We start from the raw sequence: 124,868 nt of genomic DNA on the forward strand, positions 1-124,868 counted from the left end.
TAAAGATCTCGCACCTTACACCATAAAGGTAGTGTCACCAAATCTTTAATGCAAACACAACTGCTGCCAGCTCCAAGTCGTGCGTAGGATAGTTCTTTTCATACTCTTTCAACTGACGAGACGCATATGCAATGACTTTCCCTTGGTGCATTAGAACACAACCAAGCCCCTTTTGTGATGCGTCACTGTAAATTACAAATCCACCCTCACCTGATGGAAGGGTCAACACTGGGGCAGTGACTAGACGTTGCTTCAATTCCTGGAGGCTCTACTCACATTCGTCGATCCAGTCAAACTTCACATTCTTCCTCATGAGTTGTATCAAAGACCCTGATAATATGGAGAACCCCTCGACAAATCGGCAGTAGTATCTAGCAAGACCTCAAAAACTTCTAACTTCCTGCACGTTCTTCGGCCTTGCCCAGTCAACTACAACCTCTACTTTGTTCGGATCCACTGAAAACCCTTCCTTGGATACCACATGACCCAGAAATGCAACCTACTCTAGCTAGAATTCACATTTCTTAAGTTTAGCAAATAACTTTTTTTCCCTTATTACCTAAAGTACTAATCTCATATGAGCTTTATGCTCCTCGGGGCTCCTCAAATAGACCAAAATATCATCTATGAACACAATAACAAACTGGTTTAAATACTCGTGGAATACCCTGTTCATCAGATCCATAAATACCGCTAGAGCATTCGTCAACCCGAACGGCATAAACAAAAACTCGCAATGGCCGTATCGAGTCCGAAAAGTAGTCTTCGATACATCATCTGATCTAACCTTCACCTGATGATATTCAAATCGCAGATCGATTTTAGAGAAAATATGCGTACCTTAAAGCTGATCAAACAGGTCATCAATTTGGGGTAATGGATACTTGTTCTTCACCGTTACTTTATTAATCTCCTAGTAGTCGATGCACATCCTCATCGACCCATCCTTCTTCTTCACAAACAACGCCGGTGCACCCCAAGGCGACACACTCGGTCTGATAAACCCCCTGTCTAGAAGCTCTTGTAGTTGCTCCTTTAACTCCTTTAATTTAGCTGGAGTCATTCTGTATGGGGCTTTGGAGATTGATGTTGTCTCTAGGATCAGATCAATTGCAAATTCCACCTCATGATCAGGAGGCAACCCCAGTAAATCCTCTGGAAAAACATCAGAGAACTCCTTTATCACTGGCATATCTTCCAACTTGAGTTCCTTCTTCGGCGCTTCCTTCACCATTGCTGGTAACCTCAACATCCCCCCAAAAGTAACCTCTTCGCCTGGATAGTCGAAAGGATCCATGGTGTCAAATGCACACACGACCTAACAAACACAAACTCATGCTCCCCAGGGGGTCTGAATACCACCTCCTTCCTGCGACAGTCAATGCTCGGGTAGCTGGATGTTAGCTAGTCCATGCCCAAAATAATGTCAAAACCATGCACATCAAGAACTATCAAACTAGTAGGCAGCACTCTCCCCTGAATCTCTACTGGATAATTTCTGATCTTCCTGCTACATATTAACACTAACCCTGTCGGTGTGCCCACTCCTAACTCAGTCTCTAACAATTGAGCCTCTAACCCACATAGTTTAACAAATCCCCGAGACACAAATGAGTGGGTTGCACCTGAATCAAATAATACAATGACACTATCTGACAGTATGGAATTGATATAATATACGGGTTCTAATTTAATAATTCATACTTCAATTCTATCACAAAACCATTGAGGTAAAAATCTTCATCCTAATATTAACTTCACACATATACCCACTCATCCTAACATTCCAACCTAAATTCCCTGAGTTCAAGTCCCTCAACCTAGAAACGAAATCATCAATGGATTTACCATGGTTTTCTGAAACTCGCGACTGATTCAGAAAATCACAGAAGTCCGTCAATAGATTTCTGCCTCTAAGCTTCCAGACCAAAACCGTTCTTAACCTACCCACTCCGATCCCTATCTTATCTCAACCTATACTCTGGTAATTATCAATCCTTAAAGTTTGTAGAACCTAACAAACCTAGGCTTTGATACCACCTGTAACAACCCCGACCCGCCACGTGGGCCCGGAGTGCTACTTTAGTGACGTCAGTGTACCTGATACCTTATTCATCAAATATAAAACATACATACATAGCGGAAATAAAATATAAAATCCTCGAAGTCATGACTAGAGTTCTAACTATCTTTATACATGAATATATTCATTTTCACATAATTACATCCCATAAAACTAAACAAAAATAAAATTTCTATCTACACACTACCTACATAAAATTTACACCACTAGCCCGACTCCTTTAGCCTATTAGACCCGATCTCTAGGATTCCCTGAAAAGACAGTTTGTAAAGTAGGGATGAGGCACAACTCAATATGGGAAAGACTAAGTTTATGTCAGTGTGTGGGCAGCATGCATTTAGTGTACAGAAAATAACCAGTTCACTAAATACATAAACTCATTTATGAAAACATTCTTAATTTACACTCACACACCCAATTAGCCGAGGATAGGGAAGATTACCCATCCATACAAGTAGCTTCCCTCTGCTCTAGTACCATTACTTCTACCAGAGCACTCACATTTCTCAGTAAGCCCTCGAAGTTATCTTATTAATTAACCGTATTCACATAAATTAACAAATATGCATATAAGACATTCCCTGTGACAAACACGCTATTTACATCCCCATGGCACGGGTTGTGCGGCCCGAAGGCTGGACTAAGCCTGGCTGATTAGCCTAAACAAAGTCAAATACAACATCCTCTACAAACACATCTGCAGACACCACAAAAAAGCTGCAGGTCCGACACCCTTATTTCCACCTCACGCTAGCAGTCGGCTGGACCCCCTACACTTCTATCCAGATAGTGTGGGTGCACATGGTATACCTAGCAACGGTACCGTGCTCACAATATACTGATCCCCAGGATTCTTAAAGCATATCATGCAATTTAGATAATAGAAATCACCATTTAAAATATCAATTCACATATACTTCCTATTATTCCAAAAACCTGGCTCACGGCCACAAAATACAATCCAGCATATAGCCATCCATTAAAACTCGGCCCTCAGCAATCAAATAATACCCTGTCATTGGCCGTTAATTTAAACACCTGCATTTCATAAACAATTTCAGTATTTTCATAAGAATTTCTGGTATTTCTCAAACAATTCGGTATTTCACAAGCAATTTAGTATTTCAAAATCCCAAATCCAGATATATAACAATTCATACAAATTAAATCATCTGCCACACGATTTTTCACATTTTAACAAATCCATATAAACAAACAAGCTTTTCACCTTTCATTTTATTCAAAAATACCATACCACATATCTTAGGTTTGTAAAATCCAAAATGAACGGTTGGTTTTCAAAATGGCCCTTTAAATTTCCAAATGAATATAAATAAATAAATAAAGTTATATAAACATAACAATTTAATTGATTCAAATTTCATAAAATTACTAATTTAACTTAATCCCCTTACTTGATTCTTGAAAAAACTTGATAACACCCCGGCCTACGCCTCAGGCGTTCAAAAACTCCTAAACCCTGAAATTCAAATTTCACCATATTATTCGTCATAATTCCTAGAGTAACTTTCCCTAAAATTTCTCTAAGTTTTGAATACCCTAAATAGCCTAATAAAAGTCTAAATTATCAAATTTACCCCCGATTTAGGATTGGTACCCCAGAACTCCGATTCAAAAACTCGCTCCTGTTAGATTGTAGAGAATCTCCCCACGAGTCTCTTGGCAATTTTTGTTCATTAATGGGGCTTATAGTTTAAGAGAAATTGAGGTAAGTTTGAGATTTGACCTTACCCCAGGAGATATGCCTACGCTCCCACAACAGATCCGCTACAGTAGAAATGTCGGTGGCAGCGAGCAGAGTCCAATGGTATTTTCGAATTTTTGATTGGCCGAATAACGGAGATGCGATGAAGGAGAAGAGAGTGGACGAGGAGACAAAGAAGGGGGGAGGGTGTTTGTAAGAACCCAAAATATTTAAAAATGGATTTCTGCAGATTTCGTCGACGAAGCCAGATTTCGTCGACGAAGGCAGAAGACTTTTCGTCAACGAAATTCAGAGGTTCGTCGATGAGGAGAATTCGAGAGGTCTGAGAAATTTTAAATATCAGACTTCGTCGACGGGGCTGCCGACATCCTCGACGAAATCCTTAACTTTTCATCGACGAAAACTGACGGGGTCAAAGGGGTATAAAAGGAAAATTTCATTTCTTAATCACTAAGTTTTCTAAATCTCTCTCTACTCTCTCTCTCTCTCTAGATTTCCTTGCCGGTTGTTGATGGAATCGTAAATCCGAGGTTACCACGAGGATCGTGGAAGGATTCTCTACAACTTCTATGGATCGGAATCTCGTTTCGGAGATTTTCGGGTTTTGGCGAAAAATCGAGGTAAGGCTCGGTTTTCAATTCTGATCTGATAGTTTTGTAGGTATCAGTCTTGTGAGTATTTTCTGTACTTTTGATTGTAGATTTTGGAACTCAATTCGTTGTTTAGGAGCCTTGGAGTTCGGGATTTGGTAACGGGGTTAAGGTAAGGGGAACTATATTTATATTGGTTATTTTTGAAATCAGACTCGGTGGAACTGTGGTCCACGGTTCTGTGTGTGTTTTGGCTACTCATTTGGGGGGATCTAATGGGGAAAAAATGGATTTTCATTTATTATAGTTTTTGGGAAAAAGGGGGCAACAAGCTGCATCCTTGGTTTTGATGAAAACCTATGTATATGTTGATTTATACTGCATGTTTGGGATGGTCGTGCCATGACTTTGTATAAACTGTATTTGTTTGGAAAACCATGATTTACCAAATGTGTGTGGTTTGTTTGATTATATGAGCATGCATGTGTGTATGATATGTTGAAATGCTAGTAGGAACGCGGTTCCGAAATTGTTCCAGGTACTGAGAGTGGTCGGCTCTATATCCGAGGGCGTGTGTTTTTCGCCTGCCATGTAGGCAAGAGTGGCCGGCTCTATATCCGAGGGCGTGAGCCTATTCCGGCAGATCAGGCCAAAGGGTGTGGATCCACCAGTTAGTGCCGATACGATGCCATGGGAGTGGAGGACTCACCATGTGCCGGTGGCGCCATGCTTCACGGGTTGGGTACGGGCCAACATCGGAATGCCAGACCGGCTTCGGGCCGATGAGTGTGACAACACTATGTACTGATCATGTGTGTGTATATGATGGGACTGAGCTAATGGGATCGCCTGTTCTTGTGACCGGTGTACTGATAGGATTGAACTGATGGGATCGCCAGTTTTGGTTACCGGGTAACTAATCATATGTTGTGTGTGCGCGTATGCACTGTGTAAACTAGTACTGGACTGCATTTAACTGCGTGTATGTTTTTGTCATTATAACACTCAAATGTCACACACCGATATAGCTTGTGTTCTTCCTTACTGAGAGGTGTCTCACCCCTACTATACGTACATTTTTCACAGGTCCTTCGAGTAACTGGAACTAGCATCCTGGTGTGGGGAGCGTAGTGGCCGGTTTACTGCGTTAGCGCTTGGGTAAGTGTTAGGACTGTAGTTTTGTTGGGTTGCCATTTTGAGTTGCATTGGGCACCCAGTTTGTACATTTTGTTAGAGCCATGTTCTGCTCTTGTATAGACTCTAGTATGGTACTGCATATGTTGATATAGTATGACTTTTTCCGCTGCGTATATGATTATGCTTGGATGCGTCTAGGGTGCCTGCGAACCTCACAGGGTCCGACCCTCATCCATTGTACTGTATCTTTTGATGATTGTATGATACAGGGACAGGTTAGGTTACATTCTCACCTCTAGGTCCCATTTCGGGGTTCGAGGTGTGACAACGTCTGTTCCATTACTTCCTTCTGAAGGATTCTTAAATCCTTCAGGATATACCTTATATATATATTTATATCATTATAATATTATATTATTATTATATTATATTATTTAATTAATTAATTAATTAATTTCTCTTTTTTTAATTAAAATTTAATTTAATTTTAATTTAATTTTAATTTAATTTTTAAAATTTTTTTTTAAAATTTTTTTTAAAATTTTTTTTTTTTTTTAGGATCACCACAAAAATTGTACTAACTTTCTTCCAATCAATAGAACAAATACTAAAGTTCATTGTCAATACTTATATGTTACACAAACTGTAACATATAATAGTATACTTCTCCTCATTATTCCAATCGAATCCAACATTTTTATTTCTTTTTCATTATTATGCATGTTAAGCTATTTTCATAAAGGGACTTTCCCCTAATTTTCTAATTAAAAGGGAAGAAGAGCCACGTGGCATTTTTCAAAAGTGGGCACGTGGCATTAGTAGGAGTGACCACATGGCCTTTTATAAAGAAGAATTATTAACTAAAAATTATATCATCTCCCTTATAATTAACACTAAAGAAGACTTTGAATTTGAATGTTCTCTTCGGAATAATTTTGTCCTATGTTGAAGAGAGATTTTGAATTTGGATTTATGTGCATTTAAATAAAATGTAAAAGTATAGCGTTAGTTTTTGGATCTCTGTACTCACGTATGGTCTATTATATTAGCTTCATCTCTAATACTATAAAGAGAGTTCTCCTTTTGGTGTTATCTTTCAAAAATATCAAATTTATCTCTATAACTACCAATAATTATTCCAAAATACTCATATAACTATTTACAATTATCCCAAAATGCCCTTGTACTATTTAATTTTTTGTTATTTTCTTTATAATTTTTTTTAAAATTTTTCAAAAATAGAGAGCCTGTAGAACACACATAGTGTGTGCCATGACTAGTTTACTCGTGAATAAAAAAAAGTATTCTCAAACATTATAGAAAGTCAAAAAGTATGTCTTTATAGAATATGATAAAATTTTAAATTGGTCTTATGCTATGAATTTGAAATTTAGACATTAGATTTATGACTTTAAATAAAATATAATATGATATACCCAAAATTAATACTCATAAAGTAAAAACGGTTATGAATTCACCATTAAATCCTCTACATAACCAAAGTGCAAATTTTAATGTACACACATTCATGAGAGGGAATAGTTACAAGACTACACTTTAAAACTCTATAAAACTTTTATAACCCCCACAAGCACAATAATGTCCGTCAAAATCAAATTGATGGAAGGTCAGCCTCCACCACTATAAAAAAGGACTTTCAAAGGAGGTAAGTATCTCACTCATACTCATTTCTTTCTACTATTATAATTTAGAGCCTCTTATTAGTCTATTACTTAGCCATCGGAGTGATCCTCCGGAATAAACCCCAGGTCCTCTGAGTCATTCTTACTTGATTCTTTTCAAGTGGTCATGATCAGAGAACGATTCACTAAAGTCGTTTGATTTTTGGGCAACAACATAATTTAAAATTGTATTGAAAGTGAAAGTAAAAAAAAAGTAGAGAAAAAAATTACTTTGATCAGAAAACTATATGAACATTTTCATAGATGTTTTACCTAGCTAAATTTTTTAAATAATCAAGATGGACATTTTCGCAAATGTTCATGGATATTTTAGGGACAATTTAGTATTATTTTGTTGCAATATGATGAAAAATATGTTTGTTTGTATTATCATTTTTTAATTGTTACTGTTGAATTTCTTGTAGTAAAATTTTCTTCTATGAGTTAGTTTTAAAAATTTATTTTGTAAATCAAGTCATTGCACATAAAAAATTTTTAATGATAAAATTAAAATAAGTAACTCTAGTACTCTGGAGGGGAAAAATCAATCAAGAAATATTTTCGGCAATTTTCAAGCGTCATGTATGATAAGATGGTTCAAAAATACATAAATAATAAACTTAAAGATATAACCATCAAGTAAAGTAGATAGTACTTGGCTATTCCTATTTACGTTGCTACAAAATATTTTCAATTCCAATTCAATTGTATTTAAATAAAAGATATAAATCTCTCTTGAAATTTGAATATTTAATTTTCAAAACATTTATATTCCTCAAAAGCCTCGTTTCTTTTAATCTGCTTTTTGAGTGAATTTATAGAAATGTTGATATGCAGCTGGCCAGAGCCAAAAGAAATGTGACCAGTCGGTGAATTCTCAATGATCATTTACAACACAAATTTCAGGTTTCTAATTCCAACAAAGGAAACCCTTGCCATAAACACAACAATGTACAATCCAATGATGGCACAGTTGATAACCTGAGTCGCAAAGAAATTATTCAAAACATTCAAACTCATTTTAAATACGAAATGGGAGTAAATGAAAAAATACTTTTTTTTTTAATTTATCTAACACAGCTTAATGTTATAATTAACACGGATTCCAAGTCCCCCCAGCAAAGACCAGGAAATCCTGAAATACACACTGCAGCTGGGAGCAAAATGAATAAAGATAACTAAAATTACTGATACACAATAAATAAACCAAACTTAAAAACAACAAAACACATTTTGGTACACATAGTACATACTAAGCACGATGATTTTATCGATCGATGTATGTAACAAAGGCCTAAAAGGGTTTGCAAAAGTCCATTTTCTGGTCTAATCGCCCATAACAGGAAGAGAATCTGTGACCAGCGCCAAGAAGTGATCTTTCCACTCAACAAAACCTGCGAAAGGCATGAGACCGCACAATAATGGCAGAAAGAGAAGTTCAATACCATAAAATAGATATCGCCTGAGCCAGAATGGAAATATTGAATTGTCTTTCGTCCCCTCTAAGACTCTGACCGGTCCATAAAGGATAAGAAACAACACCGAAGTCCAGATATTGGAAAAAAAATGTAATAAGCATAGAGCCTCCCAGTACAAGAGCCAATGATAACCATTTCCGCCCAGTGTGTCAACACACAGCTTGCCAGCAAAACCACAAGCAACTCCTAATAGCAGGAGTATGAAAGTAATCGGCATTGTCTGTTTCATGGTTGATGAACGCTGAAGGAGCAAATAAATAACTGCTAAGATCATCAAGAAACCGAAAACCATACGGGTCACAACTTGAACCTGACACCTTAGAATATTCAGGGTTGAATTGAAAGAAGCAACGGGCTTTGGGATCCACCAAGACTTGGAATCCTGAAATTGCAAATCAACATTAAGCATTTACAAAGCACCTAAACATAATTTGGGCTGGAAATATGACCTCTGTAAAGAGAATGCACCTTTATTGTGCAAATGTCGAACGACAAAAAATATAAAGATACAGTAACAAAAAGTGAAACAAGCAAAAGTTTTGGCCACCGAGTAAATCCCTACATAATTTTTAGAATTAAGAACAAAAGCAATAAATGGTATTGTGAATTGAATCATCTTGCTTATAAATGGAAACTAGCAGTGAAGTCATGAAAATACTTTTATACGTAGAAAAGGATCCTCGGTTATAAAATCTAAAAAATGAACCACAACTCTCGAAAATGTAGACTAGGCTTAATTTGCCTAAAATATTCCTTCCCCTTTGCAATCTGATGATTTATCCACCTGAAACTATGAAGTGGGCAGAGTGCAATTACAATCCCATAGTGAAGAAACTCAAAATCAAATGCTTAGAACCATTGAGTCAACATGATTATAAAGCTTAGTTTATTTTTTATTTTTTCTATATATATATGTGTGTGTGTGTGCGTGCGTGCACTGCTAAGCACAGCCTCGATCATTTCTAAGACAACAAACCAATAGCACATCAGCAGAAAATTACAGAGGAAAACGTATTAATAAAGGCCAGAAGGAAGAAAATACTTTCCTCAGAATGTTTACAGAATGCTGTAGCTTCAGTGATCCGTTTGTATGAATGGACATAAGCTCCATATGCAAGGGTGAGACACATAATAATCAAACCAGCAACAAGAAAGTCTAAACACTTTCTAAGAAGCTCGGCATGTTTCGTTTCCTCTAATTGATTTTTAAGTTTCTCGGCTTTAAAGGATGCCTTTGAAATACCCATAGATAGCTTAAACCTCTCTAAAAGATTTGAATCAGAGTTGAGAGCCAGTTGGGCTTCTTTAAGTTGCAATTTTTTCATCTGGAGACCAATCTCATATGTTTTGAGGTCATTAGAGCGAGCCTGCTCCATGATAGATTTCTCAAAAGTGCATAGCATAGACTGGTTAACAACAGAGCCCTGAGATCCAAGTGCGTTTAAAGAAACACAAGCCGCATGTTGGCTTCTTTGTTGATGCAAGGCAAGCTCCAGGTTCACTGAATCTGTTTGCATACTCTCACCTATCTCTTCTACAGTGCTCAGTTGGTCTTGCGTTTCAATGGCGGGTAAAATCACTTCTTCTGACTGAAGATTGCTCAAACCAGAAGTCTCTGCAGGGCCTCCTTCACTAGGAAACACAGAGGAATCCAAATCTGACTCACAACTTTCAATATTTAAGTGGTATGAGTGATCTCTTCCTCGGATTTGCTTCGATTCGTTGATCATTCTAAGAGTTTTCAAGGTGCTCTGAAATGATTTCTCAAAATTTCCCACAAAACAATTGAACCTGTCCCCAAAAACCTGCAGCCTCATAACCAATCAAAACAAAAAACATATCATATAAATTAACATATTAAATTTGTAAAAAATATTGGTAAATAATAACACAAGAGGAAACTTAACTTGAAAATCAGAGTCAGCAGATAAGTCAGCAGTTTAGAGTCAAGCTTACATTGGCTAAAGATTCTCTGACAGCTGATGTGCAGATCTGAATGCAAACACGGTAAGGGGAAAAACAAGTCAATGTCACATACTTCTGGCTTATAGAGTAAACTGATCCACATGACAAGAAAAGGCAGGAAATACAGAGACCTGTAAACCTAACTACTATGATGTGCTTCCCTGCTCAATATGCCAAGTCTTTTATAAATACAGTTGTCTAGAGAGTCAATAGATGAATAAAGTACAAAAAAAATCTCTCAGAATCACATATTTGAAAAAAATAAAATAAAAAATACCAGTCAATGTAACAATCACACAAGGAGGTATGACTGAAACACAGTGGGAAACCAGATAACCAAAACACACTTTTGTTTACGCAGGATATAGAAGAGTACCGTTGATAGATGATCTACACACATCCTTTCCCCTGTTGTATCTTTACTTTCCAAAACCTAAATCAATAACAACCACTTCCACATTGTCAGCAAACAATTAAGAAGGGAATAAAAATAAGAGCGGATAAAATAATGCAATATTTTGGAGGATAACTTACAAGGTACTACTTTTAGTGTGTCACATTCCAGTTGAGGAATAACTTACATGGGTGCAATTTTCATTTTTATTTTCCTTTAAATTTTGATGCCTTTGATACCTTGCATAAATGGTTTCAAATGGCAGTAGCAGGTAGCATAACGTACAAATAGCGGGTGTAGCAGAAACTAGTACATAACAGGAAGCAGGTGTGATGGATGTGAATTTTTTTCAAACATACACAATGTTATCTATCTATGGGTATATTTTTGCATGCTTTAAGCCCTTAACCCATCTTTAAAAGACTTTCAATTTACTAACATTGATCAGAAAAGATGATAAATTTTACATTGGTCTTGAAATGCTGTCAACAGAAATATATATATTTCAGCATTCATTAATCATATTTGTGATGAATAAATTAACTAAACAAAATACATCAGGCCAATAGCTTGCAGTTTTGTAATATGATATACTCTATTAATCTCCTAGGCACATAAAACATACAATAAATAAAGTAAGTTCCACTATTTCATTAGTTAAAGTAATAAAAAAAACTAATCAATTAACTACATTGTATCACCTAAGCTTTATAATAAAGTAAATTATAAACAATTTAAACAAGAGAAAAATAGACAAGAAAAGAAGGTTGAAGTTGAACAATATAGAAAAAAACAAATCAAATTTTCTAATATTATCAAAATAAATATCTTTTAACAAAACATTGCAAATAACCAACTGTCAAAAAAATAATAATTCTGTACAGTTAACATCCTTATTATAATCTTCTACACCCACTCCTCTTAACATAGATAGTTGGGAATGATTGAAAGGGGGGAAAAAAAAAATGAGAGAAAAAACAAGAAAGAAAGCAACGATGGTGCATATCATCATCAAGTTTTGGGACCCTAAAATCTGCTTTATAATGCTATTTAACTGCAAAAGTTCAAGTAAAGCCCAATGCTTTATTTCGCAAAGTAATATCTGAGAATGGCTAAACAAAATTCATTTTGAGTACCAAATTATGATACGCAAGAAAGATAAAGTTTGACATTACCCTTCAATTCTATAAATCTAAAAATTAAAGAATGATATGCTAGCTATTTGATCCATTCATTTCATATAAAGTCTTCTCCTCCTCTTCCCCTGTGCTTTGATAACTCACACATCAATATTCGATTCACTAATAAATTTTCTAGTTTGAAATTCCACCAAATAATGTGCCTCCTCCTTAAAACAATCATTAATGACAACTTAAACTAAGTAAAATGTGTCAAATCTTAATCATATGCTAACTCGTCAAAATTGTACGTGAAAGTTTCATTTATAGTATCTATTCATAACTCATAATAGCAAACAAGGACCCAATAAGTTCAGAAGTATGAAGGTGCTATTGCTGAATACATTTAAAAAAAAATAGTTTCAAGACTTCGACCATTTAAGAGAAAGAAATGCTTCCCAAGTATTCTTTCAATTTGCTCATTTAATTCATCCATCTTGCAATATATTTTTAAATAAATATAAACATATCTTATCCTTCAATTTATTCATCAAACTCATCTGTCTTACAAAATAATTTCAACAATAAATATATCTTTATGAGTACATTTCATATAGCTGCCATACAATTGTTTTATATTAAGTAATTACATCGCACACACCCGTGCACGCACACACATGTTTATATATATGCACAATCAATCCTCTATTTCCTTGTTCTTTCTAAGTATAATGAAATCTTGACTTTCCATTTTACATGTCAATGCCAAAGGAAAACTTCTGAAAGATTGAATTATGGAACCAATAATACTTCATGTTTTCTTTAAAGTAGAGAATTTCCAGATATATTATAAACAAAATAAAAAGTGTAAATTTTTCCCATGTAGAAACAAACAATTTGCCCACAAAATTTTGATGCAATTTATTCTTTAACTTTCTCAATGGAGCACTCTATCTGTTTGTTTTTCTTTTAAGGGACTGCGGGTGAGTTTGTTGGTGTGTTATACATGCATGATGCATGATTCATCCAACTTTTGCACATGGTTGATATAGGAGGCAGTCCCACTGCTCAGAAAAAGTATTTCCACTGGTTTATGTAAATATTTTACTTCCCATTACCTAAATCCAAGAGATATATATATTACAAAAGCTTTCAAGGAGCTTAACAAAAATTATCGTGTTAAAAACGACAAAGGAGTTATTCCACAGGCATTAATCTTGCTTTAAAAATTATTCTTTCGCGAGTTCGTGAACAGACTTTGCTTAATTAAGGCAAAGTATTTCTGAATGCCTATAAACCCTCATTAACACAGTCAACACAAAGGAACACCAACTCAAGAAAATTTTGAAAAGGGGGTTGTCAAAAATTAACAAAAAGGGAAAGGAGTGAGTCTCAAAAAGCAGAATTTTTAAAATTAATATCTACTCGATGAACAAAAAATTATAACCCACGAAATAAAGGTGTAATAATTTTATTCTTGGGCCTCATGAAATATTATATCTTTCACAAAAAAAAAAAAAAATTTCCCAGAATCTAGCTTCTGAGAGAGAGCAAACAAGCATTCGATGGCCTATGAAATAAACGTGTAAAAATTTTATTTTTGGGCTTCATGAAAGATTATATCTTTCACAAAAAAATTCCCAGAATCTAGCATCTGAGAGAGAGCAAACGAACATTCGATGGCCTATCAAGATATTATAATCAGCAACTGTTAAAAAAAATCAAAACTTTTTTTCCAAAATAGTAAAAGAAAAAAAATTACAAGAGCCTAAAGCAAAAATAAGAAAAAGATCGAACCTGAGCGATGACGGCTGCAATTGACATTCCAAGGGGCAGAGCAATGGCCTGGGCGTCCCTCTCGCCGCGGCGAACCGAACCCACGAAGACTCTAGGGTTTCGGCGCTTGCACGCCACGCGCACGCCTCCCTGCGACAACGACGGCGAGCACGTAGACGAAGAAGATGATGGTGAGGGTACTGTTGAGGACGCAGAGCCATTGATCTGCTTTACCTTCTTCTTCCTCTTGTGGGCGGCCGTTTGGTGGCTCTTGATCGGTCCGGCACAACCGGAATACGTCTGGGCCGTTGGATCAGCACGACAGGCGGTGGATTGGCCGGTGATGGGGTCTTCCCGTTGGCTGTGATCGACGTTGACAGGGGAATCCACGGCACCGGAAAGGAGAGGTTGTAGGGGAGGAGGAGAAACGTCCATGGAACTTGTGGAAGACGGCAGCTTCTTCTTTCAAAATTGAAAATTGAATGAACGAAGCAGTGCATTAGACTTTTTGCAATTTTTAAGTATTGCTTGGGAATTATATGTGCATTAAATGCTTGTAATTTAAATTTTTAAAAAATTTAAAAAAATTATAAACTTACAATGCATGTATTCAAAAAAATCATAACTAAAAAAATACATAATGATATGATAAAATTTACTTAATAATTGATTCTTTATTTAAACAAATTAGGTAAGCTTCAAATTTAAAAATTCAAGGATGTGTAAACCTAATATTGTCTAAAGATTTTTTTTTTCCAAATTATAGTGAATTTTAAAATTAAAATCAATGTAAACAACCATATTAATTAGAGAGAAATGTGTGATGATGGTAAGTTGTATTAATAGATTAAATTTTATTAGTATGATTTGTGTCTTGAAAATTAATTTATGGATATGAATTGTCCAATAAATGAATCAATATATAGATGTATGCCTATGTAAAACCAATGTCACATTTCACTTTTTTTTTTTTTTTCAAATGATGGTGTTCGACGTCATTTAGATAATCGACCGAGATAATGGGTCTGTACTTTTACCATTCGTATTATTATTAAGATATATTATTAAAGTTGAAACTGCAGCTGATGAGTCCTTTTGGACTGGTTCATTATTTTCAACTACATACTTTGATTTGACTTGATTAAGAATGTATTGACGTTCTTCAGGAGTAAGATAATTATCCAACCGTCCTTTAAGTTCTCCAATAAATCTTACTGTGAGATTGACAACAATTGCGTATTCATCATTTGAACTCTTAATCAAGTCAAATAGGAGCATGTAGTTGAAAATAATGAACCGGACTGAAAGGACTAATCAACTGTAGTTTCAAATCTTATTCTAGATCTAGAACCCCAAATATTATAATAATAAAATAATAGAGAGGAAGGAAATTTTTAAAAGGATCAAAGTAGGGTTCGTTGACGAATGCCCTAGTCTCGTCGAGGAACTCCCTGTAGAATTCATCAAAGAAGTTCAGTATTTCGTCGACAAAGAGATACCAAGAGGGCATATTTCAGACCCACTAGGTCATCGATGGGTTCTTTACCTTCGCTGACAAACTTCCTTCTTCTCCTCGTTGATGAGGCCACGTGCCTCGTCGACAAAGCCACGTGTTAAGTCACCTATAAATATGCAAAAATCATATTTCTAGCGAGAAATTTTGTTCCCCTCTGTTTCTCTCTCTAGAATTTCGACCTCTATAACGACCTGATATTTCATTCGTTTTCTAGAGATAGAGAGAAGAATTGTACCTAAAATTCCCGCAAAAAAATGATTTTCGGCCTTTTATAGAAAGTTTGTCCATGTGGACTCGTCGACGAACACCTTCTCTTTGTTGACGAGTTTTAGGTTCTTGAACAGACCTCTCGGTAAGTTCTCGTCAACGAGATATGCGTTTCCATCGACAAGCCCAAAAGCCCTACTCGTTGACGAGCACTTCTACACTCATCAACGAGACCCTATTGAAATCCCTTTTAAAATTTTATTTTCTCTCATTTCTTTATTATTTAAATTACTATAATTCTTTGGGTCTTTACATTCTCCCCTCCTTATAAAAATTTCATCTTCAAAATTCACTACCTATATTGCATACCATCCCTAAAGAAAAATGGCTACTTATTTTATTACTAACCCTCACTTATGGATGAGGAATATCATAGTTACATAAGCAATTATGGGAGATTACAAATATACTCATAAAATAAAATTCCCCTAAAACCAAAAACACTATCTATCCTGTATTCTAAATTACAATCATACATTTATCACTTCGCACTGAATAAAATAAAACTATCATTATTTGAACTATATAGACCACTATTGTACCCCACTAAAAAGGTGTGGGTATTTCTGTCTAATTTCCTCATCAAGCTCCCATGAAGCTTCTTCCATGACATGATTTCTCTACAGGACTTTTACTAGCTGAATTTTCTTACTGCGCAATTCTTGTTCCTTCCTGTATTTCTGTCTAATTTCCTCATCAAGCTCCCATGAAGCTTCTTCCATGACATGATTTCTCCACAGGACTTTTACTAGCTGAATTTTCTTACTGCGCAATTCTTGTTCCTTCCTGTCTAAGATGTAAGAACCCAAACCATGATATATGGGTTAAATATGTAAAATAAAGGTAAAATAGTAAATTGAGCAGATTTTGTCGACGAGGCCAGGGTTCGTCAACGAAGTTTCTTCTTTTCTCGTCGACAAAATTCAGAGGCTCGTCAACGAGGGGATGCCAAGAGGTTCGAAAATTTTGAAATATCTGGCTCGTCGACGAGGCCACCCCTTCATCGACGAAGGTAATGGCGGACTCGTCGACGAGGGCGCCAATTCGTCGACGAATCCACCCAAGTCAAAGGCCTTTAAATTCAACGAGGCCACCTCTTCCTCTCTCTCTCTCTCTCTCTCTCTCTCTCTCTCTCTCTCTCTCTCTCTCTCTCTCTCTCTCTCTCTCTCTCTTTATAATTCAGAACCTTCTCTCTCTCTCCTCGATTTCTTCGCCATTCGTCGCCTGATTCGTAAATCAGACGTTACCGCGAGGATCAGGGAAGGATTCTCTACATTTCTAGCAGATTGGAATCTCGTTTTGAGCGTTTCCGGGTTTCGGGCTAAAATCAAGGTAAGGCTCGGTTTTTATTTATGATTCATAATATGAGTAGTAGTACGGATTATAAGTATGTATTGTACTATGGTTTGTAGGTTTTGGAGTCTCGGTTCTTAGTTTTGGGGACCGTAGAGTTCGTAATTGGAATTCGGGTTAAGGTAAGGGGATTTAGTTTATATCAGTTTATTTTCGAAATCTGGATCGGTAAGCTTGTAGGCTATGATTGTATCTATATTTTGGTAACTTATTTAGGGAAATCTATCGGGTAAAACACAAGATTTTTGGGTTACAGTTTTAAAGGAAAATTGGAGATTTCGGGTATCATCTCTATTTTGTTTGGAAAACTGTTGGTTATGTTGAAACTGTATTATTGAGATGACTGTTGTAACATCCCTCAATTTATTAACATAAAATATCACATAATAAATAAAAATGGTCAACCCGAACCCGTGGGTAGCGGGGACACCTGTCAAACACAGCGGAAAACCTAGCAGCAGTAAACATAAAATCTCAAACATCCAATTATACAACCTAATACCAGAGCATTCTATACATCCTCACTAACATCCAAATATCTCTAGGGTCAAACACAAAATAACTCTGACGCTATTACAAAATCTTACCCTTCTCACAGGGTAATCTCACTAGCTCAATGGCGGCCTTGACCCGCCAGTCTCTCAAGAGCTCCTGAAAAATTAATTAAGTTTGGGGGTGAGACACTTCTCAGTAAGGGAAAATAAACTAAATACAGCTGTGTGGCAACATGAATATTTAATGCATTTGTACGTATACAGTACATTTCATAATTCTATAAACATAATCATATCGTACTGGGTAAACATATATTTTCACATCTGTTAACAAATCATATCATACATAAAATCATCTGTTATAACTGTAGTACTGAAAACAAACCCAGGATGACTAGCTAGCTGGTGTCATGTATTACCCCCCATGACGGGTTGTGCAGCCCGAAGGAGGGACCCGACAATGGCTGGCCGACCACTGCCGAATCAAATATGTCTGTAAGTACGATGAGCCCGCCACACCCTGGTCCGGACTGCCAGGTGGACGTCCACACTCTACTGAAAGGCACATCGACTATCCATCTCCCATCCCCTCGTGGGACGGTAGCACTAATAAGGCCTCGTGCCAAAATGAACCCATAGCTACGGTACCGAGCTCCTGGTCTGAACTAAACTAACATCCTGGTTATGAAAACATATAATACATGATCATACGTAACATCATTACGGCCTCGTGCTGAAAACATAGATACGGCCTCGTGCCGAAAATATAAATACGTGGCCTCGCGCCAATAACATAAATACGACCTCGTGCTGATAACATAAATATATGGCCTCGCGCCAAAAACATAAATACGGCCTCGTACCGATAACATAAATATATGGCCTCGCGCCAAAATTGTTTCAAGTATGTATATACTGAAAATACATCATTTATCACACAATCGTCAAAACCATCACAACATAACTCATATTTTCATAATACCTGAAATCATGCTTTGTTCGTAAAATCTTTCACATCATAATACATTTCACATAAAATAATATTCATGCCACACATATGCTGTTAAAAGCCATACTTCATATTCTAAAATCATGAATTACTTACATCTCATACATACATATGCATTTTAATCATCATAGCAGTATTTTCCCAATCGTACATTTTATTCGTAATACACAATATAACATATGCTTTTCTAAAAATAAATTTAGAAATAATCAATAATAATTTGTATGAAAAATTATTGCTTTAGTTTATTCCCTTACCTGGCTATTGATGAATTCCTTAGGACCCAAATCCTACGCCCTTAGCGCCCGAAATTCAACTCCTGAAATTTACATTTTTTCCCATATTAATTAATCTATTTCTCCAAAATAATACTCATCTAGCCTTCCTTAGGCTCCATATACCTCAAATTAATATTTAAACTATTATTTAATATCCCTACTTAATTTTTCAAATTTTACCTGCGGGTCCTAAAATTACACCCGCGGCGCTCACCTGAGCCCTAAATTTCAGAAATCCTATTTCAGTCGCAGATGCTTAATATTTTAGCATTTCTAAATTAATGCTAATTAATTAAAAATAAGCCCCTTAATAATCGCCGCACCCCAAATTTGGAGTTTTGGCCCGACACCCCCATGAGAATTCCGTCCCACTAGACTTGTAGAGAATCATCCCTAGATTCTCGTGGTGGTGTCCGTTTGTCAATTGGGCTTATATTTTGCAAGAAATTAAAGAAAAAGGGGGAAATGGCTTACCCCAAGGAATACGCTTACGCCGCTCCTACCACCGATTCGCTCCGGTAGAAATGACGGCAGCGGCAAATGGAGTTCAGTGGTATCTTCGAATTTTCGATCGGGCAAAAATCCGTCACGAAATCAAGGAGAGAGAATGAGAGGAGAGAGAGAGAGTGAGCTGCGTTGCAGCAAAAGAGAAAATAACAGAAATGAAAAGTACAGAGGAAGAAGAAGAAGAAGAAGAAGAAGAATGAATGAACTTTTTTTTATAAAAAGGTCTCCTGAAGCTTAAAGAAGCTTCAGGAAATAGTTATAATAATAATAATAATAAATATATATTTAATTAATATTAATAATAATATATTTTATTAAAAAAAATAAAAATAAATTTTAATTAATTTTTTTTCTTTTTCTTTTAAATCCGATTAATTAATTAGTTAATTAATTAATTATTATTATTATTTATTTTTATTTTTTTTTTGGAAATCAATTCACTAATTTTTTTATATCTCTATTTTTGGGGTTTTTACAACTGTTATCCATATTTGCATAAACTATATACTTGAATTGGAAAACGATATGATTTGTCGTAAACCAAATAAGTGTGGTATGTATAGTTGTATGTAAATGTTCTAAATTATTTGTAAAATAGTTATGTGGCGGCTAATTACCGTACGCTGATGTGTATAGGAGTATAAGCTCCAAAATAATTCCGGATTTTGTGAAATCGGCTAGTGGCAGCTAATTACCATACGCCGAAACAGCTATGTGGCAGATAATTACCGTACGCTGCGCCATGTACTGGTGTGAAAACCGTGGGCAAGAGTGTCCGAATCTATATCTGAGGGTGTGAATTATCACTATGTCATTCGACTGGTCACCGAAGGGTGTGAGCCACCCTGTACGGCAATGTAATTGTTGTAAAGCTTTGAGTTCATGGAGTAGTTGCGTGTTGGCAATGTAATCGCTATGAAACTTGAGTTTATATCGTAGTTGCGTATTTGTGTGAGCTACATCGTATTGGCAATGTAATCACTGTTGGGCCTCGATCCTCGCAGCATAGTTGCATATATAGCAATGTAATCGCTGTGAGGCTTAGGTTACCTTTGTGTAGTTGCGTACTAGCGTAACGACACTGACCGTATGTTTTGGGTATCGTATGTACTGGAATACATTTGTTAAAATACTAAAACTGTATGGAATTGTATGGAACTATTTGAAAATGTTTGGAACTGTATCGTATTGTATAGTGTTATATTGTATGTAAAATAACACTGGTATGCCTCACACTGATATAACCTGTTTTCTTCCTTACTGAGAGGTGTCTCACCACGAATGTACGTACAATATTTTTCAGGCCCTTCAAGTAGCCGTAATTAGCATCCTAGCATTTGGAAGCAGGAGTGTCGTTAGCTACTGCTAGTACCTGTTAGGTACGAGTTTTGGTATCCGGGTTGTCAGGATGGTTTTGTAAACACCTAGGGTATGTTTTGTATTATGGGAATGTATATCCTAGCTTATATAGACTCTGGTATGATACTGTATATGTATAAAAATACCGTTTTCTGTTGCGTATCTGATGAGTATGGATTTGTATGTGTATATGAATAGGGTATCTATGTACCCCATGGGGTCGGACCCTTTTATTATATCGTATCATGTATGTTTGAATTGATACAGAGACAGGTTAAATTACTATATTCACACCTGGCACCCACCTGCGAGTTCGAGGTGTGACAGCTTGGTATCAGAGCAAACCAGTTTACTAGGTCTTGTAGACTTGGTTAGGAGTATTGATGTGTACATACCAGAGTATAGGATGTAGGAATGGGGTAATGTCGGTTGGGGGGTTGTTCTGTTGCTAAATTGGGATTTGTCGGCGATATTTTGTGTTTTTCCTGGAATGACGATTCCAATAAAGGTAGGGCAAACCATTGATGGATTCGTGTAGGTATGATGAGGCAGGCTTAGACCTGCGAGAGTAATAGTTGACATTATTTGGTCTATGATTGTCTTAACTACGTACGATATAGGAATTCTAACCGATTCCTATTATGTTTTTAGAATGGAGCCCAAGGATAATAACTTGGAGAGTGGCTCCGAGGTAACGGCAAGTGATGAGTCTCCTTCTGTGTCTCGTGGTTTGGCGAGATAGGTGATCCGAGATATTGGGCGGAGTGTTAGGAGACACGAGAGCTCTCTTACTAATGTGGGGTGTACTATCAAGAGGTTCACACGTATGCACCCTCAGGAGGACCTGATCCGATAGTGGCCGAGGATTGGGTTGAGAAGACTGAGAGGATTTTGGAAGTTCTCCACTACACTGAGAAGCAGAAGGTCTTGTATGCTACCTTCCAGCTGACTAGGGAGACAGGGCGATGGTGGACGGTAGTGAGTCTGCTTGAGAAGCAGAGAGCTGGTCCATCTGGTATGACGTGGGGCCGCTTCAAGGAGGTATTTTTTTAGAGATACTTTCCGGTCTCCACGCGGGATGCAAAGGCTGATGAGTTTTCGAGCTTGACATTGGGAACTTTGACGGTGCAGAGGTATGCTGCCAGATATATCGAGTTATCTCGATTTGCGCCGTACTTGGTTCCGAATGAGCACGAAAAGGCTCGGAGGTTCGAGAGGGGTCTGAGGAAAGACATCCGCTGTCTTGTGGGGATTCCGCAGATCTGTGAGTTCTCTGTGTTGGTGGATAAAACCACCATAGTTGAGACCGACCTTTGGTAAGTTGAGGTAGTACAGGATCAGGGGAAGAGGCCAGTATCTTTTAGTCCTCATAGTGGTCCTCGGAAGGGACAATGGAAGAAGAAGAAGAACTACATTTATAGTTATCGGCAGAATACCGAACGGCAGAGTTATCAGGGGGATCCATCATCCACGCCGTGCGCCAAATGCTGAAAAAGGCACGATGGCGAATGTCAGCCGTTCTGGGGAAACTGCTACAAATGTGGCAAGTCGGGTCACATGTCACGGAGCTATCAGGCACCAAGGAGAGATACGCCTGCACAGAGCCAGAACCGTGAGAGTAATCAGATACCTCGGGGGAGTAATCAGATACCTCGGGGAACTACCAGGCAACCACGGCTCCGGCCAGGATATATTCACTGACTCCAGCAGATGCGGAACATGCTGGGAACGTGGTAACAGGTACCATGTGACTGCTTTCGAATAGAGCTTCTATTTTATTTCGTTCGGGAGCAACCCATTTGTTCATATCTGCTAGTTTTGTGAAGTTGTGTGGGGTTCAAACTTGTATGATGAATGAGATGTTGTCTGTGACTACGCCGACTGGGAGTGTAACGATTTGTAGTAAGTTGTTGGAGGACTGCCCAGTGGATATTCAAGGGAGGCTGCTACCAGCGAACCTTGTAGTATACGACATGCATGGTTTTGACGTCATACTGGGGATGGATTGGCTATTCTCCAGTTTTGCCGTGATTGATTGTCATAGTTAGGTAGTAGTGTTCAGACCTCATAGGGAGCAAAAGTATAAGTTTGTAGGATCATGTGTGCGTTCAACGCCACAGATTCTATCAACATTACAAACGAGGAGGCTACTTTTGGACGAGTGTCAAGGGTACCTAGCTTGCGTGAAGGAACACCCACGGGAGGAGTTGAGGCTTGAGGATATTCGAGTGGTCAACAAGTTTCCAAATGTGTTTCCTGATGAATTACTAGGTTTACCTCCGGATCGTGAGGTGGAGTTTACGATAGAGTTGCTGTCTGGCAAGGCACCGATCTCTAAAGCTCCGTACCGAATGGCTCCAGTAGAACTTCGAGAGTTGAAGGAGCAGTTGCAGGAATTACTGGACCAAGGTTTTATTAGACCAAGCGTTTCGCCCTGGGGAGCTCTAGTTTTGTTTGTGAAGAAGAAGGACGGGTCGATGCGTATGTGCATTGACTACCGTGAGATCAACAAAGTGATGGTGAAGAACCGTTACCCCTTGCCTCGTATAGATGATCTCTTTGACCAGCTACAGGGAACGCAGGTCTTTTAGAAGATCGACCTACAATCAGGGTATCATCAGGTGCGGGTTAGGTCTGAGGATATAGCGAAGACTGCTTTCCGAACTAGATATGGCCACTATAAGTTCTTGGTTATGCCATTTGGGTTGACCAATGCGCTAGCAGTATTTATGGATATGATGAGCAGGGTGTTTCATGAGTACCTGGATCAGTTCATAGTGGTGTTCATCGATGACATTTTGGTATACTCGAGCAGTCCGGAAGAGCATGAAAACCATTTGAGGTTGGTGCTACAGATTCTGCGAGAGAAGCAGCTGTATGCTAAGTTGAAGAAATGTGAGTTCTGGTTGAATCAGGTCGCTTTCTTAGGCCATATGGTGTCTAGGGGTGGTATCTCCGTTGATCCTAACAAGATTGAAACTGTGGTCGACTAGGCTAGACCGAAGAGTGTGCAGGAGGTTTGGAGTTTTATGGGACTAGCGGGTTATTATCGTCGATTCGTGGAGGGTTTTTATAAATTGTTTGGACTTCTAACACGATTAACTAAGAAGGGGGTGAAGTTTGACTGGACTAGTATTTGCGAGCAGTGTTTTTTCGAGTTTAAGTACTGACTGGTTACTGCTCCAGTATTGACCATTCCTTCAGCGGATAGGGGTTTGGTGATCTATAGCGACGCATCCCTAAAGGGTTTGGGGTGTGTGCTTATGCAACAGGGTAAAGATCTGGCGACATTACCTGTACGGTGTTCAGTGTGAGATTTTCACTGACCATAAAAGTCTCAGGTACTTTTTCACACTGAAGGAGCTGAATATGAGGCAAAGGCGGTGGCTAGAGTTGATCAAGGACTACGATTGCACGATCAGTTACCACCCGGGGAAGGCTAATGTGGTTGCAGATGCGTTGAGTAGAAAGTCAAAACATGTAGCAGTATCTGTAGTTGTAGCTCAACATCATGTCAGACGGGATCTAGAAAGCCTTGGTGTGGAGTTGGTATCCGGTGATCATCAGGCTTTTATTGCTAACTTGGTGATTCAGCCGACCTTGTGTGAGCGTATTAAAGCCGACCAGGCTAATGATGTAGAGTTAGCTGAGATTATGGAGAAAGTGCAGTAGAGTTTGGCTGCGAACTTTAACATCTTTGACAAAGGTGTGTTGAGGTTTGGGACCAGGTTGTGTGTTCCAAATGATGATGAGATCAGAATGACGATTCTAGAGGAAACGCATCGTTCTCTGTATACGGTACATCCGGGAAGTACGAAGATGTATCAGATTTGCGCTAGTCCTTCTGGTGGAGTGGTATGAAGAGGGCGGTTCGTGGAATAATGTCTGACGTGTCAGTAGGTCAAAGCTGAACATCAGAGGTCGACATGGCCGTTGCAGCCTTTGGTTATTCTAGTGTGGAAATGGGAGCACATTTCTATGGACTTTGTTACCAGATTGACACCAACGCGTCACGGGCAGAATGCTATTTGGGTAATCATGGACAGGTTGACGAAATTTGCTCACTTTGTATCAACGAAGGTCAGCAACCTTTGAGTAGGCTAGCAAAACTGTTTGTGCATGAGATTGTGAGAATGCATGGTGTACCAGTGTCCATTGTTTCAGATCGGGATCCGAGGTTTACTTTTCGATTTTGGAAGAGCTTGCAGGAAGCACTAGGGACGAAGCTTACTTTCAGTACAACGTTCCACCCTCAGACCGATGGACAGTCGGAGAGGACGATACAGATCTTGGAGGATATGTTACGGGCTTGTGTATTAGACTTTGGTGGTAGTTGGATTCAGTTTCTGCCACTAATGGAGTTTGCCTATAACAATAGCTTCCAAGCTAGTATAGGGATGGCACCGTTCGAGGCTTTGTATGGTTGGAGGTGTCAATCTCCTTTGTATTGGGATGAGGTCGATGAATGTTAGATTTTAGGACCCGAACTCGTGCAATAGGTGTCACGACGTCCCGGAGCGCGTGTGCCCCAAGCGGCGAAATAAAAATTAATTTTAATTTTCAAGGAAAAATAGGGAATGTCGGAGTCGCCACTAACCTTTTAGTGTGGTTAGAACACATGATTACTACCCTATCAGGGGTAGAATGGGTCTACGTTACCAGAGCTGGGATCCGGAGTTCGATTACGTGAGGGGAAGGTACGAGCACCCCCTACGCGCCCGTTCTTACGAATGGTACCTAATTAATTTAGAATTATCCCTAAGTTAATCTAAAAAGTCTTTAAAATTACTCCTTTAGTAAATTTATTAATGCACGTGCAAAGTGAATAAATAAATAAGTAAATAAATAATACAAAAATATATGTAAAATCTAAATATTTACATATTCCCTCAGAACTAAAGGTACGTAAAGCCCGAAGGCTCATACCCCAGCATTAAAATCATAGGGATAAAAATCATAAAATTAAGAAAATAAATAATAATAATAATATTAAATAAATACAAACATATAATAGTAAAAATAACACAATATATGATAAAAATAATGATAAATATTAATACTCTAATAAGTAATGCTAAAATACTAAAAAAAAATATTAATAATAGAATACATGACTCTATATATACACTGAAAAACACTATAGTAAGTAATGAAATATTAATATACTAAATATACATAATACTAAACATTTAAAAATGAATAATAATACTAGATATATTAATATACTAAAAATAGTTTATACTACATATGTTAAGATACAAAGTTTATTGATATATTAAAGATAGTTAATGTTAAATATATTCAGACACTAGAAATATGTAGCACTAGATATATTAATATACTAAGAATAATTAATACTCAATATATTAAGATACTAAATATATTAATATACTAAAAATAGTTAATATTAAATATAGTAAGATTCTAATAATGATTAATACTAAACATATTAATATACTAAAAATAGTTAATACTAAAAATACTAAGATACTAATAATTAATACTAACTATATTAATATACTAAAAAATAATTGATGCTAAACATGTGATTAAAATACCAATTTACTAAATATATAATATCCATTAAACCCTAAATCACTAAATATGTAATATTAAAAAAATACAAAAATGCTAAATATGTAATATTTACCAATATGCTAATATGTGATATACATATAACTAAAATTATTAATTTACATATAATATCAATAAAACACCAAGCTTAAGAGCCTAATTTACTAAATATGTAATATTACCTTACTACTAAATATGTAAAAACCCTACCTTGATAATACATCATTTTATATTCACAAAAGATACAACAAAAATTTAAAATTGAATATTAAATAATAAGTTTTAACCATAACTTACAATAATAACAATCACCATTAAATAACATGTGCATTCAGAACACAAGCATGAATATCAACTAAACAAACATTAGAAATTTTACAACAATATTATATATGTAGTAAAAATCTGAACTTTAAACAAATTTCTATAATAAAAACTTTACAATAATAATATAACCAAAATATAAATATGAATATTAACTATAAAAACAAATATTATGACATCCAAAATCCTATAAAAACATTATTAATTATTTAATATACACAGTCACTGAAAATCTTATGAGTATTATTCATTTAATTCATACACAAATATAACACAAATTTAAACCTTAAATACTAAAACAAAACAAACAAAACCTACCATAATAATTTAATACAACACAGTAAGTATATACAAGAAATAAAATACTAATGAATACGTGCAAGTGTGTGCTTGCTGTGTGTGGGAGTGTGTGTGTTTGTGCGACTTGCTAGGTGTGTGAGTGTGTGCAGAGAGTAGGGAGACTCACAGAGGGTTGCTGCTGTTGGCAGCGATGGAGGACGGTGGGAAGCAACGACTACTATGACGGCGAGGAGGATGAGGGAGCTCCTGGGTTGCTGCTCCTGCGGGGTTGCCGGACTCGTGGTGGGTGGTTGGTGATTGTAGCGCTGGTAGTGAGCGGCGATGGCGGTGAAGGTCAATGGAGGAGATTCAGCAGCTACAGGGGCTCGCCGGTGAGGTTGTGGGAGGCTAGATGTTGGTCAAAGACAATGGGGATGACCGGAGTTGAGGGAGGCTGTTCGTGGGTGTTGCAGAGTGGTGGAGCAGAGGAGAGCTGCTGAGAGAGAACAGCCGACTGGCAGCAGGCTTGCAGAGTTCTCCGGCGGTTGTGGTTTGGCCTTTGGTGTTGCCTCGGGTTGCTCTGCTGGAGAAGAAACCGGGGTTAATGGCTATGTGGAAGATTCTGTGGCGGCGAGGATTATGGCTGTAGTATGAAGAGCTGCTAGGTGGCGAGTGGTGTGGCTAAGGCTGGGTATAAGCGAAGAAGAAAAAGAAGAAGAAGAAGAAGAAGAACAGACCGTGTTGCCTGTGCTGTGCTGCGCCCCCCTCGGCTCTTGTGTGTGAATAAGGCCCTTTTATAAAAAATTTGGAAACCCTAGCTCCTCTCCTTTTCCGTTTTTGGTTTTTTTTTTTATTTTTGGTTTTTTTTTTTATTTTTTTCTTTATACCTTTATGGTAATAAAATATATGAGAATAATGATAATACTAATATGGTAATAATAATAATATATTGAAAATAATGATAATACTAATAAAGATGGAAATAGCAAAAATAATTATAGTGAGGAAATAATAAGAATGATAAAAATAATGGAACTAGTAATAATAAAGTAACAATAATAAAATAATAATAATAACAATAACAAGAATGAAAACACTAAAAATAATACTGACAATAATAATAATAATAATAATAATAATAATAATAATAATAATAATAATAATGGTGGTAATAATAAGAATAATAATGAAAATAATAATAGCAAAATAGTAATAATAATAATTATATTTATAGTTAAAGATAATAATAATAATAATAATAATAATAATAATAATAAAAAGAGTAATAAATAGTAATAATAGTAATAATAATAAAATAAAAAAAATAATGGTAATATCAATTTTAATAAAAATTTTGTTATATTGGGCTTGGGAAAAAATGGGCTATCTACAATAGGCATATGAGAAAGTAAGCTTGATCCGGGAGAGGATTAAATCGGCTCAAAGTCGGCAAAAGAGTTACGCGGATGTTTGCCGCCGTGAATTGGAGTTCATGGTAGGGGGTAAAGTATTCCTTAGAATCGCTCCGATGAAGAGAGTGATGAGATTCTGAAGGAAGGGCAAGTTGAGCCCAAGATACATCGGACCATTCGAGGTTATTAAGCGAATGGGTCCGGTAGCCTATAGAGTTGCACTACCCCCAGCACTCTCAAGAGTCTACGATGTGTTTCACATATCCATGTTGAGAAGGTACGTGTTGGATCCATCTCATGTTATCAGTTATGATGAGTTGGAAATCGAGGATACGTTAGCATATGAGGAAATACCTGTTCAGGTTATGGACAGTAAAGTTCAGAAGTTTCGAATCAAAGAAATACCGTTAGTGAAGGTATTGTGATGAAACCATGAGATTAAGGAAGCTTCTTGGGAACTTGAAACGGAAATACGTCGGAAGTATCTGTAGTTGTTCTGAGTAGTATTGGGATAATAGGGTGGTATGAGTATGTATGTATGTATGTATGTATGTATGTAATACTCTATTATCGTATTGTATTTGGTGGTGGGAGAGTCCTGTTGTATTGTAAACTCCCAAGGCCATGTATGTATGTAGCCACGGTATTCCTCTGCCATAAGTGAGGGAATGTATGTATGTATGTACCGTAACGGGGCTGCGTATAAATGGTCGTCGTATTCTCTAGAGTATGCATGTATGTATCGTGACGGGGCTGCGTATAAATGGCTGCTGTATTCTTTAGAGTATGTATGTATCATAGAGGGACTACGTATAAATGGTCGCCGCTTCGCCTGAGGGTGTATGTATGTGGTAGTATGAATGTATTCGTAATGAGAGATGGCAAATTTAGAGGACGAAATGTATTTGTATGTATGTGGTAGTATGAATGTATAAACTACATTTCTAGCAGATTAGAATCTCGTTTTGAGCATTTTCTGGTTTCGGGCTAAAATCAAGGTAAGGCTCAATTTTTATTTATGATTCAGAATATGTGTAGTAGTACGGATTGTAAGTATGTATTGTACTATGGTTTGTAGGTTTTGGAGTCTCGGTTCGTAGTTTTAGGGATCGTAGAATTCGTAGTTGGAATTCGGGTTAAGGTAAGGGGATTCAGTTTATATTAGTTTACTTTCGAAATCAGGATCGATAAGCTTGTAGGCTATGATCATATCTATGTTTTGGTAACTTATTTGGGGAAATCTATCAGGTAAAACACGAGATTTTTGGGTTACAGTTTTGGGGGAAAATTGGAGATTTGGGGTATCATCTCTACTTTGTTTGGAAAACTGTTGCTTATGTTGAAACTGTATTATTGAGATGATTGTTATCCATATTTGCATAAACTGTATACTTAAATTGGAAAACGATATGATTTGTCGTAAACTAAATAAGTGTGGTATGTATAGTTGTATGTAAATGTTCTAAATTATTTGTAAAACAGCTATGTTGTGGCTAATTACCGTACGCTGATGTATATAGGAGTATGAGCTCCAAAATGATTTTAGGTTTTGTGAAATCAGCTAGTGGCGGCTAATTATCATACGCCGAAACAGCTATGTGGCAGATAATTATCGTACGCTGTGCCATGTACCGGTGTGAAAATCGTAGGCGAGAGTGTCAGGCTCTATATCCGAGGGTGTGAATTATCACTATGTCATCCGACTGGTCACCGAAGGGTTTGTGCCACCCTGTATGGCAATGTAATCATTGTGAAGTTTTGAGTTCATGGAGTAGTTGCGTGTTGGCAATGTAATCGCTCTGAAACTTGAGTTCATATCGTAGTTGCGTACTTGTGTGAGCTACATTGTATTGGCAATGTAATCACTGTTAGGCCTTGATCGTCGCAGCGTAGCTGCATATATAGCAATGTAATCGCTGTGAGGCTTAGGTTACCTTTGTGTAGTTGCGTACTAGCGTGACGACATTGATCGTATGTTTTGGGTATCGTATATACTGGAATGCATTTGTGAAAATACTATAACTGTATGGAACTATATGAAAATGTTTGGAACTGTATCACATTGTATAGTGTTATATTGAATGTAAAATAACACTGGTATGCCACACACTGATATAACCTGTTTTCTTCCTTACTGAGAGGTGTCTCACCCCGAATGTACGTACAATGTTTTTCAGGTCCTTCAGGTAACCGTAATTAGCATCCTAGCTTTTTGAAGTGGGAATGTCGTTAGCTACTGCTAGTACCTGTTAGGTACGAGTTTTGGTATTCGGGTTGTCAAGATGGTTTTGTAGATACTTGGGGTATGTTTTGTATTATGGGAATGTATATCCTAGCTTATATAGGCTCTGGTATGATACTGTATATGTATAAAAATACCATTTTCCGTTGCGTATCTTATGAGTATATATTTGTATGTGTATGTGAATAGGGCATATGTGTACCCCACGGGGTCGGACCCTTTTATTGTATCGTATCATGTATGTTTGAATTGATACAGAGTTAGGTTAAGTTACTATATTCACACCTGGGACCCACCTGCAGGTTCAAGGCATAACATAAGATCTGTACTGGAGTTTCCTCATAAGCTAAAGCATCACTGAGTTCAAATTCTGCATATCTGATGACATGGGAGAGATCTGAGATGTATTTTCTTAACATAGAAACATAAAATACGTCATGTATTATGAACATAGTTTGTGGTAAAGCTAGCTGATAGGCAACTGACCCAACCTTTTCAGGTATTTTAAATGGGCCAATAAACCTAGGGAACTTACCCTTCCTCCCAAACCTTATGTCTCCCTTCAATGGTGCTATTTTTAAAAACACATGGTCACCCACTTTAAATTCCAATTCTCGGTGGCAAGTATCTGCGTAGCTTTTTTGCCGACTCTGAGTTGCACTGATTCTATCTTGAATAAGCTGGACTTTTATCGTATGCCTGTTGCACTATTTCTGGTCCCAAAACTCGCCTCTCACCTAACTCATCCCAGTGTAAAGGAGAACGACGCCTCCTACCATAAAGTGTCTCGTAAGGTACCATGTCAATGCTGGCCTAATAGCTGTTATTGTAGGCAAATTCAGCTAGTAGCAAATACAAGGTCCAGCTACCTCCGAAATCTAATACACACGCTCGCAGCATATCCTCAAGTACTCTGGTTTTCCTCTCTGTCTGACTATCTGTCTGAGGATGAAAAGCTGTGTTGAATGCTAACTGAGACCCTAAAGCCTTCTATAAGCTCTTCCAAAACCGTGATGTAAAACGTGGGTCACGGTCCAATACTATAGATACTTGCGCTCCATAGGGTTGAACAATCTCCAGAATGTAGATTTATGTCAATCTGTTCATAGGGTAGCTAACTTTAATAGGTAGAAATTGAGCTATTTTTGTCAGTCGATCAACAACTACCCAGATGGCATTTTGACCATGCAGCGCCAGCGGTAGCCCAGTAACGAAATCCATGGATATGTGGTCCTACTTCCACTCAGGGATGTAAAGTGGCTGCAACTGCCCTGTTGGCCTTTGGTGCTCAGCCTAACCTGCTGACACGTCAAACACTGCTGTACAAATTCGGCAATCTCTCTCTTCATGCCACTCCACCAAAAATACTCTCGCAGATCCCTATATATTTTAGTACTGCCAGGATGCACCATATATAGATATTTGTGAGTCTCCTTTAAAATTGTTCTTTTGATATTTGTGTTTGCAGGCACACACAATCAGGTGCGAAACCTCGGAGTTTCGTCATTTGAAATACTAAATTCCTCTCCTTGGCCATCCTACACCCTAGCTATTACCTCCTCTAATTCTGGGTCATCTTTCTGAGCAGCTTTAATCTTTTCATATAGCGTAGGCTGCACAACCAGGCTGGCAATAAATGTATGGTGACCATCCTCCACTAACTCCATGCCGAACCTTTCAAAGTCTATCTAAATTGGGTGCTGAATTACTGCTGCTAACTGCGCTGTACCTTCTAATTTACGGCTTTACCTGGGTGGTAGCTGATGATGCAATCATTAAAGGAAAATCAATGTAAACAACCATATTAATTAAAGAGAAATGTGTGGTGATGGTAAGTTACATTAATAGATTAAATTTTATTAGTATGATTTGTGTCTTGAAAATTAATTTATGGATATGAGTTGTCAAATAAATGAATCAATATATAGATCTATGCCTAAGTAATACCAATGTCACATTTCGCTTTTTTTTTTTTAAATGATAGTGTTTGACGTCATTTAGATAATCAACTAATCCCCCGAGATAATGGGTTTGTACTTTTACCATTCGCATTATAGTTAAGATATATTACTAAAGTTGAAACTGCAGCTGATAAATCCTTTCAGGATGGTTCATTATTTTCAACTACATACTCTGATTTGACTTGATTAAGAATATATTGACGTTCCTCAATAGTAAGATAATTATCCAGCTATCCTTTAAGTTCTCCAAAAAATCCTATTGTGAGATTGACAACAATTGCATTTTCATCATTTGAACTCTTAATCAAGTCAAATAGGAGCATGTAGTTGAAAATAATGAGCCAAACCGAAAGGACTCATCAACTATAGTTTTAAATCTTATTCTAGCTGCAGAAACCTGGAAATTATAATAATAAAATAATAAAGAGGAAGGAAAATTTTAAAAGGGTCAAAGCAAGGTTCGTTGACGAATGCCCTGATGTCGTCGACGAACTCCTTTTAGAATTCATCAACGAAGTTCAGTATTTCATCAATGAAGAGATACCGAGAGGGCGTATTTCAGACCCATTAGTTCGTCGATGGGTTCTTTACCTTCGTTGACAAACTTCCTTCTTCACCTCGTCGACGAGGCCACGTGTCTTGTCGACGAAGCCACGTATCAAGTCACCTATAAATATGCAAAAATCACATTTCCAGCGAGAAATTTTGTTCCTTTCTGTTTCTCTCTCTATAATTTAGGCATCTCTGCCTTCACTCTAGATTTCCAACTCCGTTTCTGCTCTGTTCCATTATCAAAAGCAACCACGATGATCCTAGGGAGATTCTTTAGGGTATCATCCCAAAATCATGGTAAGTAGGTTATTTAAGGATTATTTGGCTTGTAGGTTTTTCTAAACCCAAATTTTGGTTTTATATGTTGTTATACTAGTATTTGAGATGATTAAATTTGGGTGTTGTAAACTCAAGGTTTTGGAGCATATACTGCGGGTAGGTTAGGGAACCTAGTGGGTGTTCTCAAGAACCCAAGTAAATGATAAATTAACTTATAATTTAGGAAATGTGAGTATGAAAATTGTTCTGAAAATTCAGTTGGTTAACAGGGAAATATGTATGTGTATAATTTCAGGATTATGGAATTATGAATGCCATGGGCGTAAGTTAGAGAGTTAGCAGACGAGCTTAGTTTGCTAGGTAGGGGAAATATGCTATAATAGTAAATTCATAAATTTTATCAGTAAACTATAGTATGTGATTATGAGATACAGGGTATAAATTATACAGTTGTACAAATTTTAGTATATGGGATTTATTTATTAATTGTGTGGCTTGAGTAAGTATTTGTTCAGTACAATATTTATATAGTTTTTCAGAATATCGTGATCTATAGTTTTTATGTACAGAAATGTGTTTTACCAGATTTATAGAATTATGATTTATAGTATATACACAAACAGATATAGTTTATAATATTTACAGAATACCATGATATTTAGGTTTCAGAACCATAACATTCAGATTTTACAATATAGTCAGATATTACAGATTATTCAGATTATACAGCATACTCAAATAAGATATTACAATGTTATGGTCATTTCAGTTATATCAGAATCATGGTAAAACAGTAAGATATATATATATATATATATATATATATATATATATATATATAATATTATTATATAGTATCAGAATCCTGATGAATCAGTTCAGTTCGGATTCAGTCAGCAGAGTACGGTATCGTAGCTATTTCAGAATAGAATATAACCACATATCTCAAATAATGTGTGGATTTCCGTCAAACTTGCCTTAGAGGGATTGCAGACTCCCCAGAGGTATGGGTTGAGGAGGCCAGTTTGACAAGGGAGATGTTAGTTACCATACCTTTAAAGGGATTGCAGAGTGGCCGGACTGTCAGATGGACGTTTATAACTCTACACTGAAAGCCACATTGACTATCCATCTCCCACCTCCTCTGTTGGCAGGGGTGATTAGCACAAGTCTGAATTGAACTGAACTGTACAACTATAGAACTTATCTTGTGTATTAATGCATTATACCCAATGCCTATGACTATTTATTTTATAACCTTTTTTTCTGTTGCCAAAATGGGGAGATATAGATGAGAGGCAAAAATTAGGTAGTAGTAGTACGTAGTCCTTGAAAAATTATTTGTATTGAAATATTTTTTTTGCATTATGCATATTATTAGGGGAAGTCTTTTAAGGTTATACCCACTTTTTGCATGGTGTATTTCTCATCATAAAAAATTAGGAAAATTTCCGGTTTTGATAATGACAATTACTCAAGTATTTAATAGCTACTTAGTTTATGTACAAGTTTATATTCGCAGATACTTTCATGACACATGAAGTAGAACATGAAGACTATGAAAATCATTTTATGTTGTAATTCATTATTATTCAATTCGGGTCTATAATAGTAATTGGGGGGAAAATGTCTGTAATAATCAATGCATTACATGCATGATTAGATAAATAAGCTCAAAAAGACCTAAACCGACTTTAGGTCACCCATGCAAGCATAAAAGAGTGCCCTATTAAAATTAAGTCAGTCATCATATGAATAGGGACAACATTTTAAAGAGAAAAAAAACGAAAATGCCCGAATTGGTATGTTCGATCAACTGAACTCAATTACACTAAGATCTTCGGTCGACCGAACTCCCATTGGGTCAACAAGTTGACTGCTCGGTCGATCGACCATAAACATATAGCAACTTCCTAGTCAATCGAACCTCCACCAGGTCAACAAGTTGACCAATTGGTTGACTGACTAAGATTATATAGGCAATGCCTTGGTCGATTGAACCCCCACGTGAGAATTTCCAACTTCCCAATCGACTAAACCTCCTAGTTCAAAATGATCTGGTCAATCGAACTATGCGGATTTGAAAAATTGCCTTTGAAAATCTTAAGTACTATCGACCATCTTTTTAGTTCAAAATACTCCTGGTTGACTAAACTCAAACACTTGGTCAACCGATCCTTAAGTACGGTCGATCGGTGCTCTCGGGTTGGCGAATTTTACTAAGGTTAAAAACGCTGTTATTTTTATTAACCTCACTTAATTTTTTTCTAAAATGACTAATATGTCATGAATGGTTATAATTTTTGGGAAGTCTATATATACTCCCTCATTTGCAAAAAATAGTCAACGATTAGCAAACTCAATTAGCAATAATCCTCTGAAACTCAAAAATTCATATTTCAATTTTTAAGCATCTTACGCTCATTCTTACTCACGTTTATTGCTAAAATCACTTTGTAAGTGCGTTTAAGTGTCCTTCTCAGTAGGCTTAAGCTCTTTCTTGTTCTTGTTGATTGAGATTATTTTATTAGAGAGCAAATTTTGAAATTTTTCTAGGAGACTTTGTTAGTAAGTCATCCTTAGGAATACATCATTGAGCTTTTGGGTTTGGCATTGTCATTGCAATACTCGAGGAGTTCACATTATGTTTTGATTGCTAAAAATATTTTACAAATCATTTTCAAAATATCTCTTCTGCTTATCTTTGAAAAATACATTTTGAGGGATTTGCTTGAGTGCTGAAAAATCTTTATTGCTAAATCCTTTGATTGATATCATCATCTTGACACAAAGATTAAATAATTTTTTACAAATCATTTTTGAATATCTTTTGTGGTTTATTTTGAGAAAAACATCTATTGAGATATTTGAAGTGTACTTGTGATCTTTGCCGCTGCATTGTAATTGAGACTATTATTTTGATACAAATACTTACACTATCACATACTGATTGCATTATTTGCATAAATCTTTGAGAGTAGATACTAAGACCACATTAAGCTTATCTTATCATATCATTCGGTGGTGTATTGATTACATTGGTACATAATCTTCTTAGTCGAGAAGCATATTGATTGTGCATAAATTTTATTGTGAAATATGTTGTATTCGAGGCGTGGCCCAAGGGGGGCGATAATCCAGCCTGGTAAGTATTGTATGTAAAGGTTGAGGTCAACCCTGTATTAATTGACCTGGTTGTTTAAGTGCCGCTCCACCTGTTAAGTGAGCTTATAGTTGTAATCCTTGTGCTTGTTAGCCAAGGTGGGGATGTAGGCAGTTTGCTAAACCTTGATAACATTTATGGGTGTCATCTCTATTTACTGCTTTATTGTGCATGCTCAGCTAAATTAATTGTGCAGTTTAATTTCCACTGTATATTAATATTGATTTACTTTATCTGCACTAGATTGACCTTAGGCTTGCGTAATACTGCTATTAGTGGATTGACCTAGGGAATAAAATTTGAAAATACCAATTCACCCCCCTCTTGGGATTACGGTAAAGCTAACAAATACCCTACGTAACCTAATTTTTAGATGGTACCCCGAAACCCCAAACTGAAATTTCGCTCCGCCTAAGTTGCAAAGAATCTTCCCAGGAACCCTGTGGTGATTCCTGATCGTCAAAATGAGGCTTAACGGAGCAAGAATTCAAACATGGAAAGGTGGGGGACCGTAGGGTTTTAGAGAGGAAAAAGAGAGAATTTGATTTCCTTTGGAAAAATGCTCGTAGGACTCCCTTTATTTCACCTTTGCGCATAAAACTGTCGCTGGTTTTCTTATACCCCTAGAAAACCGTCGCCAACTTTTCTAAGACCCCTAGAAAATTGTCACCGGTTTTCTCTTTAACATGCCATGTTTAACCATTTAACCCGTTACTGGTTTATGGTAAAAACACATAACCGTCACCGGTTTTCTCCTCACTCCATAAAATCGTCGCCGGTTTTCTCCTTAACTGACCCAAAAACTTATTTTTTTTATTATTTTATTTTCTTGGGTCTCTACAAATATCACTTGGCGTACTTAGCTTACAACTTTGAGATGTATATATAACTATATAAGAGAGTGGGTGTGGTGACCCAAAAATATATATACGATTAAAGCACAATAATAATAAAACAATAAAAATTGTCATTAAGTTAATATCAATACAGAAGTGTTTTTCTGTAGGATCCTTGATTCCATGTTTGATGCCTAAGAAAGACCTTATCTTAGCGAGTGCTTAGAGACCATTGTGACTTAGTCGCTCCTTGGAGGTCAGTCTGGTCAAAATGGAATTTCATAGGATAAACAGGATAGATACTGTTTGTATATGTAAATAAATACATATACATAAAATAGTGTTTTGACTGACATAATTTGTAAAAATACATAGTAAGGAAATAATAATATAGGTATCACATGTGGGGCCCACATGAGTCCCGAAATCATTTGGGATTCACATGGGTCCCGGAGTTATGTTGGGCCCAAAAAATCGTACAAGGACTATTGGAGTTACGTAAGACCCACTTGGGTCTCGAAGTTGTGCGGGGCCCACAAGAACATGTGGGGCTCACATGAATTTTTGAAGTTCAAATTTAATTTTTTTTAAAGAAATAAATAAATACTAAAACATAACTTAAAAGTATTAATAATGATAACAATAATGATTTAAAAAATATATAAAAATAAAAAAATTAATTAATTAAAAATTTATTTAATGGGAATGGTGACAAACATTCCACATGGCCTCCATCTCTGTCTCATAATCAACCCATACCTAATTCATCCCATACCCATTTTTTAGTTTTTTTAAAATTATAATTTCATCCCTCTCCCCACACTTTTACAAATTCCACTTATTTTCCAAAATTTTCCATAAGAAGCTCTCAACCTTCATTTTTTACAAAAATTTTCAAAGGAAGAGAAGGATTAGCGAGTGAAAGAATTAGTAGTGGAGAGATAATTTTTGAGTAAGTTCTCACTCACTCACTCTTTTTGATCTCATTTCTTAGAGATAGTCAATGTGTTCGTAGCGTAAGGTAAAAGAAGAGGTAAATAAATTTGATTATTTTAGTTTTTTTTTAATTTAAAATTCATACCCTAGTTTATTTGTAAGTAAAATTTGATTATGTTAGACTTTTATTAAAATTTATACCCGAGTTTATTTGTAAGTAAATTAGATTATGTTAGATTTTCATTTAATTCATACCCGAATATATTGTATAAGTAAATTTCAATTATATTAGTTAGTTCTATAAAATTTTCATGAGTTTATTTTTTACGCATATTTAATTATACCGATTCTATCTTTAATATACTTGCATTTATTTTTGAGTTAAGAAATGTTCTAATTCTTTCAGGTAAATTTTCAGCATCTCTTTCTATTTAAAAAAAATTATATATATTTTTAACACAAAAAAATGTGTGGCATGAGTTTACTTTTACGTTACATTTTTTCATGAAAATATGAGTAAAAATGAGATTTTCACGATATTATTTTAAATTACATAAATTATAATAAGATGATTTTAAAACCTCTTATGGCAACAAAAGTTCAAAGTTACAGATGTTCGGTACCGCAACTTAAAGTTTAAACGAATTATAGTGTACCCACACTGTTTATAAAGTGGTTATTTATGTTAGTGAATTTCTCGTGAATGCACACTTGGTTCGGACCAGAATTTAATAAGGAAAATTTCACTTAATGTTTACGTACGTTGATTTAGTTTGGTCAGCTAGCCAATTAGGTCCAGTTTTCAGACCGCACAACTTAGTCATGGGGGTAAACATGACTTACAGCAAACAGGCCTAAAAGTGATTTTTACAATATATGTTTATACATATTTAATTACGTGTACAGAATTATTAATGATTTGAAGCAAAAATATAAGTTTATGGAAAAATAGCCAATCTTGTGCCTAAATGACGATTTAAAGGAAACATATAAAGAAAAGTATATGTATGTATATAATTAAATTTTTTTTTTATAATTTTAAAGTTAAAAGTTTAATTTAATGGTCACAATATATGGTTATTAAATTTTACTGTTATAGTTAATAGTAAAAGTTTTATGCATAAATTTTTATATTTACATTTATTTTAGAAGCAGTTTTGAAGTTATAATATTAAATATTGTTTTATGAAATTTTTAAAAGTCCATTTTGGCCACACACTAATAATAATTTTATTTACTTACTGAGCGTCGTCTCACCCTAATCATATTTTACATTTCAGATGACTCTGAAGGGCATATTGGAAATCAGGCATAGCAAGCATGTGAGTGGAATAGAAAAATAAGGATTTATTAAAAATATTAGTATGATGTCAGATGATTATCTATTATATAATTTTTTTTTTTTATAAATAAATTATTGTAATACGGTTAATTAGCGCTCTGGTTTAATAATAATTATGTTTATTTACTTCCGCCGTAAATCAATGGTAAAAAGTAAATATCGCAGACCCTTTGGGGTTGGGGTATTACATTTGGTATCAGAGCAATAGGTTATAGGTTTTGTAGACTTTAAGAAATAATTTTACCCGAGCATAAGATATAAGTTCTGCATACTCTAATATATAGATTTTATTAGAGCTATTTTTGGTAGTTTAGAATATTTATTTTAGTTTGTTGTATTATTATACGTTAATAACAGATTAATGATTTTAAAATAACATTTGATAATTGTTTAAGAATGGATCCTGAAGATAGTAGCATTGGAGGAAATGAGATTAACGTGAAGACTCCCAATGACAGGTAATAATCATAAATTCTTTAAGAAAAATGGCAGTATTATTGAAGACGCGTTAATTAATTTAAATATGTTATTTATGTTTGTAGAAACACGTACGCATATTGATGATTCATAATTAATTGTGATGCATTAATAATTTAAAATTTATATATATAAAAATATAATAATATAATAATATCTGAGATTTATTTATTTTCATTGTTATTATTTTCACTAAATATATAAAAAATAACACAATAGACCCTACTAAGTTTATAAGTGCTACACATATAAATAGATTTGAACAAACAGTCTATTATGAAATTTGAATTTACCAAAAAATTATTTGCATGTATAAGTTGGATATAAATATGTATTTTTACATTACATATTCAGTTCTCAACAAAACATTCAAGCTTAATTTAGGAATATATATTTTGACAAAATCTTTAATCTTAACTTTGTATTAATTTATAAGGAATTAAATATAATTTAAATATTACTTATTATATATATATATTTTTTAAATCCCTTAGCATGTGCAAGTTAAATATGTATAAGTATTTTTTTTCTCTCAATGCATATTCAATTTCCATCAAGTATCAAAGTTTGATTTTGGAGTACGAATTTTGATGAAATTTTTAATTTTGTATAAATTTATAAAAGTTAATACAACTTAAATTTTTCTATATTAAAAAAAAAACTTTATATAGTAAAAATTCCATTGATGAAAGCAATATAAAAATTAACTAATTTCCTTCAAATAACTAACCAATGTCAAATCATCAATCGGCCAAACATGGCCAACATATATTTGATAAAATATAATAATAATAATAATAGTAATTATTTATATATATATATATATATATATATATATATATATAAGGGGTACTCTTGCAGCTAAAAAAAAAAAAAAAAAAAACCTCATGGGCGGAAATCATCAGCTATAGCTCACTTACCCCCGAAGTAAGGTCAGGGCATGAAACCACTTGGGCATAGTGGGGACTCGAACCCGCGATCACATGGATACACGGCCGGTTCCTTACCACTAGGTCACCCACCCAAGTGATGATCTAAGGATGAAATTAATTATATTTAAAGCATTAATAAAGATGTAGAAACATAAAAAGAACCTTGAGTCCGCAAATTTTGCAATACGTGTCGCTCGCTCGATTTCTGCAACATGTATCACTCTCCTTTGATTTTTGAAAAAATGCGTCACTCGAGGCACGCGTCGCTCTCTCTTGATTTTTGCGACACATATTGTTCTCCCTCGATTTTTGCAAAATGTGTCGGTCGATATCCGTGACACGCATCGCTCTCTCTCTCTCTCTATTTTTGCAACACACATCGTTCTCCCTCGATTTGTGCAAAACGCGTGCTCGATATCCATGACACGCGTTGATCTCTCTCGATTCTCGCGACACATGTTGCTCTCCCTCAATTTGTGCAAAATGCGTGCTTGATATCCGTGACACGCGTCGCTCTCTCTTGATTCTCACGACACACATCGTTCTCCCTCGATTTGTGCAAAACGCGTTGCTCGATATCCATGACACGCGTCGCTTTCCCTCGATTCTCGTAGCACATGTCGCTCTTCTCGATTTCCACAACACGCGACCATTCCCTTATAAAAAGGGTCTGCCCTTCTCGAACTCTAAGCATCATAGCTTTCTATCATCTTGAACAATCACATTTCGGTTTGTAGTGATTAGCTCTTCCCAACTTGTCTCTTAGTTGTCTCATTGCTCGAAAATGTTACCTAATCACCCAACTCCCCAAGTTGCTGAGAGCAGCACTAGATCGTCGGTCCAAAGATGGAAACCCAGTAAGGCACAACTAGAGATTTTACTCCGAATTGATTGTGCCAGTGCAAAAAATATTATCGAAAAGGATGTCAAGAATCTTGTTTCAAAACAAATTTTCGCAAGATGGCAAGCAATTCTTTCGATTTTTGATTTTAAAATCGAATTTATTCATGGAACTTCAAACTCGATTCCAGATTTCTTAACAAGAGAGTTCTTACAGGGGAATCATGGCCAAAAGACAAACAGCGAGTGACCTTTACTCAAAAGTTGCCTCTTCTTCAAAAGCTCCAGAAAGAATTCCTTTATCAAACCGTTATTCACCTCTTGAGAGACCCTCAAAGCCTCAAACCCCTAGTTATAAAGACATTACGGAAGGAAAAGTCATTTCTCCTAAACCCTCTTCTTCAAAAGACTCTCCAAAGGGTTATTTTACAAAAAATATTTATGAAGATCTTTTTCCCATTGAAGAAGAATGGGAAGCAGCTCAACCATTCGAAGTTATCAAAAGATGTTTCTTCCGAGGATGTCATTTTGACACTCCTGACATTATCAAAGACTGAAGATTTTACGAGTTGATTCTTATTGAAACAAATTCTGTTATTATTGACCACACTTATGATCTTCAAGATCCACAAAAGATAAATTTTTCAAAAATAAAAATTATCAAGGTTATTTCTCCTTCTTCCTGGGGACAAGCTCCTCGTTCATCAAAAGATTTTAAAGGAATTTTTATTCCTCAGACTTATGATTATAAAGATTACCAAAATGCTTGGTACTTTGTTTTCTACATAAGGAATTTTACTCATTCCTGGTTTATTCATTTTGATCAAAAAATTATTAAAACTTTCCCAAAATGGTTTCTTACTTGGTTTTCCTTCTTTGGAGCCGAAGCTGGCATTTTCCCAAAAGATATTCAAAATGATTTTGAATTATTTAGAAAAAATTTTAAACTCCCTAAAGATTACTCAAGGGGACGTCTTGAAGAGACAGCAAGCCTTCTCCTCTTCTGCTCATTCTTCATGATCACTTGGATCTTCTGCTGAGATTATGTCATCGTCTCTCCAGAAGATAGTTCATTCGGACATTCAAGAACTTTGAGAAGAATTTTCAAAATTCGCTGGTGGGATAAATTTATCATGCCTGAAGGAAAAGTTCGTGCCTGGTTATCAAAATCTTCAGTACCAGTTGATCCTATTACTCAGAAGAAGAAAATTGTTCTTGAAGATGAAGACGGCACTATGTCGACAGTCTCACTCTCTTCAAGAAAGTCAAAATCATCCACAAAGTCAAAATTACTCAAGATGATTGCTCAACTTGCCTCTGACGAATCCGGATCCGAACCCGATTCGCCACCTGCTCCACTGGCTCCAAATTTCAACCTACTGGGATCCGATATTGAATCCTGGTATAAATTCATGAATGATCCATATGAGACTTGTTCAAAATAATTCGTGACAATGACCCCTTTGGCATCTTTGAAAAGCAGCGACAGGCCATCGCGTCATCTTATCAAGACTTATCAAGATTTCCAGCTGTTAGCCATTTGGCCCAGCTTTGTAAATTATTTATTTTGTTTTGACCCTTTTACACCTGTCCACCACTCAGGGCCAGGATTGTATTTCTTTTGTCTGTGTCAAATATTTTAATTAAAGGTGGTGGGCTCCCCACACAAATGCAGCCGTCCATGTGCTGTCACCTTTATTTAAAGTATTTCGTCTTGTTGTGTCGGCTCGTTTGTCCTGTAAGGATTCCGTGTCATTTAAGTGGTCGATGGGGCCCAATGAGTACCCGCACTTAATTCCCCGGATTCCAAATTGTGTGAAGTTCGAGCCTGAGTTTCTATAAATAAAAGGTTCAACTTCAGTTGTTCCTCGCACCAAGTTGAGGGTTTAATTTCTCTTAGAGAAAGCCTGAGTCCTCGAGCTCTACTCAACTTTTCCCTTCTCCCATCCTTCTTAATTTCTGTAAGTTCCTTCTTTTGTAAAAATTTTAACAATATTTAATACAAGTGTGGCTGTTTATTAAATCTCTTTATTCAAATAAGTATGCTCTGCACCTGCGGCTTTGACCGATCTTGTGCATCAGAAAAGCTGCTGTTTTAGAAATATTCTTTTATCAAAATTCTCAAAGATTGCTCAAAGGTTTCTGTTTCTGATATCCGTGTCAGATTTCAGAGTAATAGCAAGTTCGTAAGAACTGGTTAGTCATCCTTTAAATCTTGAGAAGATTTCTTTTAATCAATTTATGCTATTTATTATGTTTATGTCCTTTTGCTTGCCAACTGTTTAAACTTTCATTTGTTTGAGAACGATCCTGCAAGTTATGGTATCAGAGCCAGTTTTATTTATTGCACTTTCAAAAGTTTTCTATAATTCTTGTATGTTTTGATTTTCTCTAAGCGTTGGTGAGGCAGTGAAAATTCGTTGGTCAGCTCGCTGTTGCCAGGAGTGCGTTTTAGGGTGGTCCCGGTGCCGTTCCCGATAAAAAAACCTCAAAACCTACAACTAGAATAGAAAACCCTAGAAAGAAGATGGATAAGCTAGTTCAAAATTTTATAAACAAAGGAAAAGTCTTAGCAAAAGAAAAGAGTGAACAAGTAGGAACAAGCAAAAAGTCTGATAAGAAAGAATTACAAATATCACTTGGCAAAATTGAAAGAAGATTATCAAATTGGAATGGTAAAAGTTTACCAAGTCAAGATTCAAATAAAATTTGGAAGATGACTAAAACAGAAAGTCAAATTATCAAACATAAATGTTCATTAGAAAAAGATGAAGAATATTTTATCAAAATTATCAATAAATCAATTTCGTTAACAACCTGTGAAGCAAGACAACAAAAGAGACTCTTTAGCATTGATGACTTAGAATCACTTAGATCAAAATATGATAGACTTCATATCGGAATGGTCCAAGTAGGACTATTTCCTTTAACAAGAGCAGGACTTAACAAACCAGTTTGCGTTGTTCTTCGTGATGCCAGACATCATGAATTTAATGATTCCCTGTTAGGCATGTTAGAATCTAATATTGCTGAAGGACCAATTTATTTTGAATGTTATCCAAATATTATAGCCAATCTTAATGATGAATCATTATATAAAATACTTCGCCAAATTGACCCTTAATATATTATAAGACTTAGTCAAATCGTTAATCAATTTACTCTTTTAAATATCGTAACGAATTATGCAGTAATCATTTTAAATTAGAAAATTTCGATAACAAAATTTTTATAAGGATGGAAGAATGTGATGACCCAAAAATACATATACGATTAAAACACAATAATAATAAAATAATAAAAATGGTCATTAAGTTAATATCAATATAGAAGTGTTTTTCTGTAGGATCATTGATTCCATATTTGATGCCTAAGAAATACCTTGTCTTAGTGAATGCTCAAAGACCATTGCGGCTCAGTTGCTCATTGGAGGTCGGTCTCGTCAAAATGGAATTTCATATGATAAACAGGATAGACACTGTTTGTACACGTAAATAAATACATATATATAAAATGGTGTTTTTACATACATAATTTGTAGAAATACATAATAAGATAATAATAATATCAGTATCATATGTGGGGCCTACATGAGTCTCGGAGTTATGTAGGGCTCATAAAATCATATAAGAACTATTGGAGTTACGTATGACCCACTTGGGTCTCGAAGTTGTGTGGGGCCCACATGAGTTTTCGAAATTCAAAATTAATTTTTTTTAAATAAATAAATAAATACTAAAACATAACTTAAAAGTAATAATAACGATAATAATAATTTTAAAAAAATAATAAAATAAAATAATTAATTAATTAATTAAAAATTTATTTAATGAGAATGGTGGCAAGCACTCCCACATGACCTTCATCCTCATCTCATACTCAACTCATACTTAACCCATCCCATGACCATTTTTTAATTTAAAAAAAAATTATAATTTCATCCCTCTCCCCACACTTTTATAAATTGAACTTCGTCCCCAAAATTTTCCTATAAATAAGAAACTCTAAACCTTCATTTTTCATAAAAATTTTAAAATGAAGATAAGGATTAGTCAGTGAAAAAATTAGTGATGGAGAGATAATTTTTAAGTAAGTTTTCGCTCAATCACTCTTTACGATCTCATTTCTTAAAGATAGTCACTGTGTTCATAGCGTAAAGTAAAATAAGAGGTAAATAAATTTGATTATGTTAGTTTTTTTTTTTATTTAAAATTCATACCCGAATTTATTTGTAAGTAAAATTTGATTATGTTAGACTATTATTAAAATTCATACTTGAATTTATTTGTAAGTAAATTAGATTATGTTAAATTTTCATTTAAAATTCATATACCCGAATTTATTTTGTAAGTAAATTTCAATTATGTCAGTTAGTTTTATAAATTTCCATGAGTTTATTTTTTTCGCATATTTAATTATACCGATTCTATTTTTAATATACTTGCATTTATTTTTGAGTTAAGAAATGTTCTAATCCCCTTGGGTAAATTTTCAGCATTTCTTTATATTAAAAAAAATTATATATATTTTTAACAAAAAAATTGTGTAGGATGAGTTTACTTCTACGTTACATTTTTTCATGAAAATATGAATAAATATGAGATTTTCACGATATTATTTTAAATTGTATAAATTATAATAAGATGATTTTAAAACTTTTTATGGTAACGAAAATTCAAAGTTACAGATGCTCGGTACCGCAACTTAAAGTTTAAACGGATCAGAGTGGACCTACACTGTTTACATAGTGATTATTTATGTTAATGGATTTCTCCTGAGTGTACACCTGGTTTGGACCATAATTTAATAAGGAAAATCTCACTTAATGTTTACGTACGTTGATTTAGTTTTATCGGCCAACCAGCTAAGTCCAGTTTTCGGACCGCACAACCCAGTTATGGGGAGTAAACATGACTTACGGCAAACAGACCTAATGGTGGTTTTTACAATATATGTTTATACATATTTAATTACGTGTACAGAGTTATTAATGATTTGAAGCAAAAATATATGTTTATATGAAAATGGCTAATTTTGTGCTTAAATGACGATTTAAAGAAAACGTATAAGGAAAAGTATATGTATGTATATAATTAAATATTTTCTTATAGTTTTAAAGTTAATAATTTAATTTAATGGTCACAGTATATGGTTATCAAATTTGACGTTTATAGTTTATGGTAAAAGTTTTATGCAGAAATTTTTATATTTACATTTATTTTAGAAACAGTTTTGAAGTTATAGTATTAAATATTGTTTTACGAAATTTTTAAAAGCTCATTTTGGTCACACACTAATAATAATCTTATTTACTTATTGAGCATCGTCTCCCTAATCATATTTTATATTTTAGATGACTCTGAAAGGCATATTGAAAATCAGACATATCAAGCATGCGGGCGGAATAGAAAAAAAATGATTTATTAGAAATATTAGTATGATGTCAGATGATTATTTATTGTGTAATTTTTATTTTTTGAAAATAAATTATTGTAATACGGTTAATTAGCGCTCTGATTTAATAATAATTATGTTTATTTACTTCTACTGTAAATCAATGGTAAAAAGTAAATATCTCAGACCTTTCGGGATGGGGGTATTACAGTGGGGTTATCCTAACATTTCGATATGGGACTAAAAACTATATACTAAGTTCAATACTATACGTGATTTAAAGGGTGCACCTTAGGTTATTTGTATACATGTGTGTAGTATTTATAAGATGATAAACATTAAATAAGACATTAGTAAAATAATCTTAAAAGATACATTAATTCTATTAACACTTTACAGTAAAGTCTTTACTATCCCCAGAGTGTTATGTTATGCAAAAAATGCATAAAAGTATGTAGGCATTTGATAAATGATCCACATGTCTTATAACAAGAGAAAATATTTATGATTGTGCTTCTTATGTATTAAATTTAAAAAATAACATATATGATTTATCACACATATGCTATAGTTGTGATGACATTTGTAGCCTAAACTTTTTGGCTAGTATTAAATTTTAGACATTTAAAGATATATGGACTATTATATAAATTATTATGATAAAGGGAGTTCAGCAATGAGACACCTTATAACGAATCTTATTTAGAATGTATCTACCAAAATTCATGCAACCTCTCATGAATAATAATAGAGGAGATTGATTAGTATCTCTACATGGGAAACTAATGAGCGGCAATAACAAAAGAAAAGCACCAAATGCTTTTAGACATGTATTAAAAAATGACGTATATTGTTTGACAATAATGAATAATGGGAATAGATTTGTCCTACTTTGATTAGCGATTTTATACGAGCGAATAACAAGTGACACCAAAATAGGAAATAAACGTTATGACTCGAAAATGTTTTAAATGAATTGAAAATGGGCAAATTTTGTTTGACAGCAATGAATAACGGGAATAATTTTATGAAATAATTTTATCTTCTTTTAAATTCACAATCTAATCAATGATAATTAAAGGGAACGAGTTTTGGTTTATCTTGTTTGATAGGAATTAGTAAGGCATGTGTGCTAAATTTTATTTTTATTTTTTTAAAACATGCAATTTACATATTTCATGATTTCATTACAAAAGTATTATAATAAAAGCACAAGTTAGACACGCAAATAAAATAATGTGTAAAAAAAATCAATTTTATTTCGTCTTAAGAGTTGATTATTCAATTTAATTTGACTAGCTAATCTCTAAAATAATTACTAAAAAATTATTTTTGTCACATCGTGAATTAAGACTTCAGATCCTCTTTTTGGTAGGGGATAAAAAGATCATCGTCCTTTGCAATCCCTTTAATTCTTACTATAATTTAAATTTTTGTGAATTCAAACAAATTATAAAGTAGAAAAATACGAGTTCAAGTTTATTTTAAATTTGAAAATATTACTTGTGAATAATTTGATGCAAAATTTGAAAAGCTTATGCTTAATTTCAATCAATTTAATTAGTTTTTATATTACATATTTTTAGATATAAGAAAAATTAATGTATTATGATTTATCATAGACATGATATGAATTTAATTTATATATTAGTAACTCGAATCTCTTGTCAATTCTAATAATTTTGATTATAAATCGCTTTTATGGCTTTACAATTCGCTCATAAAAAAATGTTGTGTACGGTTTAGATGATCTTGTTTGTTTTTTATTTAAACTAAAAATAGAATTAAAACTTACTATTTAATTTTACTCTAGTCTACTTCAGATAGGTGACCTCACTGACCTACGAAGATGTGGACCCCATACCTAATCTCATGCCCTTCAACTGAAACGGGTTGGGTCGGGTTTATTTGGGTTGGGCGGGTTATGATCTGACCAGGAATTTAAAACAGGTGGAGCCCTGCGTAATGCGGATCATCCGAAATCCGCAACAGGACGAATATGCTTTATGGCGAACAGAAGGACTATCCTGGCCCTCTCAGCCAATGAGAAGCCAAGCAATCTGCCAGCACTATCTTTTCAATCGCCACGTGTCACTTCACCAGCCACCCCTTGTTCCCCCTTTTCGTTTGCCTTTTTAATGCTTCTGCAGTCCTGCCGTCTCCTCGTCTGCTTCACCTCCGCATACTTCTTCCGCCACTGGACTACCAGTCCACCTTTCAACTCTCCCACCCGCACCGCCATGATATATGGCTAGGGTTTGATGCTTCCAGTTCTACTCTCCGGCGAAAAGCATTTGTGATGGCGGGTTCTCTGCTCTTGCCTGAATTCACCTTTCTCCGTCCAGGAACTACTCGCAGGCTTCGCGTTCCACTGTCCAGAGTTTCTCCCTCTGGACTCAACTATCTAAACTCGAGGTCCAGTCTCTGTATTTTGAGTCCAATTAGAGCCGTTCAGAACGAGGGGATAAACCTTAAAGACAGAGGAAGCGATCAGGTGGTGGTCGGTGGTTTTGAATTGAAAGGCAACGGAGGAGTTAGTACTAGTAGTAATGGTAGTGGCGTTGGCGACGGCGGCGGCGGTTACGAGTACAATGACTCAGTCGGGAGCTACTCGAACGATGGTTTGAGTGTTGTGGAGAGCGAGAATGGGGCGAGTAATGGGAGTTTGGTGAAGTATTTGACTGCGAATGGGAATGGTGCAGCTATGAAACTGGCAGATGTTGTTCCTAAATCAGATGCAGAGGACAATGCGAAGAAGAAGACCATAGAGGAGATTGGGCAGGAGGAGGCGTGGTTTAAGAAAACTGGGCCAGATCAGCTCGAGGTATATATATATGTTTCCGAACTATTATGTTTTAAGTGTTTATTTAGGCTTTGTTTGGAAGTTGGAATTTGGAAAACATGAAGGAAAGGAAAAAACGAAAATAGCGAAGGAATCTACTTTTTTCTTGTTTGGTAATCAAGGAAAATGAGAAAGAAAATAAGATACACGGAGTGAATGAACAGACTTATTAACTTCGATTTTTCTGAATTTGTGTTCACATTTGGATAATTTTTCATTCTTGATCGTATTTGAGACAGAATATACAATGGGAAATTGATTTCCATCTTATTTCTTTTTCCTTTTTTTTTTTTCCTCGCAAAACCCTTAATCCTAATGGATCCTTGATATTTTCCATTTTTGGTTCTTCCCTTTACATAATAAGCACTTGTTTTCTTATCTGAGATTTAGGGTTAATTAGCATTTTTCATGCTGAATTATTTGTGTTATGCAAGAAACAAAAATGATAGGGGTGAGGGAAGACAGGTGAAGGTAAGGCATTGAAATGTGGTGTAGCATGTGTAGTTGAATACAAGTACATATTTATACTTGAACCTAGGCGGCCTTGGGCCCCAGTGCTCATTTTCTATAGATCCCATATGTGAGGCAGTTCAAATTCTTAAACTAGTCCTCAAGGCCAGTATAATAAAGTGACGAAGTTTCAATGTTAATTTTGATTTTGTTAAAATTTCCACTTTTTATCCATTTTAAAGTGAAGGATAGTGTTAAGAATAGGTGCAGTTTTAGAAAATACTTAAACCAAGCAACTCTAATGGCAGAGTACAGTTCTAGTTTGGTGGTGGATTGGCATTTATTGAATTTGTGCTGAAATTTTTGGAGACCTAAATTCAGTTTTATATACTCATGTGAATATAACAATGATTATATTGATTTTACAGAATTTCTATATTTACTGCCTAAATATCATGCCTTTTCATCACTACTAGCTTCATGCGTATTGTGCATACCATGTGTGTGATACAAGTACTCAAGACAAGTAGTGATAAAGTATGTGGTGTTTAAGTGTGCTGCAAAACAGAAGTGTTGACTTATTATAATTTTTTTAGTTCTCTTATTGTTTATAGTTTGATTCCATGTAAAGATAAAAAAACTTCAATTTAAGTGGTAGAATATTTAGGAGATTTTATAATTGATGGGACTAGGTATTCTGGATTACGCCTTAGATGCCAGTCAATGAGGAAAAGCTTGGTTGAATGAGAGTTGGAAATTTGCTCTATAATTATCAATTTGTTTTAATTGTTATTATTACTAGTAAGTGCAATTGTGCACTTGCACGTGGTCAAATAAATTTATCAGATATTTATTTAATTCAAAATTCAATTATTTAAGCTACTCTAAGCATATTTGAATGCTTAGATGGATGAGTGGTATAACATTGAAAGATAAATTAAGGAATGTACATACTTGCAGTAAGTTAGGTGTAACTCCTATAGAAGATAAGATAAGGTAGGAACGACTCAGATAGTATGGACACTTGCAATGTAGGCCACATAGTGCACTAGTGAGGAGAGTTTGTTAGTTACTGTGAGGGGTAGTAGAAGGGGTAGGGGTACACCTAAAATAATTTGGGAGGAGATAGTGAGTAGAGATTGAATATCCCTGAATCTGTCAAAACAAATGGTCCATGATCGCATAAATTGGCGGAAAATGATTCATATAGCCGATCCCACCTAGTGGGAATTAAGATTTGGTTTTGATGTTGTTGTTTTGTACAAGCATGTTTGAGGACAGTAAATATAGACTTAATATATGTAAATGATACATGTGTAGAACCAATAAGAAAATGAGAATATTGAAGAGAAAAGCAACTGGTTCATTGATTCGCTCTTATGTCTTTAGACTGCCTATGCTCTGTTTTTTAACTGTGATAAATAATATTTTTTATTTCCGCTGCAAGTGTTGTCTCAAGTGGACATGGGCAGGCTGTAAGACTTCCTGGTAACAAGAGGTCTCGCGTTCAATTCTGCACGATGATCAATCCTTGATTTATCTGGAGGGATTTGGTGTTGCCTCAGGGGGTCCAAAGGGCTTGTCTGGGTAATATCAAAGTCTTATAATTGAGCATGGTGTATTGTTGCTCGTAATTTTGTAATTTTTTTTTAAGTTTTATTGTTTTAAGGATTGGACGGTTTAAAATAACATAATATGGTAAATAATTGGTAAATGTCACATTTACTTCAAATTACAATACGTGGCAATCATTTTGCAATGCTACCCTAAGAAGATGCCTATACACAACAAAAAATACAAAATATAGTACAACACATGAAAATCCAACCAAAATGACAAAGGATGATCAAGGGATGGACATTTACGAAATCAAATGTAGAGCAAACTAACAAACCCTAACATGTCACACAGTAACAACCATTTCTCCTAAGGAGGATCAACCCATAACCTCTGTTATCTTAGTCAATAATCTTTTTTTTTTTCTTTTTGAATTTATCCCCCTCTCTTACCCTCCCCTTCTTTTAATGAATGATTCGAATTAAGTTTTTATTTGATTTAACCAAAACTCTTATGAAATAACCAATGCAGGGTCAACAACCAAAATTTTTGATACCAGATTGAAAAAACTAATGTAAAATGTTGTTCTTGTTTCTTTTGAAGATTTCATAGCACAACTTTCTTCTCATGTTAAGTGAACAATTACCAGATATCCATCTTGTTGAAACACAAAAAACATTACAACATTTAGTTAGTAATTTAAAAAAAAAAAACATATTAATGTAAATATAAACTATTTATCAAAAAAAAATGAAAAGAAATGGACGACGCTTCACGTATGTACAAATATCAAAAAGATTAATATAATCTAATCCTCTCACAAGCATTTCTTCAAATATATAAAATCATTTCTAAAAGTAGGGAAAAAAAATAAAATTTTTTGCCTACAAAAATTTAATTTTCTTAAAGTAAATTTAAACTTATAAAAATAAAACAATGCAGGACAGAAAACATAAGAAGAATCAGTCTTTTTAAAAGTGGTCAAGTTCAAATTTTTGTGGTTGCAAACAAGACACATTAAGTAGGGAATAGAGATTTCAAAAAACAATCATGTTGTCACATGGGAAAAAACCAGGAAATTGGACCCATATGGGATCATATGCTTAAACATAAATTGTGTAGAAAAAAAAGTAGGGCAAAATCTCATATATGGAAGAGCTTAACGACGGAAATACGTAGAGAGGGTAATCATTACCAGATGACGATGAATTCTTGAGTTGACAGTGAATAATTGGTAGCTGGTAATGCATCAAATTTTCGAATTCAATTTGTAATTAAGTGAACCAAATGCAGTGTTGGGGGAAGCATGATAAATGCACATAGTTGATGTGCATATAATTGAAGAATTCAATTGGTAAATGTGGGAGATCATTTGGGTTGATAGCAGTAAAAGAGATAAGATTCAAGAGGGAGACAAAAGGCTTGAATGAGGAGTTAAAGGTTGGATTCATTGGAGCAGCTTTTTTTTTTGGGGGGGGGGGGGTGGTGGGTGGTTGTCATCATGACGGAACAAGAATCTCGTTGGTGCAGTAACTGTAATTCTGAGGTATGCTATTCAAATCCATCATTTTTTCAGGGTAAGGGAAACAATGCAATCAGGTGGAGGGTTGGGGGTTGGGGAAGAAAAATGAAGGATTTGAGAGTGTGAGGGAAGACAAATGTTCAAGTGACCATTCCGATCATCTGGGCACGTGTGGAAATTTTTTAATAAAATAGAACGGTTTACTAGTTGCATTTTGGACATTTTGTAATTTCTTTTTGTAACGTTAAAGGACACAAGGAATTTCAAATCAAAACGAGGAGCACTTAAAGGACAGTATGGGAATTTTAAACATTGTCACATAAGGACTACCCAAATGCCTTGTTTTGCCTTTTAGGAGTATTATATAGTTCATGCATATGCTTTTGAACTCTGAATCGGATGACTTCCCTTTTCCTTTGGTTGTTTTATTTTTCACTATATGTGTAAAAGTATGTTCGTTATTACACTTGTATAGATAGTACCATCATTTTATAGCAGTGTGTGGGTTTTGTAGGTTTCTGTTGCACCTGGGGGGCGGTGGAATAAATTCAAAACGTATTCAACAATTCAAAGGACTTTGGAAATATGGGGTTTTGTTTTATCATTTGTCTTCAAGGCTTGGTTGAACAATCAGAAATTTTCTTATCGAGGTTAGTCACTTCTTCTTAAATTGAAAAGGGAAAAATGTCGCCTGTGATAAATTGGAGTGGTTGATCATGATGAAGTGTTTCTATTATACGTGGTTTCTAACTTTCGTCCTTTATATTTGATGATTGTTAATTTGTCATAATAATCGTGCACGTTTACAATATGTTTGATTAGGCACCAAATTACAGAGAGAAGGCAGTTATTATTCATGCGTCGGTTTTGAAATTGAGCATTTCTGAGTGCTCCTTAAGTGTAGAATATTGCCTTCAAGCTGGAGTTATTAAAATGATAAAGACACATTGCTATAACATCTAACAACAGTTGTTATCATTTCTGCCCTATTATGAGTCAGAGAATATTGTTAGGCCTAGTTAATTCTTAGACTTAGCATGATGGATGTCAAGAGAAAATAAATAACTATGATTTATTTTTCTGGAAACCTGTTATGAGGTACTGGTGAACCAATGAAATATCAAGAAATAAAACAAAAAATTGACTTCTTGTAATGTTGAAAGCCAGTTGGTTGGTGAAGCCAAACATAATAGGGAAACCACAAAACCTGCCTAAATACAGTGGAGACGTGCAATCTGCCCTTGTCAAGAGGTTCAAGTTTTCTATTTGGTCAAAATATTTATTTATTTTTTTACAACAAACAACAACAACAACAATCTGAATGTGTGAATTGGGTTTTGAGTATAGCTAGAACCAATGCTGAATTATTTCAATTGTTTGTTAAATATATGTGTTATTCTTGTTTTAAACTTTTGCATTATCAAGAGCAAAACTATTTGTTAAAAATAAGAGACATTCTTAGAAATCAAAATAGTTTATTGTTATGGCAAAAATATGTCTCTCAAGTATGAGATATAAAAATATTAGTTAGACATTTTCTTTTGACGCAAATGTTCTAAAAAATAGAAATATTATTATAAACACAAAATATTTACTTTATGTCAAAAATATTGCAGAATAAGCATAAAATATTTGTATAAAAAATATTATAAAAAATAAAACTATTTTATCTATGTTTTGGATTAGTAGACATGATATTTTTTTTATTATAAAAAGTAAAAATATTTTTTAGTCACTGCCATGATCTTATGCTCTTCTCCAACTTCCCACATCCATTTGACACCACTAGCTTAGATGGATACACGCACACAAATCTCTATCAATCAGCGTAAAACTTGTCAGTTCTCTATGATATGAATCCTTTTTTATTATTTGAGCGAAATGTAGCACTTGTACTACTCGAGTGTTGCGCTTGAAGTTGTTTCTTGGGTATAGTGTCAAATATGCAATGGGTTCCCACATCATTTTGGACATGAGTAGGTAAAGAAGTTAGTTCATAAGACTAGGGCTAGACTAGTAACTTGGAATATGGAGACACTTACGGTAAAATCTTGGAGAAAGTGGGTAAGGGAAATAAGTAGAGAAATTGGAAAATGAGGATTTAGACTTTAGTATGCTAGGAAAAAAATCCCTTAAGAATTGGGTAGGAATCGTTGTAGACCAAAACCTAAAAGATAATATTATATAGTGGATATTAGGAAATGAGAAAATTTTTTTAGTAGCACATTTGAATGGGCATATTGAAAGAACGTTGTGGGAGGATATATGGAGGACATGGGCATGGAGATAAAAACCAGTCTGGTGATATAATTTCAAATTTTGCCACATCATACGATCTTATGTCAATGAATACATGCTTAAAGAAGAGAAAATAACACTTAATAAACTTCAAAATTGACAAAATTGAAATCAAATTTATTTTTCCTTAACTAGGACGATAGATTGTTTATCATGTAACTATTGTAACATTATGGTGAAAGTTGAACTACACAACATAAGATACATGCATAAAAGATGGAAGAGAGAGGGTTTTATGAATCAATATAAGAGAACTAGGTGGTGGAACCTAAAGGAAGAAAATATAATAAAATTCAAAGATAAAATGATCAAATATGGTGATAGGACAAATGGGATAGCATAGACACGAACTCTCTTTGTAGTAAGATAGCTAGATCTACTAAAAAGATAGCAAGAGAGATTAGGCAAATCCGTAGAAAGATTCTTGGCTAGTAAAGAGAGTTGGTAGTGGGATCAAGATGTCCAAAAAGCTGTGAAGACAAAAGAATTTTGTTTATGACATGGCAAAAATATAGAAACAAAGAAAACGTTGAAATGTATATAGAAGGGAAAAGAGACATTTAAACTTGTTAGAGTTGGAGAAAGAAAGAGCAAAGATTTAGGTAATATAAAATGTATAAAAAAGTGGATGACATGTAATGAAGATGACAAAGTTACTTTAATATGCTATTTATTGAAAACCAAGTAGAAGCATGGTTTTAAATAACGGCCGTTACGTAGGCGTAACGGCACGTAACGGCCGATACTCCAACGTTACATGTCGTAACGTCCATTACGGACCGTTACATGGCCGACAGGTAGCATATTCGCTGAAGGGCAGCAGGCAGCAACGCTGCTTTCCCCCTCTCCCCAGTCCCCACACCCATCTGCCATTCAAAGGCTAAAAAGGAAAGTTACAAACTGACCTTGAAAATTTGTTGGCCTTCGGCAATAAGAAGGCTTCGAAGCCTGAGAGTGAGCACACCGAGGCTACCGAGCAGATCTACTCAGAATTGCAGACTTGCAGTTCCAGGCTTCCAGTTCCAGCAACTTGGCGAGTCATCGGCGACGGCGAAAGGTCTGCAGCAGCTCCGCCAGTCGTCGCAGTCGGCACCTTCCTCCGCCAGTCGTCGTAGTCGCACCAGCCAGCCTCTCGATTTCAGCTTCGGAGGCTCGGAGCTTGGAGTCATCGCTGGCTCGCTGCTTTGTGCTTCGCTCCTTCGACTGTTCGAGGCTCCTCTGAGTTCCCTCGAATCCCTCCCCTCTCTCGGTCTGACTCGACTACAGGCCTCAGCGTATGAGACACTCTAACACCCACAGCACTTTTCATTATGTTTTTTTTGTTTTTTAAATTATATTTTGTTATACCACAACCCTTTTCATTCTGTTTATTTTTTTAAATTATATTTTGTTGTAAAATAGGTTTGTTAAATTGAATTAAAAAAAAAGTAATTTAATAAAGTAAAAAATTAGAAATCATTAATAATTATGTAAAATAAAATTTTCTTAATTTATAAATATTTTAATTGTATTATATTTTTTGAAAGATAATTATGAAAATTAATTCCATGACATAGCAAGCAATTATTAATATTATATAATTAATATTTTTTAAGGTTAGTAAATAATTAATATTTACCAATAATAATTGAAGCCTTTTTTATAATAATATTTGAATATCAATAATCCACTACTGCATTCACCATCTAAACAAAGCATTAAAATAATGTATGTACACAAGACATCCATGTGATGGCATTTTATATTATCTAGGCTTAATTGAGCTCTATTTTTCACCATTCTTAAAGAATTCCAAGGAATACTCTACACAATTATTATAATATTTAGTCTTAGGATTTGCCAAACTTATAGAAATAAAATTAATTCATGGCACCAATTGGCTAACATACTATTTATGTCAGCTGGATAAAGTGGTCATTTTGATAAAGAAGATATCATATTCACTCCCATCTATTGAAAAAATATTAAATAATATTCATATTATAAAAGAAAAAAAAATTAAATAACATATGTCACCCATTTTATGTTACATGTGTATCTACTTGCCATTTCTTGAGTAGGTTGACCCTGTTTATTAATATTTTTTAAGTTTTAAAACATTATTTGACCTTAAATTTAAAATTAGGTAAAATAAATGTTTACATCTATTTTTTGTTTTTAGTTATCAAATAAAGTAAAAATTAATAACTTAATAAAAAAAATTAATCTAATAGTTAATACATTAATAAATTTGATTTTTACTAATTACTACTGGAATTTGTAGAAAAATTTAATTTTAATCCATATACTGAGAAAATGTTTAAAAAATTAAATAGTCAATTTGTAATGTATGGATCTCTATTTGTGATGCTATGATGTATATGAAAGTAGAGTAAAAATCTTTTTCACCTGTTAATTTCTTATAGTTATAAATGAAAATAAAATCAAGCTATAAAAAATAATGAAAATATCTTTTTAAAGATAAAGGAATATATTTTTTTGTAATAAAATATCTAATATTTTATAATTTTGTTTATTTAAATATAAAAATAATAAACATTACTTATTATTTTTAATCAAATATTATACTTATTTTTACGTAATAAGTATTTAAAATTAGGACTATTTAGTACTTATTATTTAATATTTACTAAATTACTAATTATATTATTCCTGTCATTGTAGGAAGGTTGTAAGTTGTAACTTTGTATTTTCTTTATATTTTGTGTAGAGATCATCAAATTAAGTCTATCAATATGTCACGTGATAGAGGAAATGAAAACTTACCTAGTGAAAATATTGGATGGCATTTTGGTACTGCGGTAGACGGTAATAGACATGTTATTATGTGTAAGTTATGTGGGAAGATAATCAAAGGGGGCATTACACGCTTGAAACAACACTTGACACATAAAAAGGGTCAAGTAGCTGGATGCTCAAATGTGACCACACAAGTAAGAGAACAAATGATGAAACATCTACAACAGTATGCTGAGAAGAAAAAAGATAAACAAAAAAGGCAAGAAGAAGCAGAAGCCCAAATTAGAGGAGATTTTGAGAATTTGAGCGATGAAGAAGACTTGGAAGAAGAAAGTATGAGATTTGCTCGACAAGAAAGCATGCGATCACAACAACAATGGGAAGATAGACAAAGATTTCGAGCAAGAACAACTGGAAGGGGTAATATTTATGAACAGGGAGGTGGCTCTGGAAGTGGTGCTACCAGTGGTTTCAATAGAGCAGGAGCTCGATCTTATAGTGGTCGAGAAGCTGGAGGTAGTGGACGACAATGGATCAATCCTGATGCCCCTGAAGCTAGACTAAAGGCAATGGATCCTATTTTAGAAAGAAGCAAGAGTGCGAAACAACCAAAACTCAACACAAAGTTACTGAAAGGTTTAAGAAGTAAATTAGGAAAAGCGGTTGGAAAATTCCTAATTTATAATCGGATTCCAGCGAATGTAGCTGACTCTCCATTTATGCAGCCTATGCTTGATATTGCTGCAGAGGTTGGAAAGGGGGTGAAGGGCCCATCACCCTATGAGATATCTGAAATTTATTTGGAGCAAGAGTATCAAGAAATGAAAAATTATATAGCTTCTTTTGCTGGAATTTGGAAGGAAAGAGGTGTAACACTTATGTGTGATGGTTGGTCAGGACCAACTAGAAAACACATTATAAACTTTTTAGTTTATTGCGATAGAGGCACCGTGTTTCATAAATCAGTTGATGCCTCTGATGTGTCAAGCAGAACAGCTGAATATTATTTCAGGTAATTTTCTAATTTTAATTGTATATGCAAATAGTATTATGGACTTGCATGTTTTTAATTAAATAGTAGTAATTATTGAATATATAATTTGATTTCAGATTAATGGATGAGGTGGTTGAAGAAATTGGAGAGGAGAATGTTGTCCAAGTAGTGACTGATAATGAAGCTGCAATGAAGGCAGGAGGAAAATTATTAATGCAGAAGAGGCCCAATCTCTATTGGACAGCATGTGCAGCTCATTGCATAGACCTTATTCTTGAAGATATTGGTAAGAAAAGTAACGTGAAGAAGGTCTTAGAAGATGCAAGAACAATAACCTCATTTATTTACAACCACACATGGACAGTGAATTTCATGAAGAAATTCACAAATAATAGAGAGTTACTTCGCCCTGCCATCACTCGATTTGCCACAAATTTCATTGTTTTGGAGACTATTGTCAGGCATAAACAAGCACTAAGGGAAATGTTTACATCTGATGCTTGGAAAAACTCAAGGTTTGGAATGGCAAAATCAGGCCCAGCATATGATTCAAAGAAAATTATCTTAGGCAAAGAGTTTTGGCAAAAGGCCTCTGATATAATTAAAGTGCAAGAACCCTTGGTGAAAGTTCTTAAATTGGTTGATGGTGATGAAAAACCAACCATGGGCTTCATATACGAGGCAATTGATAGGGCGAAGTTGGCCATTCAAAAAGATTGCCGGTTTTACAAAGACTATTGGAAAATTATTGACAACCGGTGGAGTTTTCAGTTGCACCAAGATTTGCACGCTGCTGGTAAGTGTAAATCAAATACAATTTCTTATTATTTTAACTTTTAAATTATGCATAGTTGCATTAGAAAACTATTGATTAATATGTTTCTAAATTTAATTGTAGGGTATTTTTTGAACCCACAATTTCTTTATGGTGCCCCACCCTCTCCTGAAGTTGCTAGAGAAGTCATGGATGGAGTTAAAAAAGTGATAAGCAAGTTGGTACCCGATATAGATACTCAAATTCGGGCTATTAATCAAGTAAGTAATGGTTCCATTAAATTGAATAATGAATTGTTCTAGTATTCTGTAATACTTTCAAGAATAATTATTAATACATCTAATTAATTAATTATATTTCACAATCATCATTTTTAGTTGTTGCTATATCGAGATAGGCAGGAGACTTTTGGAACCCCGTTGGCTCAAAGGGCAGTGAAACAAACAATCCTGGTAAATATGGCTATATAGCTAAATAATGGAGAATTACTCTATTTTCTCTCTTTGTGTTCAAATTTGACTTTTGAAATACGCTATACTAACATAAAACTCTTTTTAATTATTCATGCAGCTGAATGGTGGATTCATTATGGCTTGTGTGCTCCTGAGCTCCAAAGAATAGCAATTAGAGTTCTTAGCCAGACCACATCAGCTTCGAACTGTGAGCGTAATTGGAGCACCTTTAGCCTCATCCATACGAAAACAAGAAATAGATTAAAGTACATGAGACTACAAAAACTTGTTTTTCGTACATTACAACATGAGGTTAAAGTTAAGACGTACAATGAGAAGAAGCCAACGAGAAATTGAAGAGGGTTTCAATCCTATCAATTTGGACTACATTTTCGAAGAAGATGATCCTTTAAGTCAATGGTTAGAGGAGAGAGAGACACCACTACTCGACGGTCAGGACAATTCAAATTGGTTAAATGAAGAGGTTGGTGGTACTACAGAAGGAGGTGATCAACCACCAATAAACGCGCATGATGATTCAGGTTCAAGCCCTGAACGTACACAAAGTGATGACAATCTTGGTTTGAGCCCACCAAGTGATGATGATGGTAATAGTGGTGCTGGAGCTGGGGTTGGGGGGGGGGGGTGGCAGTGGTGGTGGTGGAGGCGGCGGTGTAGAATATAATTATGGATATGATACAGGGACATCATTTGGAAGAGATATATATCCTTCTGATCCTTATGGACTACATGACATACCTGAAAATTATGACTTGGGTATTCCTCCAGGGAACCAATCTTCACAACCCAGGAGAAGGAGGAGTGCTCGTGGTGACCCTAGCGATTCTACTGAAGATTCATATGGTGTGGTTCGTAGTTTTGGCGACTTTGGTTTAGATGGTTCATCATCACAATCATATGGATCTCATCCAGCATATCCACATTATGCATCTCGTGACTCACATTTTTATCCCAGTGGATTAGGAATCTCAGGTTCTAGTGAGTCTTCTTCTACACACTACCCAGAGCCAGCCCCTGCCCCAACTTATAGACATTATTCAGGAGAATTTTCATCACCAGTACATTTTCAAGAGCAACAACAAAATGATGCAAACTTGGGTTCATTCAACTATGTATTTCCACAAGGATGGGGAGATAATTTTCCATCCCAATCTCAAGATACAGATGCAAATTATGAAGACCCTCCACGTCATTCTTTTTGGTGGTGACATGTGTTATATTATAAATTTGTAATATTGTATTTATGTATTTTCAATTATTTATTGATATTTGATATTAATCACTTTTAAATTCATGTATGTGTAATGTGTATATTGAGTATTAAGTCTATTGAGTATTGATTCATTTTTAGTAACTTTATGACTTAAATTAATTGATTCTTACATTTCTACATCTTTTTACTCATTAAAGTAATGTAAACTATAAAAAATATGCTTTTTTTTGTAAACAGCGCACTAAAATTAATATAAAAATCATAATGCCTATTAAAAAGCATTTGTAGGTTGAATGAAAGCCTTCAAAATTCATTAAAAATCATGTATTAATGGATTTCATGCTTATTTTTTAATTTTCGCATGGTTGTGCATGCGTGAAAAAAATTCACGACCGTTACGCCCGCTTCCCGTTACGTAACACCCGCGTCTCCCGCGACCCACGACCGTTTCGCGACGTTACCCGCGACCGCGATTTCGAACCATGAGTAGAAGGCTTAACGCTAGAATTGAAAAATGAGGAAAAAGCCTAAAAACTTGAGATTTATTTTTGAAATGGTTAGTGTAGTTAAGCATGCATTAAGAAAGATGGAAAATGGAAAAGTTGTATGACTAGATGGCATCCCAAGTGAAGTTTGGAAATGCTTAGTGAATAATAGAATTATTTGGTTAACTAATTTATTTAACATGATTATAAGAACTAAGAAAATGCCTGATGAGTGGAATAAAAACACTTCATACCTATATATTAAATTTTAAAATATTAGAGATAATTAAAATTTTAATAACTATCATGCAATTAAAGTTATGAATCATTCAATGAAACATCGGGAAGGGGTAATTGAACAAAGACTGAGGTTAGAAACAAGGTTTTTAGAAAATTAATTTGGTTTTGTGCATGGGAGATCAACTATAGAAGCTATATATCTATTAAGAAGATTAATGGAAAAGTTAAGGGAAAAGTAGAGGGACTTGCACATGGTTTTTATTAATTTAGAGAAAGCCTATGATAGTGTACTTGTTGAAATCTATGGTGGGGTCTAGAAAAAGGGAGTATGTAGTAGGTATATCGACGTCAGTAAGGAAACGTACTATCGATAATGAGTAGTTTTAGGACCCCAGGTGGGGAGTCTAATGAGGTTCCAATCACAATGGGTGTACTTCAAGGGTCAATTTTACGCCCTTATCTTTTAGCAGTAGTGATGAATGAACTTACTTGGAGTATCCAAAACAAGGTTCCATGTTGTATGTTGTTTAGCTGATGATGTTATCTTAATCGATGAAACTAGATGGAATAGAATGCATCTTAGAATTACATAGAGAAGCTTTAAAATCTAGATGCTTTAAGATAAGAAGAAATAAGATAGAATATTGAAGTGTGTTTCAATTATCATGGGAGGAATATGGGAGAGAAGATTAGACATGGTCAAGAAATTAATAGCAATAGTAAATTTCAATATCTTGGATCTGTTATGCATGCTAGAGGAGAAACCGAAGAAGATGTAATACATTGAGTTAAAAGTAGGTTGGGTAAAATGGAGCAATGTTTAGGGTGTGTGGTTTGATTGTAGAGAACCTTTAATATAATAGTTATGCTATACAAATCAGAATGTTGGCAACCAAGAAACAATTTATCCAATTGGTAAAAGTTGCTGAAATGAGAATGTTAAGGTGGAAAAGTGGTATAATTTTAAAATATGAATTAAAAAATGAACACATTCATGATAACTTAGTTTAGGTGAAGATAAGGGAGAGGTGGCGGAGATGGTTTGGGAAAATAGTGCACCAGTGAGGAGGAGTGAGTTAGTTACCCTTTTGGAAGTAGAAGAGGTAGGGATAGGCCTAAATAACTTGATGTGAGATGGTAAGGATTTAATAGCATTCAAATTGTCAAAGGAAATCGCCCAATATCATGTAAATTGGTGGAAAAGGATTCATGTAACTGACCCTGCCTAGTGGGACTTAAAAGCTTGGTTCTGCTTCAATTGCTTTGAACCTTTTGTTTGTGCAAGGAAATATGTCCTCTTTGATAGTAGGGATGCTGTGCACAGGGAGGTTGTGTAGTTGTGTGCAGGCTCTTCCACGAAGAGGAGAAAAGAGCAGAGTGCACGAGGGTTGGGAATTTTGTATGTAATTTGGGTTTTCTAGGAGGCAAATGTGTCAAAATGGGTTAAAACTTTGGTGCTGACCAAATCATCAAAGGGGTGAATCAGAGCCCAATCAAACAACACCAGTTATGAAGAGCCTATCCTCGATTTAAAGGCTGTTAAGTGGAAACAGTTTCCCCTAAATTCACTTTTTAATAAGTATCATTAGAACTAATTATTTTAATAACCAAAGTCTAGTGACTGCCTTATTTTTAGAGGCAACCCTAGCCATCCAAATTACTTTTTCCAATCTCAATATTAAAAAAAGAAGTTTTGGGGGGTTTCAACAATGGAAACAAAAAAGATCTTGAAGGAAAGATACCAGAATTCTCCCTTTGCAAAGTTCAAGTATCAATACTTAGGATGAGGAACAAAAGAATGAAGAAAAACTTTCAAACTAACAAGCTTATCTGCTTGATTCTCATTGAGATTCAAAAAATGAAAATCCTATGATAGAAATTCCTCTCCAAAGGTTAAAAGTTTGATTTTGAAGGACCACATTCTAAATATGTCAGTTTCAGTTTAAACTGCCATCCTATCATTTTAATTCTTATTTTTAGTTTATTCTAAATCCAATGTGCTTTCTTTGGTATTTTATTAATATTTTACAGTTGATGGGTTGGTTCTGCTTCTTTCCCCTGATGAATGTGTCGTGCAGTCTCTTCTTGGAGAGCTGTGGAGACTGGTGTATAGCAGTGTGTGGCTAATGCCTGAGGCTCTGGTACTCAAGGCAGTGCAAGGGATTTCTGGATGAAAATTCCTCACTGCATTTTGTGGAATTTGTGGTGTGAAAGAAACAGAAAAAAGGAGCATTTGGAGGACAAGGATTACCTGTGCAGAAACTAAAAACTACAGTCTCTCTCACTTTGTGTTTTTTGATCTCAGGAAATTTTACTTTTGAATTCACTGATTGCTTGGTATTTTTTGATCTCTTATTCTGCACTGTTTGTTTTTGGGTTGAGCGCCCCCTTGTTGCTCCTCCAATACAAATATATACAGTCATCCTTACTTATCCAAAAAAAATTTCTGGCAGTCTTGATCAAGCCCAAAATTGAAATGAACCCAACCGTCATAACCAAGGCAAGTTGTTCTAGTGTCTATTGTTGGAATATTTGCTCCCGTTCCGATTGAGCATTTCATTGAAAATTTTAAGATAATGGTTTCTTGTTGTATTGGTAACATATACTTTGTGGATTTCTTCCTAAATTATTGAACGAAAATAACATCATTGTCATTGTTCATCCCTTATCTCATGCTATTTCTTAGGATCCGATGAATCAACTTATTTGTTGTATAAAATTTAGATTTCTAATTTGGCAACTGAAACAAAATATTTATAAATTTTTGAAAATTGAAAATTAATACAATGCGGAATGTATTGTAATTTTCTTTTGTTCTAATAAAGTTTCTTCTTTTTCTAAAAAAGAATTTAGAACATAGAATGTATGATAGTCAAAAATTTGTGTATGCAATTGTGTGGTGAACATAGAATGTACAATAGTAAAAAATTTGTGTATGCAATTGTGTGGTTCTCATCCCTTTATAACACTTATTATACAACTAATTCATTTGTTAGATCTGTTTGGGTTTCTGGTGAAAGAAGAATCTATAAGAACTCTATTTAAAATAGTGGATAGAAAATAGCCGAAGAAAAGACAATTGGAAATTTGACAGTTTAAACAAAACTTTATGATTTTCTGAAGGAGAGGGCAATGCTTTTAACTGTATTAGCACACATAGTTGCTTTTTATTGTCATAAAATTTTTCCTTGAAACTCCTGGTTGAGACAAATGCATATCAAATAACAGGTCCTACCATAAGTGATCTCAAAGAAAAGACTCAACAAATCATGTTTCAGACTTTCAGCAAAGCTCATTCCCAGAATTTTTTTTCATTAAATGTTTTATCACCATCGTCATCCAGTTGGGATGGTTGTTGTTGTCCCCCCCCCCCCCCAAAGAGAAGAACCTCTGCCATGCCTTGGTTTCTTATTTTTACTATAAACTGGAGTGCATTACAATGATGACTTTGTGAAGTTGAAAATGGTTGGCTAATAGTTATTTGTTATAGTTATGATGAGAAGGTCTTGTTATTCTTTCTTATTTTATCATTGGATAATTGATATTGGACGGCGGGCCTTGGATCAATGGTAAGGTTGCTCCTTTGTGACTAGTTGGTCATGGGTTCGAGTCCAAGGAAACAACCTCTCTACAAAAAAGTAGGGCAAAGGCTGTGTACACTGTGGCGACCCTTCCCTTACCCTTGCAAAGCGGGGAGCCTTATGGCCTGGGGATGCCCTTTTATTGGACAATTGATATTGCCTTATGTCTTTGGGCATATGACAAGAGCAATATCAACAATTGACATTTTTGTTGTTCTTTTATGTTCATTTGATTTCAGGAGGAATGACAGAAGAGAAGAAAGTTCAAAGGCGAAAAGACCTTGCCGTGTGGTTGAAGGAAAGTATATTGAGACTAGGTCCTACATTCATTAAAATTGGTCAGCAATTCTCCACAAGGGTGGACATTCTTCCTCAAGAATTTGTTGATCAGTTATCCGAACTTCAGGTCAGAATGATTATTATATTGTATTGTTCATGTGTTTTTTATACCATTGTATGCTTGTGATGGGGACTGCCTGTGGAAATTTCTATGCGATCATATTCATCTTGAATATTTAGAAATTAGTGATTTGTTTTGTTTGGCAAATCTGGATATCTTAGAAATTTTACTTAATATGGGGTTGTGATGTAGGACACAAGAAGCAAGATCTTGGGAAGAGTCATGTTGGAGAATAATTAAGAAGACTTGGGTTAAGGGATTGTAGGGTTTAATTAGTAGTTTATTATGTATATAGTTTAATTAGTATAATATTATGTGTATTTTGGGGGGTTGTTTGTAATATTTGTGTAAAGTAGGGGTATGTTTGTAATTCATGTAGTTTTAGGGGTGTGTGTGTAATTTTATGTGTTTAGGCTTTCTTATAAATAGTATGTGAAGGCCATGTCGTAAGTTAGTCGTTGATGAATTTGAATTGTTGATTGAACGTGAGTTTTCCCCTGGTATCTCCTCTCTCCTCCCTTTCCCTCCCTTTCTCTCTTCTTTTTCTTCTAATCTCTCTCATGGCAGAGCCTTCATGCTGCCCCTGCATCAGATTGTTTTTGGATATTTTAGTTATTTTGGGTCTTGTTAGATTACCATTTATCTGAAAGACTGAAAGCTTAAGCTATTAGGTTGTGAGCCAACAATGCATATCAAGCTTTAATACTCCTCTGCACATGCAGCCCGATAGCACGTGGAGAGATAAACAAATGATGGATAACACCCATTGCTGGGAATACAATAATTTTTAAACACTAGACAATATATGTGGGCTACAAGTCTACTTAGGTTGGAGCAAAAGACTTCCTGGTAACCTGTTCTAATACTGTATTAGACCACTTTACATAGAAGCTTAAGCTCTCAGGTTATGGCCAACAATGTATTTTAAGCTTTAACAGGTTTCATTTTGGTGTTTAATTACTTTGGGGTTATTTTTTTATATACATACATATTTATATATATATATATACATATATACATGTTTTATTACATTGGGGTTATTTTGTAATTTTTGATTGTTTTACTTGCTTTCACGCACTTGCTTTTGCTCAATTGCTTTTGCACAGTCCCTTCTAGTTTTATGCCATTTGGTTTGATGGATTTGATCATAAATAGGCATGGATGCGACCTCTACAAATTGGTGCAGATAGAAAGAAAGCCCTTTAATTTGCAATTGGAAAAGGTTGTTGTAGGGGTTTTATTCGTTTGGAGGAGAAAACTTAGAATTGCAGCTGATGGATTGGAATTTTTCTATTGGCTGCTAGATGGGTATGCAAGTGTTTCCTTCGCTTGTATTGAAGAGAAAGTGTTACTCATTATAGGAAGTTTGGCTAGGTAAAATCTTGGGAAGCAATTAAAGCAAATCAGAAAAGGCAATTTTATGGAGTTGGGTCTATGGCCCAATGGTGAGGGCAATGTTACCTAAAACATGGAACATTCTGGTTTGTGGAATGGGAATGGGATTGTGGGGCGGTGCATGCTCCAAAATGTGGAACATTAGGGGCACACTAGATATATTGGTGAAAAAAGTTCAATGACATTTATATATTATGGAGAGAAGGTTGAGGTATTCCTAAATCTTGAAGAGATTTTCTGTTGAGAAATATATTAATAATAACAGAAAATAGAATTAAAATGTGATGATTCCCCACTTTTAACTAAAAGGGCATCTCCAGGCCACAAGGCTCCTCGCGTTGTGAGGGTAGATGGAGGGTTGTGACAATGTACGCCGCAGTATCCCTGCTTTTATGCAGAGAGGCTGTTTCTTTGGACTCGAACCTGTCACCAATGGTTACAAAGGAGCAACCTTTCGATTGATCCAAGGCCCGCTCTTGATTCCCCACTTTTAAATGATAATAAAAAATGTTTTCTGAAATATATTTGAATTAAAAAACATTGGATTTTCAGAGTGAAAATGTACCATGTTTTGGAATGTTCATTTCAATACGTGGTTTGCTAGGATGTTAGCATTTTCTGGTAACTATGGGTGAGCATTATGCAATCTTCATTGCTATAGGTCAGGAAGGGAGGGTTGGGGGAGGTTTTTGCAAGAATTGCAGGCGATTGTGGGTTTGGAGAAGATGAGTAACATTGTAGCTCAATCTTTAGGGAATCATGTTTAGAGACTGCGCAGGATGGATGGTGATGTGGAAATTGTAGAGGTTCCCGTTGGGCGCTGGAGTGGCAGCAGCTGGTGGTCCAATAGTTCTCAGTGGAACTAGGTTTGGAAGGGGACGTCATGAAGGCACTGGAGAGTGGAGTGGGCTTTGAGTGGGCTGGACTTTCATAGCATCACAATTCATATGGCCCAATTATTGGGAAATAAGCCAGGGGCTTTTAAGGGAGATCTGGGCCATTTGCAATTTGTTGTGCTCTTAAGGGAGCTTTTAAGGGTATTTGAGATCTCTTATGCACAAGAGATTTTGACGGGACAGAATGGGATTGTTTCCTACTCACAGGACCATGTTCCAAGGGCCCAATGTACAAGTGAAGTTGCTGTACAGTTATGTATGCCCAGAAGTTATTTCAGCGGATTAGGAGTGGTGAGGCTTGTGACAAGGTGAGCTTTGAAAAGGAGGGGAATAGCAGGTCTGGTTTTGGAGAGATTATGGGGTAGAGTCAGTGGATCCCGTCATCCATAGACTAACCCAATAATATAGTGACAACTTATACAATTGAACACATTAGCAAACCATATAATTAGTTAATTTTCCTTAATAAAATTATTAAGAAGTACCCCCTGAATCCAATCCTATAGTTGAGAAATCTTGTGTATTGGTGATTCTCTAAGTTCTATTGTTGCTTTTATACAGGATCAAGTTCCTCCTTTCCCATCTGAAACTTCTGTATCCATAGTTGAAGAAGAGCTTGGGGCTCCTGTGGGTGATATATTTGAGCGGTTTGATTATGAGCCAATTGCTGCAGCCAGTCTAGGTAATTTTTATTTTGTTTCAAATGCTATGCGACAAAGAAATATGTGAACTTAGTAACTGTGTGGTTTATAGTAGCAATATCTAGAAAGTGAGAATAAGAGTCCTATCTTTTAACTGTGCAGGTCAGGTACATCGTGCAAAATTGGGAGGACAGGAAGTAGTTGTTAAAGTACAAAGACCTGGTCTTAAGTCTCTTTTTGATATTGACCTAAAAAATTTGAGGGTCAGTTACTTTATGTTCATTTTGGTGCCTAATTCCATTTTATTTTGTATGATCTTATTGATATCATTCTTTGTCCTTCTGTTTTGGGTGACTGGGTCTGTGCAATCATTTGCAACATATGCTTAAAAGAGTCTTCCTTGACTTGCTATAATTTTTTATGCTTTAATTATTGAAACATGTTTTGGTATCACTGATGGAAAACATTTTTAAAAGGTCTTTCTCAATAGTTGTGTAAAGGCTTTGGCAGTCTTCATTGGCACCAATGCTTCGGTCATTTGGTTTTTCCAGGTAATAGCAGAATATCTTCAGAAGGTTGATCCAAAATCAGATGGTGCAAAGAGGGATTGGGTTGCTATCTACGATGAGTGTGCAAATGTCTTATATCAGGTTATTGTTTCCCTTGGATATTGCATTCTAATTTCTAGCGGCATGAGATTAATCCATTAAGCAACTAAATTTGATTGCTTTTAAGCTGTCAATGTTGTGTCGTTCTATAATGCCCCTTCTCACTCATTTTTGTGATTACTGATTAACGTTTGGGCCTTTATTTAGCTTTCATTTTGTGGAAAATTCATTATTTATGAGAAGCTAGTTGTAGCACTGATTTTTTTTTTTTTGCTTGGCAGTCGTAGCGCTGATTGAGGTTAGAAAAAATAGGCTATTTTAGTAATTGCGTGGTGTGAGTGGGCGTATTTTTCTTCCATGTTTTTTTATTATTAATACATAAGAGGCAGACCTGGAGCTGTCCTTAAGGCTCCAGGAAACTGCTGCCAGTTTTATTTTCCTCTTTCTCTTATTCTCTTCTCTTCCCCATCTCTAACTTTAGAACGTGGTATCAGAATTCGGAGCACGGATCTCCTCTAAATCTGATTTATCAGAGTCGCTTTTGGACACTGTTTCTCGTTTTGGATACTCTTGTTTTTTCTTTTTATTACTTATCTTTTTCAGATTGGTTCTCAAATCTGATTGTTTGCTTGGTTTGAGCATCATTTTTGGGCACTGTTTGTCTCTGTTAGGTTGTGCAACATCCTTCTCTTGATGCTGTGTGTTTTTTTGGTAGTTTGCTGATGTGAAATCATTTGCTTACTGGTTGTGGTATACTGCTGCTGCTCTAATGTTCCATTGGCTGGTGGAGGGCTGTTTTGATGCCACACATGTTTGTGATTGATCCCTTGCAATCTTGCATGATTTTATGGTTGGTTCAATTCTTTGATGATTCTATGTCCTGTTCTTGCCTGACCTTGTTTCTAGTTGCTGCCAGCCATAATGCCAGTATGCTGCTAGGTTTTTTATTATGCCTGCGGTGCTTTGTGTTAGTCTGCCACAATGTGGTCCTATGTGGTCAAGGGATTCCTCTGAGAATTTATAACTTCAGTTCATTGGTCATAGCTGCCTCTTGAAGTTCTGGACTTCTTAAGGTTTGAAGTTCTATTATTTGCTGCCTCATTTGGGATTGTTATGTGTTAATTCTGATACTAGTTTGTGTTGGTTGTAGTGTATTGGGGGTGGTTATGATGGCTTGTAAAAATACTAGAGAGAGTATTGGCTGATATCGTTAACATACAATCACAACTATCAAATTGGTTGGGTCCTTGAACTACTTGTTGTGGTCTTAGGTAGTGTGTGTGTGTGTGTATAAATGCAAAAGGGAAGTCCAATGAGTTGCTGCGTTCTCCTTTGTCTCTAAACTCCTAGGATTATGAAGATTGGATGCAAGAGAATGACATATTGCATATATGATGTGGAATGGCATGAACCCACAAATTTATGTGAATGCCATGTTTCATGGTACAACCCAGGCTATATGGAATGATCTTTGTGAAAGCTTTTGACAAGATAAAAATCAAACTGGTGTTCTTGACTTGTATGAGAATTTTTTAAAGTATAACAAAGAAGGTAGGTCCATGGTGAGTACCAAGCACTCTAAAGGGTATGTGGGACTAGTTACTTCCGACGTTGAGATGATTAAGAAGCAATGAGTAGAATTTTTGGCTACCAAGTTTTTGTTTGTTTTGAGTCATGGGCTTCGAGCCATTTGTGATCAGATTCTTGCTGGTGAATCCATTCCACCTATGAATGAAGGATTCTTCCGAATCTAAATTATCCATGAATGGAGCAAATGCTAGAATCCAACGGATCACCAAATATGGCTCTTGGTCTTCTTCTCAAGCTTCTTCTTGTGATAGTTCAACCATGGTTAGCCCTAGGAGGACAAGGATGAGGTTTGAATGGTGCTCACAGCACCAAGGACGAGGAGTTTTGTTGTGGCAATTCTCACATTTGCACACATTGTGGCAGGATAATTACATTGATGATTGTTGTTGGGATCTCCATGGGAAACCTGCTTGGGCCAACATTTCTTTTGTTGTGGTGATTCTAATGTTGACTATTCAAGTGCACTTGCCACTCTGAGGGTTGAGTACATCATTTGTTGTGTCTTAAGAGGAATATAACAATCTTGTCTACACAGTTCAACAACTCCAAAGTCCCAAACTTTGTCTTCTACATCTATTGGTACCTTGACTCATTCAAGTACAGTGGGGCCCTCTTCATCCTCCTCACCAAGGGTTATTGATCCTAGTGCCTCCTTCCATATAATGTAGTCCTAATTTAATTCAATCCTTGACGCCCACTGCTTTACACTTGAGGTTACTCTTGCTGCGATTACATTAGTTTTTTCTTTCCATCTTTTCCCTTTCCTTTGTGTTATACATGCCTAAATTTTCCTTGAACCTGTTAACATTTAGTTAATTGAACTAAATCTCATACCTATTTTGTGACCTTCTTTCCTTCTCATTGTGTTATTCACGATGGACCCCCACCACCACTAGATTAAAACTTAAATCACAAAAATTGAAAAATTTTCATCACATATGCATGATTTAATTCTAATAGTTGGGCAACACCTAAAATGTAAAACGATTTGAATTCATACACAAAATTGAAGGGATTGAAATTTGGAATAACCTAGGATTAGGGGATTGGGGATCCATGGCTATTTTGAGGTTGAGCTGACTCAGCTGCGTGGGGCGTAGGAGCCCCTTGCAGCCTTGGGGCTCCTCTGCAAAGAGGGTTAAGGGCCTCTTTTCTCCACTCTCTTTCTTTTCTTTCCTCCTCTTTCTCTCGGGTTCGGGTGGGTCGTGTCCACCTTTTCTTTCTCTCTTCTTGTTTTCTTTCTCTTATTATTTTTAATTTCACTCTCTCCTTTCTCTCCTTTATTCTTTCTTTCCTTGTCTTCCTTGTTCTTCTATATGCTCTTCCCCCGCCCCCATTTTCCTTGTGTGTTGTGTGTATTTATAGGCAAAATTAGGGATGGAAGCTTTAAAAGACTCAAAATCCCCAAAGCATCCTTGGGGGCAAGGGAAATTACGTCCTTGCCCCTCAGAGTGCTCGGGAGCACTCTTTTTTGTAAGCCCAAAATGGGCCCATTTAACCTTGATGAAAGCCTATATTACCCCCAATGAGGCCTTGAGGACCCTTGGGGACAAACATCTCAAATGCCCACCAATCAACAAAAATAACCCCCTAGGTCAAAAAAGGGCGTCGATAACTAGTTATTAATATCTTGTGTCCTTTGTGGATGATTTTTTCTGTATGTGGGAAAATCGTGTATAATTAGTTAGCTATTTTAGGATATTCTTCTAATAACATATTGTATCCTTAGAATTAGGCCTATACAGCTAAGTTTCCTATTCTGTTAGGGTGTCCCATGAATCATGGGATTTGATTTATTAATTTACTTTTTAGGAATGCTAGGATTGTTGTATATATTCACATGTAATGTTCAGATCAATACATAATTCTTTTCAATTTTCGACATGGTATCAGAGCCAAATTAGGCTCCTTAGGGTTTCAATTTTTTTTTTTTCAGTCTTCACCGTTGATATTTCTAGCCTTCATTGTTGGTTTCTTCCCGTCTTTGCAGACCTCTATTCTACTCTATTTTTTGAGCTCGTGCACCTCTGTTTTGCCAAATAGGGTTTGTTTCGTCATAGCCTTAAAACTTCTGTTTGCCTTCATTGCCAATTTTTCTCTTCTCTGGGTTTCACTTTTGCCTAGTCGTCATCATCATTTCTTCTTCTAGCTGACATCATCATTGATTAGCTGATTGTTCAAGCCTTCAAGATGTCAGAAATCGTGGAGACTACTACTACAGCCCAATCAGAAGAGGTAATCCGACCCCAACAAGCAGTAGAATTGCAGAATATTCATGCCTCCTATGGGTTAGATGGAAAGAACTACCTTAAGTGGTCTCAACTCATTCGTACAGTGTTGAAAGGCAAGGGAAAGATTAGCCATCTCACGGGTACAGGTCCTAAACCAGGGGATCCTAAGTTTGAAGCATGGGATGAAGAAGACTCTTTGATCATGGCGTGGTTGTGGAATTCCATGTTTCCATAAATAAGTGACACATGCATGTTTTTGGCTACTGCAAAGGACATCTGGGATGCGATTCAGCAAACCTATTCCAAAGCTAATGATGCGGCACAAGTGTATGAGGTCAAGGTAAAATCTATGGCTGCAAAACAAGGGAATAAAACAGTAACTGAATATGCAAATCACCTGAAATCCTTGTGGCAGGAATTGGATCACTACCGGGTGATAAAAACAAAATGCTCCAATGATGCAGCGGTTCTAAAGGCCTTTATTGAACAAGATAGGGTGTATGATTTTCTGGTTGGACTTAATCCATAATTTGATCAAGTGAGGATACAGATTCTTGGGAAGCCGGAGGTTCCAAGCTTTAACAAAGTAGTGGCTATAATCCGAAGTGAAGAAAGTAGAAGAGGGTTGATGCTTAAACCACAAATCACTGATAGTTCGGCTATGGTGGCTAGTGGTAACAATAAATCAGCCACAAACACGAAGAGAGGAGCAACACTTGAAGGAGAGAAAGGTGGCTAGCCGAAAACCCAAATCATGACGGATTATGGTGCACTTACTGCAAGAAGTCTTGTCACACCCGTGAAAAATGCTGGAAACTTCATGGAAAGCCTCCAAGCCTAGAATGGGGCCAAAAAGGAGGACAACCACGGAACAATGGACAAGTCTACATTGCTGCAGGACCACAAGGTGAATCGACACCGCATGAGCTGAGTAGTTTCAACCAAGAAGAGATTGAGAGGCTGAAATCACTTATCAACAGTCTTGGAAAACCTGAAGGATCTCCAGGTACTTGTTCTTTGGCATATTCAGGTGAGCTTCCATCTTCTATTGGATTAAATGTCTAAGATAAAACCTTTACCAACTCCTTGGTCATGGACTCAGGAGCAACTGATCATATGACCCATTTATCCTATATTTTTTCAACCCATACTCCATGCCCAAGTAGTAGGAAAATAGCCACAGCAGATGGATCCTTGACCACTGTAGCTGGTTTTGGGGATGTGAAAATAAGACCATCAGTAACTTTGAAAAATGTCCTTCATGTTCCTAAATTGTCCACAAATCTGGTCTCTATACATAAACTCACTCAAGATTTATGTTGTAATGTGATTTTTGATAGTAGTAATTGTATATTTCAAGACAAGGATTCGGGGAAGATGATTGGACGTGCTAGGGAAAGGAATAGCCTCTACTATCTTGAAACACCAAGTCAGTTGCACAAGACCAAGGACATATTATCTTCTTCCTTTATGTCAGAGTTTGTCTTATCCAATAAATAAAAAATTTTACTTCATCATTGTTGACTTGGACATCCATCGTTTAGGGTTATTAAAGTTATGTTTCCTTCCTTGTTTAAGGATTTAGATGTTGAAACTTTTAGTGTGAGGCATGTGAACTTGCTAAACACAAGCGTGTACCTTTTCTAATTAGTTACAAAAGAAGCTCAATTCCTTTCTATCTTATTCACAGTGATATTTGGGGTCCATCTACTGTTTCTAATGTTTTTGGGGCAAGATGGTTTGTTTCTTTCATTGATGATTGCACTCATGTTACCTGGATTTTCCTGCTTAAACATAAGTCTGATGTTAGTATTGTGTTCCCAAATTTCTATTCCATGATCAAAAACCAATTTGGGGTCAATATCAAAAGGTTTAGGTCAAATAATGCCAGGGACTATTTCAATCAAATTCTTATCCCATATTTTTCAGACAGAAGGAATAGTACATGAGTCATTTTGTGTCAATACCCCACAGCAAAATGGGGTAGCAGAGAGGAAAAATGGCCATCTCCTTGAAAAAACCAGAGCTTTGTTGTTTCCAAAAAATGTGTCTAAGGTTTTTTGGGGGGAAGCAGTTCTGACAGCCACTCATTTAATAAATCGTTTGCCATCAAGAGTCTTGGGTTTCAAGAGTCCTATGGACATACTTTCCACATTCTACCTAGACCTAACCACTACAAACAACGTTGTTCCTAGGATTTTTGGGTGTGCGTCATTTGTCCATGTTCATAGTCACAACAGGGGGAAATTAGATTCGAGGGCTCTAAAATGTGTCTTTGTGGGCTATTCTTCGACTCAAAAAGGATATAAGTGTTACCACCCTCCGTCAAAGAAATTCTATGTTTTGGTGGTTGTTACATTCAATGAACAAGAGTCCTATTTCACTAATCCTTATCTTCAGGTGGAGAATTCAACTAGGGAAGATAAGGAAGATTTTTTGCTTGATTTGCCATCAATTCCTATGTCTAAAACCTGGAACCTTATACTTGTACCTCCTTGTTCATCTTGTTCCAACCATGTACCTGAGAGTTCTTCTGAACCTGTTCCTGAAACACCAAATGAACCTAAAGAAAAGACTGATTCTGCTCCTAGAAATACCATATTTAGCAAGGTGTTCACAAGAAGGAAGATGGTTGTTCTTGAACCAATGCAGGTCCAAGAGTCCAACTCAGATCGTTTGAATGCGGTAACAATTGTTAACCATCCATTGCAAGATGAAATTGAATCTCATGTTGATAATGATGACCAGGACCTTCCAATTGCCATTAGGAAAGGAAGTCGAAAATGCACAAAACAACCATTGTACCCTATTGCACTTTTTTTGTCGTTTAAGAATTTTGCACCATCCCATAGAGCCTTTCTTGTAAGCCTAAATACCATCACCATTCCTACCACATTATTTGAGGCTTTGTCCAATGGAAAATGGAGACAAGCTATGAATGTGGAGATGGAGGCGTTGGAAAAGAACAAGACTTGGTAGTTGGTGAAGTTACCGGCAGGAAAGAAACCGGTGGGCTGTAAGTGGGTATATACGGTGAAGTAGGGCTGATGGGTCGATTGAGAGATACAAGGCGCGGTTGGTAGCTAAGGGGTATACTCAAACATATGGGATTGATTATTTAGAGACCTTTGCTCCTGTTGCAAAGAACACGGTTAGAGTATTATTATCACTAGCAGCTAATTATGGTTGGGAGTTGCTACAATTTGATGTCAAGAATGCTTTCTTACATGGGGAACTAGAGGAAGAGATTTATATGCAGGTTCCACCGGGATATGGGAAGAATTTGGTTGCTCACACTGTGTGTAAATTGAAAAAGGCACTGTATGGCCTTAAGCAATCACCACGAGCATGGTTTGGGAGATTTGCAAGAGTTATGTTGGCTATGGGATACAAACAAAGTCAAGGGGATCACACATTGTTCATTAAATACTCTCCTTCAGGGGGAGTTACAACCCTTCTAGTGTATGTTGATGACATAATAGTGACAGGAGATGATGCTAAGGAGAAGCATGTCTTGAGTCAATATTTGGCTAAAAAGTTTGAGATTAAAGCGTTAGGGAGATTGAAGTATTTTCTCGGGATTGAGGTTGCTCACTCTAGGCAGGGAATTTTTATCTCTCAACAGAAGTATGTCATAGATCTTCTTAAGGAAACTGGCAAGACAACATGCAAACCAGCAAGTACTCTCATGGATTCTAATCTTAAACTTGGAAAAGCTGAGGAGGATGTCGTGGTAGACAGAGAAATGTATCAATGCCTAGTAGGAAGACTCATTTATTTGTCTCACACACGACCAGTTATAGCATATGCAGTGAGTGTGATTAGTCAGTTTATGCATAGCCCGAAGGAAGTTCATTTACAAGTAGCCCATATAGTACTACAGTATCTCAAGGGAACACAAGGGAAAGGTATCATGTTCAGAAGAAATGGAGGATTGGTACTTGAGGCGTACATTGATGCTGATTATGCTAGATCAATTGTTGATAGAAAATCAACCTCAGGATATTGCACCTTTCTCGGTGGGAATCTTGTGACATGGAGAAGTAAAAAACAAAGTGTGGTAGCTCGGTCGAGTGCAGAGGCTGAATTACGGGCAATGGCTCAAGGTGTGTGTGAACTACTTTGACTGAAGATCATCCTTGAAGATTTGAAGATTAAGTGGGATGGCCCTATGAGACTTTATTGTGACAACAAATCTGCAATTAGCATAGCTCATAACCCAGTACAACATGACCGAACGAAGCACATTGAAGTTGACAGACTTTATCAAAGAAAAGTTGGAGAGTGGATTGATTTGTACACCTTCCGTGTCTACACATGGTCAACTTGCTGATGTCCTTACCAAAGGGTTGAGTAGCTTTGTTTTCCAAACTATAGTTTCCAAGCTAGGAATGGAGAATACCTATTCACCAGCTGAAGGGGGAGTGTGGGAAAACCGCGATAATTAGTTAGCTATTTTAGGATATTCTTTTAATAAGAGATTGTATCCTTAGAATTAAGCCTATACAGCTAAGTTTCCTATTCTGTTAGGGTGTCCCATAAATCATGGGATTTGATTTATTAATTTACTTTTTAGGAATGCTAGGATTGTTGTATATATTCACATGTAATGTTCAGATCAATACATAACTCTTTTCAATTTTCAACTCTGTATATGTTTTGTTAAAATACAAATGTGAATTTCTTGATGTATTTACTAAATTCTACCAAGAAATAAAAAATAGCTTGAGTTATTATTCAAAATTTTCTATTAGATGGTGCAGTTGAATTTGTTCAACATGAGCTTCACTCTTTTTGCTTAGCCAAAGGTGTTAGTCATCAAACTTCATGTGCATACACTTTTGAGCACAATCAAGTAGTTGAATGGAAAAATAGACATTTACTTGACATAGCATACTCTCCACTCTTTCATATGTGTATCCCTAAAACTTCTTGGACTAATGCTTTCTTAAAACATGTTTTTTGTTCTAGGGACCAATTTCCTTATGTTTCATGTCGTGCCTCGTGTCGTCGAGTTAACATGTTTGTATTTTAGATACTAGTCAAAACAAGTTTTTTTTTTTTTCCCCTGTGCTCTTAAACATGTTTTGGTTGGGTACTCACAACTCATAAGGGATATGTCTTTGTTATGATCCCAAACTTGTACGAAATATTTTTAGTTCGTATGTTACCCTTTTTAGGGTATGCCATATTTCTTTAGCGTCCAATCCTCCTTGGATGAATCTATTTTGAGTCCATCACTAACTTCTAGTCCCCCCTCATACATTAATCCTCATGTTCCTACGCTTTTCCCTTTTGAGAAAACTTCACCTCTTCTAAATCTATTTACTGACTAGGGAACTTGAGAGTGCCACATACATCACTACCACCATGCTAACACATATTTTGCCTTTCATTGTTTCGAATTCGGTAATGGGAGATCCATCTTAATGTGACTTGGATTTGAAAATTGTTCACAAAAAGGGTACCCAAAAATGTATTCAACAATCCTTAGTTGCTTATTCTATTGGTTATAATGTTTTAGTTCTTCACCTTTTCTGTTGTCTATTTCCTTTGTTCCTATCTGTTAACATGTGCGGATTGGAATCTAGTGCCTCAACGGGGATGGCTGTCCAAAAATGCCTTATTTGACCTTTTATATTGCACTTTATAGGTTTACAAAGTTGCCACTAATATTTTTTTGCCTATGTGTGGTTAAGTACACCTAATTACTATCAATTAATTGGTCTATAGGTAATCTTAGGGTCCAAGGAACCAATAGTCTATAATATACGTTCGAGAGCTGTGTTTGGGTGTTTAGTAATGTGAGGGGAAGGTGCAACACCTCCTACACACCCATTCTTTCAAATGGTACCAGGATAAATTTGTGGTGTTCAAACATTGATCAAGATAGTCTTTGATTCTTTAGTGAATTAGGTTACCTTTTCCTTTTAAGTATTGTTTCACCTTACCACCATTGGGTACCTCGTTAGAATTGTAAGGCTTTCCTCACCTCAAGAACCATACGAAGAACAACAAGAAGTCACTTTGGTGATCCATTGTCAGATTCTTTAATTATGGTTTATGAATTTAATCAAGATGATTCCATTCCAATTTTGTAAATGAATTATGAAACATGCTCCATTACGATCAATCTCAGAGCATACTAAGTGTATAGTTGCGTCTTTTCCTGAACATACATACAAATACATTCATGCTTCATGTAGTACGGTATGGTCTCAATGTTAAAAGAGGAGTGTTTAGTAGACTTATTTACCATGGCTTTAAATATTGTTCCACCTTAAAACCATCGGGTACCCCGTTAGAGTTGTAAGACTTCCCTCACCTCAAGAACCACACGAAGGACAGTAACATGCCACTTCAGGGATTCATCATCGGATTCACTAATTAAAGTTTGGTCCTTTTATTTATTAAATTGTCTTCAAACCAAATATGGATCCAAAAGTTGTTACTCAAACCTTAATGACATAGTATGCATTTGAAAAATCACATTATTGAGGCTACATCAAGTCATTCATTCAATCATACACTCATTTAACCAAACCCCATGAACACACATTCTTCATGCACATCAAACACACTTGACCATAAACACATGTTCTTCATGCACATCAAACACGCTTGACCATAACCTCGTCATTCCAATTTCAAGAATAGAATTTTTGTACATAAAGAGCATTGAATCACGCATAAACGTCATTCATTTTGGTGTTTTTATTATCCAAATCCCAATTAAAGCACACCCAATGGTTCAAAACACCTTAAAGGCCCCAAAATCTTTGCTAGATACTCACCATGGAATTTTTGGCATTTTCTGAGAATTTTATGCTATTTTTAAAATTTTTAAACAATTTAAAATGACTGAAAATGGAACAAAATGCAAGAAAATAAAATAAATAAACTAATTCATATGGAAAAATACAATGGGGAGCCCTAATAAGAGAAATAATGAAAAAAAAACTCTAGAAATTTTAGTTTTTTTTTTTTTAAATTATAAATTAAAACAAAGGTTCAAATTAAAATGTTCAAATAAATAGAAACTAAAAATAAATACAAATAAATCATAAAAATTAATGGAAATTAATTTGAAATAAGAAAGTTTTTATTTATTTTTCTCCAATTTTTTTGAATTTTTGATAACAAAAAGCTATTTTTAAATTATTTTTCTATAATTAAATAGAAAAAAAAAAAACAGAATACTAGTCAACTGGTTCAAATGTACTGGTCAACCGTTCCATGTTTAAAACGACACAAGTGCGAGCAAACTACAGTGCGTTCTTCTCCAACTTAGGGTTTCTGCATAACTCTGCACTTTGGTCACATCCTTGCAGTGCTACCCTTGGCCTTGTCCAACTGGCCCCGTCTGCGGCTATTGCCGCCCAGTGTCGTCGCCGTTGATGTCATTGGCCGTAGAGAGCCCTCTCTCTCTCTGCCAACTCCAATGCCACCACTATTCCCAACCTCCACCACTTGCATCACCTACCGTTGCTGTTCCTCTTGTGCTGTCCTATCATCATTGGCACTGCCGGAAGTGGCCGCTGCGAGTTGGTTCTTTTCCTTTCTCCTTTTCCTCCTCTTTCTGTCCTCCGCTTCCTTTTTTGTTTTGTCTTTTGCTCCTTCTTGGTTGCATCTTATTTTGATGCTCTACTTCTTTAGGAAATCAAACAAATAAATGAAATACAAGAAGGAGGTGGAACTAAAGAAGAAGGGTGGGAAGAAGGGATTGAAGAATATAGTCATGGTGATGTTAATATGATAAATTGAGGAGTATGCTGATGGTGATTATTTTAGAGTGAAATTGGGATCTTAAGTATTCAAGCCCAAAGAATCATAAAATAGAATGCTTGTGGCACCACGGATATTATGCACTTGTTCATGATAGTTTTATCTAGGACCAAAGAAGAGCAAGAAGTAAGAACCAAAGGATCTTTTTATATTCATGGATTTAAAAAAAAAAAAAAAAAAACTAGTCATGCATGATCACATGGGTGGAAAAAAAATACCTTTTCTTCTTCCAATCTTCCCAAGTACACCTTTTAAGCAAGGATTCCAACAATCAGAATCCTCTCTAATCTCTTCACAATACCATGTACCAGAATTTCCCTCGTCCCAAGATCTCTTCTTTTTCTTCAATTCTCTCCATAGATTTAGTGTGGTTTCCCTTGTCTCCCAAGCTTTTGGAATTGTGTCTCCTCTAGATTATACGTGTGTATCTCTTTGCTTCAACCTAAGCGTGCCTCCTTCCTTCTCCAATTGAATCAATATAGATGCCCCCACTTGTTGAGCCTCACCTCTTCCTTCTGAGCCTCCCAACATGTGCCTCCCATCGTTAAAGTGTGCCTCCAACTTCCTCTCTCCTATTGCGAGAGCATAGCTTCCTTTTTATAGAGAAATACGAAGCTAGCATGCCATAGCTTCAAGATTCCAAAATTGCCCTTTGCCTTTGAAATGAATGCCGTCCTTGTCCTCCCAAGACTTATCCTCCATAAATTTTAATTAAAATAGGAATAACAACCAATTTTAACTAATAATGACTCCAAAACATGAAATTGAGACCCCAAATTACTTCGGACACACAAACACGGAAGGGGAAGTAAAGGTCTAATTAACTGCTCTAGATTCAAATTTTACTCCTTGGTTGCTTGATTCAACCCAATTATTGGCTAAATTGACCTAGGACAAAATAGGGTGTCAACACTATCCCTTATATGTTGAAGTACTTGCTAATCATGGATGAAGCATGCAATGGATGTCACAGTAGATGCCTTAACAACTTAGGGACTTGAGATTTAGTGGATCTTCCTTCAAGGAAGGAGTTGGTTAGGTGTCATTGGGTTGACACCATCAAATATCTTCTTGATTGTACAATTGAATAGCTTAGGGCTTGATTGATCATCAAAGGATACTTCCAAATTATTGCATTGATTATTTCAAAACCTTTTCTCCTATTGCTCGACTAAATTCTATTCATGTATTGATCTTATTGGCAATTAACTTTGATTGGCTTTTTATACCAATTGGATGTGAAGAATGCCTTCATGTATGGAGATTTGTAGGCTGAGGTATACATGAAGCAACCTCCTCAATATGTTGCTAAGGGGGAGGATGGTAAGGCATGTAGGTTGTATGGGACCACTTATGGTTTTAAGTAGCCTCCTTAGCCTAGTTTGACAAATTTAGCATGGTGTTCTTTACATTTGTTTCATTGATTGCTACTTTGATCATTGGGTCTTTGTCTGCAAAAAGGAGACAGGTGTGGTGCTTTTAGTAGTTTATATTGATGATATCATCGTCATCTGAAAGATTATAGCAGGATTGTAGATGTGAAGGAGTGGCTTCAAGAAAAATTTCAAATCAAGGACTTGTGTACTGTGTTGCTTTATTGGTATTGAGAATAGTACAATGTTTGAAAAGGTTAAATCCATCTCAATGAAAATATACCTTGGACTTGCTAAGTGAGACTTGTGTGCTGGATGCTAAACTCCTATGGATTCCAATGTGAGGTTGTCTAGGGGTGTTGGACTAGATTTGAAGACAAATGTCAATATGGACAATTGGTTGGCAAGTTGATGTTGGAAAGTTTCAAATATGTTTAGTCAACTTTCCTATTTTTCTAAGAGAATCTTGGCTGTAAACGTGTGAATATCCTAGAATATTTAGTTTCCTTAGAAGTTAGCATCTTTGGTTCTTTCCTTGTATTCTTCTGCTGTACATCTATTTATACAAGACCTGTGCCTGTGTTACAGTTAATGAGAATTATTTCCACAAGAAGCTATCTCATTCTAGATGGTATCAGAGACAAGTCCTGCTCTTGGCCTTGTGTAAACCCTAGTTTCCCTTGGTGGCACCAATTTGACCCTAATCTCTATAGGGTTTTCTTCCTTGTTCAACTCTACCCTAATCTCTTCTGTTGCTGTAGCCATGGCTAAACCCAAAACCAAACCTGAAACCAGACCTACCCATTCTGAACCTTACTTTGTCCAAATTACCAATATACGATTGAATGAGGCCAACTTCCTGCGGTGGTCACAATCTGTCAGGATGTATCTTCGTGGAAGAGGGAAGATAGGGTACTTGATTGGTGAAGCTAAGGAGCCCGAGAAGACAGACCCATCGTATGCTATATGGGATGTTGAAAATTCCATGGTGATGGCATGGCTCGTGAATGCTATGGATGAAGAGATTAGTGCTAATTACATATGCTATTCTATTGCAAAGGAACTCTGGGACAATGTGAGTCAGATGTACTCTAACCTTGGGAATTACTCTCAAATTTATGAACTGCATCAGAAGATCAGCAATACTTATCAAGGAGACGAAGTGTAACAAGGTATTTCAATGTTCTTAAGGGCCTATGGCAAGATCTGGATTTATTTTATGATTATAAATGGAAAAATCATGTTGATTGCAATCACAATAAGAAGATGGTGGAGAATGCAAGAATTTTAAATTCTTGGCTGGACTTAATGATGAGTTTGATGAAGAAAGGGGAAGAATCCTAGGGAGACGGCCTCTACCCCCATGCAGGGAAGTATTTTCTGAAGTACAACAAGAAGATTGTCAAAGGAGTGTGATGATGAAGAAAAAGGAGGATAAGACTGGAAAATTTTGGTCGACTTGTTGCCAATAATTCTACTCATGCTGCTGGTAACACAGATTTGGCTACTGCCAATATTTTTGCACAATGGCCTTACTCTAATCAAAGGAGGTGGAAGATAAGCCTTGAGTATGGTGTGACTATTGCAATAAGCCACACCACATTTGAGAAAATTGCTGGAAACTCCATGGAAAGCCAGCAAATTGGAACAACAACAAATTTGGACCCTCTGGAAGCAATCATGCATTCCCTAAAGCCAATGAAGCTAATTTCCTAAGTGCTTAGCAGGTGGATCACCTGCTTCAACTGCTGAAATCTACTTCTGCCTCTGGTCTTCCTACTGGTTCATTGGCCCAAACAGGTGATAACTTTAGTGCCTACCCTTGTTGCTTAAATCTTGAACCATGGATTATTGATTCTGGTGCATCTGATCACATGACTAGTTCCTCACAATTGTTTCAGTCTTATCCTCCTTGTTCTGGTAATAAAAAGATTAGAATTGTAGATGGAAGTTTTTCATCCATTGCTGGAACAGGTTCTTGTCCAAATCTCTGAAAAATTAGAACTTAAATCTGTCCTTCACGTCCCTAAACTTACTTGTAACCTGCTGTCCGTTAGTAAACTCTCACGGGATTCTAATTGTTGTTGTCATTTTCTTTGATTCCCATTGTGAATTTCAAGACCAACGCTCGGGGTGGATGATTGGCAATGCTAGGATGATTGATGGACTCTACTGCTTCAACGAGACTTTATTCAACAATAAACAAGCTCAGGGTTTGAGTAGTAGTACTAGTTTTGTTTGTTTTGTTTCTGTATGTGAACAAATAATGCTTTGGCATCTTAGACTAGAAGATCCTATTTTTCTCTATATAAGACATTTGTTTCCTAGCTTATTTAAAAAACTGGATTGCAATTCTCTTCATTGTGATCTTTGCCACATATCCAAAAGTCACCGAAGCACCTATCAATCAAAACTTTATCATTCTTCCAAACTTTTTTATTTAATTCATAGTGATGTTTGGGGTCCCTTAAAATTCACTACTACTTTTGGTAAGAAATGTTTTGTTACGTTTATTGATGATCATACACGTTTGTGTTGGGTGCACTTATTGAGTGACAAATCTGAGGTTGAAATTTTTTTTTCAGGATTTTTATAATATGATTGAAACCCAGTTCCAAACGAAAATCAGTATCGTATCTCAATGGCTATTCTAACAAAGGTTGATGAATAAATGTAATAGAATTGTGAGATCATGGGATAACCTGATGCAGATTGGGCTGGCTTGGTTGTTGATTGAAGATCTATTGCTGGATGTTGTATGTTTGCGAGAGGTAATTTTGTTACCCAGTTTATCAAGAAAATAAACTACTGTTGCAAGATCTATTGCTAAAGCAGAATACCACGCTATGGCACATGTACTGAGTGAGCTTATGCAGTCTGAAACATCTTATGTTAGAAACAAGATTCTTGGTAACGGAGCACTTATTTATGTTTTTTTGATAATCAAGCTGCCATTTATATTGCTATCAATTTAGTGTTTCAAGAGTGGACAAAGTACATCGAAGTTGATTATCATTTTGTGAGGGATGATGTATTGAAGAAGGTTGTGAGGACTCTATTTAAGGATCAATTTGGCGATTTTTTCACAAAGGCTTTATTTTAGCTTGCCATATCTAGTGGTTGTGACAAGGTGGGATTAGGTGTATTTATACACCTCCAGCGTACGTGGGGGTGTTAAAAAGAGAGTAGATTATTTTAGTAATTTTGTGGCATGAGTGAGAGAATCTTTGTCTTCCATGTCTTTTTTATTCTTAATATATAAGAGAGCAGACGGTAGCTGTACCTTAGGCTCTAGGAAAGTGCTGCCAGTTTACTCTCCTCTTTCTCTTAGTCTCGTCTTCTCTTCTCCATCTCTAACTTTACGACACCAATTAACATTTCGGCCTTTATTTAACTTCCTTCATTTTGTGGAAAAACTATTATTTAAAGGAAGCTAGTCATAGTACTAGTTGACAAAAGACTAGAGAAAGTTTGCTGCAATGATTTCTCCATTCAATAAAAACCCAGAGAACGTGGAAAAGAAAAAAAAGAATAGTTGAAGTTGTGAGAGAAAAAAATTTCTAGAACAGTTGGTTCAAATCTTTTTGTTTCTCCCTTGCTTTTTTTTTACATGGGTGGCACTCCCTTGGTGCCGTATTTACAAACTATCTCTACTGAAAATTTTTTTTTGTTTTTATAGAAAAAGTTGTCATCTAGCTATCTTTAATGCTTGTTGAAGACTTTATCTGTGGGGTACAAGCTAGTCATTGGCACCATTCTTTTCTAATTTGACATCGTGATACGTTACTATGCTAATGGAAATCATTTTTTTTTTCATGTAATCTAGTGCATTGTAAATGTTTTTGCATATATATGGTTGTGGTTCCAAACCTAAACAAACTGCTAGAAAGACAGTGTCTAGTAAAGGGCCTTTACACCAATGTTTCATAGGACAGTGAATTGATGAGTTCATTGAGTAGAGGGAATCAAGCTTGTGGCAACTGGCAAAAGAAAAATACTAAGAAAGTAATGAGAAATTGCATGCATCTCTATTCATGTTTATAATGCTATAAGTGAGTTTTTGAGGCAACTTAAAATTCTCTTAGATATGTCTAGCATTAGATTGCTCAAAAAGCAATGATTATTTGCGAGGTCTTTCTAAGACATCTTCAAATATCTAATTGCTATTTATGGATTGTGAATGCATTTTAGGTCTTTCCCATTGTCAACTCTTCGCAGTTATTGGCTGGAAGAACTCTGCATAATTTAAAATTTGATTTAACACCATTTTAGTCTGTTATGCATTCTCAGGTCTGTGTTGTCCAGTTGATACCTTGATGGTGTAGGAAGCTGACAGTATTTTGTAGTTTTCAGGAGATTGATTACACCAAAGAAGCTGCTAATGCAGAACTGTTTGCAAGTAACTTTAAAGACATGGATTATGTAAAAGTTCCTTATATATTTTGGGAATATACGACCCCACAGGTTTAACTTATCTGTACTTTTGGTAGTTTGGCAGGTGAACGTAAAGAATTTAATTTGCTTTGTTTTAATATTTTTAGTTTTGGTTTGTAGGTGCTGACAATGGAGTATGTACCAGGGATAAAAATAAACAGGACACGAGCTTTGGATCAGTTGGGTGTTGATCGCAAGAGGCAAATATCTTAAATTTTCCATTTACAGTGACAAACTATTCCGGAATTTCAATTTGAGATGTGCAAGTTTCCCTCTGTATAACTGAAATTAGCCATAATGTTGGTGCTATTTTCTTAGGCTGGGTCGATATGCTGTTGAATCTTACCTGGAACAGATCCTGTCCCATGGCTTCTTCCATGCTGACCCTGTGAGATTTTGTTTTTGTTTTTTTTTTGTTTTAATAAACTCTTAATTTGTGGTCTACATATGGTTCCATAAATATTGTTACTTCAGAATTATATGCTTGAATTTTTTTCCTTATTTTTTAAGATAATAAAAGAACCTATATTGGATAGAAAGAAGAGAAGCTACAACATGTGGGGACAAGGAGTCCACCAAATAACAACAAAAGACCATCAAAGAAAAAAGAGAAAATAAAAAAGAGAAAGCAAGAAACTCAGGATCACAGAATAAAACTAGACAAAATTAACCAAGGAAACCCTTTTCAAACGCTTTCCATCATAATTCTTCAAATTCGCTAGTTCTCTTTGATCGTTTATCTTTTGAGTTTTGCCACCATTCAATCGAACTTCATTTCATCTAAAATCAGTCAATTTAAATCCATTTTTCCCAAAAGATCTTGAGCTTCGACCTCCTCCTTAGGAATTTCCTCTACGAGTGTAGGCAAAATTCCATCCCTATGCTGTAAATTATTAATCAGTCCATCATTTTCAAAAATAGACACTGCCTCCAAACCTTCTAGCGGGGGAGGATGAACATAAGATAAATCCTCTAGTTCATCACAAGAATGAAAAACATAACCATATTGTTCTTGAATCTTATCCAACACAACCCCCTATTACAGTCGAACTCACTAATATTGTCACTATGAATTTGAAAAATCCCACCATTTCTTTATCTCCTTTCCTTTAGTTGCCCCATTGCTACCTTCAATGTCCTTTTTTGATGAGAGCCTTCCACTATGGTAAATTCTCCTTTAGAATCTCTCCTTAATATTTGGCACTGACTCACCCAAATTTTCTCTCTTATCATCAAACACCTTCCTCATCTCAGCACCCATACAAGCTGCCTTCTGGCGAAACCTTATTGCCCTCAAATCTATTAGAATTTGGACAAAAGACATCAGAATTCCTCCCTAAGGCAGATTCTAATATTTTTACTTCTTTCCACCCCACCTTTTAATCCTTCTTCAACAATAGTCTCATGACATCTTCAACATCATAATCTTGTTTCGAAACTAACATGCTAATATTATGGTTTTGTTTTGAAGCTTGATCAATTCAAATTGTATCTTGGAAAATTGGAGCTTGTGAAATAAGTCCATTATCAAAAGGTATATAGTCCTCCTTCCCACTAATCATTTTTTGAATATTTAGGAACGGTATTTTGAACCTTCCATTATTGGGGCCTAGCAAGGAAGTACCTGAATCACCTTGTTTCTTCGGGGTGGATCCCAAAAGATGTGGTCCTCCCTTAAACTCCATATTACTGCCCACCTCAGACTTACCTAAACATTGGGCTTGCTTGAATAATTAGTCCAATTTAGACAAGAGAGATGTACCTCCTATTTCAATTATCTGGGCTAGGTCCAAGACAAGAAGTGCATCTCTTGCTGGAATCCTAGCTTCCTTTGTGTTCTGGTCGGTCAATTTTAGCTGGCTAGTGTTGGGACCTGTCTTTGAGAACCCATAATCCTTCTTCTGTGACGTACCTCCACACCTACAACACTGCTCTTCTCTTCCGACTCCCCTACCCTGATTTCAAGATAGATCTTGACTTCTACGACCTTCATCTTTCCTTTTTTTACCTTCCAGCACCACTTGACTCCATGATTTGGGGCGAGAAGAACCATATGCAGCTACACCTCCAAAACCATTTCGAACTTCCTTAGCTAACTTGTAAAAATCGCTCATGAAGTGTCACCCTTGCCCTTTGCGCTGCCAAGAATTTATTGAAAATTTATACATTTCCACCTTAGCCTTAACTCCAAAAACTTTTCCACTTTTGTCTGCCTAATAGGCAACCAATACTGTATGATACCCTTGTGCATAAATCGAAATCCCCTTTCCATCTGACCGAAACCAACAATACTTAAGCGAACTAGGATGCAACCTCTCGCGAAATCCTAACCTACTTGTTTCGAACAACATTATTCTCCATCACGAGCAAAGACGCGCAGATTGAAGGATTTTCCTTCTTCTATTTGTAATGTTCGATTCAACATACCCTACAATAGTAAGCGTTATAGTAGCGTACGCAGATTGGTTCGTGAGAGAGTAATAGAGAGAACGAGACAGAGAAATCGAGACATCCCTGTCCTTTTTTCTTTGAGCCCTGTAGATGACCTTCAAAGAAGAAGCTTTGACCTTGCTAGGGGTTCTATGAAGATGAAGTTATGAACTTGTAGTCTTGCATGCATTAGCTATTCCACCACCTTTTAGTGAGCTTATCGTTGTACTAGTTGGGAAATACTGGAGCCGAAGAACCGAATATGAAATCTCTTCATCTGATGTGTCACTAATTTTGATTTGTTGCTGATGTGGTAACTCCTCTGGTCGTCGGAGAGTGTCAGCTACCTTTGAAATCCTAGGGAGATTCATGAGAGAGGGAGGGAAAGTGGTTTTGCGAGAGTGAGAACCCAATAGCACTGAATTGAACCGAACTGGACTAGCTAAGATTATTATCTAGTTCCATGTTTGAGGTGCAACAGTCATTTAATAGGATACTTATTTAAAAGACCAAAATACCCTTTAATTTTTAACAAACCTTTCTCATTTTTCAATGAAATCCTCTCGTAATAGGGTGTCAATAGCCAAGCTTGTTTAGGGCATTATGCTTGCATGTGACAACTTGCCTTGTGGGCGTAGGATGGCTTGCCATCATGTAAATAGTAGTATAGATTTTATGATTCAAGTATGTGTAAGCCTTAGTGTAAAGTGGGATGACTAAGAAATTTTCATGTTTCCTAGTGCCGAATTTAAAATAGCATACAAAGCTCTTTACGGGAGGGTGAGTGTTAATTAGTCTTGTAAAACTCACTAGCTTTTGTACACATGTTTAGTCTATTTGCTTCCCTCACTAAACACACGTTGCTTATGGAATTAATTATGTTGCTTCAATGTTTACCACTTGCTTGTAATTTGCTTGCATGAATTGGTTATTACATCTGCTTACTTTTCATCCAATTGTTGTGAATGCGTTCTTGTGATATATTGTGGTAATCTTTGGCTAACTAATTAGGTAAGAGTGCTTTAGCTAGTGCAACACGACCCTTCACCAGGTGTGAAGTGTTTGGTCAGTGATAGTTGTATCAGAGTTGGGTTTAGTGAATTCAGTTGCCTTCATGGTGGAATTGTGTGAAGCATTGGTAAGAGACCATGCCAACCAATTCCTAGAGAATTGAAGCGTTGGAGGCGTAGGTTGAGACAACCAACAATGTAGTTGTGGAGATGGTCAAACTTGCTGAGCATGTTGAAGCATTGGAGGAACACAAAAGCATCAATAGGGTTTTGTAGTGGAGATGTTAGAGGACCTCCATGCGACGGTAGAAACTTTGCAGGCTTAGATAGTGGATTTGACTGCCAAGGTGAACTTTATGGTTCTTGCTATGGGAAATTCCAATAATATGGGAATGGAGTATAGAGGAACAAAAGTGCTAGAACCCAGAACAGATGGGGGTGCCTGTGATGTTAAAAAGTTGGAAAACTTCTTATTTGACATGCAACAATATTTTTGTGCGCTGAGGACCAAATCAAAGTAGGCAAAAGTATCCATGGAAATAATGTACTTGAGTTTGAGTGATGATGTTAAGTTGTGCTGGCGTATCAAGTACAATGAAATTGAGAAAGAATACTGTGTAATTGATTGTTGGGTAGACTTGAAGAGAGAATTCTAAAGCCAAATCTTTCTTGAGAATGTTGAGTACAATGCTCGGTGGAAAATGTGAGATCTTAAGCACACTGGTTCAATCAGGGAGTATGTGAAGCAGTTCTTTACTTTCATGTTGAATATTTGGTACATGTTGGAGAAAGACAACTTGTTTTATGTTCTTGAGGGGTTGAAATCGTGGGCAAGGACAGAACTTCTTTGACAAAGAGTTCAAGAATTGTCTACTGCACAAGTTGCTATTGAATGCTTGACTCATTTCGTTGGAGAGAGTTCCACAATGTCCAAAGAGGGTGCCGTGAGTGGAAACAACATAAATTATTTCAAGAAGGGCAAACTGAAAGTGGTGGAGTCAGCACCAAGGGCACCAACCTTAAAAGAAGCTTTGTCGTCTCAATTGTTTAGCACACCCAGTGGTAAGGGTAAGAAGACATGCTTCTTATGTCGACGCCCTTATAGAGTTGTTAATTGCCCTCTTAAGTCACTAGTTATTGCGTCACAAGCTTCCATTGTGGAGAGGGCACTAAAAGATGAAGATGAGGGGGAAACCTTGAGGATAGGTGCAATTCGGTTATTCAATGCATTGGAAAAGCAGGCAGCAAAAGAGACAAAAATTACTAAGAGAAAGGGTTACTATTCGTGGATCCCAATGAGAGTATAGGTCCCTTGGGGAACATCCTAGCCGTTTTAGAGTTTGAGACGATGAGATATGGGATGGTAGATAGGCTATCTCCCGTAGCATAGACCAGGCCCAATGGGCCTCCAGTGGACCAAAAAAAAAAGCAGTACGGTTAGAAGCCATCTCTAGCTAGATCCACCGTAATTTCCATAAACCTATTCCTGTTCATTTCAGAGAAGTATTTGATATTCTATTTCATTTAATGATTAGCTTGCTTTGATATTTAAATGGGCTTAGAGCCAGCTGTCTACAACATAGATGTTTTTGACAGCTTTGCATTTGTTAAAACTTTAATTTTGAGATGTAGATCATCTTTGTGCATTTAATGCTAAATTCTGAAATTCTATAAGTATGAACAAAATTATGTTTTGTCCATATGTTAATTAAATTTGTTGCTTGCAACATAACTTCTCTTAAATTGCACGAGATATGTGACTCATTGAAGCACAGTGCCCCCCCCCCTCCCCCCCCAAAAATGCTTTTGAAAATTCTTCATATTCTGTCCTTGAGTTTGCCTTAGAGTGTGTTGACTTTTTGAGTTCGATTCCTGTTTTGATTCTGAAAAAACACATATTTCTTATGTGTATATTTAGCATGTAAACATGTCCATTAATTTAACACACACATAAGGCAACGGTGATGGAAGCTTGCAGGATTTAAAGACTATACGATCAAGCACATTCCGTGAAGTCGGAAGAGCAAAAAGACGAAGACATTTGTTTTTAATTTGTATATGCATTTATTTTTTTATCTTTGGTCTGTAATATTGCATGTATCTGCATGATGTGTTTGAATGCTCAGAACGACCGTAGATAGACCCTAGGGACCAGCACATCTCACCAAAAACCTTTTTTCTAAATAGACCAAAATCATACAAAGTTTTTGGAATAGCTTTAGGGTCAAAATCGGGGCTAGAACGAAACATCGGATTTTTCCGGTGTCTTCAAAAAGGACCTAGAAATGACCTTAGGACACTCACTTATGCATACCCATACTTGGTCATTTGAAATAGGGTGATCGTTGGCTCAAACAGGATTGAAATGCACAAGTTTTGCACTTTCGGTCGAGCGACTCTCATAGTTCATTTGTAGCCCGATTGACCAAACCTAGGTCCAGGTCAACGGTTGACCATGTCCCGGTCGACCGAACTCTTGTAGTTCAAATGACCCCGGTTGACCGAAACCTCCTGGGGTCAACATTTTGACCACTTGGTCGACCGAGCTAAAATTGCATACCAACTACCTGGTCGACCGAAAGTCCTCGGGAGATGCCCCAACAACCTGGTTGACCGAAAAAAATGTCCCGGTCGACCGAACCTCGCTGTTTTGAAAAATTCCCTTTTCCAGTCGACTGAACCTTTAGTTCATTTTCACCTTGGTCGACCGAACCGCGCTAATTTAGAAAAATCACCCTTCTTGGTCGACCGACCCTGAAGTTCAAAATTGGCTCGGTCGACTGAGCCATATGAACTTCGGTCGACCGAAAGACTTCTAGTCGACCGGTGGTCTCGGGTTGGAATATTTTTTAAGTGTTTAAAACGCCATTAAAACTTAATTAAACTTTTTCAAAATACCGAGCGTGTCCCCAATGGTCATATTTTTTACAAACTCTATAAATACTCCCTCATTACTCCAGATTAGCAACTTTGATTAGCTAAATTTCTCTCTCTAATCTTTTGGGCTATTTTTTATCAAAGTTCCTCCAAATTAATTTTTCATTGCAAAAATCTTTTCTTGGGGCAAAATATTTTAAACAAACCTCTCCAACTCTCTTCCACTCGTTCATCTCGAAATTACTCTTGAAGAGAGCATGTTTATTTTTGGGGCATTTATTTTCACATGCATACTCTCACTTATGCTTTATTTTTGAAAATCTTTTTGAGAGCATTGCTTTGGTTTCTCCTAATTATTTTCATGATAAATATTTTGGGAGAATTTATTTAGCGCACAAATATTTATCATGAGTTTAACTCCTAGATTCTCCAAGTAGTTTTTCATTTGCATAAATCTTTGTTTGGAGAACATAGTACACATTTATCACACATTTTATTTGTGCAAAAATCATTGAAAGAGAAAAACCCTAGGTTCTCCTATATTTTCATCGAAATACCTTTTTGGAGAAAATCTTTTATTAGGGTTTAAATATAGTTAAACACCCTTACTCCCTTGAGCATTATTTTATATCATTGGAGTGTATGTTTTTATGAGCTTAGCATGTACATCTCTGCTTGTATTTCAAAAGCATATTTTTATGTACAAAAATGGTTTTCATGTAACGGTTCGGTTCAGTCCGTTAATTGAACTGGGGAGTCTCAGCCCGCAAGTGAGACCGGTTCGGTTCAGCCCGGAATTGAACTAGGGAGTCTTAGCCTCGCAAGTGAGACTAGTTTGACTCAGCCTAGTAATTGAGTTGGGGTTTTCCTCGCCCCGTAAGGAGAGGATGTAAAAGGCTTTTGCTCCGCCCGGTTAAGTGAGCAGGTATAGTGGAATCCTTGGGGGTAAGCCCACGGTGGGGATGTAGGTTGGTTTTGGCCGAACCTTGATAACAAATCGTGTCTCTCTCTCCCTATCTCATTTAAGTTACTGCACTTTAAATTCAGTATGTGTGCCTATTTGTTTATTATTATATTCAGTTGCATGCACACATTTACATTGAATGAGATACACGTGTATGCATGAAATAAAAGCGTAATCATTTTACATACACGCGTTTAATATTGAACGGGATATGATATGTGGTGAATCGGCGAAATGTTTTAAATTAGCCGAAAAGTTTTAAATGCCCAATTCACCCCCCTCTTGGGATCACACCAATTCCAATAGAGTGGACTGAAAATTGTTCATTTGCCTCTTCAATGCACACACTAATTTTTATTTTTTCATGTGGATTATGATTTTTGCATTGAGTTTTGAAAAATTCTTCATTCTAATGGCTTGATCTTATCTCTTTTCTTGGAGTGGAAAAGAAGCTTTGCTATGCCTCCTCGACTTTGACACCCTGCTAACACATGCATGCATGCTCCCATGGGCATGCAGCTTTTAAAAATTGCCGTTTTGATTTAACTTGGGCAATTATTTTGAACATGGTTGTCTATGATTGTCAAAAGTCCTTGATTCAAATTTTGTTGATTAATTGTCAGTATTGAGTTCAAACAAATGCCACTGTCCTCCATTGTGATCCTCATTTCTGCAAACAAAATATTTATATTAACATGAGAAAGTTTGGAATTAATGGGACATTAAAATAATAAGGTGCTTTTGCAGAATTAATCAGAACCTTTATATCTGTGCAGCATCCTGGAAATATTGCTGTTGATGATGTTAATGGCGGAAGACTTATCTTTTATGATTTTGGAATGATGGGAAGGTATTTCCCAGGTTATTCCATTTTCTTGAATTTCTTTAAATATTGTGATAATTATTTACAAATAAATAGTGCCTTGGCAACCTGCAGCATCAGTTCAAACATCAGAGAGGGCTTACTTGAAACATTTTATGGAGTTTATGAAAAGGATGCAGATAAGGTAATTTTTCTCTCAGGACGGTGGTCAGCAGTTGTATCTAGATTTCATATGCTACTGTTATGGAGCACTTGTGTTACAGAACCACAGTTGTGTGACAATAAATTCCTCTGTGCTTTCCACGTAATAGTTTATAGTTGTGATGTATGTATTGATGGCCTCTCATCTTTTAATGCAGGTTGTTCGGGCAATGATTCAAATGGGTGTTCTTGTCCCCACTGGAGATTTGACAGCTGTCAGGCGAACAGCGCTGTTCTTCCTTAATAGGTGCCTCCCGTATGCAGTGTTTAATGACAGATTAAGATGAACATTTCCCTTGGGTTCCCTAATCAGAAATCAGTCATAATTATCCAATGCTAATGGGCTTATATGTTCTTTTTGGGCACTCTTTTGTCGCCGTCCAATCTTAAAAGGGGTTGGAATATTGTAGTTATTTGTTCTGTAGAGATGCCTTAATTCTCCATATTTCTTACTTTTCTAGCCTTTAATGGAATTTCTGTAATTTTTTTTACCTGAAAGGACAGGCTTGTTTATATGTTAATTTACCTACTTCAAATTTAGATTAAAAATTCATGAATTGAAGTCTTAGGACTGCTGGTAGTAGAATTTATAATTTCAAGAGAGTTTAATGCTAGTTCTCTGGATGATATTACTATATAGGAAAGTATGGTTGTAGTTTCAGAGAAAATTCACTTTAGTTTAGTATTTGTAGTATTACTTATGTTATAATCTTGAGTAGTGATGACAACCTGGAATCCAACTTGCATTACTGTAAATTGGAGTATGACATCCAGCTATTTAGATTATATGAGTTGTGTTAAGGCTTCATATACAGCGTGTTTAAACTTTTAGGTAAAGTGGTAATCTAACAAGTAGTTTTGTTTTAAGTGAACTTTGTCTTTGTTGATAAGCAATGTTGCTATGTTGCTCATTGACATTGCAAGAAACTGGAAATGTAGATAATTAATATATGTAAATGAAGGGGAAACAGCTATCATTATGATTGATTATTGTTGCGGTTGAACACTGGCAGCTTTGAAGAGCGCCTTGCTGCTCAAAGAAAAGAAAGGGAAATGGCAACAGCAGAACTTGGTTTTAAAAAACCACTGAGCAGGGAAGAAAGAATTGAGAAAAGGAAGCAACGTCTGGCAGCAATTGGTAATTCTCTTTATTTGCCTTTGTCTCAGGCTATACACTTGTTGAGGCAATTACTTAAGTTGATCAATGGAATCTTGAGATTATTTGGCAAAATGCTTGGTCTTTTACCAAAAAATGAATAGCTTTGGCTGACTTGGAAGCTGAGATGTGTCATTTGATGAAGAGAACTGGGGCATTATTGGGGAAGTGAGCGTGCTTTTCACCTTGAAAGACATATTCATGCTGCTTAGGCAACTATTTTTGGCTTCTGTATATTCATGTTTGCGAACAGTTTATTTAGAGAGTTCGATATTTCTATTGATATCAGGAGTTTAAACTATTAAGCCTGAATGATGGGCATTAAAACTTGTTTTTTCTTTAGATCAGTTTTAGTCTTTTTGAAGTTTGTTATGGTGTGATGTTTGGCTTAGGCAATCAGTTTCTTTTGAAGTATGACCTGTACTGGACTTATACTTGTTAGCCTCATCTCTCATATCAGATGCTTGTGCAACTATTCTATTTTGGGCTCAATGATGCATTATCTTGGTTTGGTCTTTTCTCCACATCTATTGAGCATTCGATTATTCATATTCATCACTTTTACATTCTCTTAATAGGGGAAGATCTATTAGCCATTGCAGCTGATCAACCATTCCGATTTCCTGCTACATTCACATTTGTTGTTAGAGCTTTTTCAGGTATTGTATTATAAATATGTTATTGTAAGTTTGTTGCTATGTGCTGCTTCTGCAACATAAACCTGAATCATAATCTATCATCTTTGCAGTGTTGGATGGAATTGGGAAGGGCCTTGACCCTCGATTTGATATTACTGAGATTGCCAAACCGTGAGTCTGGTTTAATTTGCTACTATTTTTACTCACACACATGTGCACATAATTTATATAAACTTATATGAATTTTTCTTTATCTGCTGTATCTCTGAGATTCACTGCATGTCTCATCTTGCAGCTATGCACTGGAATTGCTAAGGTTTCGTGAAGCTGGTGTTGAAGTTATTTTAAAGGCAGGCATTTTCAAATATTGTTGATTTTAGTAGATCTAGTTGCATGATTTTGTCTTTCCATTGTTACTATTGTAAATTTCAGGACTTTAAAAATAGATGGGACCGGCAGTCCCGTGCATTCTACAACTTATTTAGACAGGCTGACAGAGTTGAAAAACTTGCTGAAGTTATACAACGCTTGGTAATGAGTCCCCCCTCCCCTCTCTAATCTGATTGGTTAAAATTGTTGCTGTGCCATATCAAGCACGATGAGTGTAGAGCAATCTTTCTTTATCCCATTCAATTCTCTTTTACAGGAGCAAGGTGATTTGAAACTCCGAGTTCGAACTCTGGAGTCTGAAAGGGCTTTCCAACGCGTCGCTGCTGTTCAGAGCACGGTGGGAAATGTGAGTTGGGCTTGCTTGAAATCTCATGGAATGCCACAAGTCTTTGTTAACTGATTCCTTGAGAATTATTCCACCAAATTATGATTCATAACAGTTGCACATAATTTTGTATGTTCTTTTGTTATCAAATATGTTTTTTTTCTTAAAAATGAGACTTGATGCTTTTTTGATTGACAAACATGATTTTGTTATTTATGAGGAGAAAATTTGGCAGCAAATAGAAATTGATTTCTTCAAAGTGTTTATTCTTTAGTGTTTTGGTCCAAATGAGCTTTGCTTACCTGGAAATTTTAGTTGGCATTACCAAACACTCATAATTTGACATACTTATATTTTCATTTAGTTGTATTCTTAATTGTAGTAATTTTACTTAATAATTTTCCTCTTGCATGCAACTAGCCTGCAAATATTTTGTAAACAACTTGAAAAAAAAAAATGCAAAATGTAAGACGTGCCACCCCCCTTTGTTCAATCTACAATGTTTGGAAAGTTCTATCGGAGAGGAGAAACCTCTTCCTGTAGCATTGTTCTTTTCTTACATTTTCAAATAAAAAGAATCTGTGTGTGTGTGTGTGTGTTTGTGTAGCTCTTATTTTCAACTATTATATAACTAAATATATTATTCAACATGCCAATCTTTTGTTGACTAATCAACAGGTGGTAGTTGCTGGAAGTCTAATAAACCTTGCAACAGTTTTGTATATCCATTCAATTCAGGTAAGCTATCCATTTTAATCTCTGCATGTTACGGCTTCATATTTTTTTGTCCTCAACTTTGATGTGGTGAAACATACTGATTTCTTTTTCTTTAGGTGCCTGCGATTGTTGCATATGCGTTTTGTGCCTTTTTTGGAGTTCAAGTTCTCTTTGGCATTCTTAAGGTCAAAAAGTTAGATCAACAGGAGAGGTTGATAACAGGAACTGCATAAATGGAGGTGAGTGTATCTCGCTAATTTTTTTTTTTTACTTATTTTTTGCCATTAGCAAATCATGTTTAGTTCATGAGAGTAAACAAGGGCAAAGCCATATTGAGATTTCTCAATTCTTCGGAGTAGAAATGGCCAAGCTTGGGATTTTTTATTCAGAAGTAATGGACACTAAAAATCAAAATTCTATTTTATTATATCTATTGAGGCCTCCTAATCTTTAACAACTTAGGGGTTAATTGATAGCATTGAAGCAAAAACTAAAAGCTAAAACCATAAATTGATAACTTGTGTTTAATGTTCCTTGAGCTAAAAAAAAATAAAAACTTAAGTGAATGACTGCTCATTTTGTCCTTGGATCAAATATTTATTAAAAAATATAATTACAATAATGAAAATGTAAATTAATATATATTTAAAAATTAAAATAAAAAATAAAATTAATTATAATCAATGAATTAATTATTGTATTTTTAACTCACCTTTTAGTGCTCCAAGAGCAATCCTATTGTGTATGAAGGTTGAAAAATAGTGAAAATAGTTTTTGGATGACTTATTTTTTTCCAAAATTTTATAAACTTGATGGAAATTTTATGTTGAATTTATATAAAAATTTTATTTTAATATTTTTTGTTAAAAATTGTGTAGAAAATGATTTAATCTACAAAAGGGAATTCTGTTTATGTGTCAGCAGGTTGTGAGAACAACAGGACCATAAAATCTGATTTCAATTTTTGCTAGAACAACTGATAAGAAACTGAAGACTTGCAGTGCGCACACATGTATTGTTTATACTTGTTTCTTCAGTATGCTGCAATGAAAGCTGAAAACTGAAAACAGAAATGATACCGAAGAACCCCTTAGTCACACATCTTGTTTCAAATGGTTGAAAGGATTGCATTATTAACCGCATTCATTCCTATAGGCAAAAAAAAAAAAAAAAGTGAAATGGTGAAGACAATGTTGAAAATAATAAATATATTCATAAATATTTGAAAGCACCAGAATATATATATATATAGTTTCAAATGGTTGAAAGGATTGCGTTAGTAAACGCACCCATTCCTATAGGCCAAAAAAAAAAAAAAGAAACGGCAAAGTCAATGTTAAATATAATAAATATATTGATAAATATTTGAAAGCATCAGAATATATATATATATATATATATATATATATATATATATATATGATGAATGTGTGGTAACATTTTTAAAAAAGGATATGAATGTATAATTACATGATGATTCTGAACTCTGGCAACATGGGCAATACTTACAAATTCCAGTTTTTTGATTGTTTCAATTCTTTTAGGAAGCATAGTGTTAAAATTGCAATCTGGATAATAAATATATTGATAAATATTTGAAAGCATCAGAATATATATATATATATATTCTGATGCTTTCAAATATTTATCTATATATATATATATATATGATGAATGTGTGGTAACATTTTTAAAAGAGGATATGAATGTATAATTACATGATGATTCTGAACTCTGGCAACATGGGCAATACTTACAAATTCCAGTTTTTTGATTGTTTCAATTCGTTTAGGAAGCATAGTGTTAAAATTGCAATCCGGATTGTATGATTGTGCAATTCTACTTTACCAAATGATCCCAATTCTATATGGAATTGGAAATTTGTAGGATTGGGAGTATGAGCATACTAGGATTGGTAGGATTGTACAGCACTTCACATTTTTAAACTTTTAGTGAATTACCGTGCTTTAGGCTTGGTGTTTGTCCTGTATAACTTGTGTGAGGAATAGATAACTTAGAAGTGATTTGCTTTGTCTAATAGTAACAAAATAATGGGCTGCCAAAAAAAAGGGTAATGTTCATTTAGTAATTGTAATTGATTCAAATTTCCAGCCTCAGTACTTTGGTGGAGGATGAGCAGAGTAGCACATATTTAATTCACTTATGCATTTGATGATAATAATGATGGTGGTGATGATGATTTTGATGAGCTTGATGAAGCCTTCCGTGATCTCGATAATAATGATGAACCAAATAGTGGCTTGAGTGTTGACACTAATAGTAATGAGATAGCTTTTGGCTTTTAATTATTTGTTTCCTGTATATAGGAGATGTTCATGTTGTATAGTAGTTGAGTTATATATATATATATATGTTCCTATAAGTATTTATTCATTTTTTCATTATAAGTTGGCTTGACTAAATTACAACATTTTGAAAACTTGATATTTATGTTATGTGAGAGCTCTACCATATAAGCTACTTGTTATTTTCCTAGACTCAAAACACTTACTAGACAATTTATCAGGTTTTTTTTTTTTAAATTTATTAAAAATAACATGTAGATGCATTTTAATATATATATTTTATATCCTTAGTAGAATCTTATGATCGTCAATCCGATCTTGTCGATCCCCGTTTAGAATCCCGATTTTAACAACCTTGTTAGGAAGACTATCAACTCAGGAAAACAAGTTGAGGTGTGTCAATTTAGAAGTGGCTTTGTTTCTCATGCAAGCCCCTGGGCTACTCTACTCCACGTGCTCTCTCTCTCTCTCTCTCTCTCTCTCTCATGGTTTGAAATCGCGGTTGTCGGTAACGTCGCGTAACTGTCGCGGGAGACGCGGGTGTTACGTAACGGGGATCGGGCGTAATGGTCGTGAATTTTTTTCACGCATGTACAACCATGCCAAAATTGAAAAATAATCATGAAATCCATTAATACATGATTTTTAATGAATTTTAAAGGCCTTCATTCAACTTACAAATGTTTTTTAATAGGCATTATGATTTTTATATTAATTTTAGTGTGCTGTTTACAAAAAAAACATTTTTTTTTTATAGTTTACATTACTTTAATGAGTAAAAAATGTAGAAATGTAATTAAAATGAAGAATCAATTAATTAAAGACATAAAGTTACTAAAAATGAGTCAATAGACTCAATATTCAATATACGCAATACACATACATGAATTTGAAAAGTGATTGGTATCAAATATCAATAAATAGTTGAAAATACTTGAATACAATATTACAAATTTATAACATAACACATGTCATTACCAAAAAGAATGACGTGGAGGGTCTTCATAATTTGCATCTGTATCTCGAGATTGGGATTGGAAATTATCTCCCCATCATTGTGGAAATACATAGCTGAATGAACCCAAGTTTGCGTCATTTCGTTGTTGCTCCTCAAAATGTACTGGTGGTGAAAATCCAATTGATATAGGAAGTGCATAATCTCCTCTTTGATCATATCCTGAATAATGTCCATTAGTTGGGGCTGGTGCTGGCTCTGGGTAGTGTGTAGAAGAGGACTCACTATGAGATGATGGATATGCTGGATGAGATCCATATGATTGTGATGATGAATCATCTAAACCGAAGTCGCCAAAACTACGAACCACACCATATGAATCTTCAGCAGAATCATAATCTCGTTGTTGGCTACTCCTTCTCCTGAGTTGTGAAGATTGGTAACTTGGAGGAATACCCAAGTCATAATTTTCAGGTATATCAAGTAGTCCATAATGACTTTAAGAATATGTTTTCACTACAAATGATTTCCCTGTATCATACCCATAACCATATTCTGCACCGCCGCCACCACCATCACCCCTAACCCCAGTCCCAGCACTACTAAGTCTACTACCACCATTATCATCATTTGTTGGGCTCAAACCAAGATTATCATCACTTTGTGTACGTTCAGGACTTGAACTTGAATCATGCACATTTATTGGTGGCTGATCATCTCCTTGTGCAGTACCAACGACCTCTTCATCTAACCAATTTGAGTTGTCCTGATCGTTGAGTAATGATGCCTCTCTTTCCTGTAACCATGGACTCGAATGATCATCTTCTTTGAAATTATAGTCCAAATTAATAGGGTTAAAGCTATTTTCAATGTCATGTTGGCTTTTTTTCATTGTATGTCTCAACTTTAACCTCATGTTGTAATGCATGAAAACAAGTTTTTGTAGTCTTATGTACTTTAGTCTATTTCTTGTTTTCGTATGGATGAGGCTAAAGGTGTTTCAATTACGTTCACAATTCGAAGCTGACGTGGTTTGACTAAGAACTCTAATTGCTATTTTTTGTAGCTTAGGATCACACATACCATAATGAATTCACCATTCGACTGCATAAATAATTGAAGAAAAACACATGTCAATATAGTGCATGTTTGAAAAGCCAAATTTGGACGTAAAAATGACAAATTAAATAGATCCATTCATCCATTATTTAGCCACATTTATTAGGATTTGTTTGTTTCACTATCCTTTGAGGTAGTGGAGTTTCAAATGTCTCTTGCCTATCCCGATATAGTAACAACTATTAAGCGAAGATTGTGAGGTATAATTAATTAATTAGATATATATTATAGAAAGTATGACAAAATGCTAAAATAATTCATTATTCAACATAACCAATACTTACTTGATTAATAGCTCGAATTTGAGTGTCTATATCGGACACTAGCTTGGTTATCACTTTTTTAACTCCATCCATAACTTCTCTAGCAACTTCAGAAGAGGGCGAGGCACCATACAGAAATTGGAGGTTCAAAAAGTATCCTAAAATTAAATTCACAAATATATTAATCAATATTCAATAATAGTGTATTAGTGTTGTAACTTTTAATGCAACTACAAATGATTTAAAAGTTGAAATAATAAGAAATTGCATTTTATCTACACTTACCAACTGCATGTAAGTCTTGATGCAATTGAAAACTCCACCGATGATCAATAATTTTCCAATAATCTTTGTAGAATCGGAAGTCTTTCTAAATTGCCAACTTTGCCCTATCAATTGCCTCATATATGAAACCCATAGTTGGTTTTTTATCACCATTAACCAATTTAAGAACTTTCACTAAGGTTTCTTGTACTTTATTGGAGGCCTTTTGCCAAAACTCTTTTCCTAAGATAATCTTCTTTGCATCATATGCTAGGCCAGATTTTGCCATTCCAAACTTTGATTTTTTCCAAGCATCAGATGCGAACATTTCCCTTAATGCTTGTTTATGCCTAACAATGGTTTTCAAGGCAATAAAGTTGGTGGCAAATCGAGTTATGGTAGGACGAAGCAATTCTCGATTATTTGTGATTTTTTTCATGAAATTCACTATTCACGTGTAGTTGTAAATAAAAGAAGTTATTATTTTAACATTTTCTACGACCTTCGTCATATTACTTTTCTTACCAATGTCTTCAAGGATAAGGTCTATGCAATGAGCTGCACATGTTGTCTAGTAGAGATTGAGTCTCTTTGGCATTAATAATTTCCCTCTCGCCTTCATTGCAGCTTCATTATCATTACCACTTGGACAACCTTTTCCTCTCCAATTTCTTCAACCACCTCGTCCATTAATCTGAAATGAAATTATAGATTCAACAATTACTACTACTTAATTAAAAATATACAAGTTATCAAGTGGCTCAAGTAAATTAAAATTAGAAAATTACTTGAAATAATATTTAGTTGTTCGGCTCGGCACATCAGAGACATTAACTGACTTGTGGAAAATAGTGCCTCTATTGGAGTAAACTAAAAAGTTTATTATGTGTTTTCTTGTGGGCCCTGACCAACCATAAAATATATTGGTTACACCTCTCTCATTCCAAATACCAGCAAAAGAAGATATATAAGTTTTTATTTCCTGATACTCTTGTCTAAATATATTTCAGAGACCACATAGGGTGATGGACCCTTCACCCCCTTTCCAAACTCTGCAACAACATCAAGCATCGGCTGCAAAAAAGGAGAGTCAATTACGTTCGCTGGAATTCGATTATAAATTAGGAATTTGCTCACTACTTTTCCTAATTTACTTCTTAAACCCTTTAGAATTTTTGTATTTATTTTTGGTTGTTTGGCACTCCTACTTCTTTCTAGAGTAGGATCCATCGCTTGTAATCTAGCTTCATGGGCATTAGGAATAATCCATTGTTGGCCACTGTCTCCAGCTTCTCAAACACTCTGTGACCGAGCTCTGCCAAAACCACCGGCACTGCCACTACTAGAGCCACCGCCTTATTCATAATAATTACCACTTCCACCAGTTCTTGCCCTAAATCTTTGCCTCTCTTCCCATTCTTGTTGTGCTCCTATGCTTTCTTGTCGAGCAAATCTCATTATTTCCTCATTTGAATCTTCTTCGTCGCTCAAATTTTCAAAATCTCCTATAATTTGAGCTTGTACTTCATCTTGCCTTTTTTGTTTGTCTTTCTTCTTCTCTGCATATTGTTGTAGATGTTTCATCATTTCTTCTCTCACCTGCGTGTTTACATTTGGACACGAAGTCACCTAACTTTTTTTATGTGTCAAGTGTTGTTTCAATCGTGTAATTCCTTTTTTGATTGTCTTTCCACATAATTTATATAAGACAACATGTCTACTACCTTCCATTGGGGTAGCAAAATGCCAACCAATGTTTTCACTAGGTAGCTCTTCAATTCCTTGTCTATCACATGGCATATTGGTGCTTACAAAAAAAAGTTATCTTCCTTATACAATAAATTAAGAATAAAATGGTACATAATTAATTAATTAGTTAATTACATAACAATATTACATAAATGATGGATTAAATTTAAACTTCAAGTTACTATAAAAAATTTTAGTTGATTTATATATATAATACAATAGTTCATATTAAAATTTACAATTTAACAAAATAAATATGGAATTGTAAATCTTACAATTTAATTATTTAAATGGTAATATACTTGAACTTGAGTCATTTAAGAGTTGAGACTTGACTAATTGTGTGCAAATTAGAATTTATTATAAATTGTCAAGGTATGAAAAAAAATAAAATATGTAGAATATTAATTAATACTTTTTTACTAAATCTGTACTCTAAGTTTCTAAGTTCTAAGTTTTAGGTTCTAACTCTCTAAGAGTGTAAGTAACTATAAATTTTTTATTTTAAAAATTTTATACTAATTTTTTATTTTAATTAATAAATTGTACTTTACAATCATTACTAATTTACAATTGTTAATTTATATTCTAATTAAATAATGAATAAACTAAATCTATATACTAATTATATTTATAAACTGAAATTATAAAACAAACTGAAATTTACAATTTATATACTAATTAAATAAACTGAAATTTACAATTTATATAAAGTATAAATTGACATTATAAAACAAAAGTGAAGAGTGAAGAAGCAAGTTACCCACTGCGAGTTACCACTTACCCACTCACAACTCCCACAGAAGCTGCAAGCTTGCGAGAGAGCTGCCGCAGCTGCAACCTGCAAGCTTCCAAATTTTGGAGGAATCGAAGGCTTCGAATGGAGGAATCGAAGGCTTCGAAGATTTGAAGCTGATTTTTGGGGATTTTAGGGCTTCTTATGCTGGACGAAGGAGACGAATAACGAAGGACTGAGGGAGATGAAGCTGATTTTGGGGATTTTAGGGATTTTGAACCTTCATATCAGTAGATCAAAGTTGTACGAAGGAGATGAAGACTCGAAGAGTGATTTGAGTGAAGAGGGAACTCAGCTTGACAGATCTAAGGGTTCGAAGGCTCGAAGCTGCTTTTCGGTTCTTCGGAGTCTTCACATTACGAGATCAGACGAAGGAGAGAGTTGAGACGCACAAAATGGAGCAGATTCGAGGAGATAAGGTACGCTGTAAAGGGCTGTCGGCTGTAACGTGCCATAACGTTAGTGTAACGGCCGTTGCAGGCCAATACGTTTCCGTAAGGGCCGTTACCCCTGTGAATTTTTTGCTCACCGCTAATGCGTCCAGTAACGGTATCCACCACTTGTTTTTTCGTTACATAACGACCGTTATTTAATAACATGGTCTCTCTCTCTCTCTCTCTCTCTCTCTCTCTCTCTCTCACACACACACACACACACACACACACTCACACACACATCCAAACAGACCCCAATTGAAAATCCACATACCTATAACCAAAATAACCATAACCTTATTTATTTCCTTTCTCTTCTCTACCTATCCTCTCCGCCAAAAGCCAAATGCCAAACCCATCTCTCTCTCTCTCTCTCTCTCTCACACATCCACCATGCAAAGAACTTTTTTCCTTCAACTACTACATATCTTGCAGTTGGCATACATGCTTAAAAGCTGATGATCAAGCATGAAGGAGGAAGAGTTGTAGCCTGAGAGGATTTAATGATTTGTTGGCCTTTGAAGCTTGGACAGAAGCCAAGTAGGAAGCTGAATTTGAACTTGGAAGGTGAATGGACTTCTCCAGTGAAGCAGGTTGGGAGGGCTAGTGGGCAAGGATGGGGATTAGCTAGTTACGTTTGTTCTAGGGCTTTGAATCAGCGAGGATCTTGACAATAGCTGATTTACAGCTGCACCCTCTCTGGAATAGGAAAGAATCACCTAGACTAATTGCATAGATTACCTAGATTAATTGCACATAATCACCTAGACTAATTACACATATTTTGGTCCATTATTTCAACACTCCCCCTCAAGTTGGTGCATAGATGTCGCACATACCCAACTTGTTCACAAACTAGACGAATACCCGATTTGAAACTGCTTTGGTGAGAATATCGGCCAACTGATCTTCCGATTGAATTTTCAATAGCTCCATGATTTTTTCTTCCAACTTCTCCTTAATGAAGAATCTATCCACCTCCACGTGTTTCGTGTGATCATGCTGTATCGGATTATGAGCAATGTCACATGGTACTTTATTGTCGCAATACAGTTGGATAGGTTTTGGTGAATATCCCAAATCTTTGAGGAGAAGTCGTAGCCATAATGCTTCACAAATTCCGAGTGCCATTCCTCTAAACTCAGCTTTGGCACTTGAACGTGCGACAACATATTGTTTCTTGCTTTTCCACGTAATAAGGTTACCTCCAACGAAGGTGAAATATCCTGAAGTAGATCATTTGTCATCTATTGCTCTAGCCCAATCGACATCAATATATGCATCTATACTTTGATAGTCTACATTTTTTGTGATTAAAATTCCCTTTCCAGGAGCAGCCCTTAAATACCTCAAGATTCACATAACTGCATTCATATGTTTTTCTTTTGGATTTTGCATTAACTGGGTAACGATACTTAATATATATAGACGAGATTAGGCCTAGTGTGTGCTAAGTACATCAACCTTCCTACCAATCTCTGGTGTCTTCCTTTATTAACAAGTACTTGATTAGGCTCAAAGCTTAACTTCAAGCCTTCTTCCACAGGTGTATCAACTGGTTGACATGCTGACATACGAGTTTCTTGTAGCAAGTCTAAAGTGTATTTTCTCTGTGAGAGAAAAATACCTTTATCAGATCGGGATACTTCAATTCCAAGGAAATATTTCAAGGGGCCAAGATATTTTATTTTGAATTTGCTAGACAAGTAATTTTGCAAGTTCTTCCTTTCTTCAGGATCATTTCCTATGACCACCATGTCATCCACATGGACAATGAGTGCAGTGATTTTATTTTACCACTTCTTTAGGAATAAAGTGTGGTATGAATTACTCTAATGATAGCCAAAAATTCTCATAGACTTTGTGAACCTTCCAAACCATGCTCTTGGAGATTGTTTTAGCTTGTATAGTAATTTCTTCAATTTGGACGCCTTTTGACTATGTATTTCTAGTATCATGCACCCTGGTGGAAGATCCGTGTAGACTTCTTCAGACAGCTCGCCATGTAGGAAAACATTTTTTACATCAAATTGTTGTAATTGCCAATCCAGATTCGCAGCTAGAGGTGAGGACATGAACTGTATTGATCTTAGCTACAAGCGCAAAAGTTTCTGTATAATCAACTCCATATGTCTGGGTTTATCCCTTTGCCACGAGCCTTGCTTTAAATCGCTCAATTAAGCCATTTGCTTTGTGTTTCACAGTAAAAATCCATCGACACCCAACAAGTTTCATTTTTAGCAAGGACTCCACCTCTTCATTCATAGCTTCTTTCCACCTTGGGTCAGTTAAGGCTTCCTGCACACTGTTAGAAATAGATATAGTAGATAATTGATTTAAAAATGACTGATTTGATTTCGACAGATGATGGTTAGACATATAAGAGCTCGTAGGGTTAACTTTACTAGAAAGTTCGGGTTCATATGTGGGTTTAGGACTACCTCTAGTTTGACGTTGTTGCAACTCTTTTCTCACAAGTTTGGTTACAAGATAAGGATCCTCGGCAGGTGATGGGTGTGGTGATGTTTCAGCTTTTTGGGGCGTGAGAGCCTTGTATGAAGGTGCTTTAGCTGAGTGTGTATCACCACTTTGATCCAAATGTATACCACTTAGTTCCAATTCATCACTCACTTCATGATTTTTCGTGGATAGTATATCAGTGTTCTTACTAGCATCAAAGGTGGTAGCTATACCTTCATCATAGTCTAGAGTCTGAACTTCCTTCGGATGCTCCCCTTAAAGATCAGACTCAGAGGGACAATACATGGAGGCTTCATGGAACACAACATCCAAGGTAACAAACATGCGGTGTGTAGGAGGATGATAGCAATGATACCCCTTTTGATGTCGAGCATATCCAAGGAACACACATTGCAGTGCTCGAGGTTGCAACTTGTTGCGCCAATGTGTGTGAAGATGGACGAAAGCCACATAGCCAAAAACATGGGGAGGTAAGTTTTGGAGAGCTGGAGCAACAATAGCTTCAGCAAGTTCCTGGGATGGTGTGCGAAAATCAATGGTACTGGATGGTACCCTATTAAGTAAATATGCCGAGGATATCAGCGCTTCTCCCCAGTAAGAAGCACGAACAACTTCCAACAAATGATGGTTTTTTTGCTCAGCTACCCCATTTTGCCAAGTTGTGTGGGGACAGTTGTTTTGGTGGATAATACCTTGGGACTTCAAGAATTGCTGAAATTCAGAACTCATATATTCCCGCCATTATCACTGCGAAGAACTCTAGGTTGAGCATTGTACTATGTGCGTATCATTTTATGAAATTTTGAAACAGCAAGTTCACTTCACTTTTTTTCTTCATCAAAATACCCAGGTTGATCTTGTACAGTCATTAATAAAAGTAACAAACCACTGTGAACTACTCAACGTGGGAACATGTGATATACCCCAAACATCAGAATGTATGGCCGTAAAAGGAACTATACTTGTATTCAAACTTAATGGGAATGAAGTATGATGACTTTTTGCAAGTTCACATGCATTACACTGAAAATAAGAAACACTACATCGTGCAAATAAACAAGGAAATAATTTTTTTCAAGTAACCGAAAGATGCATGTCCCTGATGTCGATGCATGCCAGAGCAAGATTTCAGATCTGTCCTCCCCTTGCGAACTATCCATAGACAAGACTTGATACGATTTATTTGAGCTGTTCCGCACCAAGTCGAGATAATACAACTTCCCACGTTTAATATTACACCCAATCATTTGCCTTGTTTGGATGTCCTTGAACACACAAAAGTCAGGCCAAAAAATAGCAACACAAGATAGGGCAATGGTTATTTGTGAGACTAACAACATGTTATAGTTTAAAGAAGGAACAACTAAGACATAATCTAACTATAAAGTTTCAGTAAGGGTCACGGATCCTTCCCCAATAACGGTGGTGTTCCATTAGCAGTAGCACTCGAATCAATTATCCATGTACTATTAGAAACAGGTGTAGAGATAACGGAAGCCTTACTAGTCGGAGTTGTAGTCATGGCGTGAGCGGAAGCAGTGTCAGTAGCATCATTCTCCTCTTTGGTTTCAACAACAGACGTGGTAGAGGTGGGCCTCCTAGAATTTTTCCGGCAGGAATCACGATTGTGATCCCACGATTCTGGATACTTGACAAGTTCAAAGCACATACTTTTGGTATGGCTGGTCCGATCACAATGAGTACATTTGTTTGAATTTTTGTTTGCACCATTTTTCTGATGACTCAACTTTGATCGGTCTGGCGGGTTTTGAGAGGTCCGGTTGTGTGTCACCATTGTTGAGGTGTCAAGGTCTTTAGAGTCGCCATTCATCATTGTGCGGCGGATAGCTTCACAATGAATCAAGGCATAACATTCCTTGGGTTCAGGAATAGGGTCCTTTTGCAAAATTTCATCACAGATTTGTTTGAAATCTCCATCTAATCCAGCAAGGAAAATGTGCACCTGTTGACGTTGCACTGATTTGAGATAAGCTTCAACATCTTTCTCATTCTCCATGATCACTGTATCATGGTGATCTGATTCACTGAAAATTTTGGTCAATTCTCCATAATTCACAGAAATTGCTCTGTCCTTTTGTTTGGCAGAGAAAGTTTTTTGGTTCAAGGCATATACTTGCAACTCATTTGATCCATCATAGAAAGCCTTAGAGCTTTCCGAATATCACGAGTCGTAGGCAAGCAAAGGTAGCGTTTCATAATATCTGGGGTCATAGACATGAAAAGCCATCTCTTGAATTTTTGATTATCCGCATACCACTTTTCATACCCTGCATCCTCCTTTGCAGGGATTGCCGAGGTGCCGTGAGTATAGGAGAGCTTCTCCTTTTCGTCAATATGCATTTCAATAATTTGAGACCGTATATCATAATTTGTCTCATTGAGGATAATTCCTGCGTTGAAAGAAGAACCTTTAGATTGAATGATGATGGGTGCATATTTGCTACCAGACGCGTTAGAGTCTGGCTGACTCATGGTGTGGTTGATTCGATGATGGGGTTAGGTGTTTGAGGGTCGGATCAATGATGGGAAAGAAAATCAAAATGACATAGGATCTGTCGTGGCTCTGATTCCATCTTGGATTACCACTTTACCTAAGAGTTGAATCTCTATTCTTGACGTTTGTCTCTTCTCCCGCTTCTTTTTATTTATTTTATTTTATTTTATATTTTATTTTTTGATTTTGTATATAAGGACTGAAGGAAACGAAAAAGAGTGTTTTCGCTGTATAAATGTTGGACATATATCGAGTCGTCAGAGGCATGTCACCAATGCTTTGGCCTCTTTGAAGTGTTGGTGTTTTGTAGACCTAGGAATTTGTTTTCTAGATTGCTTGTTTTTTATCCTCTCTCCCTTTTCAAAGTGGGTGGTGGCAAAAGTTGTTTGGTTTGGGGAGGATGCTTGGCTGGTCTTGGTTTTGCTATATTGCATTTTTAAGATTTTCACTCTTCACAATGCACCTATCAGCTCATCCTTTCGGAATGGGCCACAGTTGGTATTTCTGATTTTTAGGAATATCAGTGAAAGAGAGATTAATGAGCTCACTATCTTGCTTAATGTTCTGTATTTTTTTTTTCCTAAAAATAAAGCTGTTGAGAGAGTCCGGAAGGGGGGGTTTATTTAGGTCTCTTTTCTACTGGATCTTTTTTACTTCATCTCCTAAAACCTCTTTCTGCCCAATCATTTTCATGAGCCACATCATTTGGAAGGCTAAAGTTCCTTTTAAGATTTGGGCATTCATTTGAATTGCGTCTCTCGATAGGCTTAATATGCATGACCTCTTACAGTGCAGAAGATCTCTGTCCTGATATATGCTCCATGTGCCGAGAGTCCAATGAAATGAACTCATGCCTTTTCCTTCACTGTTGGGTGGCAAACTATCTTTGCAATGCTATCTTGGGTGGTTCCTCAGGTCACGGGGACTTCCTTGACGTGAGATGTTGGGGTTTTGGTAAATCTACAAGGGGAGAGCTTTATGGAGATTTGCTGTTTTTGCTACCTTGTGGACCCTTTGGATCAAGAAGAATTCAAGATTCAAGAATATTTAAGGATCGCACAATCTTCCCTTGGTTGTTATGGGGTAGAGTTGAGTTTATAGCCTTTTTCTTGGGCTCATTCATTTGAGTTTTTAGTGGGATGTCACTGCCTGACCTGCAAAGAGATTGGAAGGGCAGCTGTCTCCTAATTGTTTGTATTTTTTTTTTTTGTTTCTTTGGAGGATTTGTTCTCGTTTCATTGTACGTTGTTTTTTCCATTTATATTGTTTCTTATCCAAAAGAATTGGAGTTCTTGAAACTTTTATTATACTTGATTGAAAATAAATGAATGGAGCCTCGTACATGAATTTATGAACCTATATTAGTTCCAACTCAATATTCAATACAACTCTTTAACTATAGACATGAATGCAATAGGGGGAGTTTGGAGTGGTATAGTGAAGCAAGCCAACCATGATGAGTCACATGTAGGACAAAATGAGAGTAGGAAAAAAAAAATGCATTAAATGGAGAGATTGGAAAGCAAAAAACATTGAAATAGAGAGACATCGGAAAACATTTGAAGAAGGAAAGCCATCTGCTGTAGAAGAAGGGGAACTACCATCTGTGATGGTGTTAGCTGTAAAAAGTATAATGCTGCATTTGGGAGCATAAATTTTGGACCTTGGATTTGGATTTGAGTGGATTTGGATAAATTTCAATACAATTTTGTATTACGTTTTATTTTTAATTCAGTACAAATTCAAATTCTAAGCCTCACCGAATATAGGGTAAGGGTATTTTTGTATTTTTTGGGAGGTTTTATAGCTCTCTATACGTTTAATTTCTGTAATCAAAATAGCCATTTATGTTTTTATATTGGTGATTTTTCTGATATACAATCAGAAGTTGGAAGCTTTTCTGCAGCATACTAGATGGGAGCTCATGGGTGCTCGAGTGCAACACCCTGAGCTTCTGTACTGATTGCTTCTTATATAATATGATATGAGCTAGGAGTTGCTTATTTAGGAGCATCAGATGGATACTAAGTATCAAAATATACTAATTTCAAGAATTGTTTTTGGTCCAATCCACAGGAAACAATAGAAACGGCAAATCCCTTGCGAGACAGCTGATGGCTCCATAATTGAGTGAATAGATCTGCAGTTGGAACAAAAGAAATGAGGGGACCTAAGAGTACAAAACTGCAAAGAGTGTGAAGGATTCAATCCACACACCAGCAGCAAGATCAGTGATTTCCTAGGAACCGGTAATTAACTTGATGTCAACCCATTGGCCCACAGTCTGTACTATTAGGACTGACACATCAATTCTTTTGATGTGTGAACTCAATTTTGGTGTTGAAGGTGAATAACAGAAGTGCCATGCCATCACCTGTAATAGACACCAGATTATCTCAATCAGAAGCTTTTTTGTTCCTGGCAACAAATAAGAGATTAATTGAAATCTACTTGGCATAATGGTCTTGAGTCTTGACCAACAGTATCTGCAACGGCTGAACTATTCTCTATTACCTACCATGTTACCTACCGTGTATGGTGTGTTTGGATGTGTTCTGAAAGCTAACAATCATATGGGAGCCATGAACTAATCCTTAAGACCACTACTATGATCCTTCTCTGATCTTAATGGTTTCTCCAGCAGGGTTTCCTTTATCATCATTATTGAAATGTCGTCCCTTCTAATGCAGGAAATTTTGTCCTCTAGACAAGGCCGTCGTCTTTTATGTAAAAACAGATGCCACTTGAGAGAATAGCAATATAAAATGTGCTGGAAACTGATTGGGTAAACCATTGTGAAGGTTTAAATGTCTTTTGCACAGCTTTGTAAGGCTGGATTTGTTAAAATGTCAACCTAGAATATCTTTGTAAATAAAAAACAAATTAGGAAAGTGAGTAATTAGTGAGTAATTATGGGGGATTTGATTTCATTTAATAGGAAATTATTTCCTTGATTAGAATAGGTTATTGTATTATATATTGGATTGTACGTAAGAACAAAATGTATGAAAGAAATATTTTTTCCAATCTTTTCTTCTTTCATGGTATCAAAGCTTAGGGTTTCTTAAACCCAGCTAAAACAATGGCTGACAGCAGAGATTCTATCTCTGCCACAAACATCACCGGTGATTTAGAGGTTACGTCCGGTGGGAGTTTGAATGATAACACAGTTTTTCCATTTTCACTGGAAAAATTAAACGGAAAAAATTTCCGTGAATGGGCTCAGTCCATTAAACTAGTAATTGAGGGAAAAGGAAAGATTGGTTACCTTACCGGTGAGCGAAGGAAACCAGATCCATCCGACGCCGTCGCCTTGCAAAGATGGAGGTCCGAAAATTCCATGGTCACAGCTTGGCTCGTCAATTCAATGCAACCATCAATCGGAAAAATTTATTTGTTTTTTCCGACGGCGAAGGAGGTCTGGGAAGCCGTACGCGAGACGTACTCCAATGGCGAGAGTTACTTTCAAATCTTTGACATCAAGACCCGATTGTGGCAGATGAGGCAAGGCGAGAGAGGGGTTACCGAGTATTTCATGGAGATGAGTCATCTCTGGCAGGAGCTCGATCTGAGCATCGACGAAGAGTGGGAGTGCTCCGGCGATAGCACGCGATATCGAAGGAGGCTCGAAAACGAGAGGGTCTTCGAGTTTCTTGCCGGCCTGAATCGAGAGCTCGATGACGTGAGAGGACGGATCCTTGGCTGGCGCCTTCTCCCTTCAACCCGAGAAGTTTTCGCGGAGGTCAGGTGGGAGGAGAACAGGAGACGGGTAATGTTGCGACCCCAAAGTGATTCCGCTGGGCTGGACCCGGTTGCACGTGGATCTGCCCAAAAATTAGATGGGCTGCACATCGGGCCGGACGCTTCAGCCCTTGCATTAAAAGGCCCAGGAGGACCTAGTCAACGGCCACAAAGAGGTAAAATGTGGTGTGAACATTGTCAAAAAACAGGTCATTCAAAAAATACCTGTTGGGAGATTCATGGAAAACTGGCAGACTGGAAACCGAGACAATACCACAAAAATCGTGGGTACCAGGCCAACACTGGCGGGTCAAATGAAAGATCATAAGGACAGAACAATGATACCCCATTCGGCAGTGTATTCAGTTCTGAACAGTTGGATCAGTTATATAAGATGTTTTCATCAATGCAAACATCGGGTCAGTCTTCCTCTGGTTCTCTGGCTCATCGAGGTAATCATCTGACAGCTTTAAAAACCACATCTTGTTACAAATGCCCTTGGATAATTGATTCGGGTGCGTCCGATCATATGACTGGGTCATATCAATATTTTTCATCCTACTCCCCATATGCCGGGAATTTGAAGGTAAAAATTGCAGATGGATCTCTCTCACCAGTTGTTGGAAAAGGAAGTATTCGCATATCTGATTCCTTAACTTTACAATCAGTCTTACATGTCCCCAAGTTATCTTGCAATTTGTTATCTATCAGTCAGTTAACAAAAGACTCAAATTGTTCCGCTAAATTTGTTTCCTCCCATTGTGTTTTTCAGGACCTATCATCGGGGAAGACGATTGGCACTGCTAAAGCGTATGAGGGACTCTACTACTTTGAGGAGGCAAGTTTGAGTGAATTATGTAATACTGCAATTTGTGATTCTGCATCTACTTCTAAAAATAGTGAACTGTTATTATGGCATTCACGGATGGGTCATCCTAATTTTCAATATTTAAAACGTTTGTTTCCTTCTCTTTGTTCAAATAAAATGGCTTCTGAGTTTCAATGTGAAGTATGTGAACTTGCTAAACATCGTCGTACTTCGTTTCCATCATCCATATACAAACCATCTCGCCCATTTGTTATGTTTCACAGTGATGTATGGGGTCCCTCACGTTCCCTAAATCGCACCAATACAAAATGGTTTGTGACCTTTATCGATGACCATACTCGTCTGTGTTGGGTCTACTTACTGAAAGACAAAACAGAAGTCCGTTCCATTTTTATCAATTTTCATACCATGATTCATACACAGTTCCAGACTCATATTCAAATCCTACGTACTGATAATGGTACGGAATATTTCAATACCATCATGGGAACTTATCTTCAAGATCATGGGATTGTTCATCAAAGTTCTTGTGTGGATACCCCTTAACAAAATGGGGTTGCTGAACGAAAAAATAGACATATACTTGAAGTCGCTCGGGCTTTAATGTTTACTACCCACATGAAACATTATTTTTGGGGCGATGCCATTTTAACAGCCACACATCTCATTAATAGAATGCCAAGTCGAGTACTCTCATTTGTCACTCCTCTACAGAAATTTCGGGAAAACTTTCCTAACTCTCGATTCCCTTCCAGTCTCCCACTGAAAATTTTTGGCTGTACTGCGTTTGTTCATGTCCATGCACACCACCGCGATAAATTGGATCCTCGTGCCATTAAATGTGTTTTCATTGGTTATTCACCTACCCAAAAAGGCTACAAATGCTATGACCCGGTCTCAAAACGACTGTTCGTTAGTCTTGATGTTACCTTTTTTGAAACCACTCCTTATTTCTCAAAGTCCTCTCTTCAGGGGGAGAAATGGAGGAGTGAAGATCGGTTCTTTGATCCTTTTACTATTGAATCTGTGGTTACTTCATTCCCTGGCCCGTCTATTGAGTCTTCCATTACAGTACTTCCTGATCTGCCAAACACAACTGAACACTTACTCTTAGGGGGAGATGCAGGAGAACAAAACAACGCAGACATACTGGTTTACTCAAGAAAGCCGAAAACAAAGGAGAAGGAGAACCTCATATCTGAAGCACAAATAGCGTTGGACCCGGTGATGGCTCCGAATAATCATGATCTGGTAATTGAGTCTTCTTCTGACAATTCTGCACCTGATGATATCAATCTACCTATTGCAATCAGAAAACAAATCAGGTCATGTACTCAATATCCTTGGTCGAAATACATGTCTTATAAAAGTTTGTCTACAGGATATCGTGCATTTGTCTCTAATCTGGACAGGATGAAAGTACCAAAAAACATTCAGGAAGCTCTAGAAATACCAGAATGGAGAGAGGTAGTCTTGGAAGAAATGCGAGCCCTAGAAAAAAATGGAACTTGGAAGTTGATAGATCTACCGAAAGGGAGGAAACCACTAGGTTGTAAATGGGTTTTCACAGTGAAATGTAAATCTGATGGAACAGTTGAAAGATATAAAGTCAGACTTGTTGCAAAAGGCTTTACACAGACCTACGGCATTGACTATACTGAGACATTTGCACCAGTGGCAAACTTAAATACAGTTCGGGTTCTCTTGTCCCTGGTAGCCAATTTAGATTGGCCACTACAACAGCTTGATATCAAAAATGCTTTCTTAAATGGAGAATTAGAAGAGGAAGTTTACATGACTATACCACCAGGATTCAGTAGAACAGGTGAAGAAGACAGAGTGTGTAATTTAAAGAAATCATTATATGGCCTCAAACAATCTCCAAGAGCATGGTTCGACAGATTTGCAAAGGTACTAAAGAATCAAGGGTATCGACAAGGGCAATCAGACCATACACTATTCTTCCAACAGTCTCAAGGAGGTAAGAAAACAATTCTAATAGTGTATGTTGATGATATAATTCTTACTGGTGATGATACTGTAAAAATGGAGAGATTGAAGAAGGTTCTGGCTACTGAATTTGAAGTTAAAGACTTGGGACAGATGCGGTATTTCTTGGGCATGGAAGTGGCAAGAACAAAAAAAGGGATTAGTGTTTCTCAACAAAAGTATGTTACTGACCTCCTAGTTGAAACTGGCATGCTAGGGTGCAAACCCAGCGAAGCCCCGATAGAAACAGTAAAGAGGGTTGAAGATTGTGGAAAACTAGTAGAAAAGGAGAGGTATCAAAGATTGGTTGGCAAACTAATCTATCTATCACATACTAGGTCAGATATTGCATTTGCAGTTAGTGTAGTAAGTCAACACATGCACTCACCAAAGGAAGTTCACTTCGATGCCGTATACAAGATCCTTAGATACCTCAAGGGATCCCCAGGAAGAGGACTCTTCTTCAAGAAATGTGAGAGCAAGGAAATAGAGATCTTTATAGATGCAGATTGGGCAGGATCAGTGGAAGATAGAAGGTCCACCACAGGATATTGTACATTCGTTTGGGAAAATCTCGTGACTTGGAGAAGCAAAAAACAGAATGTGGTGGCTTATAGTAGTGATGAAGCTGAATTCAGGGCAATCGCTCAAGGGATTTGTGAAGGATTGTGGTTACGAAAACTATTGGAGGAATTACGGGTACTGGTAAACCTTCCTATCAAACTCTACAGTGACAATAAGGCAGCTATTAGCATCTCTCTTAATCCAGTCCAACATGACAGGACTAAACATGTGGAGGTAGATAGACACTTCATCAAAGAAAAAATTGAAGAGGGAATTATATGTATGACTTATGTACCAACCAAGGAACAAACTGCAGATATTCTCACTAAAGGCTTGGGACAACAGAGTTTTGATGATCTTATTAACAAGTTGGAAATGATTAACATTTATGATCCAACTTGAGGGGGAGTGTTAAAATGTCAACCTAGTGAGTAATTAGTGAGTAATTATGGGGGATTTGATTTCATTTAATAGGAAATTATTTCCTTGATTAGAATAGGTTATTGTATTAAATATTGGATTGTATGTAAGAACAAAATGTATGAAAAATATATTTTTTCCAATCTTTTCTTCTTTCAGGATTCCAGTAGAACCTTGTCAGTGAATCTTGAGAGAGTTTAGGATGAGTTGCTGGGGGCTATCAATTGGCTGCCTGATGTAACATGGGTTAATTCTTGCTTGAGCATTTGCCTGGTGTATTTGAATTTTTCCATAGGCAAATAATGACAGTTGAATTTTTGTTTTCTGCCACCATATATTGAAAAAGAACCCCCGAAAAAGTGTTGCTACCTCCAAAACATGCAATAAAATGACTTTAAAATAAAAGAACAAAACGAAAACAAAAGCAATGGCATTTATGAGTAAATGAAGCTGCTGGTAGACACCCATCTCTTTTTTCTTGATTATATTATTGTTTTTCTACGAACACAGAACTTATTTAAATGCTGGAAGATGTACTGTTTTGCAGTTGTCTCTGTATGCATGTATACTTTATTATGATTTGTAAGATTCCTCTGATAGCAAGTGGGAATGTTATCTTATAGTTGTCAACTTGGTGCTTTATATCACTGTAAAATTTCTTATCTTTGTACTGTCATCCCTCACCAATTCATTTTCGTTTGGTGCATTAGATTTGGGCTGAAGGTTCAGTTTATATGAGTTCGGAGCCTGTGTGCCAACCGTCCAACCACTGAATGTGGAAGAGCTTGAGATACATGATATATGGTTGTTCCAATTCCAACAACTTTTTCCAAGGCCTTCAACTTCTATATTTGTGCAGAAGCTGCTGTATGGTCATTTTGGGCCAGTTTCTGCAGAGAAAAGCTGCATTTTCTTATTGTTTGATATATGGTTGTTCCAATTCCAACAACTTTTTCCAAGGCCTTCAACTTCTATATTTGTGCAGAAGCTGCTGTATGGTCATTTTGGGCCAGTTTCTGCAGAGAAAAGCTGCATTTTCTTATTGTTGGTGGTTCGCTAATCATGATTTGTCAATGGGTTAGCCCGCCCATTTTGTTTTCTGTTCCAAGTCCCTCGCCAGTGTTCTAATGATGAAATTGTCGACAGGCTGATCACCATTGGTGACTTGCTTTTGCCCCCATTGTAGCATTGGCTTTCTAAAGCAGTACTGTAGATATGGCATTGTGTAGCATCCTAGCCAAGTCTTGTTTGTAATAAGTACGCATAATTTGCAATGATTAATTATAAGATAAATAGTTATTCCCATCTGCTTTTATTTTGAGCAAGAATGTACGACATTGTTAGAGTTACTTCAAAAGTCTAAATTCAGTATGTCGGCCAAGATCTAATAATCTTCATGTAAATGGTTCTTTTCGACTCATTTGTATTGTACATTAAAATTTAATTTCATCAGCATTGTGACTGGTAATGCAAATTTAGGACTTCAAATTTGAAATGGGTTGAACTTGAACAGAATTACAGGTGGAAGTGTATGCAGTCTTGTTCAGTTTTTGACAATTCCAAGTTTGGAGCATGGATTACAGGGTTTGAGTTTGGATTTTTCTAAATTTAAAAGAAACTTGAGTCTAATTTTATGTTAGTCCAAATCCTTACAAATCCAAATATAAACCCAATTGTAAGGTTCAAATCCTATCCTCCCAAACGCAAGGTATCTAAATTATAATAGTTGTATTGGTTTTCTTTTAAAAAAAAAAATCAGAGTAAACAATTTAAAGGCAATCCAAATCAATAAAATGCGTCCGTATTTCATAAGCATAGTATATATATTTTTTAATTTTTTAACTTTAAATATGAACGAATAATTATTTTTAAAATTGTAAAAAGTTTTTAGTAGAAAAAACATTGATAATTTTTTGTTTCATTGATTGGGATGTGAACGCGCATATCTGATAAATCATGCATCTGGACAATTGGACATTGACTGGCATTTGAACTTTGACTCCCCATATTTTAATGTTGAAATCTTTATTTTTGTGTGAAATTACAAGTTATTTTCTATACTATTAAATAAAATTTATTATAATTTGTATACTTTTAATTAGTATAATTAAGGACTTACTTATTTCATGCTCTAAAAATATTGAATCTCCCTTTTATATATATATATATATATATATATATATATATATATATATATTTATATATATATATATATAATATTATATTGTTATTACACGTATGTATCATTATTCTTTATTAGGAGTACAAAAATCTCAAGAAGTTCTATTCATGAATTGTATAAAACGGAGGTCATTCTCTTAATTTTTAGTCTCTAATTCATAACTATTAAATAGTTTAAATGATAATTTTAATTGAATAAAATTAATGAATACAAGTCCTTAATTGTACTAAAATATAAGGATTAAACTATATTTCAGTTGATAGAATAAAGACTAGCTTATCATTTCACTTTTTAATTTTTACTTTTTATTTTTATACTTATTTAAGTTCAACTTCTATTTATGGTGTGAAGTTTGAACACGAAAATCATTATATAGAGACTCTAGCTGCACCATTAGCAAGCTAGGAATTGACATTCATGGTGTCATGTTAGGTTAGCTTATAATTTTTGTTGTTAACCTCTCTACTTGCTTTGGGTTGTTTTGAATAGGCAAGTAATGACCTTACTTTAAAAAAATGTATATATTGTCTATCCAATAAAAGAACTGTGAGGCTCTTTTAACATACAACAGTTAAAAGGAATATTGGGTTGTTTTAGTTAATTCAAATTTTCAAATCTAAATGATTAAATAATTCCTTCATCAATCCAAAGATTAATTTTTAGCTTGATAATGGAGTGTGCATGGGATCTTGTAAATGAAATTAGTTTCAATCCCTTGAGCCATTGCATATAAAGACTTCCCTATAACAAAGACAAAAAAACTTAAAAAGAGATTTTCTAAACCTCTTCATAAGAAAACCTAGACATGTATGACCTTTTCATCCTCTCCACCTCTCTCCCACAACATTAAATATTTTATTTCAATTTAAGTGTTTTTTTCCTTGTCAAGACTTTGTTTGAATAGCAAATTATTACTAATTATTTAAATTTGTTATTTTCCTCTTTGTGGAAAATGAGAAAATATATAGAAAGTTTTATCTTTGAAGATATTTGTGCACCTTATTGAATAATTTAACAATGCACACAAGAGGAGCGGAAGGAGGGATGCATCGTTGCACATTCATCTCATTATACATGAGTCACATTTGCATATATATGATAACATTCATGATCTAATGCAGAGAAAAAAAGAGAGAGAGTTTGCCGATTAGAAACTGGAAACAACTAATAGTGTGTGACTTTGTAAAGAAGTCAACCAACTGCATGGTAGAGGAAATGAATGGGAGAGAGAGATGGTACCAAGGTGAAGATTATGACGTGTGAGAGGACAATCAATTTCAATATGCTTAGTGTGTTCATGAAATAAAGAGTTATGAGCAATCTGAATAGCACTAGTGTTATCACAATAAATAGGAGTGAGTTCAGTATGTAAGACACTTATGTCAGCAAGTAACCAATACAACCAAACTATTTGACACGATACTCAACCTTAGTAGAAGAACGAGAAACTACATATTGCTTCTTGCTTTTCCAGGAAATGAGAGAGTCACCAAGAAAAATATAGAAACCAATTGTGGACTTGCGGTCTATAGGATCTCTAGGCCAATCAGCATCAGAATAAGCACGAATTTCGAAAGTAATTGTAGAAGGGAGTAATATACTCTGATACAATGTCCCTATGATATAACGTAAGACATGGAGAATAGCAGCTCAATAGATCGTAGTTGGAGAGAAGACAAACTAATTCATAATATGAACCGCACATGTAATATCAGGTTGAGTGATGGAGGGATAAACCAAACTGCCAACAATAGTACGGTATAGAGTTGGATCCGCCAATGGAACCCCATCAAAAGAGGTATAATGAACATTGAGTTCAAGAAGAGTTTCTACAGTTCGAGTATCAATAAGAAGAGCTTTTTGAACAACATCTGCTGCATATTTAGATTGAGAGAGAGGAGATAACCTTTAGGAGAATAAGCTACCTCAATGCCAAGAAAGTATCTTAGGGGTCCCAAATCTTTCATTTCAAAGTGGTGGTGTAGCTCTGATTTCAACTTTTTAATCCCATCTGTATCATCTCTAGTTAAAATCATATCATCTACATAAAGAAGGAAAATAATATGTGTAACGATCCCAAAAACATATATACATGATTAATGTAACAATCCTAAAAATAATAAAATAATATTAATTAATTAATAATTATTAATTAAATAATAATATAATATAATATAATAAAATTATATATATATATAGGTTACTGAAGGATCAGGATACTTCTTGATCCTTCAGGAAACAAATTTCCTAACCCCCCTTTGCAATCTCTCACTCTCCACTCTCTCCACTCTCTCTCTCTCTCTCTCTCTCTCTCTCACACACACACACACACACACACACACACACACACACACACACAACTTCTCTTCCATTTCTCTGCGAAATTGAAGAATGGACGTCATTCCCGGGTCCCAATTCCATTCTTCAAAGTTTTGATTGGAGAAATTTCGTCTTCTGCATGCCGTAGGCACCACTTCAGAATTAGGGTTAGTGGACTAGATTATGTCAGTTTTTAATTTAAAATTTAATCGAATAAATTTGAGTATATGAATATGGGGATATCATGTCATATTTTATTTTATAATTTACCCAATTAAATTGAGTATATGAATATGGAGATAATTATTTTATTTAAATATATGCCTGAGAAAATTAAAATACGTACGTTTGATCATGTCTGTTTTTATTTAAATATATTTGAATTAAATTAAACTGTAAGGATTTGATTGTATCGGTTTTATTTAAATATATTGGAGTTAAATTAAATATGTGGAATTGATCATACCCGCATTTTTATTTAAATCTACCCGCATTTTTATTTAAATCTACCGAAAATATGTAACGCCCCAACCTGTATCTGTCAGGGAGTATTGCGTCTCTCCTCCTCCACCTGGACCAGACAGTAGGGGGACGGGCCTTATCGGACTAATAAC

The 124,868-nt window shown here is 35.9% G+C and overlaps 3 protein-coding genes across 3 annotated transcripts; 1 reads left to right on the top strand and 2 right to left on the bottom strand.

The window, feature by feature from the left end:
* Positions 1-8,257: 8,257 nt before the first annotated feature.
* LOC131160602 (protein CPR-5-like) lies at positions 8,258-9,105 on the bottom strand. The gene has a single exon (XM_058116436.1). The coding sequence runs from the start codon at positions 9,103-9,105 to the stop codon at positions 8,545-8,547; it is 561 nt and encodes a 186-aa protein (XP_057972419.1). The 3' UTR covers positions 8,258-8,544.
* On the bottom strand, positions 8,258-14,472 carry LOC131160601 (protein CPR-5-like). The gene is made up of 4 exons (XM_058116435.1): positions 13,971-14,472; positions 11,038-11,094; positions 10,653-10,688; positions 8,258-10,501 (listed from the first exon to the last, which is right to left on the bottom strand). Exons 1-4 carry the CDS (start codon positions 14,382-14,384, stop codon positions 9,683-9,685), a joined length of 1,326 nt encoding a protein of 441 aa, XP_057972418.1. The 5' UTR covers positions 14,385-14,472; the 3' UTR covers positions 8,258-9,682.
* Positions 14,473-49,418: 34,946 nt separating this feature from the next.
* On the top strand, positions 49,419-121,058 carry LOC131160603 (protein ACTIVITY OF BC1 COMPLEX KINASE 8, chloroplastic). The gene is made up of 21 exons (XM_058116437.1): positions 49,419-50,099; positions 54,161-54,296; positions 66,684-66,850; positions 69,697-69,817; positions 69,939-70,039; positions 70,328-70,426; positions 87,717-87,827; positions 87,918-87,997; positions 88,116-88,185; positions 95,855-95,928; positions 96,016-96,085; positions 96,261-96,349; positions 97,116-97,240; positions 97,837-97,917; positions 98,007-98,067; positions 98,192-98,246; positions 98,329-98,427; positions 98,543-98,632; positions 99,290-99,349; positions 99,445-99,567; positions 120,464-121,058. Exons 1-20 carry the CDS (start codon positions 49,575-49,577, stop codon positions 99,559-99,561), a joined length of 2,331 nt encoding a protein of 776 aa, XP_057972420.1. The 5' UTR covers positions 49,419-49,574; the 3' UTR covers positions 99,562-99,567; positions 120,464-121,058.
* The last annotated feature ends 3,810 nt before the right edge of the window (positions 121,059-124,868 follow it).

This window comes from Malania oleifera, chromosome 7, assembly GCF_029873635.1.
Source record: "Malania oleifera isolate guangnan ecotype guangnan chromosome 7, ASM2987363v1, whole genome shotgun sequence".
Taxonomy (NCBI): domain Eukaryota; kingdom Viridiplantae; phylum Streptophyta; class Magnoliopsida; order Santalales; family Ximeniaceae; genus Malania; species Malania oleifera.

What these genes read in the sequence shown, in the direction of transcription:
- LOC131160603 (XM_058116437.1), top strand. Translation starts at nt 49,575, where the DNA reads ATGGCGGGTTCTCTGCTCTTGCCTGAATTCACCTTTCTCCGTCCAGGA. An exon ending in ATCAGTTATCCGAACTTCAG is followed by an intron (nt 66,851 to 69,696) that starts GTCAGAATGATT and finishes GCTTTTATACAG; the next exon opens with GATCAAGTTCCTCCTTTCCC. An exon ending in GTGTTGAAGTTATTTTAAAG is followed by an intron (nt 98,247 to 98,328) that starts GCAGGCATTTTC and finishes TGTAAATTTCAG; the next exon opens with GACTTTAAAAATAGATGGGA.
- LOC131160602 (XM_058116436.1), bottom strand. Translation starts at nt 9,105, where the DNA reads ATGCTTAATGTTGATTTGCAATTTCAGGATTCCAAGTCTTGGTGGATC.
- LOC131160601 (XM_058116435.1), bottom strand. Translation starts at nt 14,384, where the DNA reads ATGGACGTTTCTCCTCCTCCCCTACAACCTCTCCTTTCCGGTGCCGTG. An exon ending in TTGCAGCCGTCATCGCTCAG is followed by an intron (nt 11,095 to 13,970) that starts GTTCGATCTTTT and finishes TTATTGATTTAG; the next exon opens with GTTTTGGAAAGTAAAGATAC. An exon ending in TCAGAGAATCTTTAGCCAAT is followed by an intron (nt 10,502 to 10,652) that starts GTAAGCTTGACT and finishes ATGAGGCTGCAG; the next exon opens with GTTTTTGGGGACAGGTTCAA.